The 144,179-nt window shown below is 42.7% G+C and overlaps 1 protein-coding gene across 2 annotated transcripts; it reads left to right on the forward strand.

Annotated features, from left to right (window-relative positions):
• Positions 1-3,526: 3,526 nt before the first annotated feature.
• On the forward strand, positions 3,527-62,567 carry TMEM114 (transmembrane protein 114). 2 transcript variants are annotated; one of them, XM_030213530.1, is made up of 4 exons: positions 3,527-3,710; positions 3,960-4,040; positions 42,597-42,734; positions 62,338-62,567. In XM_030213530.1, the coding sequence occupies exons 1-4, from the start codon at positions 3,527-3,529 to the stop codon at positions 62,565-62,567; spliced, it is 633 nt and encodes a 210-aa protein (XP_030069390.1). The 2 variants fall into 2 exon arrangements, with proteins under 2 accessions (XP_030069390.1, XP_030069391.1); XM_030213531.1 differs by lacking the exon at positions 42,597-42,734.
• Positions 62,568-144,179: the final 81,612 nt, after the last annotated feature.

Below are 144,179 nucleotides of genomic sequence, written 5' to 3' on the forward strand. Positions count from 1 at the left end.
CTCCACTCCATATATAAGGTAGTATGGGTGTAGGTGCATGGGGTTGTGTGTTTATCAGGGCTGGCGGAACATGGTAAGCAGGGTATGCATGGCCCGTGCGATAATTTCATTTTTGATGCGTGTCTGCTATGCACGTCAGAAAATATATTGCATCTAAATTGGCTGGTTTGAAAACTGACTAGGGCGGATCTTAGACAGTATGTTGAGATGTTCAGCCAAGTGTGTTGTGGTTTCAAAAAAAAGCAAATAGAGATTATTTGAAAAGTAATGGAGAACACTACTGAGAATATCAATATGCCTCTGTGTAGGTCCTCGATGCGTCTGCACCTTCAGCACTGCTTGCAGGTCTGATTGACCCATCTCAGAAACAACGTAGCAGAACTAGAAATGGTTCAGAGAAGAGTGACCAAAGTGATAAAGGGGACAGAACACCTTCTTTGTGAAGGAAGGCCAAACAAAATCGGGCTCTTCAACTCGGAGAAAAGGCAACCGAAAGGGATAAGACAAGTTTATAAAATCATGAGTGGGATAGAACAGTTAAATATGGAATGATTATTTAACCTTTCAAACAACGTTGAAAAAAAGAGGGCACTCCATAAAACGAAGAGCCAACAGGCTGAAAACATATTGCAGAGTTGTTGGGTTTTTTTTTAATACAGTGCATAATTAAGCTGAAGAATCTGTTGCTGGAGCTCACGGTTATAGAGGGATTCAAAAAAGTTTTTTTATAAGTTCCTGGAGGAAAACTCTCAAAAAATTATTAGCCTGATAGATTAGGAGAACCATTGTTTACCCTTTGAAATGAGCTATGAGAAATAGATTTTGTTTTTGGGATCTGGCAAGTACTTGTGACCCTGACTGGAAATTGTCAGAGACAGAGTTCTGGGCTTAACAGACCTTGGTTTGACTCAGAATGGCTTTTCTTATGCTCTTATATTTGTAAAGATTCCTATTTGAAGTGAGACTAACAAGTTAGTTACTTCTTCCATTAAAGGCTTGGTTGAAGAGCCAAGCTTTCACAAGCTTTCTGAAGTAGAGATAGTCTTGTGATAAGCAGAGCCTTTCAGGCAGTGCATTCCAGAGTGGGAGAGCTACTCCGGAGAAAGCTCGCTTGTGGGCATCACATCGTGTAATGTCTTTTGGAGAGGGTGTGGTTAGTGATAGTCCTTAAGAGGACCTTAGTGTCCTTGGAGGTGTATAGAGGATCATCCTGTTCTTCAGGTACTTATGGCCGTTTCCTTTAAGGGTCTTGAAGATCAGACATAGAGTTTTACATTTAGCCCTATATTGTACTGGTAGCCAGTGAAATGTTTGCAAAAATGGTGTGATGTGGTCATGCCGCTTGCAACCTTCTATTAGTCTTGCTGCAGCATTCTGAATCAGTTGGAGCTGGTGCAGGCCCTTTGTAGTCAGACTGTTGTAGAGTGCATTACAGTAATCCAGTCTTGATGTTATCATGGCATGCACAACTGGGATAAAATTTACCTTCTTGATGTAAGGAGAGAGGCAGCGTAGCTGTCGCAAATAGTAGACGCAGCTCTTGAAAGTTGCTTGGATTTGGGGAATCAGTCTAAGTGTTGAATCTAAGTGTATTCCAAGGTTCCTGACTTGTGATTTGAGGGGGAGTTCGTAAAGGTGCTGTATAGAGGAAGAAACCGAGGAGGGAGGGTTGGTTGTAGTAACTGAGGTGTGATATGTGGAATATGTGTTATATTATTTGTTTTGTTTGTGTGTATATATAGATATGAGATCATGTTTGTGATATCTAATGATTGTGTCTGTTATTGGTGTACTCCATCTTGAAGATTATTGATCGAGTAGAGGATGAAGGATATGTATGGTATAGTACTATTCTGAAACCAATACTTTGCTTCTGGAAATAAAGACTACCTCAGTACAACACAGGGGCAATTCTACAACTGGACACCCCCATTTAGGTGCCCTGAGGATGTACGATGGGAATCTATTCTATAATAGCCTCTGGGCACCCAGATGCTTAACCTCGTAAATGTAGGCACCTGACGTTATACCAGTTACAGACCAGGCATATTGTCCATGTATATGCCCCCCCTTGCATGCACGCGCTACACCACTTTCTCGCACTGTTGTAGAATACTGCTTAGGTGCCCTGCTGGTACTTTTGCAAGTAAATGAACACTTGACGACCACCAGCTATTCAAGAAATCCTTATACATTTTTATTCGAGAAAGCATATCCCCTCCAATTAACGCTCAGTCTTCACCTTCCTCATATTACCAATACCCATTTAGCCAATGTGTGTTGCCCTCATGTTCTTTCCCGTCCTTCAGACTTTTGTGTCCTTACCCTCCTTATATTGTAATCTTTGTAACATTGTAAGCCACATTGTGCTCGCTCTAGTGGGAAACTGTGGGTTATAAATGTACCAAAAATAAATAAAAATAAAAAATGCTAGCATTCTATACATTTATGCTTGCAAAGGATACACAAGGGGTGCTTCAGGACCAGACTCGGGGGAAACACTGGTTTAAAGCAGAAGTTCTCAACCCAGTCCTTGGAACACATCAAGCCAGTCAGGTTTTCAGGATACCCACAATGAATATGCAGGTTTTGCTTGAAACTGTCTTATCTCTCTGGAGCTTTAAAAAGATCTTAAACAAATTCAATTTATTTGGATTTTGTTCACACGTTTTTCAATAGGCCAAGGCGAGTTACATTCAGATAAACTAGGTATTTCTCTGTCCCTGGAGGACTCATAATCTGATTTTGTACCCGAGGCAATGGAGGGTTAGGTGACTTGCCCAAGATCACAAGGAGCTGCAGTGGGATTTGAATCTTTGAATTGGTTTGCAGACCTCTTTTAAGGAAGCTCACAAATCCCTCTAGACTAATATAAGCCTTCTTATTCATTCTTTTTAGTTGGCAACACCTAAGCAACTGTTGTGAAGAATTTGTAGCAGGACAAATGCAATCTGTTTGTGTCCTGTGAATTATAAATGCATGAAGGTTTCTTCCATCCTGTGCTTAATAACTTCCATCCTGGACTTAATAATATTTCTTGTACCACTAACATAGTTGTGGTTGTTACCTTAAAACAACTGCATTCTCCCAGCACCAGCCCTGCTCTCTGTTTTTACAGTGATATGTACAGCTCTTTTCTTACAGATAGTGTAAAAGCACGCCAGGGAAACAAAGAATGACAATTTTCAATTTATAAAGCAAGGAAACTTATTAATGGTGCTTTCTGAGAGGCACTTTTCTGCTGTTCTCTCTGCTCCTCTCTCTCTCCCCTGTGTAGGGACCAGCAGTGGCTGGAATTCAGAAATCACCACTCAGATGGTTGGAGCTGAGAGATAAAACGCCACCAGCAGGACAGAAGCTAAAAGAGAGAACGTTTGGAGCCTTAAGCAAGGCTGCAGAGACTGGGAACAGCAGATCCTGATTCCAGTGCCAGATGGCAAACTCAAGGCACTGACTGTGTGCCTCTCTGCCTTAGGTTTGAATACAGAGGTGTGGAAGTGCTGCTGGAACAGACTGAAATTTCACCATGAAACTCAAGCTGAGCATCTTGTCCCTCTTTGTTGCTCTGGTTGGCATCATAAGCTTCATCTTTCTAGTGGTTGCTATAGGTACCGATTTTTGGTACATCATTGATGCTTCCAAGCTGGAGAAATTTGGCAATTATTCGGATCCTCTGAGCTCCCACTCAGGACTGTGGAGAACTTGTCGATGTAAGTATTTACCTAATGTTACCTCACCAGGTACAGGGATGCATGACAAATTTTGTTTGCATTAATAAGCTATAACATTTCTATTAAGAAAAGCTTTTATTAACATATTGTTTATCCTTTACTAGAAGTAACTCTACCAGAAAAGCATGCTATACATGTTAGAGTTTGTTTAGATTCATAGTTGTACATAATATGGTTTTAGCTTCTAAAACTGAATTGCATTGCTGTGGGTTCCTTTTCTTTCCATAGTTAAGAGCAAATGTTTCCCCCTGACTAACCCCTTCTGGCATGGGAATATAAGCTTCACTGACTCACAGAAACAACTTTTAAGTGAGTAGAACCTTTTTATTTCAGTTGTTTTTTTCATTAAAAAAAAGACACACAAAATTATTCAGTAGGTAAATATGACCCCAGGAGCTGAAGCACCGTGATTGGTCTGATGAGATCACATGACGATGCGGTTAATTTTTACTTGTTAAACAATCATTTGATACCTGTTTGACTGATGTGGCAAAAAGGGGCTAGTCTAAAAAAAAATTTTTTTTTGTCTATCCCTTCCTGTACTCCCAAACTAGCCACTGTCTAAGGCCAAAGAACTAGTCCTAGCTGCATGGTAGAACAGAAATCACTGGACTTCCCGGTCAGGTGTGACAGTGAGGTAAAATCTTCTTGCTTGCTACATTTATCGAAAGCTTAACCTCTCCCAAAATATGCCGGCATATGATTGGAATTCAAGGGACAAACAGGAAAATTCGCATCTCATTCCAACTGAGATAACGCAGAGACTATTAAAGCCCTGCATGCAGGAATATTCTGTGCTGAAACTTCAGAAATGACACACAGAACTGTTTTCTTCTCTTGTATTACATGCCTGGTAACAATGAATACATACATTCCACTTTAGCCGTCCTAAAACATTCTATATTACAAAGAACATTGTTGTGATAATCCTACTTAAAAAATGTCCAACATTCACAATGGATAAAAACAAGTTGCCTTATTTTAATTTTACAATATTTTGATATTTCTTCAGCTTGACTTATGCATTCAGGAAAAAAAAAAGAACTTGTTCTATTTTTTTGGTTGTTTGTCTCCCCTTACAGGTGGCTGGAAGTAATGTGACCTGCATTGACAGATATATTTTGTCCTGGCAAATTCCCTAATTAAGCACACAACTGGAATTGTCAATGTGTTATTTGAACAGCAAACACATTTACTCTTGGCTGCCTTCAGATTTTGAGTGCATGAAAAAATACAGTCTGGAGGGAAATATTTTTGATGAAAAAAGATTGTTTGGCACAGTGTTTCCCAAATCCAGTCCTGGAGTACCCCTTGCCAGTCAGGTTTTCAGGATATCCACAATGAATATGTATGAATTTTCAGGATATCCACCAGTGGCGTAGCTACGTGGGGTCACGGGGGCCTGGGACCCCATAGATTTGGCCCTGGACCTCCCTGCCGACGACCCTCTCGACCCCCCCTCCCGCCGCCAACCTGCCATCACCTACATTTGCTAGTGGGGGACCCCAACCCCCGCCAGTCGAGGTCCTCTTCTTCCGGCGCAAGGCTTCGTTCAGTTTCTGAGTCTGACATTCTGCACGATGTCAGACTCACAGAAATGGAACAAAGCCTTGTGCCGGAAGAAGAGGATCTCGGCTGGCGGGGGTTGGGGTCCCCCGCCAGCAAAGGTAGGCGGCGGCGGGGGAGAGTCGTCGGCGGGGGGGGGGGGGGGGGGGTCAAAGTTGTTGTTGTTGTTGGTGGTGGCGTCTGCGGCGGTGGGGAAGGTTGGCAATAGCGGGAGGGTCAGAGGCACCAGGGGGCTGGCTAAAATGTGCCCCCTCACCTCGGGCTCTGGACCCCCCTCCCGCCGGTCTGGCTATGCCCCTGATATCCACAATGAATATATATGAACTTGATTTGCATACACTACCTCCATTATATGCAAATCTCTTTCATTGATATTCATTGTGGATATCTTAAACCTGACTGACAAGGGGTACTCCAGAACCAGACTTGGGAAACACTGGTTTAGCGCAGAAGTTCTCAACCCAGTCCTCAGAACACATCAAGCCAGTTAGGTTTTCAGGATACCCATAATGAATATGCACAAGATAAATTTGTATGTGCTGCCTCCATTGTTTGCAAACCAATCTCATGCATATTCATTGTGGGTATCTTGAAATCCAGACAGGCATGGTGTGTCCCTGGTTTAGAACTCATATTCACATTAGCAAGCTTTGGTAAGGGAGTTCTCTTCTTTTAAGAGAAGTATTATGCCATTCTTGTGTGTCAGTTTTTCAGAGGTCCAGCTAGGAGACCATGAACAATAATGAACAGTAACATAGCAGCTATGGTTTTTTCCCCCTATGGCTGCTCTTGTTAAATATGTCCTTTTCTCTTTTTTGGGAATAACATGACAGCAGAAATTGTGAATTAGAGATGATTTTCCTTGGGAAATGCTTTGGGGAAAATGAAAGAAATATTAGCATCTTCTATCAAATCATGTCAATCTATTTAACCTACCTGAATATTTTTGCAACAGTGGACATGAATGTGTCCCTTTAACTTGGAACAGATACATAATAAGCAGCCTGCTGGAAGTATTTTAGTAATGTAGAAAAGGATGATACAAGCAAGAAGTTTTGAATCTGATCTGAAGGTACGAATTCTGGTTTTCCCTTAGTTATAAAATGATCCATAACATAGGCAGTAGAATGGGATGGGCTGACCAATGATTTGCCCAGCATTGCATTTCCAACCAGAAAGCTTGGGCCAAAGATGAGTTTGTTTCACTTCTGCAGCCACGAAGCTGTTTTATTGCTCCTGGTAAAGATGTATAGCTTCAGTTTTTGAGACTTTTTCATATAATTAAAACAGTCTTAACATTATGGACTCAGCTAAGATGCAGGAATTATCTATTTTAAAGGTCCCTTTACTGAGCTGCAGTAAAAAGTGACTTTAGCACGCCCTTGCAAGGGGTTTTCCTGTGCACTAAGGCCATTTTTACCGCAGCAGTAAAATGGCCGATTTTCAAATTTTTTTTTGTTTTGGAATTAATGGCCATGCACTAATGTTGCCATTAGCACACGGCCATTAAAAAAATATTACCACGTGAATACTTATGGAGGCATATTTTCAAAGTACTTAGATTTACAAAGTTCCATAATAACTTATGGAACTTTGTAAGTCTAAGTGCTTTGAAAATGAGCACCATGGTCACTTATTTTGTAAGCAGTAAGGGCTCACTTGGTAATCCTGCGCTAATCAGTTAGCACACGGTAATATAGATGTGCTAATTGATTAATGCAGGAAGGCCCATTCTCTGCCCCCCAGACGTGCCCCCTCCAAGGAAAGTAAAAATATTTTTTAGCATGTGGTTAGTGTGTGCAGATTTGGCAAATACTGCAGGATGCCTGAGTGTATCCTGCAGTACGCCATTTTAAGCTGCGGTAGATTAACGCAGCTTAGTAAAAGGGCGCTTTAGCTTTGTATTTGAACCAACAAATGAGCTCTGCCTGTTCCTTTCACACAGTGGCGTTCCTAGGCTGGCTGACACCCGGGGCGGATCGCCGATGTGCCCACCCCGGGTGCAGCGCGACCCCCCCCATGGTGAAATTACATCCCCTCCCCGGGTGCATTTTTACCTGCTGGTGGGGTGCCGCGCACCTGTTGTCTCTGAGTCCGCTCATTCCCTGGCTGCTGCTCCTTCTGCCCCGGAACAGGAAGTAACCTGTTCCACGCAGAGGGAGCAGCAGGGAGGGAACAAGCGGACTCGGAGCCAACAGGCGTGCACCCGGGGTGGACCGTCCCCACTGCCCCCCCTTGGTATGCCACTGCTTTCACAGGGGACATAGAAATACAGCTATGTAAGGAGGGAAAAAAAGGGCACTGGTATTCTGTGTTTGTTTAGGAGCTGCATTTTCTGACACCTGCAGAAGTTTCAGCAGGAATGGTCTGACACTGTGAGCAGAGAATGATGCAGGGACAAAGTTTGTTCTTCTCCCCACCCCATTCCCACAAACTCTGTCCCCGTCCCTGTGAATTCTGTCCCCGTCACAGAAGCCTCAAACAGTTGATTTTATATTTAGCTAAGGAGGGGGAACTTTTAAAACCTTTAAAAAACTGCAAAAGTGGACCAGCAGCTGTTTCCTTGTAAATTAAGTATTGCCTTTTTGGGTGACCTCATGGCTCCGAGCTGCAAAACCCTCAAATACATAGCAGTTGCATCAAAGAAGAAGGGGCGATAACTATCTTTGTACAATACAGACATTTATTATTTAAGACAGGGTAGTCAGTACAGTTACTAGTTAATCTTTCATTTATTTATTTATTTGTTGCATTTGTATCCCACATTTTGCCACCTATTTGCAGGCTCAATGTAGCGATCGCCATTTCCGGAATGAGAAATACAAAGTGGTATTGCCAGTGGCGTTCCTAGGGGGGCTGACACCTGGGGCGGATCGCCGATGCGCCCCCCCCCCGGGTACAGCGCCCCCTGGGTGCAACGCAACCCCCCCGCGAAACGCGACTATCCCCCCTCCCCTTACTCTACTATCCCAATCCCTGGTGGTCTAGAGGTACCTCTTCGGGGCAGGAAAGAGCCCCCTCTTTCCTGCCCGGAGCTGCTAGCTGCCCTGCATCCTCCTGTCCTCCTGGTGAGTCCGGCTCTCAGCGTTTCAAAATGGCTGCCGAGAGTTGAAGTCTCACGAGGCTGCTTCAACTGTCGACGGCCATTTTGAAATGCCGAGAGCCGGACTCACCAGGACAGGAGGATGCAGGGCAGCTATCAGCTCTGGGCAGGAAAGAGGGGGCTCTATCCTGCCCCGAAGAGGTACCTCTAGACCACCAGGGATTGGGATAGCAGAGTAAGGGGAGGGGAGGGGGAGGAGAGATGACAGGGGGGAGGTGAGGGCGTGGAAGAGGCGGGGCAGGGGACGAGAAAGGGGCAGCTCCCCCCAGTGAAACGACACTCCCCCCGGTGCATCTTTACCTGCTGGGGGGGGGGGGGGTGGTGGCGGCGCGCGTCTGTCAGCAACGCTAGTTCCTTGCTCCCTCTGCCCCGTTACAGGAAATAACCCGTTCCGGGGCCAGAGGGAGCAGAGAACGAGAGTTGCCGACAGATGCGCAGCACCCCCCCCCAGCGGCGTGCACCCGGGGCGGACCGCCCCCACCGCCCCCCCTTAGTACGCCACTGGGTATTGCATTAAAGTTCATAAATGATGGAGTGAATTATAGAGTAAGTTAGGCAGTCAAGTATAGAAAAGTTCATGAAAAATAATTTTAAGAAAAACATAATTTACAATGTACAGTCAAACATGGCGTACTTACTGGGCAGCGGCTGCAAAGGCGATGACTGCCAACAGCTCAGCCCCTGCCAGGAAAACTGAGAAGCGGACTAAAGCGAGGGCTGCATGAAAGACACACTCACACTCTGCAAGGTAGCTGGAAAGCAGCAAGTGGCAGGTGGCCCCGTGAGAGAAGACAGAGCACCAGGCGAGGTGCACCTGAAGCCAGCCAATTACAAGCCACTAGCCCTTCCCTCTGTATCGACTGCGACCTACGCAAGGGGCAGCATGAGAGTGTATTGGAGGCAAGGAGAGTGAATAAAACACACCGTGCATGGCTCGATCACGCATGTAGCATGTTTGCTCCACCATAAACAGTTGAGTGACGAGTCCTTGATGAATGAGTCCTCCTCCTGAGTGAATGGTGATATCATATGTGGTGGGCAGGAAGGGGAGTATGCTCGACAGGGAGGACTTAATTCAGCTGGAGTTCTGACAGGGAGGATCAGCAGCCAACGGTAAAATAAAGGTGAAAAGGTAGGCATTCAATTTACCACGGGTGCAGGGGTTATTACCACTCCCATGGGGCGATGAAATAACCACTGTTTGCACCTGTGTTAAAAATCTGGTAATTTTTTGCATTCCTGCAGTTTTACCATGGATTACCTGCTCCTGTGTCATTCTCCAACTGTGAGATATTTTTCTTGTGGTACCAGGTCATTTGCATATTATGTAAATAGCTCCCACAGCAATTTTCATGTGAAAATGTTAAGGAGACGCAACTAACATTTTTGTAAAACAACTTAACTACACTTCCAGAAGTAAAACTAAATTTTGTGGGAATCCATTTCTATGATTTTCAATGTGAAATCTCATGCTCATGATTTCTCGGTTCATTAGTGATTTTGCATGAGTTTGGAGGTATAGTTTTCTACATGTTCTCTGTTTGAGTATGTATATATTTTATAGAATACATATATACTTTGCAAGTCCTCCCTAAATACACCTCTAGAAATGCCTATTCACAGTCAGCAGAAAAGTAAACATGCCCTATAGTGCTAGATTCTATATATTTAGTTGTGGCTATTTACGCCAATGAACACCTCGTGGAAGTGCTGCTGCCTAAATTACTCAAATTATTATGCACATTCTAAGTGCGCGTAAATTCTAGGAATGCCCACAACCCACCCATGGCCATGCTCCTTTTTCAGATCCGCATCCTAGAATACGTTTAGACATTTGTGTGCGCAAATTCTAATTAATACCAATTAGTGTCAATAATTGCTTAAGTTCAATTATCACCACTGATTGGATTGTAAAGCTAATTAAGTTGCATGTGCAAATCCAGAATATGACTGGATTTGTGCGTGCAACTCAGGTCGCACTATTTAGAATCTGGGGGATAGTGCATAAAGTAGGTGCTATGTTTTATAAGCATCACCTCACACTCAAGTCACTTATTACCTCTACAGATATAGTCCAATCAACATTCATCCTTAGCTCATTTTGATGTGACAAAGGGAAGATAGCGCTTCCAAGCTAATAAAAACTATGGTCTTAATTAAGCAGTCAACATCAGGCATGAACACATAAGAGGTTGCTTTAAATGTTGAGACATATAGTGGGAAAATTTTTGACAATGTAAGTCAATACTTTATCTGTATATCTTTAGTAAAATAATAGCACAGCAGCATAGCAGATGATGGCAGATAGAGACCAAGTGGCTCATCTAGTCAACTCATCCAGTCTTCCATGTAGGTTACTCCCTGAAGCTTTCCTAATACTTAATACTTCTTAAGTTGCTATTTGGATAAATTTGTCTGTGTAAGTCATGATACCCCCAATGAATATGCATGAGGGAGATTTGCATGCCTACTACCTCATTTATGTACAGATCTCTCTTGTGCATATTCATTAGGGATATCCTAAAAACCTGACCTGTCGGCGGCCCTCGAGGACTGGGAGTGAAGATCAAGTTCTGAGTGGCTAACTTATCTGTAAAAAGTTAGGATTGATTATTTGTTATAAATATATACGGATAACTGAATATGTCTATGCAGAAAGGGGTAGAATCTTTATAGGTCAGTAAACGTTAGGCGCCAAAAAACCGGGCCCAGTTGTGTGCCTAACTTTGGGTGCCATTTTTAGAATTTGGGAGATAGCCTTCCTGTTAATATTGACCTCTACATTTTTATTCTGGTACAAATGTATCACCTATAAAATGCTTGTTGATCATTATTTTTATTATATGTAAGTGGAATAACAGAGAATTCTACTCAAGCAACTTCTCTAATAAAAAGTCTTTTAGTGGAATGATTCCACATCAACTGCTATGCAGAATATTCTTCATACTGAGGTAAAATCTAAGCTAAATTAAGTTTCTTTATCATTGAATTATTGACCATTGATTTTGTTATTTTGTTTGTGGAAAGAGCTTGCTTGAAGCATTATGAGCTTAAAAGAGGAGAAAAATGTGTGAAAGCCAGATTCACTTTCTCAATTTCCCATGGTAACATAAAATAGTAAATGACAACAGAAGAAGACCAGCATCCAGTCTGCCCAGAAAGGTGACAAGGTTGTACCTGCCATTGTGTGTAGGTTACCTCCCCCCTTTGTCCTTAGGGCTGTAGCTGCCACTCCGTGCAGGTTACCTCCCCTCTACACCTCTCTTTATTTTTTCCATAAAAGTGTGAAAGTCGCTTATGTTTTGTTTTGAGTAGAATTACTCTATACTTTTATTCCATCCTCTTGCCATGCAAGGAATCCTCTTTGTTTATTTTATGACTTTTTAAAATGCTGTCACTGTTTTTGTCCCTACCACCTCCGCCACCCTTTCTGTGAAAAAGTATTTCCTAATGTTGCTTTTAAGTTTCCCTCCTTGGAACTTCATTTCACGTCCTTCTAGTTCTGTAGCCATGCTGTTTTTGAAAAGATTGATTTGTTCATTCACATGTTTCAATTATTTAAATGTTTGGATTCTCCCTCTCTCCATCCTCTCCTCTTGGGTATACATGTTTAAGTCTTCAGGTCTCTTCTTATATATCTTCCAGTGCAACTCCATACCATTTTGGCCATTTTCCTCTGATCAGCTTCAAATCTTTTTACTTGGCAAGATATGTCATCCCAAACTAAACACATTACTCTTTCCTTAGAGCCATGTGCTACTGATCAGTGCATAGCATCCTAATGGAAAGAAAAACATATTTCTATGTTTTGTGCACAAAAGTTTGTATCAGCACCTTGATCTGCATGCACATATATCTGTTTATTTGCTGGAATGCTATTCTGTGCATACGGTTTTTGCAAAACCAATATTTATACAATGAATGGCATTCCAGCACATTGTTTGCACACATAACTCCATGGGTCAATATAATTTTCGCAATGCCCATTTGTCAATGCTTTGTTCCAGAACACCTACCTCTCAGCAATGTGTTTGTTTAAAACTCACCTACTTCAACAAAAACAGAAAATAGGTCCCTATATACTTGCTATAAAGTGAAGAAATAAGTATGAAAGCCTCACTAACCCTGACCACAGAAGAACGAGTTTTTTTTACTCCTCCTCAGCATTAGAAAACTCTGCACTCAGCCTTCAGGCTTTATGTACATTTCTCTGTATCTGTGTTGAAATATCTTCATTAGCATGGGATTTAAATTGGTTGTGCACTGATGTCAGACCGAGTTAACTCGTGTGCAAAACTCAGTTTAATATAAGATGCTCACAGCAGTGCACAAAATTGTGCAGAAAAGCCAAGCTGAATTGTGTTTTTTATTACACTGGCCCCATAGAGGGTGAAATCATGTAGGAAATCGCTTCTTAACCAAAACAGTTTTCGTGAGCCTCTTCCACTGTCCTCCACCCTTCTAGCTGACTGAGTACTCAATAGCTTCTTTGTGATGCTAATACATCTCCTGTATATTCATTGTGTATATCCTGAAACCCAGTTGGCCAGGTGGTCTCTGAGGACCACTGCATCTTTTCTCTTCCTTTTCCAACCACAAGATCTTAAGCATCATGCAAGAGAAATACTTACAATGTTATAATTAAAACTATCAGACAAAGAAAAGAGCTACAATAATACAATAGGATAGGATAGGAAGAAAGGAAGGAGGGAGAAGAAGGGGTGTGTGTGAGGGAGTGAGTGGTACAGAGATAGGTATCCTTACACTCCCTCACTGGTGCTGATACTGAGCCACCTTAGGGTAGGTGGAGTTTACCTGCTGAGTCAGAGGAGAGGGGCTCAGGGAGGGAGGAGGTTAAATACCCTAGAGCTAAACAGCTTAGTGAAGCCCCATGCAAGGATCCTCCCAGGGTGTTCTGGCTTAGCTGCAGTACCTGAGGGAAGTTTCAGAGAAGAGAAGTGGCCCTAGCTCAGATGCTTGCACCCTGTATTGTAAGAAGCCTCAAATCTATGTCTTCAGGGATTGTGTGAGAGGTAACTGAATACTGCTAAGGTAGGGGAACAAAACAGCGTAGGTGGCCAAAAAACAGGAGTGAAACCACAGGTTCAACACCAAATCCTTTATTAAAAACAAACATGACACGGTCATGTTTCGGCACAATACCTGCCTCTGTTTTCACTGTATATAGTATCTTCATTCTTTATTTATGTACACAAGGGAAATAATCAGTTCTGGTTCCTCACAGGCTTGGTCCTTCTAATAAAGTCTCTTCAAGCACAGTCCCAGTTTCAGTAGCCTATCCCTGACATGGATACAAACTTCAATGTGCAATAATCTTCTCTATCATAATGACAGTTCCAGTAGCCAAGGGATAATTGGTCTACATTAACAATAATAAACAAAAAAAGAGAAATCTCCGCAGGATATGTAAGGGAAACCAAACAACGTAATTGGCCAAAAAACAGGAGTTAAAAACTGCAGGTTTAAGACCAAATCCTTGATTAAATACAAACACAACGTGGCCATGTTTCAGCACAATGCCTGCCTCTGGGGTTGTTGTATATTATATCTGTAATGTATTGCACACACCATACCAAGATATCAAGTATGTAGTACAGATATTCCAAAATGTTTTAGTTCTCTGAAAGCAGTGCTCATTGTAGAAACAGTCCGTGTAGCACCACGTTCATCCAAGCTTTGGAAATATCTCTACATACTTGATATCCTGGTACAGTATGTGCAATATATTATAGATATAATATACATTAACCCCTGAGGCAGGCATTGGGCTGAAACATGGTCATTTTGGGTTTGTGTTTAATAAAGGATTTGGTTTAAACTTGCAGATTTTCGCTCCTGTTTTTTGTTGGCCACTTACGCTGTTTGGTTTCTCTTACATATCCTGTGGAGATTTCTCTTTTTTTTTGTTTTTTTTGTTACTGCTAAGGTAGGCCTATTATCCTTTGGCTATTGGAACTGTCATTATGCTAGAGAAGATTATTCCACACTGAAGTGTGTAGTCATGTCAGGGATAGGCTACTGAAACTGGGACTGTGCTTGAAGAGACTTTATTAGAAGTACCAAGCCTGTGAGGAACCAGGACTGATTATTTCCCTTATGTACATAAAATAAAATGCTTTGACTTTTACCTGTAACCTGTGTGTGCCATATTTTGTGAGCTAGCCGCTAGCCATGCTGCCACAAGGGGAAAGAGGTTTTGATTTACAGATCCAGCTGCAGTAACTCCTCTGACATTGCAGAAATGGGCTGAGAAGGTTAGACAGACTCTCTGCCCAAAGCATCTTTAAATAAAGACACTTTCAGACCAGTTTTGAACTTCTCAATAATCTGGACTACTACCAGTATTGCCGTCGCTATTACCTGGACATCTGACATACAAAACATAGTAAATGATTTCAGATAAAGAGAAATTTGCCAGATTAGTCTACTCGGTTGTTGTGTTCTTGGATTCTCTATCACTTTGGATAGAAGAGAATATCAAATCACAGCTCTGTTGTGTCTTTCACTTAACCTGTCAACTCTCTTGCTATCTCTGCCCTCTGTATCTGTCTCAAGCTTGTTGAAATTCCTTCACAGAGTAATTCAATTACAGAGAAACATAAGAATGTGAAATCTTGAAATAACATTTAATACCTCCTACCGCACAGGTCATCCAGGATGTACAATCTTCATTAGTTCCATGATCAATAAGGTTTAGTACTATTACTCACTGTGAAAGAAGTATTAGGATCTTTCATTGGACAAGGAACTGGCTGGTGATCATCTCCAGTCCATAAAATTTTTTTCTTTCTTTTATTTTATTAGGCTTTATTTACCGCTTTTTTGAAGGAATTCACTCAAGGTGGTGTACAGCAAGAATAAGTCAAACATAAGGAATAGACAATTACAGCAGTAAAAATATTCAAACAATACAAAGTATGACATGGAGGGGCATAATTGAACAAAAACGTCTATCTCCATGGGCGTTTATCTCCGAGAACGGGTCCATGAAGGGGCGGACCGAACCGTAATTTCGAAAACAATGGACGTCCATGTTTTATTCGACAATTTGTGAGCTGGGCGTTTTTGTTTTTCAGTGATAATGGAAAATGAAAGCGCCCAGCTCAAAAACGAATAAATCCAAGGCATTTGTTCGTGGGAGGGGCCAGGAGTCGTAGTGCACTGGTCCCCCTCACATGCCAGGACACCAACCGGGCACCCTAGGGGGCACTTTTACAAAAACAAAAAAAAAGGTAAAAGAGCTCCCAGGTGCATAGCACCCTTCCCTTGGGTGTTGAGCCCCCCAAATCCCCCTCAAAACCCACTGCCCACAAGTCTACACCATTACTATAGCCCTAAGGGGTGAAGGGGGGCACCTACATGTGGGTACAGTGGGTTTGGGGGGCGGTTTGGAGGGCTCCCATTTACCAGCACAAGTGTAACAGGTGGAGGGGGGATGGGCCTGGGTCCACCTGCCTGAAGTCCACTGCACCCCCTAATAACTGCTCCAGTGACCTGCATACTGCTGCCAGGGAGGTGGGTATGACATTTGAGGGTGAAAATAAAAAGTTGTGAAACGGCATATTTTGTGGTGGGAGGGGGTTTGTGACCACTGGGGGAGTCAGGGGAGGTCATCCCCGATTCCCTCCAGTGGTCATCTGGTCATTTAGGGCACTTTTTGGGGCTTTATTCGTGGAAAAACAGGGTCCAGGAAAAGTGCCCTAAATTCTCGCTAAAAACGCATATTTTTCTTCCATTATCGGCGAAAGGCGCCCATCTCTGATCGCCCGATAACCACGCCCCAGTTCCGCCTTCACCACGCCTTCAACACGCCCCCATCAACTTTGTCCGCATCCGCGACGGACTGCAGTTGAAAACGTCCAAATTCAGCTTTCGATTATACCGCTTTATTCGTTTTTGTGAGATAAACGTCTATCTCCCGATTTGGGTCGCAATATAGGCATTTTTCTTTTTCAATTATAAGCTGGATAGTATGCTACATTATAATGCCAACACAACACACAATAAAACATTTTTATAGACGGCATAGGGTGTAAGCAAAGATAGATAAGATAGAGTAACAGGAGTAAGAAAATAAGGGACTAGTTAAAGAGAATTGCAAATGAGGTTAGAAAGGTGCTTGAACATTATCTTGACTAGGGTAGGAGTGGATAAATATGTCCTACTATAATATGTACAGCCGGTGTCATTTACTTCTTTTGTTAAAGGCCTGGTTGAAGAGTCAAGCTTTCACCTGCTTCCCGAAGTAGAGATAGTCTTGTGTTAAGTGAAACCTTTCAGGGAGTGCATTCCAGAGCGTTGTAGTTCTTACAAAAATACTAGCTCCTGTAGGAGTATGCCAGAATCTTTTCTTAGAAGTGGGGAATCTATCTCGCATCTATTCGAGCTAATCTTTCAAGATGAATATGATTCAAGTGAAAAGAAATTGTGATGGGAGAGTGCTGACCTAGTGCTCTATAGTCTTTACAGATGATTTGAACCCATTAGAGGAAGATTATCAAAGAATTGATGGACAAGGCTGAATAAAATACATGCAATTAGAATCAAAATCCTTCCATTGTCTGTCAAGACCAAAGTGACAATTTTCATGCCAGAATGCATAAATAATGGGTAGCAAAAGGCCATTTGTTCCATTAGGATACATAATTATGTGTATTGCAGTTTGAAATAAATTACATCTTAAATTCTAATTTCTCAAGACTTGTGTTTTAGGAAAGAATCCTGAGATTAATATAAGAACTCCCATAGTAGGTCAGGCTAGCAGTCCATCAAATCCAGTATCCTGTTTCCAGCAGTGACCAATCCAGGCCATGAGTACCTGGCAGGATCCTAAAGAGTAGACATATGTTTATTAACTCCTTCAAAAGTATAGCAGATTGGTGATACAAGACTTCCCTTGGTTAAATCCATGTTGTCTCTGTCCCATTAAACAATGCTATCTATATGTTCAGCAATTTTATTCTTTAGAAACAAAATTATCTGCCACTGTTTATTTATTCATTCTTGTATCCCACAATTATCCAAAACAAGTTTCGGATCAATGTGGCTTACAGTTGATAATCAAGGATTGATTACAGTGTTGATTTGCAGTTGCAAATTGGATTGAATCATCAGAGGCATATGCTATTAACCATAATCAAAGAGAAATTACAGTTGTTGCATTGCAGTTTCTGACTAGATTGGATCTTCAGTAATACTTGTTGTTAACCATAAAATTTCCTGAAGAGGTATGTTTTCAGTTCTTTTCTGAACTGAAGATAATCTGTAATGCTTCATGTGATCTTAGGAATTGAGTTCCACCATTTGGAACCCAGGTAACTAAAACTAGCAGTGTAGATGGTTTTGTAGATTGTGTTTCTGTAGGTAGGTGAAGTAGTAGGTAACCTCTGGCATCTGGGCTTGCATTTCTTGGTGATATTTTGATCAGGACTAGCATGTAGTCAGGGGCCATGCTGAATAGTATTTTGAAAATGAGGGTGCTGTTTCAAGTTTGAAGTCCATTATAGGTCTTTTACCAGGTGGCTAACATACTAAAAATAGAGAGACAAGACGGGAGGAAACTATAGACCAGCTCACTGGTCTATAGTTCCCCATGTTACTCCTAGAGTCCCATTTTTTTAAAACTGGTGTTATATTGGTCACCTTCCAATCTTCAGGTACCATAGATACAGGTTGCAAATCACTAATAAGTCTTCAATTTCATGTTTGAATTTTTTTTCAGTAATCTGAGATGTATGCCATCTGGGCCAGGTGGTTTGCTACTCTTTAGTTTTCCAGTTTGCCCTATTAGGCTGTGATATGTTTCAGTTCCTTTTAATAATAATCATCATCATCATTAATGCCATTTTCCAGCATGGGTTTATTTCAGACATCTGTCTTAGTAAAGATTGAAGCTAAGAATTCATTGAGGCACCAGTTTAAATAAATAAAGGAAGGGCATTCCAGCATTTAGTTCTTGGAATGCAAATATTGTATTATATTTTTTCTGTTTTGGGTTGTAGCCATGAGTGGGCCTGGGTGGGCCTAAGCCCACCTAGTTTGGGCTCAGGCCCACCCAGCAGTGGAGCACTCTTAACAGGGCCAGCATTTGAGGGAGCAGGCTGGGCTCCCACAGTCCTACATCTCCCTTTCTCTCCTGCTATTAACCTGGAAACCTTCCCTCTGTTGCATCCTGCCCCCTATGTCGCAACTTCCTGTTTCTGCCGGGGCAGGATGTGTCAGAGGGTAGGCTTACAGGTTAGCGGCAGGCAGTGTGTGGGAATTGCTTTCACTGCTGGGGATAGAGGGAGGGAGATGCAGGATCCTAGGAGCCCAGCCTGCTCCCTCCGATGCTAGTGCTGTTAAGGGTGCTCTGCTGCTGGGTTGAAGTGAGAGAGAGAGTTGGTTGGGGGGGGAGGGTGTCTGTTTCCGAAAGACAGATGCTGCAGGGGAGGGGAGAGGCAAGAGAGAGAGAATTATTGGACATGAGGTGGAGCAGGAAGAAGGGGAGGAAGAGAGAGATGCAGCAAAGGGGTGGAGAGGGGCAAGAAAAGGAATGATCTTGCATATGGGGTGGAAAGAAGGAAGGAAGGAAGGAAGAGATGCTGCATGGAGAAGGAAGAGGAATAAATGTTGGATATAGGGGTGGTGGGGAGGAAGAGATGGTGAAATGTTGGACATGATGGTGGATGGAAGGAAGGGAGAGATGCATGGGGGGAGAGAGAGATGTTGGATGGGGCATTAGGGAGGGAGGGAGGGAGGGAGGGAGAGAGAGAGAGACATGGTGGACAGTGGGAGAGAAACAACAAAATGCACAAAGGGCTCACAAGAATGGACCAAATGTGCCTTATTAGAAGACCCGACACTGGTCGTGTCTCGACATCATAGCACCTGCATCAAGAGTCAATCTAAAATGCAGCATAAAGAACACATGCGGTATAAAGTATGTCCTAAAACTACTCCAAAATGCAGCACAAAAACAATGTGATATGAAGTTTGTCCTAAACACTGTTCCCAGAAGTCACTGTTTCTTCAAAGACAGCCAGAAATCCCTTTAACTAAGCTCTGCAGTCAGCCACAGCATCCATGAGCCACCAACAACTAAGTATGCATAGGGTGCTGGGATCAGTGGCTTAGGAACAATGCTGCTGCCTGCCAAGCTTGGTAAAAGGCAGTTCTGGCCACCTTCAGAAAAAGTCTTCAACTGAGAGAGCTTGGGGATCCTCATTAGCTAATGTAGTTATATTTTGAGGTGGAGGGTAGGGCGGGGCAGAGAAAATGTTGTGCCCACCCACTTTGGGCTCAGGCCCATCCAAAATTGGCTGTTTGGCTATGCCACTGGTTTTAACAATCTCACTGAAGGATATAGTGTTAAAGAAAAATTAGATGCATAGAGTATATAGTATGAAGTATCTCAATTTACCATATCAAGTATCTCAGTGCTTGACCCTGAAGAATCCTAAAAACAAATGTACATATTTTAAAATAGCAGTGGGCTTCCTCTGGGAGCCAATGCAATTTTTTCAACAATGGAGTGTAACTGCAAAACCTGTGTGGTAACTGCTGGGGGGGGGGGGGGGGTATGTGTGTGGTTAATGCATAGTACTTAACTTTTCCTACAAAGGAATGGAGAAGTAGCCTGAGAAATAGCCTAATGGTTTATGCAGTGGGCTGAGAACCTGGGGAACTAGGTTCAAGTCCTACTACAGCTCCTTGTGACTCTGGGCAAGTCTCCTCCTAACCCTCTATTGCCTCAGTTACAAAAATTTAGATTGTGAGCCCACTAGAGACAGAAAAAGTACTTGCATATAATAGATTTAATCCACTTTGGTTATACCACAGAAAGGCAGTATATTAAATCCATGATCCTTTATTGCCAATAATATGGAATCAGCTGTGCTATTGGCAATGGAATTACCACAACCAATGGAGTTTAACAAAATATCCTTTCCCCTGGCTCCTTCTTACAGGCTGAACAAACTTCCCACCCCAGTCTGACCCCTCCCTAGTTTCAATACTCTGAGATCCCCAAAGCTCTTAGTGGAAGTTTCTCTAATATCCAGTAGGGAGCAGAAGTGACCCCCATTAGGAGATGGGCGTCTTCGGCCGATAATGGAAAAAAGAAGGGCGGCCCTGACGAGCACTTGGCCGACTTTGGTTGGTCCATTTTTTTTTCATGACCAAGCCGTGAAAAGATGCCCGAACTGAGCAGATGATCACCGGAGGGAATTGGGGATGACCTCCCCTTACTCCCCCAGTGGCCACTAACCCCCTCCCACCATAAAAAACAGGTTAAAATACTTTTTTGCCAGCCTCTATGCCAGCCTCAAATGCCATACTCAGGTCCATCACAGCAGTATAAAGGTCCCTGGAGCAGTTGTAGTGGGTGCAGTGTACTTCAGGCAGGTGGACCTGGGGGGGGGGGGCTGGGGGGCTCACCACCCAAGGTAAGGGAGCTATGCACCTGGGAGCAATATCTGAAGTCCACTGCAGTGCCCCCTAGAGTGCCCAGCTGGTGTCCTGGCATGTGAGGGGGACCAGTGCACTACAAATGCTGGCTCCTTCCATGACCAAATGGCTTGGATTTGGCCGTTTTTGAGATGGGCGTCTTTGGATTCCATTATCGGCGAAAACCAAGGATGGCCATCTCTAAGGTCGACCAAAATGTTGAGATTTGGGTGTCCCCGACTGTATTATTGAAACAAAAGATGGACGCCCATCTTGTTTCAATAATACGGTCAGGGATGCCCCTTTACGGGGCCATCCTTAGAGATGGGCGCCCCCATTCGATTATGCCCCGCCACGTTACTTACTCAAATCCATCCCTATGGAAGCAGTAAACTGGTTACTCGATGATCTCAATGAGCTGTTAAAAACTTGCTCTCTTCCTCCTGATAGAGCAAAGTTGTTCCCACTCCGCTGTTGAAGGGATCTGGGCTAGATGTAACATCGCGTGCAAACTACCGTCCAGTGGCAAACATACTTTATATATCATTTTGTTATGTATTGGGTTCAGACACATACATCAGTACACATCCTACATAAGACTCCTGAGGAAGGTCTTTATGGGCCGAAACACGACTCGTGTTGAGTCTTGTATAGTTAATAAAGGTGATAATTGTGACATCGCCTGCTATCCTTTCTTTTTGTTGTGACTGTTTCGTCTGTTTGACCACAAGGGTTATTGTTCTTCTGTTGTCCTGCTGTATCCTTTGCCTCAATACACCTGGGTCTTAATGAACTACTATTATCCTACGTGGATGACATCCTGCTTCTCTTACCAGTGATAGCACCAAACAAAGATACAACTCAGTCTATAGTGAATGGCATGACAGTGTTAGCACCTGGGCTGTGACCAATCAACTGAAATTGCACAAAAAAACAAGATCCTGTGGTTCCGAAATCAGGTAGCTGAGGTCCCATCATCAATATCTTTGACCAATGGTCAAAACTTATACAGTTGAGTCTGAAACCAGAGTACTAGGAGTCTTGCTTGATTCATCACTCACCTTCTCTTCCCATATTAACTAGCTATGGAAGAAAACACTATTCAAAATGAAACAGCTATGTCTAGTCAGATCATTCTTCGACCAAAAAAGCCTTTGCACTACTAGTCCAAATGTTAGTCCTACCTAACTTGGATTACTCTAATGTTCTATTTCTTGGTATTAAGCATCAATATCAGAAAAAAACTGCAAATCATACAGAACACAGCTACTAGACTAATACAGATAGAATAGATATACTAGTGTTTCAACTCATCTTAACAAACTGCACTGGCTTCCCATAGCAGAAAGACTCAGGTTCAAAGCTGCTTGTATAGTTTTTCAAATCTTACAGGGTTTCACCTCTGAACTGCAGACTAAGACCACTTTGCTACGTTTGGTCCAGTCTAAAAGACTGAAAGAACAACTGATGCTACCGTCAACATTTCAAAAGACAATTCGAAATCAGAAGATTTTAAGCTCTTTATTCCCTATACTTGGAGTTAAAATATGGAACTCTCTACATATTGCCATCAGAACAGAAAACAGCTACCTTAGCTTCAGGAAGAGGCTAAAAACCTTTCTCTTCCCAAAGACTGCTTCATAATAATCCATTGACTTCTACCTCCTAGTATCATCCATTATCCTTTCCTATAATGTTTTTGGTCTCATGCATTAAACCAGTAGCCTCTAATTGTTCTCATACCTCGCACTAACATTATTGGCTTTTGTCTTACCTAGAATTTAAACCGCACTGAACCCTGGAAAGGAGATATTATCAGTATACAAGAATTGATTTGATTTGATACAATTGATTTAACTTACATTTTTATAGGATGTTTGTGTAATGATTAAAATCTTGGGGGCTAGGGGCCTGGATATTAATTGAGTGGGATGTAAGGCTAAAGGTTTGTCTATGGCACCTACTACCCTTGTGCTGGCCCTGACATTTAAGTATTTGAAATGCAGACATAGGCAGTTATAAAATTGCCCAGGGATTTATGCATAAACCTATGCACAGTATTAGTAATACACAGCACATTCACATAGATGTTACACATAAGCATTCCCTGGGATGGAGGTTGGGCAGATTTGCGGTGGAGTTGCAAGATATACACAGGGTTTGCATGTTCAGGTCAGTAAGAATATTTACTGAACTGAACATGTATACCCTGGAGGAAAGGAGAAACAGGGATGATATGATACAGACATTCAAATATTTGAAAGGTATTAATCTGCAATCAAAGCTTTTCCAGAGACAGGAAGGCACTATAACTAGAGGACATTAATTGAGGTTGAAAGGTGGCAGACTCAGGAATAATGTCAAGGAAGTATTTTTTCAAGGACAGGGTGGTAGATACCTGGAATGCCCTCCTGTGGGAGGTGGTGGAGATGAAAACAGGAACTGAATTTAAAAAATGCATGGGATAAACATAAAGAAATCCTGTTTAGAAGGAATGGATCCAAAGAGGCTTAGCAGAGATTAGGAAGCAACACCAGTAATTGGGAAGCAAAGCCAGTACTGGGCAAACTTCTACGATCTGTTCTCTGATCATGGCTGAACAGATTCAGCTTCAGAAGTTGGAGAACAAGGCCACTGCTGGGCAGACTTCTACAGTCTACCCACTGAAAACGGCAAGGAGAAATCAAGACCAGGTATACATATGAAGTATCACATACCATGTAACCAGTTTATCTTGTTGGGCAGACTGGATAGACCATGCAGATCATTATCTGCCATCATCTACAATGTTACTAGGCTCCGAGGGGCATTTTTGAAAGAAACGTCTGAGTTGGAATTTGGACGTCTTTGTAAAACGTCCAAATTCCGAGGTGGGGAAAAGGTCATTTTTGAAAAAAGATAGACATCCATCTTTGTGTTCGAAAATACCATGGACGTCCTTGGATTTGGACGTCTTTGATTTTTGGCCATTTTCGAACGCAAAAACATTCAAGTCTAAAATGTCCAAAGTCAAGCCATTTTGATGTGGGAGGAGCCAGCATTTTTAGTAGACTGGCCCCCCTGACATGCCAGGACAGCAATCAGGCACCCTAGGGGGCACTGCAGTGGACTTCATAAAATGCTCCCAGGTACACAGCTCCCTTACCTTGTGTGTTGAGCTCCCCAAGCCCCCCAAAACCCACTACCCCCAACTGTACACCACTACCATAGCCCTTACGGCTGAAGGGGGGCACCTATATGTGAGTACAGAGGGTTTCTGGTGGGTTTTGGAGGGCTCGCTGTTTCCTCTACAAATGTAACAGGTAGGGGGGGGGGGTATGGGTCTGGGTCCACCTATCTGAAGTGCACTGCACCTACTACTAAACTACTCCAGGGACCTGCATGCGCTGTCATGGACCTGAGTATGACATCTGAGGCTGGTATAGAGGCTGGCAAGGGAGGGGGTTAGTGACCACTGGGGGAGTAAGGGGAGGCCATCCCCGATTCCATCCAGTAGTCATCTGGTTATTTCAGGCATCTTTTTGTGCCTTATTTGTAAGAAAAACAGATCTGGGTGAAAACCAAGTTTTAGTCCTGGACGTCTTTGCTTTTTTCCATTATGGCTCAAAGACGTCCAAGTGTTAGGAACACCCAAGTTCTGCCTCAGCCATGCCTCCGATACGTCCCCTTGAGATTTGGATGTCCTTGCGACGGACTTCTGAGAAAGACGTCCAAAATCAGGTTTCGATTGTACCGATTTGGACGTCCAAGTGTCACTTTTTGGACGTCCATCTCTTTCGAAAATGAGCCTGTCTGTCTATTCAGGAGATTAGCATGCATATAACCAGCATCAATGAGAAGACTCAGAACTCTTGAACCAAAATCTTCTTTAATGAAATTCAAACAAATGGAAATAATTTACAGTTAGATGTGCTGGACAAGAGTTTCAGCCTTCCAGACTGGGAATCTGTTCTCACCAGCTCACTTTGAGGGGCATAATCGAAAGGGATGTCCACGTTTTGTTGAGGACGTCCTCACAATATGTCCCGATGGAGGGGCAGGGAAACCCGTATTATCGAAACAAGATGGACGTCCATCTTTTGTTTCGATAATACGGTCAGGGACATCCAAATCTTGAAATGTAGGTCATCCCTAGAGATGGTCATTTCTGATTTTCGGCGATAATGGAAACCAAGGACTTCCATCTCAGAAACAACCAAATGCAAGCCCTTTGGTCATGGGAGGAGCCAGCATTTGTAGTGCACTGGTCCCCCTGACATGCTAGGACACCAACTGGGCACCCTAGGGGGCACTGCAGTGAACTTCATAAATTGCTCTCAGGTGCATACCTCCCTTACCTTGTGTGCTGAGTAACCCAAAACCCACTACTCACAACTGTACACCACAACCATAGCCCTTACAGGTGAAGGGGGGCACCTAGATGTGAGTACAGTGGGTTTGTGGTGGGTTTTGGAGGGCTTGCTGTTTCCTCCACAAATATAACAGGTAGGGGGGGATGGCCTGGGTCCGCCTGTCTGAATTGCACTGCACCCACTCAAACTGCTCCAGGGACCTGCATACTGCTGTCACGGACCTGAGTATTACATCTGAGGCTGGCAAAAAATATTTTGAAAGACATTTTTTGAGGGTGGGAGGGGGTTAGTGACCACTGGGGGAGTAAGGGGAGGTCATCCCTGATTCTCTCTGGTGGTCATCTGGTCATTTTGGGCACCTTTTTGTGCCTTGGTCATAAGAAAAACACAACCAGGTAAAGCCGTCCAAGTGCTCGTCAGGGACGCCCTTTTTTTTCCATTATGGGTCGAGGACATCCGTGTGTTAGGCACATCCAAGTTCCACCTTTGCTACACCTCCGACATGCCCCCTTGAACTTTGGCCATCCCTGCGACAAAAAGCAGTTGGGGACATCCAAAATCGGCTTTCCATTATACCGATTTGGACGACCCTGTGAGAAGGACGTCCATCTTCCGATTTGTGTCGAAAGATGGGCTTCCTTCTCTTTCAAAAATGAGCCCGTTTGTATACCAGGGGAGCTAGGAGTAAATGCTGTGAATACTTTTAAACAGATAAAAACTTGGTCATTTATAGGAGCTTGAAAGGTGAGTATGCAACAGATACATCAGTCATCTTACAGTTCTTAGAAAATCATGCTACAAGCACACTCTCAACCACAAAATGGGAAGAGAAGGGGCAGGCAACAACCCACATATACAGGAACAAGAGGCCAGTCAATAGGAAAAATTCCACAAGGCCCTAGGGAATAGGGACAGGTGCTCAGGAAGAGCGTATCATAAGAGACCTATAATTACATCACTTTGTAGTCCTATCCTACTTAAAGGGCATAGAACACATATAAACAACAAGCACCCTGCCTCCATGAATATAGGGGCAGAACAATAATACTTATGTCTGTGCAAAATTAGTGGAAGTTATGCCTTCTTGGAACAAGTGCAATTCTTTTTTTGTTTTTTGAAAATATCTTTATTATTAGAAGAAAAGACATGTAACATTTGAACATCACATTTCGGCTCAATGAACAAGTGCAATTCTATGTGGGAGCCTTTGAGGAGACTATCTTATAAAGCAAAGAAGGAGCATGTGTTACCTTTACAAAACAGGTGCAACATATTTGTTCTACAGTGCTTTGAGTCACTGTCTTACAGTTAATAAATCCTATTAAATAAAAAATATACACCCATGTGCCTTCATGGTCTTGGCACCCTGTTAGAAAATTACCTTCTAAATAAGTACATTTTGACTTTGTGCATCAGCTGGAAAAACATCCGCCATTTAGTATTGTTACCGTACTATTTAGGTTGTAAATTAGACTAAATGAGACTTGATTGTTCTGTACATTGTACATTTTCAGAATGAGCTTGAGGCTGTGACTATGTGACTCTTGTTTTCTACAACTGCTTTCAGTAAAATAGTGCTCTTGGGAGCTGATGGTGATAGGAATGAATGTGACTGTAGTACCCCATTATCTCAATCCAGAATCTTAATTAAGTTGGAAGACTTTATTGCATTACGATTCTATATTTGTGGTTATTGTATGAGGCAAGCCACTTCTGATCAGTAGGGAAAAGGGTAGGAATCACTTTCATACTTACAGTAAGGAGGCAGGAAAAGCAGTACCCTCAAGGGGATAAGACTCTGATCCCGTTTTCTATGAGTGTGTTACCTCACAGTGATATGCAGAATACAGGAAGTAAAGCATAGAAATAATGATTAAAGGAGAGCTGCCAAACCTGTATAGTTTATACTGTTGGCTTTTTACATTACCCTAAATGGGAGCAATTCTATAACTTGGCACCAAGATCTAGGTATCACAATGGGGCACTCAATGCTAATTCTATAATGGCACCTAGATGCACAAAGCCAGTGGTTCCCAAACCTGGTCCTGGAGGCAACCCAGCCAGTCAGGTTTTCAGGATACCCACAATGAATATTCATGAGAGAAATTTGCATGCGGTGGAGGCACTGCATGTAAACATGTCTCATGAATATTCATTGTGGATGTCAAGAAAACCTGACTGACTGGGGTGGCTCGAGGACCAAGTTTGGGAACCACTGACCTTATCCATTAAGGGATACTAGGAAAAAGCCTCATTGGTGCACCAAAATTTAGGTGTGCCCGCTTATGACAGGTCAGTGGCTGATTTAAGTTGGCATGCCTAAGTGCAACATGCAACAGGCGTAGCTGTAAGTTCATGCATTTCTTGCTGACTTGCCCATGGACCACTCACAGGTACACACTAGAAAGTGTACCTGTGAGCAGACCATGGCCAAGTTTCTGTCTAGCATGCAAATTTGCATACACAACTTTTTAAACAAGGTCATTGCACATGCAATTTAATAGATTAATTATATACTAATTGGCCTTAACTAATTGGCTATAATTGGTGTTAATTGGCACTAATTAGCTGCCCCAGCTACTTAATAAAATCCGCTCCTCAACGCTTCATAATAGAGCTCACATCCCACCTAAACTACCTGCTTCAACACGGCTCTTTCCCAAAGAATACGGAAATATCCTACTTACCCCTATACCAAAAGATACAAAGAAAAAATCAAACGAAATCACCAACTACCGGCCGGTAGCATCTATCCCACTGGTAATCAAATTGATGGAAAGCATGGTAACCAAACAACTTACCGACTACCTAAACAAATTTTCAATATTACATGAATCACAATCTGGATTTCGCTCTAACCACAGCACCGAAACAGTACTAATTATCCTCCTAACCAAATTCAAACAAGAAATCGCAGCAGGCAATAGCCTACTTCTCCTACAATTCGACATGTCAAGCGCGTTCAATATGGTTAACAATGAAATACTACTAAACATCTTAGACTACTTTGGGATTGGTGGAAGTGTACTCAGTTGGATCAAGGGCTTCCTAACCACCAGAATTTATCAAGTCAAATCAAAATCGAACATATAACCACCATGGAATACAGACTGCGGCATACCTCAAGGATCACCACTACAACCGATCCTATTCAACCTAATGATGACTCCACTAGCCACATCCCTATCCAACCAAGGACTTAACCCCTACATTTACGCAGATGATGCACACTCAAATTTGTGCACGTGCCCAAGATGTGCACACAAATTAATTGATTAATGAGCCAATTAACATCAATAATTGGGTGCTAGCAACCAATTATTAATGTTAAGTTGCACTTATTAAAACTTGCACCCGCATCTGGCTGCACGCTATTCTATAAGGCATGGTGCTTAACTCTTCTATAGTGTAACTCAAAAGGGGGCATGGTCATGGGCATATGGCCATTATGAAAAGTTGAATGTGGAATTACAGAATACAACCTTAGTGCACCTAACTTGGGTGCCAGCAATCACACCAGGTTTCAGCAGGAGTAAGTCTGGTGCTTAAAGTTAGGTGTGGGAATCTACGCTAAGCACGATTCTATAAAGAGCACAGGACCTTTATAAAATCGCACTGAGCGTTAATTTTTTTGGCACTGAATTTTGAGCCCAGCCCAGCCCTTAGAGTCCATCATCCTGATGGTAACTTTAAGTGATCTATAAAGAATCACCACTAAAAACTGAATTCTATATATGGTGCCTAAAAATAAGTGTATTCTATAAATGGTGCCTAGATGTAGGCGTGGTACATAGAATATGCTTAGTTGATATTTCAGCGCCTAAATCTAAGTGCATCCATTAACACCAACTAAAACTTGTCATAAATCCTGGAGTGTAAATTTATGCGTACAGGGCAATATTTTATAATTATGCATGTAAATTTGGGAATGCCCACAAAATGCCCATAACTACACCCCTTTTTACCTGCGCGCGTTAGAAATTAGGCTTAGTGAGTTGTGTGCCAAAATTCTAATTAGTGCCAATAAGTGCTCATTATTGCTTGTTAAGTGCTGATATCAGTGTTTATTAGCTTGTTAAGCCAATTAAGTTACACATGGAATTATAGAATCCGCTTGGATTTCGGTGCAGGTCTTTAGGCACGCTATATAGAATTTGGGGGTAAATGACTTTCAGAGAGGTGTATGTTATAGAATTATGCCTAGCATTTACATGTATAGCTGCTAATTATCGGTGGCTCTGACGTGTGTAAGTGCCATTATTTTATAAACATGTGGGCACTAGATGCCAAGTTATCAAATGAGAAGGAATTTATCTAGGAAACCACATTTTCAAGCCTGTGGATGAGATCACAGTTAGCCTTTCTGCATTGGTTTTCATTAAGTAATGCATTTGTTGGTATCCTTTTTATATTCATTTTAAAGACTAAGGATTTGACATGTTTTCAGAATACAAATAGGATTTTAAAAAATCATTTGATGATCTACACTTATGAACATATAACTTGAGTTACAAGCATGAGCATTCTAATTTAAAAATACCAAAAATGACAAAAGTGCACCATCAAACTCTGCAGATTCAGATGACTGGAATAACTATGGTTGACAAAAAGAAATAATTGTCAGTCTTGTTATTCTTTATGATTGCCCATAGAAAACTATGGGGGTATTTGGCAATATATGCTTATATATATGCCTTATATAAAATTACCCCTTATGCACATGCATATGCAATGACAACACCACTTGTAGTTGTATGTAAGTTCAGTGTAGACGTGTTCTGGGGCAGAGTTTGGGTAGAGCGTAGGCCAAGTCAGTTTACACACATGTTAAACTAGTACGGATATAGTGTATAGAGCTGAACGGGGACCATGGGAATCCCACGGGAATCCCCACAGGTCCACAGGACTCCAGCAGAAATCCTTTGGGGATAGATGCAGCTCCCTCAGAGTTCCCATGGTGTTACCACTTGACTCTGGTCCATCTCTGACTCATCTAACGTGTCCACCTTCTACAATGGTCACCTTGATTCGCGTACCAACTTGAAAGTGAAACTCAGTAGCATGACTCATTGCAGCACTTCTTTGCTCCTATTGGAGCCATGCCATGAGTTGCACAGCCAAGGAGAGAGAATGCTATTGGATGGAGCTCAGAATGTCTGCAGCAGACACTCCAGAAGATGACATCTGTTTTGCAACAACCCAATAAGAAGATGAAACTAGAGGAAAATTTATTGGGACACATCTATTCTTCTTCATCTTAAATATATCTGAGTTATGTATATATTTCTTTCTTTAGCTATTTCAATATTTTATATCTGTTTGTACTGAGAATAAAAATACACCTTCACATTCAAAATGATACCATATGCTTTTTCACAGGTGGATGCATACTTGACTACTACTGACGAAATCACTGATGTCATCTTGTCTTACTGGAAGTCATATTCAACTAAGTGGAAAAAAATCTTTCTGAAGTTGCCAAATGGTCATTTTCATTGACTGTCCTTGTTCTCGAGGATAGATGATCACAGCTAGGACCACATACTGTGGATGGACTTGTGTTTCTGAAAAGACTAAAGAAATAACTGCCAGATATTCCGGGCTGACTGGTTTTTATCCTCTTCCTTGGTGGATGTTTGCGTTTTGTATTTTCATTAAAACTCAATAAAAACTAATTAACCTTCAGAAGTAGATATTTCTTTTTTTTTTTCTTAAGGAGTTGGGCGGGGATGGAGGAGATTACTTGCAGGGATGGAGGAGATTACTCGCGGGGATGGGTTAGATTCCAGTGGAGATGGGCGGGGACGGGTTAGATTCCAGCGGAGATCGATTAGATTTCTGTTCCCGTGCGACTCTCTGGTGTAGTGTCTGTGCCTTCAATCTAAATGTGATATCTGCAGGATTTGAGCAAGTATTTTATACAACAAACAAAGAGGGGCATAATCGAACGTTGCCGGCGAAATAGGTCGCCGGCGCAACAGCTGGCTGGAACCGTATTTTCAAAAAAGATGTCCGGCCATCTTTTTTTTCAATAATGTGGTTTAGCCCAGCCAAATGCCAGAGTTCACCGGATTTGAGATCGCTGGTTTTATTTTTCAGCGATAATGGAAAAAAATGCCGGCCATCTCAAACCCGGCGAAATCCAAGGCATTTGGTCATGGGAGGAGCCAGCATTTGTAGTGCACTGGTCCCCTTCACATGCCAGGACACCAACCGGGCACCCTAGGGGGCACTTCTAAAAATTAAAAAAATATATACAAATAGCTCCCAGGTCCATAGCTCCCTTACCTTGGGTGCTGAGCCCCCCAAATCCCCCCAAAACCCACTCCCCACAACTCTACACCATTACCATAGCCCTTATGGGTGAAGGGGGGCACCTACATGTGGGTACAGTGGGGTTTTTTTTTGGGGGGGGGGTTGGAGGGCTGAACACTTAGCACCACAAGTGTAACAGGTAGGGGGGGGGGGGGGATGAACCTGTGTCTGCCTGCCTGCAGTGCACTGCACCCATTAAAAACTGCTCCAGGGACTTGCATACTGCTGTCAGGGAGCTGGGTATGACATTTGAGGCTGGCATACAGGCTGGCAAAAAAGTGTTTTATTTTTATATTTTTGGTGTGGGAGGGGGTTGGTGACCACTGGGGGAGTATGGGGAGGTCATCCCCCATTCTCTCCGGTGGTCATCTGGTCAATTGGGGCACCTTTTTGAGGCTTGGTCGTGAAAATTAAAGGACCAAGTAAACCTGGCGAAATACTGCTTAACGCTGCTTTTTTTTCCCCATTATCCGCGAAAGCCGGCCATCTGTTAGCCATGCCCATGCCCGCCCATGTCCCGCCTTCGCTTCACCACTGACACGCCCCCTTGCACTTTTGTCGGCGCAGCGACGGGAAAGCGACGACGGTGTCAAAAACGCGGCTTTCGATTATACCGATTTCGCCGCTTTTGTGAAATCGCCGGCCATCTCCCGATTTATGTCGGAAGATGGCCGACGATCACTTTCGAAAATAATCCTGATAGCTGCCTATGGGGTCCTTTTACTAAAACTTAGTGCAGGCTAATGACATTAGCACGTGCTAAATGCTGCAAATTCTATTTTATACCTATGGGCCATGTGGCACTTAGCACATGCTATTATTTGCTAGCATTAAGCTTTAGTAAAAGGACCTATGTGTCTTTATAAAATAGGCTAAAATAGGCACCTTTGTACCCTCCTAACCCAGGCAACCTGTTATAAAACCACCCTCTAGCTGCCTTTTGTGGGATAGTAGCTCATGGTCATATCTAATTTATGAGGGCTGAGTTTGTTTCATTTGGTAATTGTAACAATGCACCATCTCACGCTTTGTAGATTTAAGATGCAGTTGTTTCTGCTCTATTGTTAATAAAAAAATTAATAAAGAAACTGAATGAAAAAAGAATTTTCCAGACCTGTAATGGGGACCCCCACAGTCAGTTGGATTTTCAGGATATCTGTTTTGCCAGAGGCTTTTTAACTTCCTGCTCTCTTCTTGAGCACTGCCCTCCTGGTCAGACTAACATAACTATTCCCTGCCTGTTATATGGCCTTCCTATTTAGTAAATCTTTCACATGATTTATGTTTTCTGGTAAAATGTAATTTTTTAAATTCCACCTCCTTTATGTATAATCTGCTTTAAGCCCTAAAGGAGAGTTGGTAGAATATAAATGTACAGATCAGATTAGATTATATTAATGGTAGGACTTTATTCACCATTGCAGAAGAAGCCAGTACGAAGCAGCCAGACAAGGAACAATATGAAAAAGACGCCAAGCCCCGGTTAATGTGCAGTAATGACCTCTCTGTTAACTGTAAGGCACAGTCCCAGATCATTCCCTATCCTCCAAATTATGTTTTACATATTAACTGTTTAATACGTGAATTAGTATACCTATCAGTTGAAGTGCTTCATTAACTGTCAGTGTGGGCCCACACTATTATTGCATGGTAAGTCCCACATTTAACAGTGCAAATATATAAAGAAAAGGCCCCTCACATATTTTCACCTGGGATGACTAGTTCAAAGATTCATCAGCATGCAGCTTTCAAAGTGGACTCCTGTGGATTGGCCGGTATTAATTAACATTAGAAAAAAAGCATATGCATGACAGCCAATCAACCTGAGTCTCTAGTGTGCATTAGCTGAGCACAGGAGCCCGTTGAAGGTCAAAACCTGACTGCTGATTTAAAAAGCTGATAGGTAAACAGGGTTCTCTTTTGGACAAAATGTGCAAAAATTGGTTAGTGCTGTAATAGTGATAAAGTACTTGGCAGCAGTCTCTACTGCCACATAGCTGCCCTTTCCCACTGGTTAGATATCAACACGTTTCACTTCCTGTGCAGGCATTTATCTGCCAGTGCAATCCACTTGCAAAGGGCTCTGGCACTTCAGTAGAAACAGCCGGAACTTTCCTGATTCATGGTTCAGCTGAAACTATTTATAGAATTGTAGTTACAATCTTCCTATTAAAATAAAATCTTCCTATCAAAATAGCTTGTTTTCATGGAAGGTTCTGTTTGATGGCAATACGACCTTCAATATTTTAAATTTCTTTTTAAATATTATTTTGGAGCAATGTGATCTGCTGCATGTCCAGAAAATTATAGCTACATCTTAAAGCAAACAGGAGGAAGAACCAGAGAATTTGACTGTTTGTTTATTTATTTATTATTGAAACGTTTTGACAAATATACAGAAAGTAAATCTTTAAGCTAAAAAAGGAAATTAGAGCACCAATATGATATGATGTAGAGAAATATTAAAAATAAATTCACTTAATCATCATAGCACAGTTTGGGGGCAATTCTATAATTTCATGCCAAAGTTAGGTGCCTAGATGCTGCATGCTATGCACAAATTTTATAAAAGCATCAGGGCACCAAGATTGTATTATAGAACTGTAACCCCCAATGAGATCTCCCTGCTGCAGGGCAGGGGTGGGAGGATTTCCTGGAGGTCACCATGAAGAGCTGCCTATTGGGGGAGTGGAGATAGAGAAAGCCCAGCCTAGAGGGGCGGGATAAAACGGAGTAGGGTTACCATATGTCCGGATTTACTCGGACACAGTGGCGTACCTAGGGTAGTTGACACCCGGGGCCGGTCATTTTTTAACACCCTACCCCCCCCAAATCCAGTACTAGGCATACCGAGAATACAAAACATCAGGACCTATAGAGCAATTCTACCATACCATAAGCAGTAATTTCTACGAGTCACACAAGGAAAAGGAAAGCATCTTAAACACTACAGTGAGCACTAGAACATCAATTCACCTATTGTAAAACGAAACCAGACAGAATAATACAGATCGTCGATCCTGCACAGTCAATGCCAACTGAAAGCCATGTCTTTTTCACAAACACAGATACACCCTAATCCACTATAGAATAAGTAGTAATATTTAAACTTTCTATTTAGACAAAAACTAAACTGAACCCCCAAGATGCCAGACTCTGCATACAATGCAACACCACAGAAACAGAAAACGTCCCCTAGTACTGTGCAAAATATAAAGACAGCAGATGTAAATTTGAAAAAACTAACAAATACCAATCACCACTTTACAAATTAACAAATAGAAATAAAACAAATAATATCATTTTATTGGACTAATACATTTAGCTTTCAGAGACCAAAATCTCCTTCCTCAGGTCAATACAGTATAGTGCTGTTACATTATCCTATCCTGACCTGAGGAAGGGGGTTTTGTTCTCTGAAAGTTATGTCAAAATGTATTAAAATTAGTCCAATAAAAAGATGACCTTATTTACATGTTCTACTTATAAACATTTATTAACACAGCTACAATACTATATCCTAAAGCAAAATAATTAAAATATATATTTACAGTTTGTTGTCTCTGGTTTCTGCTTTCCTAATCTTCTTTTCACTGTCTTCCTTCCATCCAGCATGTCTTCGCTCACTCTCTGCCATCCAGTGTCTGCCCTCTCTAATGTCCTTTCCATCCAGTGTCTGCCCTCTCTCTCTGCCCCTTCCATCCACCATCTGCCCCAGTCTGCCATCTCTCTCTCCCTTCCATCCACATCTGCCCTCTATCTCTGCCCCTTCCATCCACCATTTACCCCAGTCTGCCCTCTTTCTCTCTCCCCCTTCCACCCACCATCTGCCCTTTCTCTCTGCCCCTTCAATCCGTCTGCCCTCCCTCTCCCATCCATCCAAGGTGTGCCCTCCCTCATGCTCCCCACTTCCATCCAGGGTCTGTCCCCTCTCTCTCTGCCCCCTCTTTTCAGCCCCCTTATTCCACCTGCCCCTAGTTCCAGCCCCAGCCCACATCTCCCACCTGCCCCCCTTTTCAGCCCCACTATCCCACCAGTCTCCAGCCCTTTTCTCCCATCAGTCCCGAGCTTCAGCCCCAGCCAGTTCTCCCTGTCCCCTTTAAAGCCCCCAGTTTCAGCCCCTGCCCCGTTTCAGCCCCCCAGTTCCAGTACTAGCCCCCTTATCCCAAATACCCTCCTTTTCAGCCCCCAGTTCCAGCCCCCTTCATCCACCACATGCCTTGCATCCCCCCTTTTCAGCCCCAGACCCATTCTCCCACCTGCCCCAGGCATGGACCCATTTCCCTCCTGCCCCCTTGTCAGACCCCCAGACCCCTTCTCCCATCTGAGCACTCCCCTCCCCAATCCCCTTCTCCCCTATGACCACCCCCACCCTCCCCAATCCCCTTCTTCCCTCTGAGCACCCTCACCCTCCCCAATCCCCTCTGAGCTCCCCAATCCCCTTCTCCCCTCTAAGCACCCTCCCCAATCCCCTTCTCCCCTATGAGCACCCCCACCCTCCCCAATCCCCTTCTCCCCTATGACCACCCCCCCAATCCCCTTCTCCCCTATGAGCACCCCCACCCTCTCCAATCCCCTTCTCCCCTATGAGCACCCTCCCCAATCCCCTTCTTCCCTACGGTATGAGCACCCCCACCCTCTCCAATCCCTTTCTCCCCTATGAGCACCCTCCCCAATCCCCTTCTCCCCTATGAGCACCCCCACCCTCCCCAATCCCCTTCTCCCCTATGACCACCCTCCCCAATCCCCTTCTCCCCTATGAGCACCCTCCCCAATCCCCTTCTTCCCTCTGAGCTCCCCCACCCTCCCCAATCCCCTATTTCCCTCTGAGCCCCCCCTCCATCGAGAGGCCTGAGCCCTCTTCACCCTAAAGCCACCACCCTGCTTTTTTTTTTTTAATCCGTGCAGCGATGCAGGCAGCGCCTCGCGTCTGCCCTGCATGAACTAAAAAGAGGAAATCGTTTTGCTGACGTCGGGCCTTCCCTCGCTTGTTGTCCCGCCCTCTTTTGAGGTAACTTCCTATTTCCTCGAGGGCGGGACAACAAGCGAGGGAAGGCCCGACGTCAGCAAAGCGATTTCCTCTTTTCAGTTCATGCAGGGCAGACGCGAGGCGCTGCCTGCATCGGCGATCACTGCATGGATTAAAAAAAAACTGTCGGCTCTCGCGGAGCACCCCCCACCCGCTGACACCCGGGGCGGACCGCCCCCACCGCCCCCCCTTGGTACGCCACTGCTCGGACATGTCCTCTTTTTGACATGTCCGGGCAACCGGGTGGGTTTTGCCAATCTGCCAATCTGCCCGATTGCTAGCCTCCCCTCCCCTTACTTACTACTGTCCTGGTGGTCTAGTGACCTCTTCCGCCTTCGGGGCAGGAAAGAGCCCCCTCTTTCCTGCCCGGAGCACTGCCGTTCATGCATCCTTCCTGTTCATGATCTTGGCGCCGATTCAAAATGGCCGCCGAGAGTTGAAGTGACCTCGCGAGATTTCAACTCTCAGCGGCCATTTTGAATCAGCGCCGAGATCACGAACAGGAAGGATGCATGCAGGGCAGCACTCCGGGCAGGAAAGAGGAGGCTCTTTCCTGCCCCAAAGAGGTCACTAGACCAGGGCAGTAGTAAGGTCAGGGGAGGGGGGTGACGAGGGGGAGTTTCAAGGAGGGGGAGTGATGGGGTGTGTGACAGGGGGGAGGGGAAAATGTGACAGGGGGTGGAGTGAGGGTGTGAAATGGGGTGGGGCGTGAAAGGGGGCGGGGTGGGGCGTGAAAGGGGTCAGGGCATGTGTCCTCGTTTTTGGGGGACAAAATATGGTAACCCTAAAAAGGAGAATAAAAGAACTGAGCACTGTTAGAGCAGGGTCTTTGGTTGTCTGGTCCCCACTGAGACCCTAAGTACTAAGGGATGTCCCAGACCTAAGAACAATAGTGATTTTGGCCTCTGCTAAGGAGCAGAGGTGGTGGAGGTGATAGGAGCTGGTTTCCCCAAACTGGGGAGGCCACGTGTGCAAGAAAGGAGCAGTCTGGTGGGAAAAGATTTCCTAGACAGGAAGAAGTGGGTGCAGAGGAGCTGCTCCTGTGTGGCTGCTGGTTTGGGATGGGATGGATTTATGATTGAATTGAACTGGCTATGACTGTCCCTTAACCAGGGCAGCGATGAGGACTGAGCCGATTATAGAAAGTGCTCTAATTTGAAGAAGTCCTGCCAATCCCTGATACAGGTTTTTTGAAACGTTGTCCATCGTTGGAGGTGGACTGCTAGCCAGAGCAGCTCTGCTGTGAAAATGGGCATCTTAACATAAGTTAAGCTTCTTTATTCCTAAAGAAAGTAATGTTTATTCAATAATATAGGATTTGGACACGGGAGGTTTTCGATGCCTATGATTGCAATGAAGCCTGAGAAAGAGTAAGCTTTAGATGGTTGGAGCTTGCTGAGGCTTTTCCCTCCTTGTGATCATGTTACTGTTTTATGTGAGGATTTGCATTACGTGTATTGGCTGTTAGTAGAACCTTACTTCCTTCTATTTTTTGTTAGCGTAAACTGCATATATGCTAAGTTGCAATTTTAGATCTGCTATTAGAAATGCTCCAGTATATTATGTTTCTGCAGAGTACAGAAAATGCATTTCAGTTCCTTCGCCTTAGTTAATAATGTGTTCATAAACTAGAGACTGTTATAGAAGGGAACCAAAAAAATTGGCAATTTCTACTTCGGGTGAAGGTTAAAAACTTCATTATAAAGCAATTTTCCATTTTTGGCTCAAGGGAATTTTTTGAATTAATATTACTCAAGTAGCTCAATCTTTTAATTATACCTTGGAATTTCTCTGTATGATACATTTTTTGTTCATTGGAATAAATTATATTATTCATTATATCAAAGGATTCATAAAACGGAAACATGCTCAAAGTTTATGCCCATGGAAATAGAGCAACAACCTCTCAGCATAAATAAATATGTTTAAAACTATTTGTTTTCCTTTTAATCATTTTTGCCACATTTTATATAATCCTCTTTTCTTGGATGGCATGCATAGGTTATACCAGTACACCAGTTAGATATGAAGTCCATGCTGAAATTAATCTTCAATACTGTTCTAGTGTTCTCCGTGTGCTTTTCTTTTTGGCCTTCTCTGGGGGATTGTTTCCTTTTCCTCAAATGCTCCCAGCATCTAATGTTTGTATCAGAATGAGGACAGACACAGTACTTCAGGCTGGTTGGCACTATAGAACTTTATTTTAGTGACTGGAACTTCTGCAAAACACAGAAGGAATGACATCCCAATGCTCAAAACTCCAGCGCAGTAAGGAAAATCGCTGAATCTTCCTAATACTCAATGCTAATAGTGCAAATCATCTGTGCACTGTTAGCTTTCAGTATTAGGAAGTTAAGGGGGGGGGGGGGGGAGGATTGTGCCTGGTGCATGCACACAAGAGCAGTACGGGAAGCAAAGCTCTTGTGCTCATGCCCAGTCAAGCTAGGGGGAAGAGGCATCAAAGCAGATGCATGGTATCTTGCAAAAGGGTTCAATTCCCCCCTCCCCCCCCAAAATGATACAGCAAAAGGGGCCGGAGCACTAGCTGTGGAAACAGGACTATGAACTCTCGTCAGTTGCAACATTGACCCCAAACCTGCGATCCTTCCAACCTTCCTATGCCTCGATTCCTGAATTTACAGAGCTTTGAGGGAGGGTCTCTTAAAATTCAGCCATCTGCAATGGACACAATGCAGAATTTTTCACCAGTTTTCAATTCCGGATGCAAAGTCAGTGGCATTCTTAGCCTTTTTCCACTCTGGGTGGGTTGCCGCTACACCCCCAGTGCATCACACCTCAGCATGTCACCCCTGTAGCGCATCTGACCCCCCGAAGAGCATCACCAGACCTTTCCTCCCAGCAAGGGGGTGCATGGAGCAAGTGCCTGGCTCTCGGCTCTACCGGTTCCCTGCCCTGGAACAGAAAGTAACGTTAGAGGGGGAGGGGACCGGCAGAACCAACAGCTGCATGTCTGCGCGGCGCACTCCTTTGCTGCATGCACACGGGGCAGACTGCTCCTACTGCCCCACCCTTGGTACGCTACTGTGAACACTTCTTCTCCCAAGCTCCCTGACAAGGCAAAAATTTCCTGTATTTCTTTTGCATTTTGCTAATTATTTAAAACTTATGTGATTGAAAGACTTTTTTTCCTCTCTTATGTCTGTTCAGACACCCTAACGCTAGGTCCAAGCTGGCATAAGCTTTACAGTGGTAAGGGTGCCCTTCCTTGTTCAGTGTGTTATTTTCTGAGCATTGGAGGGAATAGGAAATCTCATTTACATCCTTTTGGCTACATTAGCATACTATTTGCACTGTTATTTGCCGAGCTGGTTGTTACCCTTGGTAAGGGTCTCTGAGCATTATACGTTAGTTAATGTGGGTGCTAGTCTAGCGTTAATGGCCTCTAGCGCCCACATTTGCTTCTGAGTATCATGGCTTGAGTGAAGAAGTTTCAAGAACAACCATAACACTCAATCTTACTGCAACCTTATCAGTTGATATTTTTTTAAATGTATTTTTATTGCAATTTCTCATTATATACCAAGGAATATTTACTTGTACAGAAACATAGAATACATCTTTCAGAAAAAATAATAAAAACTAAGGAAACTAAAACATATTCATTTCCAAATTCCCAATGACATGGGGAGAAGAGCCATTAGAAAATCACAGGAAATTACGATATTCAATAATAAAGCCAAAAAAACCAGGGAATCTGAAGCACACAAGGCGAAGAGAACACAACAAGCACAAGGAGCCTTCTGAATTGGGTGTACCAGAAAGTATTTATTTACATAGGACCTGACACGGGGGTTGTGTAGGTTGCAAAAAAAAGGACTCACGGTCCTTTTTCTTATTTCAATAGAGCAACAGCAGTATCACACAATACCAACTCATGCGTGTGAGTCAGTATTGTGTGCTACTGCTGTTCTATTGAAGAAATAAACAGGACCGTCCTTTTTTTTTTTTTGCAACATACATGACCCCCGACACAGGCATCTGCTGAAACGTGGCCCGTGTCTGGAACTATGTGAAGAAATACTTTCTGGTCCACCCAATTCAGAAAGCTCCTTGTGCTTGTTGTGTTCTCAATAACTAATAATGCAATGAAAGTGGCAAAACACCAATGACTACTGTTGAGGATCAATCGCAGCTACTCTGACCAGTGAACTCGAGTCCATCCCCTTGCTACTGTGACTTAAGTAGCGCGTGCAAATACAGCCATAATCTGTATTTGCACATACAACTCAATTAGTTGACAAGCCAATCAGTGCTGATAATTGCCAATTAACAAGCAATTATACACTAATTGGCATTAATTAGAATTTACGTATTCTATAAAGAGCTGCATGTAAATTCTAAGTCGCATTGTTGTGGCCATGGGAGTGGAGTGGGCAGATCATAATCTACAGGCGTTGTTATTGAAAACATCTGGTCTGCAGCTAGGTGTCAGGATTTACACCAAGATTTATTTGGCGTAACTGCCTGCAACTAAATTTAGTCATGCGGATGGGTGCTTGGCGTATTCTATAAACTGTGCAGAAATTTAGGCTTATTCTATACAGTAAGCCTAAATTAAGGCATACCTTTTAGAATACACTTAGGTGTATTTCATTTTGGCTTCAACATTTTAGGCATAATATATAGAATCTAGTCCTAAAGGCTAAGCATGTCCCCCATATTTACCACACAAACTTTGCACTAACCATGCATTAATTTTTGCACCTATCTCCCTCCTTGTATAACAGTGTAGTAGTCAATGCTTGCTTCTAACTGCTGTCAGTCAGGTGTGTAACCTATAATATTCTATGACCTGCATGCATAAGGTGCAAGACACATCCCTGACCCACCCATGCCCCTCCCAGGTCCTCACCCCCCTTGCAGTGGCATGCTATGGATTTTTCACTCTCAATTTCTAGAATCCCAATTAAGGGCACTTACATGTGTAATTACAAATTATTGCCAATTTGTACCAATTAACACCAATATAGCCAATTATTGATAACATCAATTGGCAGCTAATTTAAGAATTAAGTTACACGTGTAACTGGCACTATTCTATAATTTGTGTGCGCTAACTGCTTGATTCTATATATCACGCCTAGCATTCCATGCCGAAATTCAAGCGTATTCTATAACCATGCGTGCAACTTAACGAGCTAGACAAGCCAATCAACATTTTTAACAGCACTTAACAAGCAATATTGAGCACTAATTGACAATTATAATTTATGCGCATAACTTGCTAAGCGCATTCTGTAATGCACAGCACCTAAATTCTAATGCATGGAGCCAAAAAGGGGCATGGTTATGGGTGGGGAAATGGCATTTTGTGGATATTCCAAAATTGACTCGCACTGTTATAGAATTTGCCCCTCTGCACTTAAATCTACGTGCTGGTATTTACGGCATATTTCTCTTGGTGTAAATGGATTCACATAGTTCTATGCATTGGAATATCAACTAAGTGTATTCTGTATACTGCACCTAAATCTAGGCGCCACTTTAAGAATACGCTTAGGTGGAAATGTATTCAGCATGGATTTTTCAGGTGCTTTATATAGAATCTAGTTCTATTAAGTGTCAAATTGTGCACCCAAGTTTATAGAATTAGGTGCTCATGTGCCAGTTAAAAAAACCCCAAACAAAACCAAAATCATAAATAATGAGATGTGTTGCTGGCTTTTGCGTCACAACTCATTATTACTAAATTTGTATAAATGTTTGCACATAGCAATTATGCATGAAAGTTCACTTGGATGTGGGCCGAACTTTGAAAATTGTTTTTTTTTTGCAAGTGGGCCCTGCTTATGAAAAATAAAAATCACAAAAAGCCCAAAACATAGTATTTTTCTGCTTTTTGCAGTGTTTTGCATAACTTCTGTTTTCAAAATAATGGATAGTTGAGTATTTTGGCCATTTGGTTTCACCAGTGAAAGAAGTTCAGTGAAAAGTACATATAATAATAATCAAGAAATGAAATGGTTTTCTTTTCCAATTCATTTTTTGCCTGAATTAAGGACCTCATGCTTACACTTTTCATTTCTCTGCAGATATGCACGGGACATTCGTCATACTGTTACCTCTTAGCCTAATTCTGATGATATTTGGAGGAATGACTGGATTTGTGAGCATTCTAGCGAGAGCCTACCTGCTGCTTCTCTTGACAGGGACACTTTTTCTTTTTGGAGGTACTGTACAAAACATTTTCTATTCAAATTCTATTATGTTCAGCATACCAGCTCTCTGATATTCTCTTGTGAAGGGCAAGTCTGGAACTGGATACCCACATTTACCCATGTAAATGTACAGAATAGAATACCATCGCTTAAGTGTACACTAACCCTCAGATTCTATATGTCAGGGGTGTCCAACTTTGGCCCTTGCCAGGTTGGGTTTTCAGGATTTTCTTAATGAATATTCATGAGCTCTATTTGCATACAGTGGAGTCAGTGCATGCAAATAGATCTCATGCATATTCATTGGGGAGATACTAAAACCCAACTGGACTGAGGCCCTTGAGGACTGAGGTTGAGTTTGGACAACTCTGCTATGGTATCCAAATTTGGGTGTGCTGCCAAAATGTACGTGCCAATAAATTGATTAACAAGCTTTTAACCATCAATATTTAGGTGTTAACAATCAATTACTGATGCTAATTGGCACTCATTAAAGTTTGGACATGCATCTGGCTGCACACCATACTATAAGCCATGGCATCTAAATATAATAGCACGTAAATCAAAAGGAGACTTGGTCAGGGGCTTGTCAGGGGTATTCCGAAAAGTTTTACATGTGGTTATAGAATATGGACTCAGTGAAGCAGTAAGTATCATCTGCCAATATTATTGGTTATTGTGAGTTACTCATGCCTACAAATTGTTGGACTCTTCCTGTGTGAACCCTCCTTAATTACATGCCACCTCAGAACCTGTGGCCTCAGGAGCAGAAAGGGGAGATGACTGCAAACACGCAAGCCCAGGTTTAGGCCCAGGCAATGTAAGTAACAGTCTCTGGCATCAAAGCATTGATTGGACTTAGTGTATCTAGGCCTTAGATAACCCCACAACAACCAGCAATACTTCAGTAAGTAATTCTCCATTGTGGGGCCTCTAGCACTCGAGAACTGACATGACTTGCAATGTCCCGCTTCCTCCTCCTGCATTGGCTTCCTGTTACCTGCAAGAGGTGGGGCATCCCAGGTTCTGTCAGTGTGCAAGTGCTGAAAGGCCTCTGGAGAGTTACCTACTGAAGAAACATTGTTGGCTGCTGCTGGCCAATGTAAGTCACAGAGACAGAAGTAAGGGGACACCAGGAGGACCTGTTCAGAGTGATTTCAGCAGAGGGAGTATTTCTCCTTCTTTCCTATGGGTGCCCACAACTGAAATCTGGCTCTGCAAGCTTGTAACAGTAGCATTTGAATACAGTTCACTTCTTAAATTAGATGAAGACCTAGTACATGTTGATATTGTACAACTACGTAGGCTGTCGTTTTGACATTTACTTGAGGAAAACGGGAAGCTTAAACATTTTAAATTATACCTCTTCATGGTTTCAGGCAAGATTTAAAACAAAAAAAGAGCATGCTTCTCGATTCTTCTAAAGGTTACATATCCACTTGATGAAAATTATACCATGGAAGATAGTGTTCTGAAGATGCACTTTCAAGCTTTGACGCTTGATGTAACGAAGTCTTGTAGATAATCAAGAGGTTTAGCAGTCTTTTCCAGAGAGATATAGGAGACCATTCTAGAAGACCTGTATGAGTTTTGTACATGAAAATAGTGGAATTTACATATATAATGCAAAGGATTGAAATACAAATCTGCCTACTCCACCAGCTTCTCCTTCATAGGCACCCAACTCTGGAACTCACTGCCAAAGGACCTCAAACTCAAGAATAAATACTTAAACTTCAGGAAACACCCCAAAACACACCTGTTTAAGAAGTTCTTTCCCACCGAAACATGCCAACATGAACCTCAGGATGGAAAACAACAAAGCATGCATCACTTTTACGAACTTTGACCCATTCCTCCACAATACCTGTAAACACAGTCTACGTCATGATTAACCATTTGTATTAGAACTAAATGTCAAAGCAATTGAAACTTTGTAACTGCTCCCCATGTAACATGTAAGCCACATTGAACCTACCAATGGGTGGGAAAATGTGGGATACAAATGCAATAAATAAATAAATAAATACATAAATAAGATAAATAAATGGTCAACACGGTTAAGTTGTGATTTTACAAAGCCACTATATAGACATATAGAAAGAGACAGATATACACAGGGCCACACAGAGGGAAAGCTTCCATCAGGCTCATTCTTCTCTTTCGTAAGAACATAACAATTACCATACTGGGACAGACGAAATCCATCTAGCCCAGTATCGTCTTTCTAACAGTGGCCGATCGAGATCATGAGAACCCAGCAAGATCCCCAAAAGTGACAAGAGTTTTTACTACTTACCACCAGGGATAAGCAGTCGTTTTCTTGGGTCTACCTCAGGGGTTCTCAACCCAGTCCTCAGGACACACCTAGCTAGTCAGGGTTTCAGAACATTCACGATGAATATGCTTGAGCTAAATTTGCATGCTTTACCTCCATTGTATGTAAATTTATCTCATGCCACATTGAACTAATATTACTTTTCAGCAAATGTGGAATATAAATACCATTAAATAAATAAATAATTAAGTGCACTATTTTGTAATGAAATGGCAATTAATTTGCATTTACCTGTTCCACTCCATTCAGGATTTTACCCACACTTCCACATCCACATGCATACCCACCCCTCTTCTGAATCATATACATCATAGCACTTCTCTGTGTTTTAAACTTTGTAAAGTGTTGTTTATTTATAGCAAACTTATATTTTAGATAAAATCTTTTAATATACAAACACCTGCCTTTGTGTATGTTATTATTTCACTACACCCACTGCCCAGAGCAAACTAAATTCATATGAGATTCCTCACCCACCCCAGAGCTAGACAACCAGTCAGGCAACAAACCCAAGCAAGTGGACTCAGACCCAACATGGACATTTGTTACACTGAACACTTCCTCTAATGACACAAAATCAAACAGAAGTGTCCCCCTTACCGTAAAACACATGGAGGGGCATAATCGAAAGGGACGCCCAAGTTTTGCTGAGGACGTCCTCGCAAAACGTCCCGGCAAAGGGGCGGGGAAACCTATATTATCGAAACAGGAGGAACATCCATATTTCGTTTCGATAATACGGTCGGGGACGCTCAAATCCTGAAATTTAGGTCGTCCTTAGAGATGGTCGTCCCTAGACTTGGTTGTTTCTGATTTTCGGCGATAATGGAAACCAAGGATGCCCATATCAGAAAAGACCAAATGCAAACCTTTTGGTCATGGGAGGAGCCAGCATTCATAGTGCACTGGTCCCCCTCACATACCAGGACACCAACCGGGCACCCTAGCGGGCACTGCAATGGACTTCAGAAATTGTTCTCAGGTACATAGCTCCCTTACCTTGTGTGCTGAGCCCCCTAACCCCCCCCCCCAAATGCCACTACCCATTACTGTACACCACTACCATAGCCCTTAGGGGGGCACCTAGATGTGGGTACTGTGGGTTTGTGGTGGGTTTTGGAGGGCTCACATTTACCACCACAAGTGTAACAGGTAGGGGGGATAGGCCTGGGTCCACCTTCCTGAAGTGCACTGCACCCACTACAACTGCTCCAGGGACCTGCATACTGCTGCGATGGACCTGAGTATGACATTTGAGGCTAGCATAGAGGCTGGCACAAAAGATTTTTAAAGATATTTTTTGAGAGTGGGAGGGGGTTAGTGTCCACTGGGGGAGTAAGGGGAGGTCATCCCCGATTCCTTCCGGTGGTCATCTGGTCAGTTCGGGCAACTTTTTGTGGCTTGGTTGTAAGAAAAACAGGACCAGGTAAAGTCATCCAAGTGCTCATCAGGGACGCCCATTTTTGTCCATTATGTGTCGAGGATGCCCATGTGTTAGGCACGCCCAAGTCCCGCCTTCGCTACGCCTCCAACATGCCCCCGTGAACTTTGGTCATCCCCGTGATGGAAAGCAGTTGGGGACACTGCCAATTTGGGCGATCCTGGGAGAAGGACGCCCATCTTCTGATTTGTGTCGAAAGATGGGCGTCCTTCTCTTTCGAAAATAAGCCTGACAGTGTTCAAAAAAAGAAAAAAGGCAGGGGGTAGACCAAATGTCTGTCCAAACAGTAGGTTTATTCAAAAATCAATCCCAAAAGCACAGGTTTATAAAAAAGTTCAGACTTGATGAAGTCTGACGTTTCGGCGCTAACCACGCCTGCTTCTTATATATGAAGTAAACCAAAAGACTTAAGGATCCTACAGCAGGAAGTTTGAACGTGCTTAAGTCTTTTGGTTTACTCATGCCTTGAGACAGCTACCGCATAGCGAAACTCTGGCCAAAGTCGGTGTGTTGGACCGATTACCTACACGTGGTTGTTTCTTCTCTGCATTTGAAAGTTGAAGCTAAGTTTAAAAATTTCTTCACTTTTTTTTTTTTTTGGATCCGTAATCAGTTCTGTGAAGGTTTAGCATTTTTGCATTATAAAATGGAAAGGTGTTTTTATGCCAATGAAGATAAGGAACCCATGGAATTTTTCCAACCCTTGGCATTAAAGACAATCATCTGGGTTGGAGGTTGGGTTGATTTCAGAGGCTTTTTCCCTTTTCTGTTTTTAAAGCTTGATGCACTTCACAGAATTGTAGTCTTCTTAAAGTACTAATTTGCCATTATATTAATTTGCCATTATATTCGGGAGATTTTTGTGTAACATTATATATAATACTCTCTTTTCCTTGTCAGAGTATGTTTCTTCACAGAGCCCGAGGCATAGAAGAGGAAAACTCCCAGCGGTTTCGGCAAACAGCAGTAAGCTGCCTCTGGCGGTAGCTTCAGACGCAGTCTGCGGCTGCAGGGTTGCCACGTCTCAAACATAGACTTTCAGTTCTATTTTACATCTCAGGTCTGGCTCCGGCCAGACTTCTGGCAAACTTGCAAAAGTTCAGTCAATTAGCAACAAGGGCTTACCTCAGCCGACCACAGGAGCTAAATATATATAGTACGGGCATAGACTGGGCTTCACCTCTTCCTTCACTTGGCCTCCCTAACTTTTGCCTGGTCCTGCCTTTTGAACTCCTTGGTTGTGTCTCTGCCCCTCCCAGTTTACTTCCTCCCAGGCGGAATCTGCACTCTTAAGGTGCCCATGCAATTCTGAGTGGGACGTTTCTTAAGGGTGAGGGGCAATGTCCTATAAACCCCATAAACATTCATTATTTAATGTCTTAGTGATCTCCTTGGGCTTTTATTTGAATCGGACTGGTTTTAAATTATTTAGTTATGCAAATGATATCATGGTATTACTACTGGTTTTACAGTCTGCAGACTGTAAGACAGGTAACATTGTATTGACTTATTGGAAAATTAGATTAGGTCTCATCGTTTAAAGCTAAACAAAGAGAAAATTATACTGATTGGACAAACTTCAGATGTCTGGAATGACAACATTCTGAAATTGAGTAATTCTAGTTTAAGATTTGAAACAAGTCTAAAGATACTAGGAGTTACAATGTCTAGTTCTTTATCTCCAGAGTTACACATTAATGCTTTGTTTAAGAAAACCTTATGAAGAAATTGCGGAAAAGTAGAAATATGCTGACACATCAAGCTTTTAAATTGATGGTCCAAAGTTTAATTCTAGGGCTACTCAATTATTGTAACATTTTTTTGTATAGCTTGCCTAAAATTTCTTCTTAAAAATACAATACAGAATGTTGCAGCTAGATTAATATTTTCGGCAGATGTCAGTGAGCGGATTTTTTCTTTATTAATAGATTTATGTTGGTTACCAATAGGGGCCCGTATTGAATTTAAACTTTGTGTTATGATCTGTAATATTTTATATGGTAATGCTCCACTCTATATGTTGGATTTAATAGCATTTCCAACAGCTGGTAGATCTGGGGTTTCTAGGAACTCTTTATTGTTACAATCTCCAAGCCCGAAGAATGCCCGTTTAAAGTCAGTATTCTCTGCTACCTTTTCATTTTTAGCAGAGATAATACTAATCTATGGAATACTTTGCCAGTCCAGCTAAGAATTTTTATCTCACTATGATCAATTTAGGAAGTTTTTAAAAACATTTTTATTTAAGAAAAGTTTCTTATGTTAATTGTTGTATGGAACTTATTGTAAGTTGTAATTCTCTGGAAATTGTCTGGACTTCTTGATTCTGTAATCCATGTAGAATTTGGTGGTTATTGCGGACTATAAGAATAAACTGAAAACTGTTACGGAGAGGGTGTGAGGTGTGCCAAAGCAGGTCTTGTCATGTGCAGGCCTGGTTTTATGGAACAAGCTGATGGGGAGGAATGTGATCTTCAGGACTTTTATGGGTTTTTACAAAAGGTGTAAACAGAGGCAGCTCTACCATTAGGTCAACTGAGGCAGGGGCCTCAGGTGGCATTCTTCTGGAGTGGCATCCGCCTCCCATGCCAGCTGTGCTCTGGCATTGCCCATCGCCCTTCCTTCCTCAACCCCCTTCCCTGAATTTACATTCTCTTATTGCTTTCCAAAAGTCAGGGCAGCAGCAGTTCCCATATGCTGCCCTGCTGCTGACCCCAGTCCCTCCTTCTCTCTTATGGCCCGCCTCCCTACATAACTTCCTGTTTCCTTGGAGGCAGGCTGCAGTAGAGAGAAGGGGCTGGGGCTGGCAACAGGGCAGTATATGGGAACCACTGCTGCCCCAATGTTTGGAAGGCAAGAAAAGAAGGTAAATTCGGGGAAGTGGGTTGGAGGGGCGATGTCAGACTGTGACTGGGGGGGGGGCATCTCATTCCCTTACCTCAGGCAGCAGACTGTCTTGGGCCACCCTTGGGTTTAAAGCTTACTTGCCTGTGAAAACATATGGAGAAAGTTAGCGATATTTATAGGTGGGGAGGGCACTTGGGTTCTGTTTCCTTCTTGTACTGTTTACTACTACTACTACTACTATTAAACATTTCTATAGCGCTACTAGACTTACGCAGCGCTGTACAAATTAACATGAAAAGACAGTCCCTGCTCAACAGAGCTTACAATCTAAATTGGACAGACGAACAGACAGCTAGGGGTGGGGAAATTGCAGTGGTAGGGGTGATAAGTGAGGGTGTTGAGTAAGAGAGTCATGGTTAGGAGTCGAAAGCAGTAGCAAAGAGGTGGGCTTTAAGCCTAGACTTGAAGACAGCCAGAGACTGAGCCTGACGTACTGGCTCAGGGAGTTTATTCCAGGCATAGGGAGCAGCGAGATAGAAGGAACGGAGCCGGGAGTTAGCAGTGGGGGAGAAGGGAGACGACAGGAGTCATTTACCCAGCGAATGGAGTTCACGGGGAGGAGTGTAGGGAGAGATGAGAGCGGAAAGGTACTGAGGAGCTGCGGAGTGGATGCACTTGTAGGTCAAAAGGAGAAGTTTGAACCGTATGCGGAAGTGGATAGGGAGCCAGTGAAGCGACTTGAGGAGAGGGCTAACATGAGTATAGCGACTCTGGCGGTTTTGTGAAACATTTTGAAATACAATGATATAGCAGAAAATAAAATGTCTAAATAAATAAATCAACCAAATTCACAAAAATATTACAACACAATACACGTAAAAGGAGAAGAAATACAGTCTCCTTCATTCTGTTCCCTCTAATCACTATCATGATGTTGAAAAAAGGCAATCTTTTAATTTCTTCCTCAAAGACAAGATGTTTTGAATGAAACATAACTCCCACAGCAACTTTTCTTTATTTTTATTTTTTTCTCATTAATTGTTCACTATATTCATATAGCGCATAGCCTGCTAGACAGAACAATGTGGAATTCAGCAGCGAGCACAATCATTTTATTAATACACTGAGTCCAAACAAAAAAAAGTGTGTTTAGCTCTCACCCTCTGTCATAGTTCTCTGAATCACTGAGGATGTTTGTTTCACCTTTTGCTCAGACTTAGTATTCCATTATACATTTCTAGAGAAAGAACACTCTGTTCAACTGCTTTGCCATTTGAAATATATTACGGCAGTTACAAAAGGATGAGAAAACAGGATGAACTAGCACATTGATTGATCTGCATATTGGAGGCAATTTCATAACTAGGAGTCTCCATTTAAGTGCTGTGAGGCTGCATGGCTGTACCCTATTCTATAATGGATTCAAGGTTCCTAGGTTCTGTTTTAGAATACTAGCCTATAATTTATGTATTTATTTGTTACATTTGTATCCCACATTTTCCCACCTATTTGCAGGCTCAATGTGGCTTACATAATACCGTAAAGGCGATTGCCAAGTCCGGTATGGAAACAAATACAATTTGATATTAGGGTCGCGTAAGGATAGTATCTTCAGTACATAGGGATATAAAATAGGAAGGAATATATAATGTCCAATACAATCTATGGTTTTGCTGTGTTGCAGGGTTGAGGCATCTCAGTTAGGTCGGTGGGGAATGCTTTTCTGAATAACTAGGTCTTTAATGATCTCCTGAAGTTTAGGTGGTCGTAGATTGTTTTCACAGTCTTTCGCAGTGCATTCCACAATTGTGTGCCTATGTAGGAGAAGTTGGAAGCATAGGTTAATTTGTATCTGAGTCCTTTGCAACTTGGGTAGTGGAGATTCAAATAGGTGCGTGATGCTCTGGTTCTATTTCTGGTTGGGAGATCGATCAGGTTGACCATATATCCTGGGACTTCTCCGTAGATAATCTTGTGGACCAAGGTGCAGATTTTGAAGGTGATACGTTCCTTGATTGGGAGCCAATGCAGTTTTTCTCGAAGGGGTTTGGCACTTTCGAAACGTGTTTTACCGAATATCAGCCTGGCTGCTGTGTTTTGGGCTGTCTGGAGTTTCTTTGTGAGTTGTTCTTTACATCCCACATATATTCCATTGCGGTAATCTGCGTGGCTCATCACCATTGATTGTATCAGGTTGCGGAATATTTCCCTCGGGAAGAAAGGTTTTATACGTTTAAGTTTCCACATTGAATGAATTGAAATAATGGAATCAAGGTTCCTAGGTTCTATTTTAGAATACTAGCATAACCCAGTATCACTGCACCTAATGTAGGTGCCTGTACTAATGCCAGTCATAGAGCTGGCATAAGTCTAAGTGCCTACATGCAGCAGGGATGCATGTAACTTACAGTATTCTGCAAGTCTGACTTTTCCAACCTTTTTCTATCAGGAGCCACATTTTGTATTTTGTAACAGTCGGAGGGCCAAAACACGTACTGTTATATTTTGTTGCATATTTTGTCAAATAGTGGCAAAGTATGATGGTTGCAGCATCCCCTCCCCAGTTTTCACCCAGTCTTGCTCTCACTCATGTAATCTCCCCCTCCAGCCTTCACTCAGTGTCTCTCTCACTTATGTAACCCCCCCCCCCCCCCAGCTTTCACCCAGTTTCTGTTCCCTTACCTGACTTTGGCTGCAGAAGGAAACAGTGGGATTCCTGATTCCCCACGATGACTTGGCTCATATGTTTGAACCACAGAGAGCTGAGTTGAGATGGGGAAGCAGGAATCCTGCTGTAAGCACTACAAGCATTACCAAGCTTCTGAGGGCAAGAAAAAAGCACTCGGTGGGCCGGGTTCTGGCCCGCGGGCCATAGGTTGGACAAACCTGCTGTAAGTTATACATGTACATTGAAGCCCTGTCTATGACCTACCCATGATGTGCCCCGTGTAAGTCCCCATTGCAAATACACACTATCCGCCTTATTTTCGAAAGTGAAAGACGCCCATATTTCGACCCAAATCGGGAGATGGGCGTCTTTCTCCCGTGGGCGCCCAAATCGGTATAATCAAAAGCCGATTTTGGGCGTCTTCAACTGCAATCTGTTGCGGAAACAGCCAAAGTTGATGGGGGTGTGTTGGAGGCATGGTGAAGGCGGTACTGGGGCGTGTTTATCAGCTGAGGAGAGATGGGTGCCTTCGGCTGATAAATCGAAAAAAGAAAGGCATTGTTAGCGCGAATTTGGGTCATTTTTTGGACCCTTTTTTTGTCACGAAGTCCCAAAAAAGTGCCCTAAAAGACCAGATGACCACCGGAGGGAATTGGGGATGACCACCCCTGACTCCCCCAGTGGTCACTAACCCCCTCCCACCCACCAAACAAAAAAGAACTTTAAAAACTTTTTTTTCCAGCCTGTATGCAAGCCTCAAATGTCATACCCAGCTCCATCACAGCAGTATGCAGGTCCCTGGAGCAGTTGTTAGTGGGTGCAGTGGACTTCAGGCAGGTGGACCCAGGCCCATCCCCCCCTACCTGTTACACTTGTAGTGGTAAATGGGAGCCCTCCAAACCGCCCCCAAAACCCACTGTACCCACATGCATTTTTTTTAAATGTTTTAATTTTTATTTTTTTGTTACATTTGTACCCCGCGCTTTCCCACTCATGGCAGGCTCAATGCGGCTTACATATTGTATACAGGTACTTATTTGTATCTGGGACAATGGAGGGTTAAGTGACTTGCTCAGAGTCACAAGGAGATGCCTGTGCCTGAAGTGGGAATCAAACTTAGTTCCTCAGTTCCCCAGGACCAAAGTCCACTACCCTAACCACTAGGCCACTGCCCCCCTTCAGCCATAAGGGCTATGGTAATGGTGTAGACTTGTAGGCAGTGGGTTTTGGGGGGGATTTGAGGGGCTCAGCACCCAAGGGATGGGAGCTAAGGACTTGGGAGGTATGTAACTTTTTTTTTTAATTGTTACAAGTGCCCCCTAGGGTGCCCCCTAGGGTGCCCGGTTGGTGTCCTGGCATGTGAGGGGGACCAGTGCACTACGAATCCTGGCCCCTCCCATGACCCAATGCCTTGGATTTGTTTGTTTTTGAGCTGGGCACCTTCGGTTTCCATTATTGCTGGAAAACGAACCTGCCCAGCTCAAATCCGCACAAATCTGATGCATTTGTCCGGCACAAACCATATTATCGAAAAAAAAGATGGATGCCCATTTTTTCGAAAATACGGTCTGTCCCGCCCCTTCACGTACCCGTTCTCGGACATAGATGCCCATGGAGATGGGCGTTCGCGTTCGATTATGCCCCTCCACATAAGTTACATGGGTATTTGCAGAATAGTGTTTAGGCTTAAGCAGAATTTTGCATATAGTATGGTCCAGATTCAGTAAATGGTGCTCAAGGTTAGGCATCGGGAAAAATCTGCATCAAGCGCTATTCTATAAAGGGCGCTCTGAGCTGAACGCCCTTTTCCCACAACCAGCTTGGGTCATAAGGATGTATGCCTGCTGAAACCTAGTATACGTCCTGGCACACAACTTGAGATGTAACCCAGTATTCTATAACAATGTGCTGAAATGTTTTGAACACCCCTGGCCCACCTATGCCCCTCCCATGGCCATGCCCCCTTTTGGGTTGCACACAAGACACTGTGGGCCTGCAGCCTTATAAAATAGCGCATAGGCAGATCTATCTCATACATCTCCTTTGGATTTCTGCACCTCAAGTGCATCACTCTGCTCCTTTGACCATTCTAATTTTTGGAGATCTCTTTTCATGGTTTCTGCTCCCTCTGGTGTGGACACTCTATTGGCTATCTTTGTGTCATCCACAAAAGGCAAACCTTTCCCTCTAACCCTTCAGCAATGCCTCTCACAATTATATTAAATGGAATTGGTCATAGTACTGACCCCTTAGGTGCTCCACTGAGGTAGCAAATGGAGGGTGAGAGATGAAAATTGTGACCCTCAGAAAACATGAAATAAAACATTGATTAATAAAGGGCAAGTTATGACCATTAGATTTTTTAATTGCATTACACATGTTTAATAGCATATGTTATAGCTCAGTTTTTTTGTTTGTTTTGTTTTTTAGGTAGAATCATATGTTGAGAGGATGTGGATATTTTAATTTTGCTGTCTTTTAATATTCTGTAATAGAAGATGGCTTCACTTGCTTTCACACTAATGTGTTTGAGTATAGAAAGTGTTTCCTCTCTAGAGGCATTTGTTCGCAGTCTAGGAGATGTACTGGACATTCGTTTTCTATAAATAGGCAGGTGTCACAACACTAATTTAATGGATATATAAAGGAATAAACAAGTCTAGGATTGCATGACCATTTAAAAGAACACCTTTCATAACTCTATGATCTTGTGTGTGTGCTACAGCTGCTTTGGATGCTATCTCCCCCATCATGCCCTCCCCCCCTACCCCTTACCTCCTTCCCAGATCCGATAGACAAACAGGAAGCATAAGTTCTTGTAGCTGCCTGGGTCATGCTGCATCCAAGTTTGCTTGATCAAAAATTTCAGCCATCTTGATGTGGCTTTCTTCAAGGTGCTGAAAGCCGCAGCAAGATGGCTGAAGCTTCCGTCAAGCATACGTGGACACGGCATGACCTGGGCAGCTGCAAGAACCATGACATTAGCCACAGAAGCCTAAGAGAACAGAAAACTTAAGTGTATTTTTTATTTTATAAAATACAATAAAAGATAAACGTGAATAATATTTATTATGGTAATGCATAAGAAGAGATGAATAACAGGGAAATGCTGCCATCTGGATATTCAGTTGTTAAAATAAAGCATAAAGGTTATCCAGAAAAAAGTATGTTATGGGAGGTGACTAGTATGTAAAACTTTTATTGACCAGTGTAGTTGGCTGATTTAATGGTTTAAGACTTCTGTAATATGAAAGAACCCTATGTTGTCTCAGGTAGGTTTTTTTGTTCATTTTGATGGTCAATATTCAGTCAGTGGTAGTCAGCAAGTTTTTACATGCTTAATTTATTTAGGAATTATATTCTGCATTATCTTAATATTCTAATTGGAGAACAAACTACATACATAGCAAATACACATGTAAACCTCTAGAATACAGGCTTTTTTTGAGGGGGTACTTGGGGGTACTGAGTACCGGCACCTTTTCCATTGTCTGCTAAAACTGACCCATGGACCCCAAGTTTCAATGAAAGTGCTCAGGCTCTACACACCAATTCTGCCTTGTCATAGATTCCGTGACTGGTTGCAGGAGGCCTGGCTACTGTGGGGTGGGTCCCTCAGTGGTCCCCACCCCTGAAGGGTGGCCTGGGATTTGAGTACCAGCACCTTTTTTGCTAGAAAAAACACACTGCTTGTACATAACGCCAAAAATCTGTTTACACAGAGTCTGGTAAATAGCCACATATTTTACATAACATGTATTAAACAGGTAGGCGGAGTCTAGGCAAGACTTACATGTAGAACTTATAGAATATTATAAGTTAGTAAGCATGCTATGCTGCTTGTAGTATTGTAGTCAGAGGTACTTAAATTAAAAATTCTTAGAGCATATTTTCCAAAAAAGAATTTACCTTTTTGTGGCCAGACTGTACATTTGTTCCCTGGTGTCTCCAGGCTGACCAGGTTGCATAGGAAGGCTTTCTTGAATTTTTTCTGTAAATGCTTGATAGACTTCGAGAACAACCACTATGTTTTTTTAGATCCTGTTCAATTGGAGACTTTCTGGGTAATCAATTAGTAGTTAAAGATTAAGGATAAAAGCTGGAGTATAGCTCTAGAGTATAGGGTGCTAATTTGAATTATATTTAGTTATGCCTGTAAGATAAGGGAAGTAAAGAGTAGAAGTTTTTTCTTTTTTTTTGTTATTCTTTATTCTACTTTATCTGATCCTCAGTCTTGTAATTTAGATGTTCCTCTTGATGTGGACTTGAAGAGATCGTATTTGTTTTATTGATATATTTTGTAGCTATTACCTTCTTTTTCTGTATTATGGTTTGTAATACAATATTAAATGCAGGGCCACCGAGGGGGGGGGGCAGGGGGCACAAAATTCCCCGGGCCCAGGCCTCTAAGGGGGGCCCAGAGCCGGGGTCTCTCTCCTTCTCCTGCTCCCAGGCCACCAGCGTTGCAGTCCAGGGCACAGTGAGGGAGGGCCCGAAGGGAGGCGATCTGCCGCCTTCACACGGAGGTGAGGCGCTGCCGATTTGAATGCTGGGGGTCCGGTCACGGTGGTGGACAGAGGGGGGCTATCAACGGCGCCGAGGGCAGGCAGGTGAGACCAGGGACTTCAGTGCCGGCGACCTGGGAGCGGGAGAGGGAGGCGACAGTGGTAGGGATTTGAGGGGGTGGCAGTAGTGGCCCCAGGGGCGGCCTTGCCCCGGGCCTGGCTCAGTCTCTTGGTGGCCCTGATTAAATGCTAAGAAAAAGAGTATTATAAGTTACACACATATCTCCAGTATCTGGGCATGAACATTTACACCAGCTCTATGGCTGGCATAAGTACTCACACCTAACTACATGTGCACATATATGGCTGGTTATTCTAGTCTTCTCTACTGGAAAATAGGCACCTGCTTTCCATTATGGAATAGGTTCGACATAGGCACCCCTTTATAGAATTGCAGTCTTAAGTGCATCTGCGTTATCTACAGTGCAATTAACACAGGCCAGTTGTATTTTCTCTATGTTAGACATAGGCAGATACTATGAATTTCCCCAAGAGTTAACATAGAGGCTTTTCAGTGATTTGGGCAATTACTATGTGGTACCTGCCAAATTTTCCCACAACTTAGTGAAAGGCCCATCAAGATTTGACCAGGTAACTTCTGAAGTTACCCAGACAAATCTTTGAATATTGGCCACCTGGTTATGTATAGCCAGGGCTTTTTTTGAGGGGTTACTTGGGGGTACTGAGTACCGGCACCTTTTCCATTGTGTGCTGAAATTGACCCATGGTTACCAAGTTTTAATGAAAGAGCTCAGGCTCTACACACCAATTCTGCCTTGTCATAGATTCTGTGACTGGTTGCAGGGGTCCTGGCTATTGTGGGGTGAGTCCCTCAGTGATCACCTCATCCCTGAAGGGTGGCCTGATATTTGAGTACCAGCACCTTTTTTGCTGGAAGAAACACACTGTGTATAGCACAAATATGAGATTCCACTGAATGGATTAGTAGAGTAAACAATTTGACAACCAAAGGTTGAATTTTATTATTTTTGTTTTCTTTGCAGTTCATCCATGGAACTAGGACTTCAGGATCAGATATTTTCTATTTGCTTATGGCACCCTCTGCCTCCCAATTTCCAAAGTTACTAACTATGAGGAAATGCTCTTTACTCCTTCTCATTAATTCTTTAGAATGCATATACTGCCACAGTAGTCCAGATGTTCTCATTTAGTGTCACTGCAAAAGCTCTGTTCTTTTTGTAGATACCATAAAATGAGGATCAGTCTTGTAAAAGAACACAAATTCTCTCCTTCAGAATTCATTTGAAAAATAGTCACGTTGAAACAACAGCAACAGCAAATTTAATTTGTTATTCGGTTTCGCTATATTAAAGAAGTCGCTCAACCTAGCTGTCATCAAGGATGGCTAGCTGAAATGTTGCTCAATTGAGTACATACTACTCAACCACCATAACACTGAACAATTCCTGCTGAAGAGCTTTTATTAAAAATGTTATTTTCTTTATCATTTTTGGCATTCTTTCACTTGCCTTTGCCCTCTTGCTGGGACAATTCTGGGAGGAAAGGCTCCTTCATAGTACAAAGTCATATGAGAAGGAAGCCCAGGAGAAACACAACATTCCACTGGAAGTTCTGAGGACATTAAAGTTGCTGGTATGGGTTACCCTTTATATTATAGAGAAATGATTTGATAAAAAAGACCATGAAAAGGTACATTATATTGCCGTTACATTATATTATTTAAGCACTATAACTTCCCAAAGAGCATTTCACTCTGACCTCTGACTACAGTGATATAATAGCTATTAAAATCTAAATCACCAATAGATAGTACAAGTAGAAAAGAAAAATAATTTATAATATAAGGATCATGTTACAATTATATTGTATTAAGGTATCATCATATGATAGTCTACATTTAACCTCAATAGGATTCAAAATAAGTTTTGACTACCTTAGTGAGGGCCCCTTTTACTAAGTTGCGGCAAAAGGGGGCTTGCACTGGCATCAGCTTGTGTTTTTGACATGCGCCAAGACTCCCCTTTTACCTCAGCAGGTAAAAAGTAGGTCTCATTTCTTGAGGAAACGGCCATGCGGCAAGTGAAGCACTTGCCACAGGGCCATTTTGGGGGAGGAAGCCAATGGGTGGCGGTAAGGGCTCCTGCGCTAACTCAGTGCTAACTGGGCAGCGCATGGCACTGCCCGATTACCACCGGGAACACACCGGCGCTATAAAAATGTAAATATTTTTGTAGCGATGGATATGATGGCATGCTGGGGGTTGGAACTACCGCCGGGCTGCTGCGGTAGCCTGGTGGTACTTCCTTTTTAGCGAGCGATAAGCCCGCATTGGGCTTATTGCCACTTTGTAAAAGGGCCCCTGAATGTATAAGACCTACTCATTTCTAATACAAGAACACTGTTCATAAATGAGTAACATTATTAATAAAGTATACAAATAAGAGTGAACAAAGACGTTATAGGTGATACTGAAAACAGATCTGTTCAAGAAGGCATACCATAAACACCCATCTTAAACACCCAAAAATAAGACTTTACACGACATAGACATAATTGAAATATTATCACTTGACTGATCAACCTCCTTACCACTAATGAATAAGCATAACCACTTCAATCTCTATGTCGAATATAGTCTCTCCATAGTCGATGACCTAAAGAATGATACAACCCAATTTCGTACTCAGGAACGTTCATGTATTACTATAATTTATTCTTCCAATTTCTTACTCAGGAACTTTCATGTATTACCATAATTTATTCTTCCTTAACATATATATGCACATGATATATATCTATACCATGATCTGTTCACTTATGTTATGTTACATGTATGTTATCATGTATGTATGCAACTTAACACATTACCATTTGTAATTCTGTTACCCGGAAATGGCAACCGCCATTACGGCAAATGTAAGCCACATTGAGCCTGCAAATTGTTGGGAAAATGTGGGATACAAATGCTACAAATAAATAAATAAATAAAATAAAAATACCTTTTCATTGCATTAGCTTTTGAAAGTTATTCACCATGCATTAGATCAGGTTTGCCCAACCTTTTTCTATCGGGGCTGCATTTCATATTTTGTAACATTCAGAGGGCCAAAACACACACCGTCATATTTTGCCACATTTTTCATGAAATAGTGGTAAAATACAAAGGTGAATTGTCCCCCCCCAGACTTCATCCAATCTCTCTCTCTCTCTCATATGTAGCCCCCCCCCCAAGTCTTCACTCAGTCTCTTTCCCCTCACCTGGCTTCAGCTGCAGAAGAAACAGCGGGATTCCTGCTTCCCTACTGTGACACGGCTCTCTGCAAGCTTGAGCCACGTGGTGTCAGAAGTTCAGATTGGCCTCACAGTTTGAACTCTGGTGAGACTTGACAATGCAAGACCAATCTGAACTTCTGGTGCTACATTGCTCAAACTTACAGAGAGCCGAGTAATGGTGAAGATGCAGGAACCCCGCTGTAACTGCCACAAGAATTGCAGAGCTTTTGAGGGCCAGAAAAAAACTACTTGGGACGGATCCTGACACACAGGCTGTAGGTTGGATAAGCTTGCATTAGAAAGCCAACTAGGCCTATACAAGGAAAATAAGTCTCCTTGAGTTTTGGGAGTCACGCCTTGGACAAGTGGGAGCAATAACTAAGCCTTCCTTCTGGACTACAGCCCCCAACAATCCACTTTCACTCCTTTGCTGCTTTGTTGGGGAATTATTTGCCTTTGTTACCGCCAATACGTTTTTAGTTAGGTGTTAGTCCTCTCATCACTATCCTGTTCCTCATGTTTGTATAAATGTAGGAGTGGGAGAGTGATGGAACTGTTAGTCTGTAGGTGTAGTGGGAAGGTAGTCTAAAGGTGGGGGGGGGAAGGGTAGTTGAGTTTTGATAGGGTGAGTAGGAGTTTTTATTGTGTTAGGAATTTGTGGTTTATGGAGGATTAGATATGTTGCGATTGAGGGTGAGTTTTGATGGGGTGGGTGAGGGTTTTGTGTTTTAGGGGTTTGGGATTTTATGGGGGGGGGATGAAGACATTGGGACTGAGTGGATTTAGTACTGTATTGTGGTGAAGATGAGCTGCTTTTTTTTTTACATATGTTGTATATCACTTTGGATTTATTGATAGAAGCAATTAACAGGGATGATAAGGAAAATCACAGATCAGTAAGCCTGACTTCAGTGCCGGGCAAATAGTAGAAACTGTTATAAAGAATAAAGTTACGGACCACATAACTTTGGTTTAATGGGACAGAGTCAACATGGATTCAGTGAAGGGAAGTCTTGCCTCACCAATTTGCTTCATTTCTTTGAAGGCGTGAATAAACATGTGGATAAGATTAGCCAGTTGATGTAGTGTATCTAGATTTTCAGAAAGCTTTTCACAAAGTTCCTGATGAGAGATTCCTGAGAGAATTAAAAATTCATAGGCTAGGAGGGAATGTCCTTCTCTGGATTAGGAATTGGTTATTAGACAGAAAACAGAGGGTAGGGTTAAATGGCCGTTTTTCTTAATAGTATCAGATGTGCACATTGCAAGGCGCACTTTGGTGCACCAGGTTAAACCTGCCATTGACCTGACGTAAAAACTTGCACCCAAGTTTTGACACACCAAGGCAATTTTATGCTGCTATTCTATAACAGGTTAGGTGTGCCTTAAAGTTATCATAAATTGACGCTAACCCTCTAATTCTATAAAAGTCACCAAAAATTGTGCACGCAAATTTGGGCACATGCCCAATTTGCATAGGAATTTAATTAAATAATGAGCTAATTAGCACCAATACTTGGCTTGTCAACAAGTAATTATTGGCACTAATTAGATTTAATTGGAATTTATACCTGTAAATTTCACATGTGAGTAAAAAAAGGCTGCATGGAAATGGGATGGTCATGGGCAGAACAGGGGCATTCCTACATTTATGCATGTTATAGACTAAGGGGGATACCCGCCTAATTTAGGCATATACAGTTGCACCACCACGTTTCAGTTGGTGCAAATGGCTGCACCTCAAATTAAGTGCAATTCCTGGGTGTAAGTGCTATTCTATAAACCATGCCTAAATGACTGATTTAAGCACAGCTTATAGAATAGAGTTTTTTTTTGTTTGGCGCCATATATAAAATTCACCCTTAAGTGTGTTTGTTGATCCTACATTTAAGCACCACTTTATAGAACTGCCCTGTTGAACAGTGAAAATGATTAAAAAAATACATACTCCCCCCCCAATATTCTGCTCTATTTAACTGTCCAGAACGGCTGCTGACTGGTTAAATAGCGCTTAACCAGCTATCTGCCGATATTCAGCGGGAGATAACTGGCTATCCCCCGCTGAATATCCCCAGTTAGCAGCTATTAGATAGCCGGTTATATTGCACCATATAACGGCTATGTGCCGATTGTTAAAGTCAGTTTAGCAGCCATATTTGGCCGCATAAAAACAGAGAATATGTTTGGCTGGTTTCAAGATAACTCCAGTTATCTTGAAACTGGCCCAAAATAAACCGAATATTCAATACCAGTCATCGGAAATAGCCCAGTATTGAATATCCAGGCTCAGCGCTGACCGCAGGAGTTAGCAGGTCTAACTCCCGTGGTCTGAAAATCGGCCTCATAGACATTACACTTTGTAGTTGAAAATAGTGATTTTGTATACATTCTTTATAAGTGTATTATTACAGAGGTGCACAAATTTATATCTTTAGCAATTAGGGCCAGTGATATTGTACATTACAGTCTACCTACTAAATACCCTTTTCTCTTTTCCTTAGCTCTTGTGACTCTGACTGGAATCAGTGTCTATATTGCATACTCAGCAGCAGCACTGAAAGAAGCATTGTGCCTTTCAGGAAAGACGTTTCTGGAAGGCATTGATATAAAGTTTGGATGGTCTTTGGCCTTGGCATGGATCTCCTTCAGCGCTGAAATTCTCACAGGAACAACATTCCTCATGGCTGCTAGAGTGGTAGGCCTAAAACGAAGACGGGAACAAACGATATGAACGTATATGAAAGGAAACATAGATTAAGTCCAAGAAAGTGAAAATGATGCATTCTCAACTGAATGTGGAAGCAACATTATAGAAGTTTGCTGCTCAGTACTTTTACTTTCTGAAAGGTTTTATCAAACAAGTTGGCCAGATTTTTGGAAGCACTGTCCATAGTAAAAGAATGCTTAGGTTTGCTTGGTTAGTTAACAAGGTTGACTTCATATCTGCTGCTGCTATGTACAATTATTTTTCTTCCTTTGTGTACATGTCAGCTACTTAAATGATAAAAATGAAAACATTTGGAGAACGACTTGTGGCCAACATGACTGATTTTCAGAAGAAATGATGTAAAATGTGACTGAACAGCAGAATTTAAAGGCTTTCAGATGAATACAAAACTGTCAACAAAATGACTAGGATACCAATCGTTAATCTGTAAGAGGGCTTTGAAAATATATTCAGCATTACTTCACCAAAATGCCATGTGGGTAATGTCTAGTGGTTCCTTGGATATTTGCTGGTGGAATCTATTGAAAATCTGGTGTGGACGGTTGTAGTTCTGCAGATCTCATGCAGATTTGCAACAAATTTTCAATAAATCAGCTGAAGAGTTTCAGAAAATCTTATGAAAATTTAGGTATTATTTTCAAGCCAAAACTAAGCTGATCTGTCTGCTTCAAATTTGCATCTATACGTTTTGCACTTCTGTCACAATCATAACCTTGTATCACTGAATCTACAAGGCTGCCTACATATCAGATAATGGTCTATGTTATTTACAGCTATAATCTGTGATGTAAATTTAATGAAGGTCATTTGTACAAAATACAGAAAATGTAGCTTCCTTTCCAGGACCAATACAAAGATATAAGAACCCTAGGACACCCTCTGCCTTGAGCCCTCTCAAACTTTAAGACCCTTGCACCCTCACATTGGAGGATAATTAGGCTCGGCAATCATCCTCATACCTATTCCTCCTAGAATAATCCTCTACAGAATTGGATATCTTTATTTTGCATCTCTCTATATGCATAATGAGGGCAATTTCCAAACATTTTATGCCTGAATAAAAAGCTATTTATCAAGCTAAGGGATCCTTTTACTAAGCTGCAGTAAAAAGTGGCCTTAGTGTGTCCTTATCCGGGTTTTTCTCATACACTAATGCCTTTTGTTACCACAGCCATAAAAATGGCCTTTTTTGATTTTTTGTATCAAAGGTCATGCGCTAATGTTGTCATTAGTGTATGGCCATTAAAATAATTAGCACATGATAAGGGCTCACACGCTATTCCTGTACTAATCAGTTAGCGAGCATTAATGTAGCTGTGCTAACTGATTAGTGCCGGAATGCCCACCCTTTGCCCCCATATATGCCCTCTTAAAAAGTTTTAAATTATTTTTGTGCGGTTAGCGACCACACATTTGTCACTTACCCATAGTATGCCATTTTAAACTGCATTAGGCACACATTAGCACCTAATGCAGCTTAGCAAAAGGGTCCTAAATCAGCTATATGAACTTTTCCTACCGTCCCTGTGTGTTGAAGTATACAATGATACTTTTCCAACTGTGTGGCTGTCAGGACCTATGGCAGCTACTATTTGCCACCTTCACAAAAGCTGCTGCCCTAGGTCACAGCCCAGTCTGCTTAATGGTTGAGCCAACCCTTTACGTTTTTCTTAGATTACTTTGAAGCAGTAAAAACTGATGCAGATCCTGCGGTACAAGCCCCTTGAGATTAGACTGACAAAAACCTATGTATCCTACAGGAAATAAAATGAGAGATAGAATATATATTTTAATGTCTTTATATAAATACTCCAAGTGGTGTAAATAATGCACAAGAAAAATCCAGGAGATAGATAGGAAATCCTACATAAGTACATAAGTATTGCCATACTGGGAAAGACCAAAGGTCCATCAAGCACAGCATCCTGTTTCTAACAGTGGCCAAACCAGGTCACAAATACCTGGCAAGATCCCCAAAAAGTACAAAACATTTTATACTGCTTACCCCAGAAATAGTGGATCTTCCCCAAGTCCTTTTAATAATGGTCTATGGACTTTTCCTTTAGGAAGCCGTCCAAACCTTTTTAAAACTCCGTTAAGGTAACCGCCTTTACCACATTCTCTGGCAACGAATTCCAGAGTTTAATTACACATTGAGTGAAGAAAATGTTTCTCTGATTTGTTTTAAATTTACTACATTGTAGCTTCATCGCATGCCCCCTAGTCCTAGTACTTTTGGAATGCGTAAACAGACGCTTCACATCTACCCGTTCAACTCCACTCATTATTTTATAGACCTCTATCATATCTCCCCTTAGTCGCCTTTTCTCCAAGCTGAAGAGCCCTAATACAGCGAGGTTGAAAAGGAATAGATTCAGCAGTGAGATCAGGAAATATTTCTTCACAGGGAGTGCTGAATGCATAGAACAATCTCACAGTGGATGTGGTAGAGGCACAATTGATATCAAAATTCAAGAAAGCACAGATTAGGCACAACCAATCCTTAGCACTGGGAAAGTAAATTTAAAGCTTTTATGTTTTATTCCACACTTGATATACCACCTTTCTGTAGATACAGGCTAAGTGGGTTACATATAGTGTTTTTGCAGGTACTTTCTGTCCTTAATGCGATCACAATCTAAGGGCCCTGTTTGCAAAAGCACGCTAACATTTTTAGTATGTGCTAAAAATTAGCAAGTGCTAACCATGTAGACACCCATAGAAATATTAGTGACATCTACACGGTTAGCACACTCTAAAAAATGCTAACATGCCTTTGTAAACAGGGCCCTGAGGTTATTTGTACCTGGGGCAATGGCCGGTTAGTGCTTGGGTGGTCTGGGGTGGAGCCGTAAAATATGCAGGTGCTTACGATAGTCAGTGTTGGCACCTGTATGCCTAACCAGACAGATAGGACTGCATAAAAAGCAATTTATTTATTTATTTGTTTGTTGCATTTGTATCAGTGACGTAGCAAGACAGCCAATTTTGGGTGGGCCTGAGCACAAAGTGGGTGGGCACAAAATTTTCTCTCTCCTCCCTCTCCCCCAGCACTTCCCAATTCAAAATATAAATACTTTAGCAGATGAGGATCCCCAATCTCTGTCAGTAAAGATGGCCAGAACTCTTCTCCACCAAGCCCAGTAGGCAGCAGCAACTCCTCGAGTCACTGTTGCCAGTACCCCATACATGCTTACTTGTCAGTGGCTCCAGGATGCTGCCCCCTATCTGCCAAGCTCAGTAGAAGAAGGCATCTCTGGCCAGCTTCAGAAGAGACCCCAGCTAGTAGGGCTTGGGAATCCCCACTAGCTACAAGGGTCAGGGCTGCCGTTAGCCATGCTGGTGAACAGGGCAGAAAATAAAGCCCCTCCCCCAATTCGCTCACCTCTCCAATCTCCTCATCTGCTGTTAAAGTCACACTGACAGACCCTCACAAATTAGAAATAAAAATATATAGACAAAATTGAACTGGGAACCTCAGCATGTACTGCAACACTGGAGAAAAAAACCCCAAAACTAAACAAAAAGCGCATTTCCTTTTCTACTTAACACAATAAAAAGACATCCGCTATGCACATTTCCCAAAGTTAACATATTCCATTTAAAACATTCAAAGTAAAATGATTTTCCTACCTTTATTGTCTGGACATTTTATTTTTCCATCATGTTGGTTCCAATTTCTCTTTCCCACTTTCCTGTCTGTCTTCTGCTAATTCTTCAAGCGATTGTCCATTTGTCTTTTTTCTCCTGTCGTTCCATTTCCTCACTACACCTACCTCTGAAATATTGATCCTTCCATTTTAGCTCTTTACTTTCTTTTTTTTTTTCTTTTCTGCCTCTGTACACTCAAATTTCATCCTCTTTCTAAATCTTTTCCTTCTTTTTACTTTTCAGATATCTATGACATTTCCATCTCCTTTCACCCACTAGCTCTCCCATTTCCCATCTCTCTCCTTCTCAACCTTCCATTCCTTTCCATCTTCGATCTACACGCCATTACCACATTTCTACCTCCTGTGATCACTATACTCTCATTTTTTCCTTGCCATCTCCACTCCCTGGGCCTCTCCCCCATGCTTTCCACCATTCCCAATGTCTCCCTCCCTCCACCCTTCCAGCCCAGCATCTGTTCCCTCTTTCTACCCTGTAGCCTGATATTTCCCTATCCCTTTTACCTCCCACCACCAGCATCTTCTTGTCCCATCTCTCTCCCCTCCCCCATTGTCCAGCATTTTTCCTTTTCTCTTCCCTACCATCCATTGTCTATCTTCTCTCCCTGGATCCATCTTCCCTCTTTCTCCCCTCCTCCGCTTGTGCATCTTTCCTTTCCTCTCCTCTTCTCCACCTTCATGTCCAACCTTTCTCACTCTCCCTGCCTTGAGCCCCTGGTTTAACATCCCTCTCTACCCCCCCACCCCCCCACCAACCAACCACCATCTCTCCATCCTTCCTTTCCCTCACCTCAATGCCATGTTCAACATTTCCCCTCTCATCTCTCCCTTCCTTCCACTTCCATGTCCAACACGTTTTTTTCTCTCATGCCCTTTCCCTCCCTCTCCCCATCCCACCCATATCCAAAAATTCTCCCTCTCTTTCCCCTTGCAGCATCTCTCCGTCCCTCCCCCCACCTAGCTCTACCCTGTTTCACTCCCTCATCCCAACAGTGCTCCTGTCTCTTCCCGACCCCCCCCACCACACACACACACACAAACAAACAAACAAACAAACCAACCAACCAACCAACCACCCGCCAGCATGCTGCAGGATTTTACCCTCCCTTTTCCCAGCCACCACTCATTGAAACGCTGGCTGCAGGCCTTCTTTCCCCTCCCTCCCCTTCGGGCAGCGCTGCAGTCTAGTTAGAATATCTGGGCAGCAAAACTGCACGGCACCAGGTCCGTCCTGCCATTACGCTGCTGCCCTCCGCTCCGTTGTCATCATCTTTGTCTGGCAGAGTTGTTACTAGTTCTTCTGCTGCTTATCTGCAGCAGATCCGCGCACTGCCAGGGCTGTCTGCTGCTGTGACTGCTTCCTTCCGGCCGGCCTCACCTTCTCCGATACTCTTTCTGAAGAGGCGGGGCCAGCGCAGAGGAAGCAGTCGCAGGCAGCATACAGACAGCCCTGGCAGCACGCGGATCTGCTGCAGATAAGCAGCAGAAGAACTAACAACTCTGCCAGACAAAGATGATGACAACGGAGCGGAGGGCAGCAGCGTAATGGCAGGACAGACCTGGTGCTGTGCAGCTTTGCTGTACAGTTAGACTGCCCAAAGGGGAGGGAGGGCCCGAGGGAAAAAAGGCCTGCAGTGTGCACCGTTGCTGGGTGGGCTTGAGCCCAAAGTGGGTGGGCCCAGGCCTGCCCAGGCCCACCCGTGGCTACGCCCCTGATTTGTATCCCACATTTCTCACCTATTTGCAGGCTCAATGTGGCTTACGTTGTGCCGGAGTGGTGATCGCCATTTCTGGGTTGAGAAATACAAAGTGATATTGTATTAGAGTTCATAAATGATAAGGTAAATTACAAAGTAGCTTTGCATTAAAGTTAAATTATAGAGTGGATTATAGAGTAAGTTAGACAATCAAATATAGAAAGTTCATATCCTGCATAAGAAGTAGAATGGTAGTGAGTAGTGCGTAACTTTCATTAGTGGCTGCGTAAATGAAGCAGTCAAGTGTAGAGAGTTCCGTTTTGTCCTATCTTTGCCCAGTTAGGCATGCAGTTTCCAGCAGGGGCAGTCCGACCATTAGGCCACCTGAGGCAGGGGTATCAGGCGGCACTCTTTAGGAATGGCACCTCAGAGGAGCGGCATTTTCCCCTTCATGGCGTTTTACCTCATGGTGATGTTCAAAACCCAGCAGTGGCAGCGATTCCCATATGCTGCCTTGCCACCGCCGACACCCACCTCTTCCTTTTACTGTGGCCGCCTCTCTGATGTAACTTCCTGTTTTGTCAGAGGTTCAGGCAGCCGCAGTAAAGGGAAGAAGTGGGTGCCGGCGGCAGGGCATCATATGGGAATTGCTGCCAGGTTTGGAACGACACCGTGAGGTAAAACACCATGGGGGGGAGGGGGGGAGGCGGCATCTTGGTTGAAGGGGGCGGCGGCATGTTAGCTCCGCCTCAGGTGGTATCTTGCCTTGGGCCAGCCCTGGGTTCCACATAACTTCTGGGTTTGAATATCTAGGTTTCTAACTGCTCTGGGCTAAATAACATCCAGAATATTTATATAGACAATGAAACTGGTGTCCAATATAAAAACTATTAGAGACATGAAATAGCTGAACATCAGACAAATGGACTGGAACCTAGTATATTATTTCCCTGGAAATACCCTGTTTCATAAATTTAGCTGATTGAAATAGTCATGCCTTAGCCTGTTTTTTTTTTAAATTATGACAGAAAAGTGTATAAGGACCTAATACAAATGCTGCTAGATTTGAATAGCTAATCACTTCATCACAGGGCAGGTTAATTCTCCAGGAAGAACATATCATGCAGATATTTGTTTTTGCCATGTGAATAAGGTGAAGCAGTGGCAGCCACAGGTGGACTTGGGTGGGCCAGGGCCCACCCATTTATGGCTCAGGCCCACCCAACAGTAGCACATGTTTAGTGGTAACTGGTGGGAATCCCAAGCTCCGCCAGCTGAAGATTTTCCCCTGATGGTAACAAAAACGCTACTCTCCATGACACCACTACTACTACTACTACTTAGCATTTCTATAGCGCTGCAGGGTTACGCAGCGCTGTACAAGTTTAAACATGGGGAAGGACAGTCCCTGCTCGAAAGAGCTTACAATCTAAAGGTTACAAACTATGTAGTCAGTGTAGGTATCATGACTGGGGAAGGTGGTTAGGTGCCAAAAGCAAGGGAGAAGAGATGGGCTTTGAGTAAGGACTTGAAAATGGGTAGGGAGGGCACATGGCGTATGGACTCGGGAAGTCTGTTCCAGGCATAAGGTGATGCGAGGCAGAAGGGGCGGAGTCTGGAGTTAGCGGTGGTGGAGAAGGGTACAGATAGGAGTGATTTGTCCTGAGAGCGGAGGTTATGGGTGGGAACATACGGGGAGAGGAGGGTAGAGAGGTAACGGGGGGCTGCAGATTGAGTGCACTTGAAGGTCAATAGGAGGAGCTTGAACTGTATACGGTAGCGGACTGGGAGCCAGTGAAGCGACTTGAGGAGGGGGGTGATGTGAGAGTAACGGTTCATGCGGTAGATGAGACGTGCGGCGGAATTTTGGACAGATTGAAGGGGGGATAGATGGCTAAGCGGGAGGCCAGCGAGAAGAAGGTTGCAATAGTCAAGAAGAGAGGTGACGAGCGAGTGCACGAGGGTTCGGGTGGTCTGATCAGAGAGGAATGGGCGGATTTTGCTAATATTATAGAGGAAGAAGCGACAGGTCTTAGCTGTCTGCTGGATATGGGCAGAGAAGGAGAGGGAGGAGTCGAAGATGACTCCGAGATTGCGGGCCGAAGAGACGGGGAGGATGAGGGCGTTGTCAACAGAGACGGAAAGTGGGGGAAGAGGAGAAGAGGGTTTGGGTGGAAAGACAAGGAGCTCAGTCTTAGCCATGTTCAGTTTCAGATGCCGGTTGGACATCCAGGCAGCGATGTCTGAAAGGCAGGCCGAAACTTTGGCCTGGGTTTCGACAGTTTTCAGTGCATGCCTGCTGCCAAGGTGAAAAGAAGCGCTTTCCCACCAGCTGAGGTAATTTTTTTTTGGGGAGAGGGGGGGGAGAACACTTGGTGCCCACCCAATTCTTGCCTAGGCCCACCCCAAATCTGTTGTCTGGCTACGCCCCTGAGGTGAATCATTATTACTATGCACCTTTTTGTCCTAAAATTAAGTCTGTAGATCATGTGGGACATTATGAAAGCTCTCAAAGGTTCCAAAATTGATACAAAATTAGGCTCTCTAGGTGAATCTTCTGCCTTGTGTGCCTCCTTCCATGGTAAATGGGCTATTTGAAAATTGTATGCCCTACTTGCAGGTAAAAGCATGTGTGCCTGTCAGGGCATTATTGTTTTGTTTTAATTTACATTTGCTCTGTGCCGCCCACCAGGCAACTGCTAAGGGGCCCTTTTACTAAGCCGCGTGGGCACCTATGCACACCCAACCTTCGTCAATTTGGAGTTACTGCCCGGCTACCGTGTGGCCCTTGCGGTAATTTCATTTTTGATGCGCGTCTGGTACAGGCGCCGGAAAATCAATTTTTTTCTGCTGCGTGGCAGAATCCATGCGGTAATCGTCATTCTATGCACGTAGATGATTACCGCACGGTTAACGCATGAGACCTTACCGCTAAACCAAAGGCTGGTGGTAAGGTCTCAGACCCAAAATGGACACGTGTCAATTTTTATTTTGCCAGATCTAAACTAAAATTTGCTTCCACGTGATAAAAATGCAACTAAATACACTCGATTATAAACTAGTGCATCTAACAAAGGAAAAAAGGCCTCACAGAGCTCCTAGATCAACACAATCTTGTGTTGATCTAGGAGCTCTGTGAGGTCTTTTTTCCTTTGTTAGATGCACTAGTTTATAATCGAGTGTATTTAGTTGCATTTTCATCACGTGGAAGCAATTTTTAGTTTAGATTTGATGATTGTGCACTTTCACATCCTGTACTCAATTACGTTTTAGTGGATACAATTTTTATTTTGCTGCATGTCCATTTTTGGCAAAAATTCTAAAAAAGGTCTTTTTTACAGGCGTGCTGAAAAATGGATCTGCGCACGCCCAAAACACGCGCCTACACTAGTGCAGCCCATTTTTCAGCGCACTTTAGTAAAAGGGCCCCTTCGTTTGTCTAATGGATAAGCTGGCCCCGAACATACCTGATTCTCAGCTTATTGGCAATAGATAGTCAGCAGGCACAGGTGATTGATTACCTGGAATAAACACACTTATTGTGCTCCTCGAGGACCAGGGCTTTGCACTCCCGCTCTAAAACCATATTTTTCATGGATCACAAGAAGGATCTAGCATGGTAGACTGTACAGCAGTAAATTAATAGTAAACATGGATCAGTCGGAAGAAGCTTTCGTACTCTGAATGCTCATTTTGCCTCAACGATGAAAAGACAGGAAAAATGAAAGATGGTTTTAACCATCTCACTTTTCATGATGCCTGATTTAAAACTACTTGATAGCTTTCTGATTCACTCAGTTTTCAAAACAACTGCTATTGTAATTATAATTTCAGTTTGAATACTTTCTCTAATGCAATCTCACTGTACATTATTTGTGTGGGAAGAATAAAAATGCCTGGTCTAATGGAGGATTTGACAGAGCATGTTTAATTAGAAACTACTTGAAAAGACTATAAACCTTTAAAGCTTAACTGGAACATTGATTCAACAGCATCACTTTTTCCTGGTGCAAAAAGCATCCCCCCCCCCTCTATCTTTTATCATAGGACAAAGGCAGTTCCAGGAGCCATGAGTAATGATCCCTAATTGGAGTGTTATTTGCAGGGCTGGAGTTAGTGTATGTCAAGAACAAACACACACACACACACACACACACACACACACACGCAAATATCAATCTATCTATATACAGGGTTGATATTCAAAGTGATTTAACTGGCCAGAAAAGGTTCCTGGCCAGTTAAATCCCTTGTTTGGGGCTGACTGATTATATTCAGTGGGATTTAACTGTATAGTACCACTGAAAATGTCTGGTTAGCACCCAAACAGCTATTTTGGTGGTGTTCAGGGGTGGAGTCAACACATGGCCAGTTAAGTGCCGATATCCAACATTTAACCAGCCAAGGTAACTGAATAAATAGGACCACAGAAAACACAGTCTTATCTTTATGCTTTATGTTTTTGCCGGCCCCAGGTACCCTGAAATTCGATGCTGGAGCCTGGAGGTGACCTGAAATTGAATGTCCGGGGATAATGCCGGCAGCAGTCAGCAAAACGCTGATCACCGCTGGCCCCAATATTGAGACCGCGGGAGGGAGCCCGGCTAACTCCAGTGGTTGGCAGTCAGCCCAGATATTGAATGCTGGGCCATTTCTGATGACTGGCATTGCATATCTGGGTGTTTTTGGGTAGTTTAAATTAACCGGCCAAGCTGATATTCAGCGCTGGCCAGTTAAGTTTAAACTGGCCAAAGATATTCCAGGTATTTCAGTGGCCTAATTTGGCCTCCAGACTTAGCTGGCGATGTGCTGAATATTGCCGGATAGCTGGTTAAGTGCCATTTAACCGGCCAGGAGCTGTTCTTGGCTGGTTAAATGGTTTTAAAATATCGGGGGGGGGGGGGGGTATTTGTATATATAAATATATGTTTCTCCAAGCATAAGCAGGCCTTCCATATTCTCACATCTGGGTGACATCATTTGACAGAGCCTGCTGCGGACACTGACTAGCAAGATGATTGAAGAAATTTCTAGCAGTGTCCCACCGCACATGTACTGGTGCCTTACCGCCCGACGCACGAGCACGGGCCCCTTCGTTTTTGTTTTTCTGCAGAGCAGGGTGATGCGTCATAGTGTTCTCCTCGCAGGGCTTCTTTTTCTCTGCGTTAACAGTGCCTTCCCAAGTGGGTATTTTTGTCCCTTTCACAATTATTTTACCCTTCCTCTTTATTTTATTCTGCTACCTTTTCATTTTTTTTAGTATTTTTGGCTCTTCACGTTTCCTTTCTTTTCACAAGTTGTTAGGTCCGCTTAGGCTGGAGCACTGTCCTCAATTTGAATGCTGCCTCTTTTTACAGTTCACAATTGAGGAGTTTAATTTGGCCACAATTCTTTTCTCAATGTCCAAGAAGGCCCCCTGTGGCTTCAAAATGTGCGCCCAGTGTAATCGGGTGATTTCTGTGATGGCCCCAGATTCTTGGTGCATTGGGTGCCTTGGGTGCCTTGGGTGCCTTGGGTCTGACCATGAGCCTAACTCTTGTTCTCTTTGTTTGCAAATGCAGTTGAGGACACAGAGGGTGCAGTAGGTCCATCAGTAGAGACTTTTTGGTTCCTTGATGAACGATCCATCAGCATTGGCACCAGAAGCATTGACCTCGATGGCTACTAAGACTTCAACTACCACTAAGAGTGCACCAGCATCACGGAGGTCTCCACCTCTCTAGACATCAGACACTGAAAGTAGGCCCTGGGACCGGTCAGTATCAGACCCAACATCGAGATCACATGGGTTCGACCAAAGGACCACAATGCTGAATTTCAGGGGGAAGTCCAAGTAGCATAAGCATCAGTCCTCTTCAACGCATGGTACTAGGAGATCCTGGGCATCAGCATCACCAGTACCCAAGAAGTGCCAACACCGGGAAGAGTGCTCCCCTTCTTTACTAGAGGTGATGGCACACAAGTCTCCGAGCAGCCAGGTTCCCACTACTGGTTTGCCAATGCCTTCCTTCAATGATCGGTATCGAGCCATGCTCAGGGAGGAGCTGGCACATATACTGCAGCTGCAATCCATTCAGGCATTGAGGGTGCTTGCGCCAACTGCGGATCAGCCCTATGCTGGGCTGACTCTAGAGGGTTATGCCAAGGCTCATAATGTCAGAGCCGTGGTGATGTCAGAGCCCACTTGAGGTCAGTCTCCATAGAGAAGATTTGCAAAGCTGTGACGTGGTCTTCTGTCCATACATTCACATCTCATTACTATCTCGAGCAAGATACCCAATGTGACAGACGGTTCTATCAGGCAATCCTGAAGAATTTGTTCGCTGTCTAGAATCCAACTCCACCCTTCTAAGTCCAACTAGTGTGTAAATAGTTTCAGGTTAATTGACTTTGAGGCCTCAACATTTTCAATCCCTATTGTCTTGGCATTTTTGTATTCGATGAGCCTGGTAGCTAGGGATTCCCAAGATGTGAGAATATGGAAGGCCTCCATGTCCTTGGAGAAAACAAAGTTATTCACCTGTAGTAGGTGTTCTCCAAGGACTGCAGGAGTGTATGTGAGAATACTTGGCCTGCAGTCCAAGTATTCTCACATACACTCCCACCTCCACTTGGAGTTGTATTCTTTAGCTTTTTGTTTTACATGACTAAGGGACCCACACTCATGTGTTGGGCAGGAAGGCACCTGTGCATGTGAGGTGGGATGCTGCTGGAAATTTCTGCAATCATCTTGCTAGTCAGCATCCGTACCAGGCTCCGTCAAATGACATCACCCAGATATACACCTGCTACAGGTGAGTAACCTCTCTCTCTACATATATATAGTGGTTTTAAGGTTTGCAACATAGGTTCTGAATATGTATGTGGTTTATGTTGCTGTAGGACAGCTGTTGGGCAGACTGTTTATTAAAAATTATTTAGGATCCCCACAAAAAACTACTCACACCTATATATACATAGTGCCCACCCATATTAGCTCTGGGCCCACCCAAAATGTCAGGTCTGGCTACGCCACTGCTGTAGGGCCGGCACAGGCAGCAATAATTAATTCACTGCAGGTGCAGGGGACTCCTTTGAGGTACACCAAGGAGGGATGGGATTCAGCGATGGACGATCAGATACTGAGACGCCGTGGAGGAAGAGATATGTTGATGTGGGGTGCTGCTGCTGGGAGGTCCTGAGCCAAGAATGGGTGGGCCACTGTTGCTTAGTAAACGGGGGATAGTATATGTATTATTGTGCTTATAATTACTGAGGGCCTCTTTTATCAAACCTAAAGTGAATAGGCTTTGTTGGCATTGCCGTGCTGGGAATCACAAGCGGGATTTGGTAAAAGAGGCCCTGAAATGGCATAAATCACATTTCTAATCATTGCACAAAATATTCTATAAATATATACATTTAAAATATTTTTACATATAAATTCATAATAAACTTGTGAAAAAGGGAATTTGAAAAATAAAAGTACAAAAAGGTGGCAAGAGATTTTTATATCAATAAACTTTTTAACTACTTATCTTAAAGTTAATATGAGTGCCAGCTATATTCCAATATTATGACGACTTATTTCCAACCTACTAAAAATACACCAAATCACAAAGTGGGACTTTTACAAAGGCACACTAGTGTTTTTAACACAAGCTAAACGCTAGAGACGCTCTGGCCTGTGCCCAGCTCAGTACGAAATAAAACTTTTGTAGTGACCCTGGTTCGGGTGCTGACCCAAAGAGCTAGCTGGTGCCTAGAACTGTGTGGTGAGACCAGGGTTACATAAGCAATAAGTGAAAAATGTTTTCTCCAATTTGTTTTAAAGGCACTACTTTGTAATGCTATGGCTGCACAGATAACCTTATATAACTCACGTTTATCCATTTCATTCTACTCAGGATTCTATAGACCACTATCATATTACCCCTTAGCTGTCTCTTCTTTCAAGCTGAAGAGCCCTAACTTCTTTAGACTTTCCTCATTCCACTCCCTTAATCATTGTGCGCACCCTTCTCTGTATCCTTTCTACTTCTGCAATATCTTTTATGAGATGTGGTGAGCAGAATTGTACACAATACTCAAGGTGTAGTCACACAATGGTGTAGTTCAGAGGCACTATGATATTCTTTGTTTCATTTTCTATTCCTTTCTTAATAATTTCTAACATTATTTTTGGGCTTCTGCTGCATACTTAGCAGATTTCAATGGTCAGGGCAGTGGCAGCTTCTTCCAACACTGAAGATTTGAAGGCATCAAGAGTCTTCTGAACCAACCAGCGGCGTAGCCACAGGTGGGCCTGGGTGGGCCAGGGCCCACCCACTTAGGGCTCAGGCCCTCCCAACAGTAGCACACATTTAGTGGTAGCTGGTGGAGATCCCAAGCTGTACCAGCTGAAGACTTCCCCCTGATGGTAAGAAAAATGCTAGTCTCCATTCTACCGGCACCTGCACATGCTCAGTTTTCAGCCCATGCCTGCTGCAGACTGCCAAGTTGGAAAGAAGTGTTTTCTCACCAGCTGAGATATGTTTTTGGTTGGGGGGGAGGGGGGTGGGAGGGAGAACACTTGGTGCCCACCCAGTTCTTGCTAGGCCCACCCAAAATCTATTTTCTGGCTACGCCCCTGGAACCAACTGCTGAATTAAGGGTTGTCTGTTGGGTAAGAGCAAGTTTTTCTTTTCTCTTTGCCCATGATAACCACTCGGACAAGTGGCTCGATATATCAGTCAGAAATTCAAACACCAAGTGCAACCTCTAGTTTGATCAGCACGGCCACCATCTTGCCTTTCTCCGTTTTTTTTTTTTCATTCTCTTTATAACACTATCATTACAACAGTTGGCAAGATTTCCAAGACAAAGATAAAAGCGTTATTTTTCCATGATTTAGAACTCTGTTATATGGTTTCTTTCTTGCTGTGCTTAGAACGATCAGTCGGCTGGAATAGATCATTTAAAAATAGAAACCGTGTTTTTGCTACAAGCAACACCATTATCTTTTCTTTACCATTTCAGCATGAAGTGCTAAGACCCCCTAATCTTTTCGTGAAAGTTTGGAGAAATTACTGCAAACCTTTCCTGTGTGAACAATAGGTAGACATTGACAAAGCTTCCCATTTTTCCTCAGCATGTGAATTTAAGACTCAAGAAGACAGATTACACCTACAGAATCTGGTGATAAAATTGTCAGTTACTATTTCTAGGGAGAGTGCTCCACAAGCAGTATAACTTTTGCCTTTCCTGCAAGATTCAATTACATTAGGCATATGTGTCTAAAAATTCTGAAGGGTGGTAGGGCATTATTAGATAGAAGTCATACACTCTCTCCCTGTTTCTCACCTTCTCCAAACTTACCTTCTCTTTGAGACTGTCACTGAAATGCTTTTATGTTCCACTTATATATACTAATAGTGTCATCTTTTGCTGACCTGTGGATTAAGAACAGCTTGTTTACAAAATCTAGTCAAAAAATGTATTAAGATAATCCAATAAAAATCACCTTATTTCCCTTTTGTTTTGTTTTATTTCAATTTAATAAATAATAGGAGCTAATCTACTCAACTGCAGGTGATTAGAGTGTTGACCCATTATCACCAAATTATTTTATTTATTTATATGTGATATTTATATCCCACATTATCCCAAACAAGTTTGAGTTCAATATTGCGTACAATAAACAGCAGGGCCACCGAGAGATTGGGCCGGGTCCGGGGCAAGGCCGTCCCCAGGGCCCTGCCCCCCTGAAGTCATCATCGTCACCGCCCCCCTCTGTCCACCACCGGGCTGGGCCCCCCTGAATTCAAATCATAGCGACTTACCTCGACCTCACTGCGTGTGAAAGAAGTGCAGCAGCGGCGGTCTGCAGATCGCCTCTCTTCGGGCCTTCCCTCCCTGTGTCCCACACTCGTCTGACGTAACTTGCGTGAGGGCGGGACACAGGGAAGGAAGGCCCAAAGGGAGGCGATCTGCAGACTGCCGCCGCTGCGCTTCTTTCACATGGAGCAAGGTCGAGGTGAGGCACTATGATTTGAATTCAAGGGGGCCCGGCACGGTGGTGGACGGAGGGGGGCGGGTGGAGGGGACTGCGGCGCCGGGCCCCCCTTGGAGGCCCGAGCTCGGGGAATTTTGTCCCCCCACCCACCTCTCTTGGCGGCCCTGATAAACAGTATTGGATAAATAACTAAGAATAATGCATAAGATTGTGATTTCTGTGAAAAGGTAATTTAATCTTGTTGGCAAGCAGTGGCGAAGCCATGAGGGGTCCTGGCAGGGCCGTGCCTAGGGTCTCTGGTGCTCCCCTGCAGACTATCAGTTGGCGCCCCCCCCCCCCCCCGTGTGGCACAAGATGCAAAGGAAATAGGAGCTGAAAGATGGAGTGCATCTTTGTGAGATTGCTGAACAAATAGAGGGTTTAGAACCACTTAGCTTTTCGTGCTTTCATGTTCACGAAATTGGTAATTAAATCTTTGATATCTAACTGGGCACATATATCATTCTCAATAGCAATCATGGTAAGGCTTACAAGCCTTTCTTGCGAAATACTTGATCGAAAATCATTTTTTATGATTTTTAACCGTGAAAATGATCGCTCACCACTTGCCACACTGACAAGAATTGTTAGCAATATTCTTAGAAACAAATTGCTATACATTGCAAAATAAGATAGCAGATGTAAATTCTCAAAGTGGACATATTCCAAACACTAAAATGAAAATAAAATGATTTTTTTCTACCTTTGTTGTCTGGTGACTTTCTTTTTCTGATCATACTGGCCTAGTATCTGATTCTTCTGCTATCTGTCCTCTTAACTCCATTTCCAGGGCTTCCTTTCTATTTATTTCTTTACTTTCCTCCTTTCTTCTTCATTTCTTGCTCTATATCCATAAGTAAAAGCTGGGTCCTCCGCAGACTTGACTGTCCAGTGGATCCAGCTTCTGCCTATTTTCTCCATCCATGTGCAGTTTTTCTCCTCTCTTCCTTTTCCCTCATCTCATCTCCTTCCTCTCTCTTCCCTCCCCTCCATCCATGCCCAGCATTTCTTCTCTCTCCCTTCCCCTCCATCCATGTGCATCTCCTTCCTCTGTCTTCCCTTCCCTCCCCTCCATCCATATCCAGCAATTCTCCTCTCTCCCCTCCTCTCCATTTCCAGCAATTTCTCCTCTCTCCCTGGGACCTGCCCTCCCATCCATGTCCATCCTTGTTCCTCTTTGCCCTTTCCTACTCCATCCATATCTAGCAATTCTCCTCTCTCCCCTCCCCTCCCCTCCATTTCCAGCAATTTCTCCTCTCTTCCTGGGCCCTGTCCTCCCATCCATGTCCATCCTTGTCTCTCTCTGCCCTTCCCGCCTCCATCCATATCCAGCAATTCTCCTCCATCCCCTCCCCTCCATTTCCAGCAATTTCTCCTCTCCCTGGGCCCTTCACTCCCATCCATGTCCCTCTCTGCCCTTACCTCCTCCATCCATATCCAGCAATTCTCCTCTCTCCCCTCCCCTCCATTTCCAGCAATTTCTCCTCTCCATGGGCCCTGCCCTCCCATCCATGTCCCTCTCTGCTCTTCCCTCCTCCATCCATATCCAGCAATTCTCCTCTCTCCCCTCCCCTCCCAGCAATTTCTCCTCTCCCTCTGTCCTCCCATCCATGTCCATCTTTCATTTAAATTTACCTCCAGCCTTCCCTTTGTGCTCATTCATTCCCTCAGTGTCCCACCTTCTTCTGACATCATTTCCTTGCGAGGGCCGGACATTGAGGGAATGAACGAGTGCGAAGGGAAGGCTGAAGACGTCGGCAACGCTTTCACTGATGCTGCTCAGCTGCTGCGACATCGGAGGTAAATTTAGAAAATAGATTTAAAGCACCCAGGGTGGCGTGAAGCTGAAGCTGGGGTAAGCGGCGAGGGTAAGCACCACGGCGGCGCCCTCCAGAGGTCGGCGCCCCCCTGTGGTGCTTACCCCGTTTACTGTGTTGGCATGGCCCTGGATCCTGGGGGTCTGGCCTCCCCACTTTGGGCCCAGGCCTCCTCCAAATGTGCAGCTGCATTCAAATGGCAGTCAGGGATGTCAAAGTTCTGCCAGCCAAAGAAATTCATTGTGTTCACATCTGTTTTGCCTCTGCAACAGAAGTAACCTTCTGAAAGAGTAAACCTTTTACTGTCCAGGCAAGAAAAACTCTGGCTACTAAATAACTATTAGACATAATATTATGTCTATTCAACTTGTCAAAGAAGTCAATCAGTAATTATTGAAATAGTAACAAATAAACTCCCAATACAGAATAATATGTAGCAAATAAAAACAGAGTTTTCCCTGGGAGCTGTCAATATGTCCACCTGCTAGTGTAGACACATTGAGTCTCTCCATCCTCAGTTCTGTTTCCTGTTAAATACGTTTTATCCTTCCTACCTAATGAATATGCATCTTTCCAGAATATTCTGTTTCCTGTTGTGACGTCTCATGTTCCATCAACGTCTATAGTTTTATTCCCTTATTATATTGGCAGTTAGGGCCTGTCATGCATATAAGCATAAGTTTTCATTTGGTATGGGTTGACCTATGCCCTTGGGATGCCCAGTCATCATACCAGCCCCCTCCACCCTTACAGTTTTGCCCAAACTCACTCACTTCTCCTTCTGATTGTTTATCAGGATACAGCAGGTGTCCTTAGTCATAGGAGTCTCTGGCTCTTAGCTTCTGACCAGCAACTTATCACAAGTTAGCATAGGCCAAAATGTCAAATCACAAATTTCTACAGCCTTAGAAAGGTATTTATAATTCTTTTGCAACTCTTAAGTCTGCTCTCAGCTCAAGAGAAGCAAATAGCTTAAATTAAAACTAGAAATATGTATGGTTTGCACCTTTTCATGGCCTTTATGATATCAAGCTGCTCCCCTCCTCCTTGCGCTACTGCAGTACAGAAGTCAGTAGTGTGCCTCCAGCAGTCAATGCTGGAACATCTTGCGCATGCATGCATGAGGAGTCCCGGTACTGGCGGCTGGTGGCTTGCCGTCAACTTCTGTACTGCAGCAGTGTGAGGACAAGGTTTGGCTGGTGAGGCTTCTGCATCTATATGTGGGCACAGTAGGTTTTTGGTAGGTTTTGCAGGGCTCACACTTTCCACCACAAGTGTAACAGTTAGAGTGGGATATGGATCTGGATTCTCTTCGCTACAGTCCACTGCACCGACCACTAGGCTACTCCTGCTAGCTGCTCTAATAGAACTGACCATAACATCTGCAGCTGTCTTAGAGCCTGGTATGTACTTTTTTTCTTTTATATCTTTATGGGTGGGAGGGGGCCAGTGATCATTGGGGCAGTGGCTCAGGCCCACCCAGCTGCAGCACCACCATGCTCTCTTCCCCCCTCTCCTCTGCAACTTCCTGGCTTCTGCTCTCCTGTCTCTGAACCCTTTCCCTCCCCGGTGTCGGTACAGGCATCCTTGGCGCTTGCAGTGATTAATTCTCACTGTATATTAACTTTTGCTGTTAAAGCGGAGTAAGTGTGAAAACTTACTGCACTTTAGTGAAAAGGCCCTTCAGTGTCAGTATTTATTGAATTTATTTATACAATCTTATATACCGCCAATATGATACAGATCATTCAACGCAGTTTACAACCAAATAAAATAATACATCAATAAAATAGTATAAACATTATAAAACAATCAAATGCATTTTCAACTACAGGGTTTAATGAAATGTTGGCCAGATTTATTATGCTGTTTTATTTAATTACATTTTAATGTTTAATGATTGCAAATCATACTGGGAAGGCAGCAAATATCTCTATATATAAAAGGCACCACCAACGTTCTAATGAAGCCTCCAGCTGGAAGTGTGAAGGGGGAGAGATATCCGGTTTCCCCATGAGTGTCTGCCCCACCCTCGCTCTCTCTGTAACACAAACAGTGAAGGAAAACACAGCAAAGCACGAAATCAAATCGCTCTCTCTGTAACAGTGAAGGACTCGGAGGGGAGAGAGGGCAGAAGCCCTCACTATTTCTGTAACACAAACACAGCACAGCAGGAAACTTAACACTGAAGGACTCGACTCTGAGGGGGGAAGGGAGAGAGAGGACAGAGCACAGGGGAAGGGAGAGAGGGCAGAGGGCAGGGACACACACACTCCCACATGCACACAGAAGAAAACCTTGCTAGCCCCCGTTTCATTTGCATCAGAAACGGGGCTTTTTTACTAGTTTTAAATAAATACTCAGATTTGATTTACTGTCTTACATCAACCAGTCTCAAAGTGGTATATTGCAATAAAAATAATATGAAACAAAAATAACTGTCAATGTCCTTTAGCTATATATATTTTTTATTTTTGTTACATTTGTACCTCACGCTTTCCCACTCATGGCAGGCCCAATGTGGTAGGCAATGGAGGGTTAAGTGACTTGCCCAGAGTCACAAGGAGCTGCCTGTGCTGGGAATTGAACTCAGTTCCTCAGGACCAAAGTCCACCACCCTAACCACTAGGCCACTCCTCCACTATATATATATATATATATATATATATATATATATATATATATATATATATATATATATATATATATATATATATATATATATATATATATATATATATATATATATATATATATATATATATATATATATATATATATATATATATATATATATATATATATATATATATATATATATAATATATATATATATATATATATATATATATATATATATATATATATATATATATATATATATATATATATATATATATATATATATATATATATAGTGGAGGAGTGGCCTAGTGGTTAGGGTGGTGGACTTTGGTCCTGAGGAACTGAGTTCAATTCCCAGCACAGGCAGCTCCTTGTGACTCTGGGCAAGTCACTTAACCCTCCATTGCCTACCACATTGGGCCTGCCATATATATATATATATATATATGGTTCTTATCTTCTGGCAATTCAATAGGACTATATATAGTGAACAGTTAAACGTCGGAGTTGAGACATATATATATATATATATATATGTCTCAACTCCGACGTTTAACTGTTCGCTATATATATGTCTCAACTCCGACGTTTAACTGTTCGCTATATATAGTCCTATTGAATTGCCAGAAGATAAGAACCAGGGGGGAAAGAAGGAAAGTTTCCAACATAAAGGAAAGTGAGATCCTTAGTGAAAAAGACGGATTACCCAACATACCATCAAAAGTACGGCACAGCTCACCAGTCAGAGAAAGGGAACATTAATTGAGACAAACTTATAAGGCTGTGTTAACAATAACTGACTTTGGATTTTATCACGTAAAACAATCTGGCAAATATATAGTGAATAAATATAAGTTGGAGAATGAAAATAAGAAAATGATATTGTGAAACAAGATTAAATGTAATCCTTAAAGAAATGGGTATATTGTGAATTATGTTTAAATGTAACCCTTAAAGAAATGGTTAGTAGGGATCTAGCGAGAGGAGAGAATGAGAATGAGTGGTTAAATGAGAGAACAAAAAGGCACGAAGCACTGTTTTAAAATTGTATAAACACTTTAAGAATAAAGATAGCAGTAAAATAAAAGAGAGAGATATAAGAAAAAATTGTGGAACTGTTAACTGGATTTAGTATGAATATTCATTGTGGATATCCTGAAAACCTGACTAGCTGGGGTGCCTCCAGGACCAGGTTTGGGAACCACTGGATTAAGGTAAATGAGAATGAAAGGTTATTTCAGTCTATGAAACATCTACAACGTTTGAGCAAATTTCCAATTTTTATTAAGGGGGTCCCTTTACAAAGTTGCGATAAAGCATGACCTTAGCACGCCCTTACATAACAATGGGGATCTTTTACTGAACCGCGCTAAAAAGTGGCCTGCGCTCTTTTTAACACGTGAGTTTCTCACACGCTGAGGCCACTTTTAGCACAGCAGTAAAATTACTGTAATTTCTATTTTTCCATTCATCTGTTAAGACCATGTGGCCCATTAAAAGCATAATGATGTATTCACAAAACCCTGACATTTACAGTCTTTTTGCATTTCACATTACTCTGTTAGGCCGTTGGATTAATCTCTTGATAAATAATGAGCACTCTTCAACTCATAGTTGCTTAGAAAAAAGACTGTATTGTCTTATAATTCTTCCAGCTCTTCTCTGATAAGTTTAAATCTTCAAACATCCTCAGCTTAAATTGATTAGCAATTTAGTGCCAGCATTTTGCTATAGAAACTCCTCGCGCAATGATTTGTTTATTACAAGCTTAGTATGTCAGTGACTTTTGGAAGAATCTTCAATCGTCAGATGGAACAAAGCCACAGAAGTATGTGTAAAAAGAAACCTTAATCTCCTGTGCACAAATAGTAATTAAAATGCATATTTAACATAGTAACATTGTAAATGATGGCAGATAAAGACCTGAACGGTCAACCTAGTCTGCCCAACAAGATAAACTCATTTTACATGGTATGTGATACTTTATATGTATGCTCGAGTTTGATTTGTCCCTGCCTTTCTCAGGGCACAGACTGTAAAGGTCTGCCCAGCACTGTTCCGGTAAGTTCTGAAGCTAAAATCGAAGCCCCTTAAAACTTACACTCCAGCCCATCCATATCTATTCAGTCACGATCAGGGCACATACCGTAGAAATCCGTCCAGCATTGGTTTTACTCTCCAATTACCGGTGTCGCCACCCAATCTCCGCTAAGATTCTGTAGATTCATTCCTTCTAAACAGGATTCCTTTGTGTTTATCCCATGCATGTTTGAATTCCACTACCGTTTTCATCTCCACCACCTCCTGCAGGAGGTTATTCCACGTATCTACCACCATCTCTGTGAAAAAATACTTCCTGACATTACTCCTGAGTCTGCTCCCCTTCAACCTTAATTCATGTCTTCTAGTTCTACCACCTTCCCGTCTCCGGAAAAGGTTCATTTGCGGATTAATACCTTTCAAATATTTGAACGTCTGTATCATGTCATCCCTGTTTCTCCTTTCCTCCAAGTATACAAATGGAGCTTTTATTTCTACTCAGGCTAAATACTGTCCACAGTAAATTCCCTCTCTTAAACATTTGGCTGCTTGAATTACTTTCTGAAAGAATAAGGTATGAAAATATTGTCTAAATGGACTGGAAAATGCCAATGCTATACTATACAACATTAAAATTTTCAGTTCTAATGCACAAAGATCCTCTTTACTAAATCATGCCAGCGATTCCCAAGCATGGCAAATGAGAGGAAGCCCATTCAGGGGTCCTTTTACTAAGCTGTGGTTTTTGACGTGTGCTGAGGCACTCTTTAACTGCATAAGGTAAAAGGCTGCCTATTTTCCCTGAAAAGAAATGGCCATGCGGTAAGTGAACCACTTATCGAGCAGCCATTTTGGGGAGCCTATTGCTTCACGCCAACCCTTCAGTAAAAGGGCCCCTCAATTCTAATGGGCTTTCTCTCATTTGCTGCACGGGAATTACAAGCATGGCTTAGTAAAAGAAGCCCAAAGTTTTTTATTCAAGCCAACCCCAATATTTAGCAAGCTTACTTATTCCTTATTGTCCGATTATGTAGGTTGAGATCCAAACAGAATCAGTTAGTAATCCTTCCATTGTTATCAGGACTAGCCTAGTGGTTAGTACAGTGGACTTTGATTCTGGCAAACTGGGTTCAATTCCCACTGCAGCTCCTTGTGACCCTGGGCAAGCCACTTAAACCTCCATTGCCCCAGGTACAAAATAAATACCTGTACATACTATTATGGGCTCATTTTCGAAAGAGAAGGGAGCCCATCTTTCGACACAAATCGGGAGATGGGCGTCCTTCTCCCAGGGTCGCCCAAATCGGCATAATCAAAAGCAGATTTTGGGCGCCCTCAACTGCTTTCTGTCGTGGGGACGACCAAAGTTCCTGGGGGCGTTTCGGAAGCATAGCAAAGGTGGGACTGGGGCGTGCTTAACACATGGGTGTCCTCGGCTGATAATGGAAAAAAGAAGGGCGTCCCTGACGTGCACTTGGCTGACTTTACTTGGTCCATTTTTTCATGCGACCAAGCCTCAAAAAGGTGCCTGAACTGACCATATGACCACCGGAGGGAATCGGGGATGACTTCCCTTACTCCCCCAGTGGTCACTTACCCACTCCCATCCTAAAAAAAACTTTAAAAATATTTTTGCCAGCCTCAAATGTCATACCCAGCTCCCTGACAGCAGTATGCAGGTCCCTGGAGCAGTTTTAGAGGGTGCAGTGCACTTGTGAGAGGACTTTTTTGGATCCACTGTTTCCTTTGCTGCAGTGCACTTCTGGCAGGCGGACACAGGCCCCCCCCCCCCACCTGTTACACTTGTGGTGGTAATATGAGCCCTTCAAAACCCACTAGAAACCCACTGTACCCACATGTAGGTGCCCTCCTTCACCCCTTAGGGCTATGGTAGTGTTGTACAGTTGTGGGTAGTGGGTTTTGGGGGGGTTGGGGGGATCAGCACCCAAGGTAAGGGAGCTATGCACCTGGGAGCAATTTATGAAGCCCACTGCTGTGCCCCCTAGGGTGCCTTGTTGGTGTCCTGGCATGTGAAGGGGACCAGTGCACTATGAATGCTGGCTCCTCCCACGACCAAAGGGCTTGGATTTGGTCGTTTCTGAGATGGGCATTCTCGGTTTCCATTATCGCCGAAAACCGAGGCCGGCCATCTCTAGGGATGACCATCTCTAAGGTCGACCTAAATGTTGAGATTTGGGCATCCCCAACCGTATTATCGAAATGAAAGATGGTCTGACAAGATTAAAGATTTACCATAAGATAAGTTCAAAAGCAATTTAAAATATATTTTTGAATGAAAATAAGAGAAAATGATATATATAATGAACCAGTGAAAAGTTTGATGTTTGATAGATCGCTAAACTTTGAATTTGTTGGCGATTAACATCACTGAGGTTCTTGGAAAAACTAAGATGTGAGCTGAAAAGTTAAAGCTGTAGAAGAATTTCCTTTGTTAAGAATCTCTATTTAAGTATTAATTGAATGCTGACTGGATATCTAGAATCTACATTTCTGCTCAATATAAGTGCATTCTATAAGATATTTACAGTTCAAAGTCTTTTTCATTATGTTCATATGATGAAGATATTATCTATGGGGAAGCTCAGATATTAAGATATAAATTTATTCCAAATTGGCGAATGAACCTCTTGAGAACCGAAGACGAGGTGGGTGCAGTAAACCCTTGCATTAAAACACTATATACATGTAAGGTGCACAGCTGAGGTTTTCGGGGCACAGTTAATTTTTGACTGGGATAAGACAGATGTTATAACTATTGATTAGCTCTTCCCACTTTAATTCACAGCCCTGTTTTGAGTATTACAACAATGAAGGGCAGCATTACAGTTGACGTCATCCACCAGTGTCCTAACTCTACTGCTATCAGCACTGCAACCCTTATTTTCACTTTTCCTTATTTCCTGTATACTGTTATTGAATGGAGTTCCTTTCTCTTCTCTTTTTAATTTTGTAACCACTTTATTATCTTATGAGAAAACACAGTATATTAAATTCAATAAACTATAAACCATAAAAAAGATCAATGCTCTGCTCAGGTCAGTAATGCTTCCTGACAGTGTCTGAGAGCTACAACTAATGCATAGTACAAACTTTTTTAGGTATATTAAAAGCAAGAAACCAGCAAAAGAATTGGTTGGACTGCTAGGTGACCAAGGGGTAAAAGAGGCACTCAGGGAAGACAAGGCCATAGCAGAGAGATTAAATGAATTCTTTGCTTCAGTTTTCACTGAAGAAGATGTGGAAGAGATACCGGTGCAAAAAATTGTATTCAATGCTGACGAGAATTAAATCTCTGTAAACCTGGAAGATGTAATGGGGCAATTTGGTAAATCGAAGAGTAGCAAATTGCCTGGACTGGATGGTATACATCCCAAAGTATTGATAGAATTGAAAAATGAACTTGCAGAACTATTGTTAGTTATATGTAATTTATCTTTAAAATTAAGCAAGGTACCAGAAGATTGGAGGGTGGCCAATGTAACACAGATTTTTAAAAAGGGTGCCAGAGGTGATCTGGGAAATTACAGACCGGTGAGCCTGACATTTGTGCCGGGCAAAATGGTAGAGACTATTATAAAGAAAAAAATTAAAGAGCATATACATAAGCATGGATTAATGAACAAAGTCAACATAGATTTAGTGAATGGAAATCTTGAATCACCAAACTACTACATTTCTTTGAAGGGGTGAACAAACATATAGATGCCGGTCGATATTGTGTATCTGGATTTTCAAAAGGCATTTTGACAAAGTACCTCATGAAAAACTCCAGAGGAAATTGGTGAGTCGTGGGATAGGAGGTAGTGTTCTATTGTGGATTAAAAACTGGATAAAAGATAGAAAAACAGAGAGTAGGGTTAAATGGTCAGTATTCTCAATGGAGAAGGGTAGATAGTGGGGTTCTACAGGGGCTCTGTACCGGGACCTCTGCTTTTTAACGTATTTATAAATGATCTGGATATGGGAATAACTAGTGAAGTAATTAAATTTGCTGACAATACAAAGTTATTCAAAGTTGTTAAATCACAAGAGGATTGTGAAAAATTGCAAGAGGATCCTTCAAGACTGACTGCATTGCCAATTATCGCCAGCAGCACCTGTGTAGTAGAAAATAGAAAATTATTTTCTACCGTAGGAAACTGCATGCACCAACTTTGGAACTACTGCAGGGCACCCGCGCTTCCCTGGCAGTAGGGTCGATTTGGCGCATGCTACCCGTGCGTTAACCCTATAGCCCTATAAAGGGCCCCTTAATGTGTACTGGGAGATTGGTGCACTGCAAGGCTGTTGCTGCACGCCAGCCCTTTAGTCAAAGGGCTGTTTACTGTGGTTTGCGCTCGGGTGTCCTGCAGTAATTTTCAAATCTGCACACACAAACAATGCGCAAAAAAATATTTTAATTTTTATCACAGAGGGAGCATGTCTGGGAGGGTGGAGAGTGGACACTTCTGTTCTAATCAGTTAGCACATCTACATTAATTTGTGCTAACTGATTAATGCAGGATTAGCACGTGAGCTCTTACGGCCTATAAAATCAGTGTTGGTAAGTGCTCACACGTCAATGGCAAAATTAGCGCATGGCCATTAATTTAAAAAAATAGGAAAATCAACCATTTTCTGGCTTTGGTAAAAATGACCTTAGCATGTAGGAAAGACCCACATAAGGGTGTCCTGGGGCCACTTTTTACCGCAACTTTGTAAAATGACCCAATAGTCCAGAAATCATTTATTTCTGGCCTGTGTGCAGTTCCTCTACCCTCTCTCTCTCTCTTTTTCTTTGAGTTTCCAGTGACCTATATTTTCAAGGAATAATGTTTTCTGAAAAACACCCTTGCAGAACGAACAGAGTTGCAATGAAAATTGAAGGTTATATATTTGTGAAAGCTATTTGGTTTAAATGTCACAAACATGACTACATAATTTAAAACCTGGGCAGACTTGCTGTAAGGAATGATAAGTTCTTTCCTGTTGAAACTTATCAGAAATAGCAGGCATGCATAGTGGAGTAATATACGGCCATCTTGATTCTCTTCTCATGCCATGATTGCACATTGTTGCTATGAAAGTTACATCACTGGAGGCATTGTTTAAAAATCTCTGCTTTGGTGCAAAGTTCACGGATACTTTTCACTCAAGAACTTTCAAACCGAGGAACCCTTTTACCAAAGTGTGGTAAGCACTACCGCAGCTTAACAAGGCATAACGCAGAGAACACTGAAGCGTCCTTTTGACATGTGCGCATGCTACCGGTGAGCTAAAAAATAAAATGTATTTTTCCACCAGGGGGCGTGTCTGGGGTGGAGAGTTGGGGTGTCTGCACTAATCAGTAAGCACAGCTACATTATTTCAAACTAACTGATTAGCATAGGATTAACGAGTGATTCCTTACCGCCTAAAAATAGGTAGCAGTAAGGGCTCATGTTTTAATTTTCATTAACAGCCGCACACTAATGGTGACGTTAACATATGGCCATTAAATCAGAAAATGGAAAATAACCCATTTTCGGCTACAGCATAAAGTGGCCTTTGCGCATGGAAACGACACATTTAAGAGCATGCTAAGGCCTCTTTTTACCACACCTTAGTAAAAGGACCCCCCCCCACCAAATGATGTTCCCTGTGAAAAGTGTCACAGGTGTAAAGATTTTGCACTGGCTTTTTGTGCAGTTAGAATTTTTTATACAAAATAACAGATGTAAATGGCAACTCTATAAGTCAGTGGCGTACCAAGGGGGGGGGGGGGGGCGGTCCGCCCCGGGTGCATGCCGCTGCGGTGGTGCCGCGTGCCTGTCGGCTCCGCTCATTCCGTGCTCCCTCTGCCCCGGAACAGGTTACTTCCTGTTTCGGGGCAGAGGGAGCATGGAACAAGTGAAACCAAAAGGCGCGCGGCACCCCCCCAGCAGGTAAAAATGCACCCGGGGGGGGGGGGGGGGTGTCCTTTTGCCGGGGGGTGGGTGGGGGGTTGCGCTGCACCCGGGGGGGGGGGGGGGGAGGGGGCGCATCGGCGATCCACCCCGGGTGTCAGCCACCCTAGGAACCCCACTGCTATAAGTTGCTGCCTAAAGTTAAGCACCCCACCAACCCCATAATTCTATAAAAATTGCTAAAAATTGACCCCTTGCATATCCAAGTACAAAACTGTCACACCACATATCTGCTTTGAAATTAACTTAAAATGATTTTACATTTACTTGGATTAAAAACATGTGTCTCTCTCTCTCTCTCGCACTGTACACACACTTAAGAGATAGTCCCCACTCGACAGAGTTTACAATCTATTCAATCCCATGTTGATGTATTATGGGACCTGCAGTACTGATTTTAATTGATAGAATCAGGGTCTACAAATGTCACCATACATTGGGATACAAGTTCAAAAACAGGACCGGCCAAAAAATCTCTTTCCTGCAACTGAATAACTTGGTAGCCTGGAATCATGAGGCATCAGGAAGCAAGGCAGAAAAAAGAGGAAGCTTAATATAAATGGCTGGGGAGGAATAATGAACCAGTAGGTGGGGCAAATACCCAAGCCTGCCCTGGGCTGATCCCTGCTAGGCCAATCAGGAAACAGGAACTAAAATTACTAGAACTACAAGGCTCAATTAGGAATGAGCTAGATCGGTGATGGCGAACCTATGGCACGCGTGCTAGAGAGGGCACGCAGAGCCCTCTCCCTTGGCACGCGCGCCGTCGCTGGTCCGCCCAATCTCCCTCCCTCCGAGCACCAGTTCGGCCTCCCTCCCGCCCTCCCTCCAACCAAAGAAGCATCAGGCCATCCGCCCGCCCATCCTCCCTCCCTCCCAGCACCAGGAACCCCCTCCTCCTCTGAAATTTAAAAAGCGTACCGTCCTACTCCTCGGGGTTAAGGCGGCATGCATCGGCAGCGGCAGCAAAATGCGTGTTCTTCATGCAGCGTGCCTTCGGCCTTCCTTTCTCTCAAGCTCTGGTCCTGCCTATGGGGCGGGACCAGAGCTTGAGAGACAGAAGGAAAGGCCGAAGGCGCGCCGAGCGAAGAACACGCGCTTTGCTGCTGACGCACGCCGCCTTAACCCCGAGGAGTAGGATGGTACGCTTTTTAAATTTCAGAGGAGGAGGGGGTTCCTGGTGCTGGGAGGAGGATGGGCGGGCGGCCTGATGCTTCTTTGGTTGGAGGGAGGGCGGGAGACAGGCCTGATGCTGGGAGGGAGGGAGGCAGGCAGGCCTGGTGCTGGGTGGGTGGGAGGCTTCGTGCTGTGTGGTGCTGGGTGGGTGGGAGGGAGGCCTGATGCTGGGTGCTGCTGCTGCGTGTTGGATGGGAGGGAGGCCTGATGCTGGGTGGGAGGGAGGCCTGCTACTGGGTGCTGCTGCTGCTGGGTGCTGGGAGGGAGGGAGCCCTGATGTTGGGTGCTGGGTGGGAGGGAGGGAGGCCTGATGTTGAGTGCAGGGTGGGAGGCCTGATGCTGGGTGCTGGGAAGGCCTGATGCTGGGTGCTGGGAGGGAGGGCTGCCTGGTGCTGGGAGGGAGGGCAGGGGGAGAGGAGGGTGGCTGGACATGGGTGGCTGGAGGGGAGAGGTGGGTGGCTGGACATTTGTGGCTAGAGGGGAGCGGAGGGTTGCTGGACATGGATGGAGGGCAAGAAATGAAGGAGGAAAGTAAAGAAATAAATGGAAGGGAAGCCCTGGAAACGGAGTTAAGAGGACAGATAGCAGCAGAATCGGATACTGGGCCAGCATGATCAGAAAAACAAAGTCACCAGACAACAAAGGTAGAAAAAAATCATTTTATTTTCATTTTAGTGTTTGGAATATGTCAAATTTGAGACTTTACATCTGCTGTCTTATTTTGCACTGGGTATACTGGAGCTAACAGCTTACAGAAATGATTTATAATGAAAGAAAATCATGTTATTTTTTTCTCCTATACTAGTATAATATTTTCAATGATGTCTGTTTATATGCGCCATGGCTGGTGTAAGGGGTGTGGCTATCATATGTGGTGACCCCGCCCATAATGAGTACCGGCACTTTGCGATAAATAATTCGATTTTGGGTTGCTGTTTGTGCACTCGGTCTCTGAAAGGTTCGCCATCACTGAGCTAGATTCTCAGGAGGTGGAATAGCTGCTCCTAGAAATCAGATGCCTTCCAATTAAAAGGATGTTGGTTTGAGCCTAGCTCATACCTGACAACTATTACCTGCAATTTCAAATTAGAAACAATACAAAATGACATGGGAAATATTATTTACATTTTTCATGTCATTTCAAACAAATGTACATCTCTGTTTGTCAGGTCTTAATAGATCTGTGGAGTCTGTTAATATGATTTAATATAATAGAGGTTGTGTCATCCCTATTTAATTTTCTTTTCCTATTCTCTGACATCTCTGCCTCACAACTTCTTTTCTTGGATCTATTCTTCTTCTGGATTTGGAAATATGTATTTTTAAAGATATACATGAAATTTCAGTGCTCAGACATTACTTTGATTATTTTCTTTTTTTTTTCTTTATTAAGTTAGGGGGTCTATTACTAAGCCACGGTAGTGTTTTTAGCTCATGGAAGAAATCTGCAGACGGTAAATGACAAGACACCCTTAGGAATATAATGGGTGTCTCAGCGTTTACCACCAGCTGATTTATACCGCAAGTTAAAAATGCAGATAAAATGATGACACCAAGTTGAATATTTGCTGAAAGTAACAGCCACGGCTTTTGTATGGATCATAAGAGGAACATTCACAATATATGGAGATTTTTTAAGTCACCCAGTTGGGATGATGTGGAGAATGATATATGCCAAAATACTAAAATATTAATAGTGTATAACTGTTATGGTAATAAACAGAATTTGATATTCTATTGATAATAATCTATTCTTAGTAATTAAGGCTTGGAGTGGAGGAGTAGCCTAGTGGTTAGTGCAGTGGACTTTGATCCTGGGGAACTGAGTTCAATTCCCACTGCAGCTCCTTGTGACTCTGGGCAAGTCACTTAACCCTCCATTGCCCCTGGTACAAAATAAGTGCCTGAATATATGTAAACCACTTTGAATGTAGTTGCAAAAAACCCCAGAAAGGCAGTATATCAAGTCCCATTTCCTTTCCCCTCCCCCTTTATATATATTTGAAGAATAGTGATAGTTTGTTAATCCTTAATATTGGTTTAATTTCTGATGGATATCAACCCAACAAGCAAGCCTACGGCATGCCTTTGTTAGGATAACTTAGTCTGACTAATGCGCAGAGGCTATTTAAAATGATTACAATTTTAAACATAACATGGTTAAAAATGTAAAAATGACTGCCCAGAAATAGATGGGTCTTGAAAGGTAGATGAGACATTTTCCATAGTTCTGTGGAATAGTGCACTTTGTTGATGAACTGCCTGTTTCAGGGAAAGAATATTGGATGTAAAGAATGGGGGGGGGGGGGGGGGGGGCTGTATCTGAATTAAGGAAAGCATGGGACAAGCATAGAGGATCTGTAGGGGAAAGGAAGTGATAGTAAAGATTAGTAGATGGAATGGATAGGCAGAAGAGATTTATTTATTTGTGACATTTATATCCCGCATTATCCCAAAGAAGTTTGAGTTCAATGTGGCGTACAATAAACAGTATAGAATACATAACAAAGAAAAATGCGTAAGAAAATAGTTTGTTGTAAGAATCCAATTTTACAATACGGTATCATAAACATACCGGGATAGCTATGGATGTTTAACATTTAGATAGGCCCTACGGTCTTTATCTGCCCTTTTTGTTTTTTAAATTTTGTGACATTTCACATCAGAAATGATGCAAAAAAACAATGAAATGTCATTCCATTTTGTTATTGTTATTTACATTTAATCAACCATCTCAGGAACATTTGTCAGTGTCAATAAAAAGTTTGATGATACTTTTAGATAAAAGGTTAACATCTGATCTCCCCCCAAATAAACAATGAGATACGAGAATTTGGATGAAATGCATCGTAAATGAGGTTCCTTTAAAACGAGCATAACAAAAGCGTGGTCTCATCTTTTGCATCAGTGCTTGATAGACCAGCTGCAGGATTTCTGTAGTGATTATGCTGTCACTTCTCCATGGTTCGCTCTTCGCCACCTATAATTTAAATGAAAGTAAACAGTTTGTTTTAGCAGGTTTCCCCTACATGCCAAAACTAATTACAGATGTACTAAACCAAAAGACAAGCTTCACTTTAAAGTGTGATGCATCTTCCATATATTCGTTCAAATATTATCTGTAAGCATATCAAAGAAATACATTGCTTTGTGAAGTAGATGATGGAATTAATATTCAGCATACTCACAACTGTACAATATTATCCATTTCTCTTTTTGTATATTCCTGTAAAATGATTTTGGCAAGTAGTTGAGACTTTGCGTTTGTTGTGCTGGGCACCCCGACATAATAGACCATGACAAAAAAAAACCTGACAAAAAACCCCCACAAAACAGACTAAAACCAAAACAGACCATGACAAAAAAAAAAAACCAAGACAAAATAGACTCTACACAAAACAGGGCAGGGAAACCTCCTTAATCAAGCTGGATTATCTTCTCAAGCAGATTTATGATTCTCACTAGATACCAAGTGTGGATAGTGAAGACAAGCCGTAGGCAGGTGCCAGGACTTTCAAGTGACAAGCCGTGGACTTTCTCAGTAAGTCTATTTCATCAGGCCCTTTTGTCAGGAGTCTGTTTTGTCAGGGACTTTTATGTCGTGGACTTTTTTTGTTTGGAACTTTTTTCTCTGGTTTCTTTTGACTGGTTTCTTTTGACAGGGTGCTGTTGTGCTCTTAGGGGGCCCTTTCACTAAGCTGCGTTAAAAAGGGTCCCGCGCTAATGGTGGGGGCTGTTTTTGCCACACACTGAGGCCCTTTTTACTGCAGCAGGTAAAAAGGCCAAAAAAAGAAATGGCCATGCGGTAAGATTTCACTCTTGGCATTTAGCTTTTTTGCGTGTCCACAGACTTTGGATCTACTTTATTCACTTTAAGTTGTATGTGATCTTGGAAACATTGCCTACGTTTGCACAATGAACATCACAAGACTCCTGAAGCAGGTGTTCTGATGCAGAAACACAGCAGCTGTGCCAAGTTGTTTGAGTTGTTTCAATAAAGATCACCTTTTGAACTAGTGTCTCCCTCGGTCTTTTGGAAGAGTCTGTCTACTCCTTGGATTCTCTCTCACCGACACAGGTAGGGAATGAGCGTTCCTCCACTTTGTAAGATTTCACTTGTCATGTGGGCATGCAGGGGTGGGAAAGCACTTACCGCCAGCCATTGAGCTGGCGGTAAGGGTTCCCGCACTAACCTTGCGGTAACTGGGTAGTACACAGCGCTGCCTGATTACTGCCAGGCTAGTGCCTGCGGAAATATTTTTTTAATATTTCCACTAGCGCTGGAATTACTGAGCTTGGGGTGGACCTAATGTTGGCGCCCGCATTGGGCCAACAGTAGCTCCAGATTGGCATGCGGTAAGCCCTCAGTGGGCTTACCAACGTTTAGTAAAAAGACCCTTTATTTTTTGCAGGATCACTTAGAATTATTATGCAACTCTTAATTTTATCCATTCTTGATTATGGCAACTCTCTGCATTTAGGTATAACCTCGAAGTTGATTCTTTAAAATTCAATTGATTCAACATTCAGCTGACAGTTTGATTTGTTTTGTAAGTCTCGCAGTGATCATGTGACTTCCCTTTTACCAGCTGCAGTGGAAGGGGGCCTCGGCGCACATGTAAAACGTGTGCCGACGCCAGCGTCGACCCCCTTGGTAAAAGGGGCCTCAATTCCATTAAACCTTCAAGAGTGACATAACCTGAGTGTCTGTACAGAAGGGTGTCATGAGTAAGGGAGAGGAGCAGAATTATTGCCAAGGAAGAGACAGAGGCTTCATGAGGCACTGCTAACTTCCAGCCCTAATCTGCAAATAAAGCCACAACCACTCATGGCTTTTTGCAATCTGCATCTTGATTGGGGGCCAAAGTAACATTCAGGGGCCCTTTTACCAACTTGTGGTAAAAGGATGCCCATGGTGGCGTTGGCATGTGGGTTTGCTGCGCGCCAAGGGTACCTTGTACCGCTGCTGGTAAAAGTGGCTTTTCCAAAGGAAATAGTAAATGGCTGTGGAGTAATTTAAAAACTGCCATGCAGCCATTTACTGCTGGAGCCCTTATTGCCTCCTATTTAGGAGGTAGTGAGGGCTCTGGCGGTAACCCGGGCAATTACCACTGGGAACATCCCCTGAAGCCAGATAATAAAGGGTATTTTACCCCTTTTATCCCCACCTCTTTAATTCCCTTACCTCTTAGTTGTTCTGTCTGTTGTGTTTACCTGTCTTATTTAGATTGTGAGCTCTTTGAGCAGGGACTGTCTTTTCGTGTATGGTGTACAGCGCTGCGTATGCCTTGTAGCGCTATAGAAGTGATAAGTAATAGTAGTAGTAGTATTTTCTAGCACCAGAAATGGTACACAGGAGATCCCGGAACTACCACTGGGCTTCTGGGGGCATATTTGAGGACAGAGCTTAGGTGTGCCCACTGCTAATCGGTTAGTGCAGCTACATCACCGCGTGGTAACCAATTAGCATGTGGTTAGTGCAGGAGCCCTTACTGCCTAGAAAATAGGTGTCGCTAATGGCTCCCATGCTAATGTTTATCCACTCCTACCCTAGCTGAGATAATATTTCAACATCTCTCTGACCTCATGTGCAACGTTCTTCAAATCAGTCACCTTACTTTCAACTTCTTCCTACTTTCTTACTCATCTATATGTTACAACTTTGTCTTAGCCTTCACTACCAATTATAATGTTCTATTACGTATTGTGTTGTCATTGCAAGTAGTATACCATGCCATACTTTGTATTGTTACTTGAATATTTTTACTGCTGTAATTGCCTATTGCTCATGTTTGATCTATTCTTACTGTACACCGCCTTGAGTGAATTCCTTCAAAAAGGCGGTAAATAAATCCTAATAAATAAATAAATAATGGCCACACACTAATTGGGAAATTAGCATGTAGCCATTAATGGGGGAAATAGGAGATGTGACCATCTGACAGCTATGCTAAAAAGTGGCCTCAGCGTATGGGAAACCCACGAGCTACTTATAGCGCATGTCACTTTCAGTGCAGCTTAGTGAAAGGGTCCCCCAAAGTATTTTTAGTGCATTGGAAGTGCAAGCCAATCCAAAAACAACCGCAGGATGCCTGAACGCGGCCACGGTAGTGCTTTTTGGCCTGTAGTAACCATGCGCTAGTGCTTACTGCAGCTTAGTAAAAGATTGTGAACCCTCTGGGGACAGGGAAATACTCCAGTTATTAGTAACTTGCCTTGAATTACTAATGAAAAGGCAAGACCTAAACTCATATAAATAAATTTGTATTACCACTTATTAATTTTGGCATTAACCTATGATATCTGATCTTACTGCAGTTTAGTAAATAGGCTACTTTATGTGTTGGCTGGCTTGGCTTAATATCACACTTCCACTATTTTGCAGAATTTTTACAGCTTTTAAAAAATAATTGTTGAATCTGACCCCTAATTGGTGAAGAGTTCTTAACCAATTAGGTTAAGAGACCCTTTTACAATGGCTTGGTAGGGCTACTACATGGGTAGCATATGCCAAATCGACCCTACTGCCGGGGTAGCGTGGTAGTCCGGTGCTCTGAAGTTGGCATTTCCATTTTCTAGCGGTAATTGGCAGCATGGCCACATTGCCACACACTGCACGATTACTGCAGGGTTAGCGTGTGAGCCCTTACCGCCTTCTAAATAGGTGGGAGTAAGGGCTCAGGAAGAAAATAGCCGTGCACTAATTTTAATTATTTATTTATTTGCAGCATTTATATCCCACATTTTCCCACATGCTAGCAGGCTCAATGTGGCTTACAATAACCGCATTGGTGAACACCAAGTACGGATGGGGTTAAACAATTACAATTAGAAATAGGGTCAGGTAAGGTAGGGGTAATTGGCTATAATAAGTGACAAAGGAAGAAGAAATAAAATTGTCCTTTGAATCATTGTAGAGTTGAGACTTTTAATTAGAATCAGCAGGGTAGGCCTTGCAAAACAAATAGGTCTTTAAAGATCGCCTGAATTCTTGATGGTCATGTATCGTTTTCACTCTCTTTGGTAATGCATTCCACATCTGCGTACCTAAGGATGAGAAATTGGACGCGTAGGTGGTTTTATATTTAAGACCAATGCAACTATATATTTAGGAGCCCTTTTACTAAGCCACGGTAAAAAGTGGCTTATGCTAGTTTTGGTGCATGAAATTGATGTACGCCAGGTCACTTTTTACCACAGTGGGAAAAAGGCCTTCTTTAAAATGGGACACTAAATGGACATGCGCTAATATTAATTGATCTTCCGGACAGGAATAGAATCAGTTCATCTCGTACTTATATGAACCTTCACTATCCCTGTCCGGAAGATCAATTAATATTAGCGCATGTCCATTTAGTGTCCCATTTTAAAGAAGGCCTTTTTCCCACTGTGGTAAAAAGTGACCTAGCGTACATCAATTTCATGCACCAAAACTAGCATAAGCCACTTTTTACCGTGGCTTAGTAAAAGGGCTCCTAAATATATGCTAGTTTAATTATAACAGTTGTTGTGGAAAAAAGTGAATATGATGTGGTAAGAATGATTCAGATAACTGAAGAAAATAAACCCTGTGTAAACTATGTAAAAGAATCTGAATAATAGGAGATGTGGTCTCTACTGACATCTGGTGTCCATAAGATATAATGCGGTGGAACAATTATCCTGTTCTGGGAAACACTGTTATAGGGAATAATTTACTAAAGTGAGTACAAGGAGAATGATTTTCAAAGGGATTCAGCCAGGTAACTAGGTAATTATCCTGCTAGATTGCCCTGGTAGAAAACTGTTCCCTTCACAGTGACCACATGCTTTTTGTTAGATTAAAGAGGTGTTTAAACGGCATGTTTGGGTTGATACATAAACAACATGTATACATTTCTGCCTCAGGCACTTTGTGCTCATGTGATTGTAGGACATTTTAAAAGGGGAACTATTCATCTGGTTTCCATATAAAATGTGGGCTACCATTAAGAAGGGTTATTTTACCACTAACAGGCTGCTTTAGCACAGATCTCATTTTATGTAACGAGATCTAGCTACTAGTAACATTTCGTAACAATAGCTCACGTTCATTACTTCTCCCCTTAGTGTCTACTTTGCAGAATTGCAGGCTGCTAATGGGTTCCTTTAATTGTTTTTAATGCATTTTGTTTTCAAAATTATTATTTTGGTTGCATCACACGGAGCATTTTTATTGGAGGAATTTCATTGTAGTGATCTAGGTTGAATAGAACATAGTATTGAAAGATGAGAAACTCACTGGAACTCTTGTGTTCCAACATTGGGCCTATGGAAAACCAGAAAGAATGAATTGGCACAAAACCCATTTATTTTATTTATTCAGTTGATTTCTAACTTGCCCAATCACCGTGGACAATATGTTGCAAAATGTTCCAGTACCTATTACAGGATAAGAACATAAGAATAGCCATACTGGGTCAGACCAATGGTCCATCTAGCCCAGTATCCTGCTTCCAAAAGTGGCCAACCCAGGTCACAACTACCTGGCAGAAAGTCAATTATTAGCAACATTCTATGCTACCAATTTCAGGGCAAGCAGTGGCTTCCCCTATGCCCATCTCAATAACAGACTATGGACTTTTCCTCCAAGAACTTGTCCAAACCTTTTTTAAACCCAGATATGCTAACTGCTGTTACCACATCATCCGGCAACAAGTTCTAGAGCTTAACTGTTTGAGTGAAAAAAATATTTCCGCCTATTTGTTTTAAAAGTGTTTTCATGTAATTTTATTGAGTGTCCCCTGGTCTTTGTACTTTTTGAAAGAGTGAAAAATTGATTCAATTCTACCCATTCTACCCATTCAGGATTTTGTAGACCTCGATCATATTCCTCCCTCAGCCGTCTCTTTTCCAAGCTGAAGAGCCCTAACCTCTTTAGACTTTCCTTATATGGGAAAGAAGTACTGAAAAATCACATCTTTTCAGTGCATATTGGGGGAGATTCTATATATGGCGCCTAAAAAAAATCGGTGCTGAAATCAGTGCCAACTAAATGTCAAAGGCTTTGCTAAAATCCAAGTACACCACATCTAGCTCCCCTTCCATGTCCAACTGTTTGGTCACCCAGTCAAAGAAATTAATCAGATTTGTCTGACAAGACCTGCCTCTAGTGAAACCATGCTGCCTCGGGTCCTGCAGTCCATTCAGATCTAGAAACCTCACAATCCTCTGCTTTAGAAGAGTTTCCATTAGTTTACTCACCACTGAGGTCAGACTAACAGGTCTGTAATTCCCAACCTCCTCCTTACTTCTGCTCTTACGCAGAGGGACCATATCCTCCCTTCTCCAGTCCTCCAGGACCATTCCAGACTCTAATGTGTTTAAATACATATTCTCAACAATAGAAGTAGGGGTGAGATACCTAAGTTAGACAAATGTAAACTGGTAAAAGGTTCTGAAAACATATAGCAAATACACTTGTAGATCTTAGGAGGAAAAGGCCTCGAGAAACCCCTTGATTTATAAAAAAAAATCAAAACGGAGTTGGACTTCCTCATCATCGGCCTGAAAAACCTCTGTGAGAAGTACTATTTTACTGTAGTTTCAGTTCAGACTTTTCAACTCAGTAAGTGAAGAGTAAAATAAACTTAGCTTAATAGTCAATCTCTGTGTTCTCTTGTTGATTTTGACCGTGATCAACGGTGGCCAGTGTTTCGAATCGCATATTCTGCTTTTCTCATGTTGATTTTTAGATTGTCCAGTGATCCTTAAGCAGATTTGAAACGCTGGCCGCCATTGATCACGGCCGCATTGGTGATCTGCAAGGGCAGTCTTCTACATGGAATGTTGCTAGTGGAGAAGTAGCCTAGTGGTTAGTGCAGTGGACTTTGATCCTGGGGAACTGAGTTCATATTCCCACTGCAGCTCCTTGTGACTCTGGGCAAGCCACTTAACCCTCCATTGCCCCTGGTACAAAATAAGTACCTGAATATATGTAAACTGCTTTGAATGTAGTTGCAAAAACCTCAGAAAGGCTGTATATCAAGTCCCATTTCCCTTTCCCTATTTGAGATTCTACATGGAATGTTGCTATTCCACTAGTAACATTCCATGTAGAAGCCTACCCTTGCAGATCAGCAACGCGGCTGCGCAGGCTTCTTTTTCTGTGAGTATGGCGTCCTGCATTTCCTCCTTCCAAATGCAATAATTGGTAATGGGATTGATATATCGCCTTTCTGTGATTCAAGCAAAACAGTTTACATATTTTATATGCAGGTACTTTCTCTTTCCCTAGTAGGCTCACACTCTAAGTTTTTTTGTACCAGGGGCAAATGGAGGGTTAAGTGACTCACCCAGGGTCACAAGGAGCAGCAGTGGGAATCAAACCCAGTTCCCCAGGTTCTCAGGTCACCGCACTAACCAGTAGGCTACTCCTCCCATTCTGATCTCCCTCCCACTCACCCAAAACCCCCCAGTTCTGACAGGCTCCCCTGGGCCTACCTAGGATCCCTGATGGTCCAGTGAGGGCGGTGGAGGCAGGAGTGAAAAAAACAAAAGTACACCTCATGGTTAATCTGTGCCTCGGCCCTAGATATGTTCACAGTCTGTGTTTCCATTAGTTCTGCAATGGTAGTCCATTTTGGTGCTGCAAAGGTTCATTTTCCACTAACCATCCTCCTTCTTTTTTCCTTAGGGGCAAGGTTAGAAGGTTTCTGCTGTTTCAAATCTGCAGCCTGTCTGGTTTTCCACCTGAAGGTTCCGTCACAATGAAATGATGATTAACGGTGACAAGGCCCTCAGAAAACCAAGAGGTGAGATGGTAGGCCAGAAAATGACAGGAATTCTAGCCTTGTTGGCAACTATATAACAGGTGTCAGCAATTTTTGTCAGATAAAGGGAATGCATGAGCATTCTGGCGCTCCAGGCAGGACTGAAAGGAAAATGCTGTGCTTGCAAAAGGACACGCTCCCTTCCTGATAAAGTGCATCTGTTGTGTTAAATGCTCTGAAGTCTTTCTGGTCAAAAGCAAAAGCAAAAAAAAAAAAATAACAAATAGCTACTGTTTCCTGTGAGACTACAGCTGTCATCCCACTGAGCTGGAAAAATCCTGCATTGTACTGAAAAATCACATTCAGGTCAGTTTTCAGTAAAATGTCTTGGGGAATAATTGGAAATGTATCAATCGAGACATTTCCAATGTATTCCTATGTTCAACGGAGCTATACATATATCTAGTGCTACTGATTCAGTAAGTATAAATTATGCCTATAAAAATACATGTATGTATACATAGAATATCTGAATATTGAGGCTTCTCGTTATAAGATGTATATGTAAAATCTGAATATTGATGATATCTATCTATATCTATGTATAAGTTATACTCTTGGGTTAGACTACCCAAGTATTGGCAGTTTTTTTAAAGCACTGTTCACATTTTGAACACAGCAAAACAGACACTTAGGGCCCTGTTTACTAAAGCGCGTTAGCATGTTTAACGCGCCTACAATTAGCGCTCACGTTATGAGGAGAGACTTGCTGACCTGAACATGTATAGCCTGGAGGAAAGGAGAAACGGGTGATATGATACAGACGTTCAAATGTTTGAAAGGTATTAATCCGCAAACAAACCTTTTCCGGAGATGGGAAGGTGGTAGAACTAGAGGACATGAAATGAGGTTGAAGGGGGGGCAGACTCAAGAAAAATGTCAGGAAGTATTTTTTCATGGAGAGAGTGATGAATACTTGGAATGCCCTCCCGAGGGAGGTGGTGGAGATGAAAACGGTAATGGAATTCAAAAAAGCGTGGGATAAACATAAAGGAATCCTGTTCAGAAGGAATGGATCCTCAGAAGCTTAGCGGAGATTGGGGGCAGCACCGGTGGTGGGAGGTGTGGCTAGTGGTTGGGAGGTGGAGCTAGTGCTGGGCAGACTTCTACGGTCTGTGCCCTGAAAATGTCAGATACAAATCAAGGTCAGGTAAACACATAAAGTAGCACATATGAGTTTAAATTGTTGGGCAGACTGGATGGACCGTACAGGTCTTTTCCTGCCGTCACTTACTATGTTACTATCATGTTACTAACTGTGTAGGCGCCTATAGGGATATTGTAGGCGTGTACACAGTTAGCACGCATACATGGTTAAATGTTAATGCATCTGTACCGCGGCTTAGTAAACAGGGCCCTTAGGGACATACAGTATGTTACATACACATCTAACTTTCAAATTTAGAAAGACCTGGATATACTGTACATGTCTAAAAAACAAATGCACCATTAATCTGCACCACTATTTTTCGGGGAGTTCAGTTACTTCACAACTTGAACACACTCCCACTAGAGTCCCCTATACCAGTAACCTCAGCGGTGACACTCACCACAGATAATTTTAGCGTGGTGAGATTTACACACCCACTTCGTCATCGGGAAGCGGTGAAATATTCTTGCAAACAAATTCTTAATATTTTGATATATTCTTATGAAATCTCCTATAGCATTTTGACTGTTCAATGAAACAATTTAACCTGGAAAATGTATTAAAAATCCCCCGGCTGATAAGAAGAACAAAAGATGAGTATCTGATGTTTAAAACTTTTCCAGGTTAAATTAACAATGCATTAACCAGTTAGCATAAGTACATAAATATTGCCATACTGGGACAGACCAAAGGTCCATCAAGCCCAGCATCCTGTTTCCAACAGTGGCCAATCCAGGTCACAGATACCTGGCAAGATCCCAAAAAAGTACAAAACATTTTATGTTGTTTATTCTAGAAATAAGAAGTGGATTTTCCCCAAGTCCATTTTAATAATGGTCTATGGACTTTTCCTTTAGGAAAACCTTTTTTAAAGTCCGCTAAGCTAACTGCTTTTACCACATTCTCTGGCAACGAATTCCAGAGCTGAATTACACGTTAAGTGAAGAAAAGTTTCTCTGATTTTTTTTTTAATTTACTACTTTGCAGCTTCATTGCATGTCCCCTAGTATTTTTGGAAAGAGTAAACAGACGCTTCAAGTCTACCCGTTCCACTCCACTCATTATTTTATAGATCTCTATCATATCTCCCCTCAGCCGTCTTTTCTCCAAGCTGAAGAGCCCTAGCCGCTTAGCCTTTTCTCATAGGGAAGTCGTCCCATCCCCTTTATCATTTACGTCTCCCTTCTCTGCATCTTTTCTAATTCTACTATATCTTTTTTGAGATGCGATGATCAGAATTGAACACAATATTCAAGGTGTGGTTGCACGTGCTAATGTGAATGTGCTGGCTGATTAAAGCTTCAATGCGCATGATATACCTGACAGCAAAAATATATTTTTTTTAAAATTGCTGATGTGCGAATTAGCGTGCGCTGGCAGGCAAGCTATTGCAAAATTCTACAAATGTATTTTGCAGTAAACCCTTTTCTCCACGTTAAGCATGTGTTCGAGTTTAACACGGTTTAGTAAAAGAGCCTCGTAAGTATTAGAGCACTTTTTTTCTCCTGTAGGTAATACTGTCTATAGATTCTGATTACATTGAAAAATCATCTTCTTCAAGGAAGATTACTCAAGCAAGAAAGCATGAGGAGAAGTAAATCCTATTTCTAAGGCTGAGTGAATAATCTAGTGTTGCATGAAGTGTGTAATGTGAATTTTGGCAGGTTCTCCTTTTTCTGAGATCAGTACAATCTTGTTAAAGTGAGCTCTGTTATAGCAAATTTCCTGAAATCAGAGTTCTGCACAACAGCTTTTAATAGAGCAAAACTGGATGCACAGAAACAAAAAAGCATTAAACAGAACAGATGTGTCCTTTCATCTGTTTCACAATCGAGATCATTGAATGCATGCACAAATAATTCACAATCGGATTGATTTCTTTTTTCTTTTTAATAACTTTTTACTTCAGCTTCAATCAATCAGAACAATTAAAACGGCAACCAAATACACAAAATAGAATCCAGAGACCCAGTGGTTTCTCCCCTCTAAATCCCACTCAACCCCTCTTTCTTATTGAGAACTTCATTTTCCTATCTCCAGATAGAGAAGAGGGTTCTACTTCTTATCACACATGAGGGTTCCACATTCTTATCAAAATGGTTCAATTTGTCATGAGAAATAGCCGTTGACTTCTCCATCAAGAGCACATAATGTAATCGAGCCCCTCCACTGCACTATGCCCGGAGCGTACCATTGTTTCCATCTATATGCTATTTCACAACATGCTGCAGAACGAGAGGCTTCAATCTTTCATACACTGACACTCCGAATCCATTTTACAATACTCCAGAAACATCAGTTTAGGATCCCAGTTCACCACCCACTGGAAAATGCCCATTTCAGTTTGCTCTTTTCCCAAAAAGTTCTGGTGTCAGGACACAGCACCCACATATGAAGGTATGTAAAGATTTAGCTGCTAACTGTAGGATCGATCTAGACTGTTAAATCTCTGCTTTAATAGATTTCCCCACTCACCAGCTAAATTTAACCTCCTAAATTCACGAGGTTGAGAAATTTAATCAGTCAAAAAGGAAGCAGTTCTGAGGATATTACTGTGAAAAGTTTATGAGCTGGTTTTAATTCATCTGAAAATTGGCCTTAAGGTAGAGATTAAAATTAATGCATTGCCCTATTTGCCCAGCAGATCTGTGAAAATGGATTTCAGCGATGCTATGACAGTGCAATGCAGAAGAAACATTTTGTACCATATAACCATTTTAGGTAGTTGGAAAACTTAATTTTGTTATTATAATTGGAGGTTTAAATTCACCCTGTTTGGTCAAAATCCAGTATCATATTGGCACTGGTGTTGGGTGACAGGACATTAACAGCATCTCCACCCCACCCCACCCCCCATGTTATTCAGGTTCTCTCTTTCAGCCAGAAGAACCATCCTCAGCTCATGGCTCATACTTCATCTTAGTCAAAGAATATATGCTGAAAATGTATAATTTCATAATTGAGAAGATGTTATATGGTAGCAGCTCATTGAGCCCTTTGTTATATTCTAAAGGTTCTCACTCCCTGTCAAATGATTAAACAGAGAATATCCTCAGCTCATAGCTCAAATCTTACACTTTGATCTTAGCCAAAAATTGGCTGAAAATTCATTCCTTTGTTCTTACAGTTTTTGGAATTGAGTTTTCTTTGCTTCACTTTTATTTTGTGTGACAATGTTGGTGTTTGATGATTGAGAACTAATTAACTTGATAGGGGTTGCCTTTAATATTAATTGAAAGGGTAAAGCTTTTTCAGAACATTAATATGCTACAATGTAACTCTACATTTTTTGCTTTGTTATTTTGAATTAAATGCAAAACCTACATTTTCTCTCTTGTTAAATCTCTGTAAATGTTTTTCAAAGTGGATATTTCTATTTAATTAGCATACATTAGATGACATTCCAATTTGGCTGTGTAGGTATCTTAAACTATTATGAAAAGTTGTTACATGAATTCTCCAATTTTTTTCCCCATATAAAAACAGATTTATACTGTAGGGCACAAGAGGGAGCTTCAGGAATAGTTTAGACTGATTTTTAGAATGCTATACAAATGATGTTCAGTGGTTAAAGACAAGGCAATTTATACAGACATTATAGTGATAATTCTATATAGTTACGACCATTCATATGCTTCAAAATCAACATCTGGCTGCACAAAAGCTGGGAGCATGCTCAGTAGCATTTTGTAATGATCATAACAAAGCAATATAGTAGATGATGGCAGAAAAAGACCTGCACGGTCCATCCAGTTTGGCCAACAAGATAAACTCATACAGTGGGGGAAATAAGTATTTGATCCCTTGCTGATTTTGTAAGTTTGCCCACTGACAAAGACATGAGCAGCCCATAATTGAAGGGTAGGTTATTGGTAACAGTGAGAGATAGCACATCACAAATTAAATCCGGAAAATCACATTGTGGAAAGTATATGAATTTATTTGCATTCTGCAGAGGGAAATAAGTATTTGATCCCTCTGGCAAACAAGACCTAATACTTGGTGGCAAAACCCTTGTTGGCAAGCACAGCGGTCAGACGTCTTCTGTAGTTGATGATGAGGTTTGCACACATGTCAGGAGGAATTTTGGTCCACTCCTCTTTGCAGATCATCTCTAAATCATTAAGAGTTCTGGGCTGTCGCTTGGCAACTCGCAGCTTCAGCTCCCTCCATAAGTTTTCAATGGGATTAAGGTCTGGTGACTGGCTAGGCCACTCCATGACCCTAATGTGCTTCTTCCTGAGCCACTCCTTTGTTGCCTTGGCTGTATGTTTTGGGTCATTGTCGTGCTGGAAGACCCAGCCACGACCCATTTTTAAGGCCCTGGCGGAGGGAAGGAGGTTGTCACTCAGAATTGTACGGTACATGGCCCCATCCATTCTCCCATTGATGCGGTGAAGTAGTCCTGTGCCCTTAGCAGAGAAACACCCCCAAAACATAACATTTCCACCTCCATGCTTGACAGTGGGGACGGTGTTCTTTGGGTCATAGGCAGCATTTCTCTTCCTCCAAACACGGCGAGTTGAGTTCATGCCAAAGAGCTCAATTTTTGTCTCATCTGACCACAGCACCTTCTCCCAATCACTCTCGGCATCATCCAGGTGTTCACTGGCAAACTTCAGACGGGCCGTCACATGTGCCTTCCGGAGCAGGGGGACCTTGCGGGCACTGCAGGATTGCAATCCGTTATGTCGTAATGTGTTACCAATGGTTTTCGTGGTGACAGTGGTCCCAGCTGCCTTGAGATCATTGACAAGTTCCCCCCTTGTAGTTGTAGGCTGATTTCTAACCTTCCTCATGATCAAGGATACCCCACGAGGTGAGATTTTGCGTGGAGCCCCAGATCTTTGTCGATTGACAGTCATTTTGTACTTCTTCCATTTTCTTACTATGGCACCAACAGTTGTCTCCTTCTCGCCCAGCGTCTTACTGATGGTTTTGTAGCCCATTCCAGCCTTGTGCAGGTGTATGATCTTGTCCCTGACATCCTTAGACAGCTCCTTGCTCTTGGCCATTTTGTAGAGGTTAGAGTCTGACTGATTCACTGAGTCTGTGAACAGGTGTCTTTCATACAGGTGACCATTGCCGACAGCTGTCTGTCATGCAGGTAACGAGTTGATTTGGAGCATCTACCTGGTCTGTAGGGGCCAGATCTCTTACTGGTTGGTGGGGGATCAAATACTTATTTCCCTCTGCAGAATGCAAATAAATTCATATACTTTCCACAATGTGATTTTCCGGATTTAATTTGTGATGTGCTATCTCTCACTGTTACCAATAACCTACCCTTCAATTATGGGCTGCTCATGTCTTTGTCAGTGGGCAAACTTACAAAATCAGCAAGGGATCAAATACTTATTTCCCCCACTGTATGTGCTACTTTTTGTGTATACCTTACCTTGATTTGTATCTGTCATTTTCAGGGCACAGACCATATAAGTCTGCCTAGCACTATCCCTGCCTCCCAACCACTGGCTCTGGCACAGATCGTATAAGTCTGCCCAGCACTATCCCTGCCTCCCACCACCGGCTCTGCCACCCAATCTCGGCTAAGCTTCTGAGGATCCATTCCCTTGGAACAGGATTCCTTTATGTTTATCCCACGCATGTTTGAATTCCGTTACCGTTTTCCTCTCCATCACCTCCCGTGGGAGAGCATTCCAAGCATCCACCACTCTCTCCATGAAAAAATACTTCCTGACCTTTTTCTTGAGTCCGCCCCCCTTCAATCTCATATCATGCCCTCTAGTTCTACTGCCTTCCCATCTCCAGAAAAGGTTCGTTTGCGGATTAATACCTTTCAGATATTTGAACATCTGTATCATATCACCCCTGTTTCTCCTTTCCTTCAGTGTATACATGTTCAGGTCCACAAGTCTCTTCTCAAACGTCTTGTAACGCAAATCTCATACCATTCTCGTAGCTTTTCTTTGCACCGCTTCAATTCTTTTTACATCCTTAGCAAGATACGACCTCCAGAATTGAACACAATACTCCAGGTGGGGCCTCACCAACGACTTATACAGGGGCATTAAAACCTCTTTTCTTCTGCTGGTCACTCCCCTCTCTATACAGCCCAGCAACCTTCTTCTTACGGCTACCGCCTTGACACACTGTTTTGTCGCCTTCAGATCCTCAGATACTATCACCCCTAGATCCCTCTCCCCGTCAGTACCTATCAGACTCTCACCGCCTAACACATACGTCTCCCGTGGATTTCTACTCCCTAAGTGCATCACTTTGCATTTCTTCACATTGAATTTTAATTGCCAAACCTTAGACCATTCTTCTAGCTTACGCAGATCCTTTTTCATGTTTTCCACTCCCTCCCGGGTGTCCACTCTGTTACAAATCTTAGTATCATCCGCAAAAAGGCAAACTTTACCTTCTAACCCTTCAGTAATGTCACTCACAAATATATTGAACAGAATCGGTCCCAGCACCGATCCCTGAGGCACTCCACTACTCACCTTTCCCTCCTCCGAGCGAATTCCATTTACCACCACCCTCTGGCGTCTGTCCGTCAACCAGTTCCTAATCCAGTTCACCACTTCGGGTCCTATCTTCAGCCCGTCCAGTTTGTTCAAGAGCCTCCTGTGGGGAACCGTGTCAAAAGCTTTGCTGAAATCTAGGTAGATTGCGTCTATAGCACATTCCTGATTTAATTCTCCAGTCACCCAGTCAAAGAATTCAATGAGATTCGTTTGGCACGATTTACCTTTGGTAAAACCATGTTGTCTCGGATCTTGCAACTTATTGTCTTCCAGGAAATTCACTATCCTTTCCTTCAGCATCGCTTCCATTACTTTTTCAATAATTGAAGTGAGGCTTACCGGCCTGTAGTTTCCAGCTTCTTCCCTATCACCACTTTTGTGAAGAGGGACCACATCCGCCGTTCTCCAATCCCACGGAACCTCTCCTGTTTCCAATGATTTATTAAACAAATCTTTAAGAGGACCCGCCAGAACCTCTCTGAGCTCCTTTAATATCCTGGGGTGGATCCCGTCCGGTCCCATGGCTTTGTCTACCTTTAACTTTTCAAGTTGTTTATACACACTCTCTTCCGTGAATGGTGCTATATCTACTCCATTTTCATTTGTACTTTTGCCAGTCCTTCGCAGTCCTTCTCCAGGATTTTCTTCTGTGAAAACAGAACAAAAGTATCTATTTAGCAAATTTGCTTTTTCTTCATCATTATCTACATAGCGGTACACAGCGTCTTTCAGTCTCACAATTCCCTTATTTGTCTTCCTCCTTTCACTAATATACCTGAAGAAATTTTTGTCACCCCTCCATACATTTCTAGCCATTTTTTCTTCCGCTTGCGCTTTCGCCAGATGTATCGCTCTCTTGGCTTCTTTTAGGTGTGTGCATGTGTAGTATGTCACATACATGAATGTGCTCTGGAAGGGGGCGTGTTTGAGGTGGAGAGTGGGTGTGCGTTAGGTGGGACCAGCAACCATGCACACAGGACATTTATAAACTTCATGTGCAAGGATGGTGCCAAATATACACCCCCTATAAATAGTAAATAAATGGCAGAGAAGATGCCAATTTTTACCTGGAGCACTGGTTGGTCCTGGATGGAATTTCAGTGAATAGTTAGGCTTCAGTCTTCCTCTAACCAACTACCTCTCTGTCCTTACCTAATCCTCTATAGCCCCATCAAATCCCACTCTGCTCCATTTTGCCCCTTTCTACCAAACACCCACTCCAACCCTATGAGCACCTGTCTAGTGTAGCCCTTCCCTATCTTTAGCCCCCATCAGCCCCTCCACCTCATCACTGTGTGTAACAGGAAGAGTGTGTGTTTGTACTTTTGGGGATGTAAATCTACCACTGTCAATCTCAGGGGCACAGCCAGCATCAGCTTTGGGTTGGTGCCCTGGGGTGGACTGGGGGGCAACACATTTCCTCTCCCCTCACCGCTGCTGCTACCATGATGTTACTCTTACCTTTGCTGGTGGGGATGCTCAATCCCCACCTAGTGGATGAGATCTGCTGCCTGAACTGCCTCAGTCGCTGTTGTCTGTACTCTTCGTACATGCTCAGTTCGCGCAAAGATAGCTGATATCGGCAGCGAGAAAGGAACCTGTTGACTTCTTCCTGCTGAGGCAGCACTGGGGCAGTTCAGCCAGCAGATGGGCATCCCTGCCAGCCATTCGATTTATACTCATTGTGGAGAGGGCCTGAGACAAAAGTGAGGGGGTCCAGGCTCCCAAGGGCCTCCCCTGTGGCTATGCCAGTGGTCAATCTGTTTGTCTGTAATTGGCTCTGTCTATTTAAACCTATACGTATGAACTTTATGTGTGTGTAGTCCTATACCATAATTGGTGGTAGCTGGGTGTTGCTGGTGGTGGTCACTGGATGTTTTTGGTGGTGGTTACTGGACAGTACTGGTGGTAAGTATAAGCATGAGTGGAAGCAGGGCATTGTTCCTGTGGGCCCTTGCTTACAGGAGAAAGAGGCAACAAGGAAGAAGGAGGGCCCTGTGCATGGGGTATACAGGACCAGAACGCAGTTGATGGACATGACAGAGGAGCAGTGTATGCACAGATTCAGGTTTGCTAAGGAGACTATAGTGTACCTGTGCAATCAGCTAGATGAGAAATTAGAGCCTAATGCATGGAGGGGACAACAAGCCCTGCCAGTGCATCTGAAGGACACTATTGCCCTAGCATTTCTGTCCAGTGGAACATTTCAGATACCTCTTGGGGCAACAGCAGACATCAACCAGCCAATCACCTCATAGTGAATAGCTCAGTTTCTATAGACTTTTCTCGGGAGAGACACTCAATACATTCTCTTCCTTGAACATGAACTTGGAAAAATTCCGCATTTTTAGGTATAACTTGTCTGGAATGTTTTTACGTTTGGGGAGCGTGCCAGGTGCCCTTGACCTGGATTGGCCACTGTCGGTGACAGGATGCTGGGCTAGATGGACCTTTGGTCTTTCCCAGTATGGCACTACTTATGTACTTATGTACTTATGAGCAGCAGCAGCAGCTCCAAACTATGACAGAATTTTTTTTGAGTTAGTTCAAAGATCTTGATTGTCCTGGGGGAAGCCACTTATCTCTGCCTTGAGCAGGGTATCATTCTGACAACTGTGACTAGACAATTCTAATAGTATATTATTCTCCTACCTAAGGCCACTGATGTCATGATCATCTGTGTTTCTTGCTGTGATCTCCTAAGGCTGATAGAAAATGTTTGCTGATGGCTCCCCTGCAACATCCTTCTCATCCTCTGCCTCTTCTTCAGCTGATGGCTTGCCTTAAGCACATCACACACTAATGCACGCTCATCATTTTCAGAGTGGTTGTCTTCCTCTTCAGACTCCTCTGGAGCAGTGGCAATCCTAGCCTGCATGACACCCGGGGTGGATCGCCGATGCGCCCCCCCCGCGGGTGCACGCCGCTTGGGGGTGCTGTGGTGTGCGCCTGTCAGCTGAGTTCGCTAACTTCGCTGCAGCTCCCTCTGCCCCCGGCCGGAACAGGAAGTAACCTATTCTGGGGCAGAGGGAGCTGCAGCGAAATTAGCGCAGTTAGCGAACTGAGCTGACAGGCACGCGCCGCGGCACCCCTCAGCGGCATGCACCCGGGGCGGACCGCCCCCACCACCCCCCCTTTGTACGCCACTGCTCTGGAGGGCCCACATATGCTGATCCCTCCTGGCCTGAGACATCAAGATGATGTGATAATGTTTTCCATGGACCGCTGGCCTTTGGGACATAGGAAGGACAAGCCTGTTCATCCCTGCTGCTATCCTCCACTTACTGATGACCTGGTGCAGTATCTGTAAGATAGACAAGCAAATGCTTAGCTATGGACTGAACTGATGCTTGGTTAAGGTATCTGGACTCATAGATCAAAAAAACTCCTGTTGTATAAAATATATGCTTAAGTGCGATTAATACTGTTTTGTATTTATTTAATTAATTTAGTGTCTCATATCATTTTTAACTAGTCCATAATAGCAAGCACTTATGCTTTAACAAAAAGACAATGGGGGCCACCATTTCACTCACCATGCTTCTTTAGGCACCCATCCACCCTGCTCAGAAAAGCGTCAAGGGTTGCACCAGCTGCTCCATGCAGAATACTCTCCTTCCTTTGTCGTTAGTGTTGTACCTGCTGCTCCTCACAGGTTATCCCACTGTATGCTTCTGTCTCTCTCACTCTCTCTTTTATTTGTGTGAGTCATTTATATTTTACTTTGAGTGGAAATACTCTGTGGTCAACATTCAGTTGGCGATGGTGAGTGTTTTTTAAAGTTAGATCCAAATATTCAGTACTGGGCCATGTGTGGCAACTGGCATTGGATATCCAGGTCTGACCAGATAGGAAGCAGCTGCCATTATATTCAGCTAGGACCTGCATAAGATCCTGATGCCCCACCCCCCCCATTTCCTCCCTCCCATTCCCTTGAACAGCAACATACCCCCACTTCCGATCCTCCTCCCTTCCTCCCACCCCTCAGAACAACCGATCTCCCAAGAATCCTCCACCCCAAAGGCCGCCCCTGGCCTACCTTCTTGATCCCTGGAAGTCTAGTGATAGAAGAGGAAGGAATAATACCCATCACAGTTTTTCCATCAAAATGGCTGCCTTGACCTCCAGTGGTTGGGGATAGGATAGGGGGGAGGGATTAGAAGGGGTGGTCTGTTGCACTTGTAGGGGGTGGGAGGGAGCATCAGAAGGGGGTTTTTGTAGCTGTTCCAGGGGGTTGGAGGGAGGATGTATGTTGTTGTTCAAAGAGGTGGGAGGGAAGGAGGGGGGATCAGAACAATTCAGGCTGGTACCGGCAAGTTATGCAGGTGCCAGCTGATATGCAGTGTCGGCACCTGCATAGCTCAGCAGGCATAGATAAGACTGTTTATGTGGTCCTATATGCCCACTTAGATCTGCGGGAACCTGCTCCTCTCCAACTCCATCTCCATAATGCCTCTGTGAGGCCCAGTTTGTAAATGGCCAGATACTGCTGATATTCATTGGCTAGTAGTAGTATTTGATTAAGTGCTGCTGAACATCAATGAATAGCCAGCCTAAAGGGATTTAAGCAGGCAGGGGTCTCTCCTACCCACTTCAATTGCTTTGAATATTGACCCCCTGTACATTTTTATTCCATCTTCTTCCTATATAGGGGGTCTTCTCTGTATATCCCGTGCCTTTTTGAATTCCATCATTTTCATCCCCACTACCTCCCGCAGAAGAGCATTCCAGGCATCTGCCACCCTCTCTGTGAAAACATTTACTATTGTTGCTTTTCAGTTTCCTCCCTTGCAACTTCTTTTCGTGTCCTCTATTTTTTTCCATTTTTGGAAAAGGTTGTTTGTTCATTTATATTTTTCAGGTATTTAAATGTCTATATCAAGTCTCCCCTATCCCTCCTCTCCTGCAGGGTATACATATTCACGTCTTCTAGTTTCTTCTCACTCGTCTTCTGGTGACAGGCAGATTTTATAAAATTACCCCCTTATCCTCTCTTCATCAGGTCACTGGTGTAAATACTCATGCCTAGATTGCCAAAGAACATGCAGGTATTATAAGATTCATTAACTCTCATTAAGCGTGTGAAAAATCATGAAGGGCCCTGTTTACTAACCCACGGTTATAGGCGCATTAGCGTTTTTAACGCACGTTAACCATGTATAGGTGTTAACCGTGTCTGCGTCTACAATATCCCTATAGGTGCCTACGCGGTTAGTGCACGCGCTAATTGTAGACGCGTTAAAAACGCTAATGCGCTTTAGTAAACAGAGCCCTAAGTTAGTCCAATGAAAAAGTATCACCTGCAATGTAGTTGTTGATTCTTTTTACCACATATCCAAGTGGGCTAAATGCAATCACAATTTTCTCTGATTAAGATGATGTACATTTATGAATCATTTGCTTATCCCAGTTTGTGAACTATCATCCGGAGGGTGAGGTAGAAGCATATGCATCATTAATCATTTCAAATTTCTGGTCAGACCTAACTTTTGTTCAGTGACTAAAGTTCAAATCTTTAATTAATTGTTAAAGCTTAGATTTATTGTCTAGCATAGATTAAGCTTTCCAGACACTACTGTTCTGCTGAAGCAGCAGTCCCCCTCTCATTTTAATATATTTCATCTCTTACAGTTCTTAAATATTCTTTTTTCGTTGTTGTTCATAAATGGCAGAGTGAGATTCTTAAGATGGATGACTATATATTCAGCAGACAATATCTACTGCTCTTGTAGTATTCCTTTAAGAACACTGTACAGATATTTCTTCTACATACTATATTTATGCTGCTAAGGTGAAGATGTTTTTTTTTGGGGGGGGGGGGGGGGATGGGGACGATACTTGAAATTTGTTTAAATTTTGAAATGTAATCCCAACTCCTCTGCCTGATAGCATGCTTTCTATTTTAGTAGTGGAGTGGAGGAGTAGCCTAGTGGTTAGTGCAGCAGACTTAATTCCCACTACAGCTGCTTGTGACTCTGGGCAAGTCACCTAACCCTCCATTGCCCCAGGTACAAATAAGTACCTGTATGTAATATGTAAATCACTTTGAATGTAGTTGCAAAAACCACAGAAAGTCGGTATAGCAAGTCCCATTTCCCTTTCTCTATTTGAGATTCTACATGGAATGTTGCTAGTGGAAGAGTAGCCTAGTGGTTAGTGCAGCAGATTTTGATACTGGGGAGTTGGGCTCAAGTCCCACTGTAACTCCTTGTGACTCTGGGCAAGTCACTTAACCCTCCATTGCCCCAGGTACAAATAAGTACCTGTATATACTTTGTAAATCACTTTGAATATAGTTGCAAAAACCACAGAAAATTGGTATATCAAGTCCCATTCCCTTACTACAGAAGAACACTGCTCTTTGAACCATTGCTTGTCTTCATAGGAAGTTACTTTTGTTATGCAAATCAAGCAAAGCCTGCAGAAGTCTCCTTTCCTTACTTAAAAACAAAGGTTAATAAAGAGAAATGGGTGTGCTCTCTCTGGTTCTTCTTTCATATCATCCTTTTAGTGCTCTACTCATATTTTGGTCTCCATCTTGCCTCCATTTCTCTCTCCCCTGTCTCATGAATTCATTTCTACCCCATCACTTTCTTTCCTTCCTCAAGTGTCTGCTCTCCCCTCTTACCACCTCTTCCCATTGAATTTCCTACTTTATTCCCCCTCACCCCTCCAAATTCAGGTTGTAGTTCTTTTCCTTTCTTTAGGGTCTTTCCCCTTCCCACTTTCAGATGCTTGAATCTATTCTGCTCTCCTTTAGCTTTCCCTCCACTCCCTTCTCCAGTTCAAGTGTCCTTCCCTCTCTCCCATTTTCCTCTGGGATCTGTGATCTAGAATGAAATAGGAGATTATCAGTGCAGGACTAAATGTATTTCTTCAATTTTCATAGTGGCTGGAGAAAGGATGGTGATATATTGCTCAGAAAGTGCTGGGATGGTATGAAAGCACTCCCTCAGACTCCTACTTGCTCCCCACCCCAATTATGGCTCCCAATGTGATCCTTGACCTAAATGTTTGCCTGCCTCTCAGATAAAGGAATGCAGGACAGCACAACAGGGGAAGAATGAAAGGAAAAGGTCTCAGGGAAGCAAGTAAAAGAGGAAAGAACCCCCAATACACATTCCTCCTATGTCCAGCTATGAAGTGGCGAACAATGAGGAAGTATAGTATGAGGAGAGCAAGAAAACAGGGATAGGGAACTGGAAGCTGTGCCATACTCTGCAGTGGTAAGGGGCACACTCAATGGATGTTGCACTTTTCTCCAGCACAAAACAACCACACGCTGGAACTGGCTCTGGAGAAGTACGGTATACTTTTTGGGAGAGAATCCACAAGGCAATCTTGGCAGCAAAAAATCCCATTTGGAAATAAATAGCATTTGGCATTAGCAATCTTAGGGTCATTCCAGGACTATCAGCAGACGTGAAACATCCTTATATGGTCCATTAGGAAAAGACTATCAGAATGCTATCTAGGTACTGGGACTCAGTGGCATACCAAGGGGGTGGGGTGGGGCGGTCCGCCCCGGGTGCACGCCGCTGGGGGGGGGGGGGTGCCGCGCGCCGGTCAGCTTCATTCGTTTCCATGCTCCCTCTGCCCCGGAACAGGAAGTAACCTGTTCCGGGGCAGAGGGAGCATGGAAACGAACGAAGCTGACCGGCGCGTGGCATCCCCAGCAGCGTGCACCCCGGGGGAAAGGGTTCTTTCGCCGGGGTGGGGGGGGGGCGCGCTGCGATCCGCCACGGGTGTCAGCCCCCCTAGGAACGCCACTGCTGGGACTGAATATCCAAGTAGTAGACAACCTGATGGGAGTTACTCAGCTCCATCGATATTCAGAAGCGGTACCCAGATAGCTACCCGGTTAACTTAGGACAGGCTTTCTGAAGTCATAATCAGTCTTTTTGCTATTCTGAGCTAACTGGGGAGCAGAAATAGTAAAGGTTCAAAGAAGAGTGACCAAAATGATAAAGGGGATGTAACTCCTCCCACATGAGGAAAGGCTAAAGAGGTTAGGGCTCTTCAGCTTGGAAAAGAGATGGTTGAGGGTTGGATATGATTGAGGTCTACAAAATCCTGAGTGTTGTAGAACAGGAAAACGTGAATCAATTTTTCACTGTTTCAAAAAGTACAAAGACCAGAGGACACTCAATGAAATTACATGGAAATACATTTAAGACAAATAGGAGGAAATATTTTTTCACTCAAAGAATAGTTAAGCTCTAGAACTCGCTGCCAGAGGATTTGGTAACAGCGGTAAGCGTGTCTGGGTTTAAAGATGGTTTGGACAAGTTCCTGGAGGAAAAGTCTAGAGTCTGCTATTTAGACAGGCATGTGGAAGCTACTGCTTGCCCTGGGATTAGTTGCATGGAGTGTTGCTACTATTTGGGTTTCTGCTAGGAACTTATGACTTTGACTGGCCACTGTTGGAAGCAAGATACTGGGCTAGATGGACCATTGGTTTGACCAAGTATGGCTATTCTTATGTTCTTAGCTGCTCAATATTGGTGGTACTGGATAACTCCTGGCTGTGTCTTGACTCTCTGCCCCTGGACCATCCCAGCCCTAAATGGACAGTGCTACAGCATCAGATAGGATATTCAGTAGTACTATATTTTATATTCTGCTGAATGTCCTGTTGGGATCGGGTCAATGAGACATAACCGGGTAAGAATTGCTCTTACCCATCTATCTCCCACAGAATATTAACCCCCCCCAAACACAAATTACATCTCCCTCAACACAATGAAGGAGCTGGCTCTATATTGGGGCATTCAGCAAGCACTGATATCCAAAAACCTAATAGAGCCTTACAATCTTTAACAGATCATCTTATGGCCATTCTTTCTGTATCTAAAGCTTGCTGGGAAATTATGTGTGAAAGTGCTTTTTTATGGCTTGTGCCTAATTTATGGAATCGATGACCTAATACAGTGGTCCCGAACCTGGTCCTGGCTGGAGGCACCCCAGCCAGTCAGGTTTTCAGGATATCTACAAGGAATATTCATGAGAAAGAGTTGCATGCACTGGCAGCACGCATTGTGGGTGCAGTGTGGATGCTTCCAACAGTGCCTCCAAGACCAGGTTTGGGAACCACTGGTCTAATACATTATGAGCTGAAGCTTCTTTGAAAAAGTTTAAAATAATGTTCAAAGTACATTCTTTTGTCCAGGCTTTTGGCTCACAGGTGTCAGGAGCAGGGTTCACTAAAAACCCATCTGTTCAGGGAAGCCTAACCAAAAGACCCAGATTAATTCCTATGAACCTATCTATCCATCACATATCCAAGAGACAACGATAATGACCTAGACTACATCTCCACATTTTCCCCTGCCTATCCCTTGCTATATCCCCTTTCGCCTCATTGACCCCTCCCCCAATGCTCACCTACCCTTGCTCTCACCTGTCCTACTCCCTTCACTCTTGCCCATCCCCTTCCACCTCATCTACCCCTCCAATTGCTCACTTGCTCATCCTTCTACTCCTCCCCTCATCCTTGCATCTCTACATTCGTATTTCTTTTATTACTCCGATAACACCCAACTTATTTCTCTTCATCAATACTTTGTAATCCCAATTACTATGTAAGCCGCATTGAACTACTACTATTTAGCATTTCTATAGTGCTACAAAAGGCATACGCAGCGCTGCACAAACATAGAAGAAAGACAGTCCCTGCTCAAAGAGCTTACAATCTAATAGACAAGAAATAAAGTAAGCAAATCAAATCAATTAATGTGTACAGGAAGGAGGAGAGGAGGGTAGGTGGAGGCGAGTGGTTACAAGTGGTTAGGAGTCAAAAGCAATGTTAAAGAGGTGGGCTTTCAGTCTAGATTTAAAGGTGGCCAAGGATGGGGCAAGACGTAGGGGCTCAGGAAGTTTATTCCAGGCGTAGGGTGCAGCGAGACAGAAGGCGCGAAGTCTAGAGTTGGCAGTAGTGGAGAAGGGAACAGATACGAAGGATTTATCCATGGAGCAGAGTGCATTGAACCTGCTTTGAGTGGGAAAGCGCGGGGTACAAATGTAATAAATAATAATATATCTGCAAGCATGTTTATATATATGTTGAACATGTAAATGCTTCTTATACTATTGGATTAAATGTATGGGACTGTGCTAATTAAATGGAGTTCCTCTTCTTTACATATGTTTTAACTTATTTTATTATGTAAACTGTTGCAATCTGTTAAAGCTAAGCAGTACAGCAAGTTTGAATAAACAAATACCCACTGATCTATAGAAATCCCTTTGAAAATGCCTGTAAGATTTTCATTCCAAAAGTGTACAGTGTGTGCCTTCTGCAACACATGAAATGCTTTTGAAGAGATATTCATATTTACTTATATTCTGCTTCCTCCCCTGATGTCACCTGAAATCTATCATCGTACTAGGGTATCACAGCAGACAACTGCTTGCAAAGCCAGGATGCAGGGCAGCGAAGCATAGCACTCAGAAAATGATCAGCGATATATCAAAATAACATATAAACACTGCTCTTGACTTGGATGCAGCCTATAAATCTGCACAGGAGCTGCCGAGGAGCATATGTGGTTTCTCTTTCTTAGACAGAAAAAACATTAATTATCCTATATTGTTTTGCAGTAATGGGCAAGTGACTGCCTAAGACTTGCCAAAGTCTTAATTTTAACCATAAATCAGAGCTATGCTGTCATGATTCATGTCATTTTAATATATTAGGATAAAGAAGCTGAAGTCAGCATATATTTCAGTTGTGCTATCTAGGGCGCAAGGGGTAAGGTAGAAGAATGTTTTAGACTGTCCAGAGATATGCATGATTTATAGGTATAAGATGCTATAAAAGGAATCTAGAGAGTCAAGTCTTACTGTTCCACTGATGGAATATCAAGCTAGCAAAATGTAAAGGCTGCGATACAGTAAAGTTGCAAGTCTGTTAGTTACAGAACTAGAATTTCAGCTTCTACAGTGATCTCCTGGTTTAGAATTGAAGCCATGTCAACCCTTCTCATTGTGCCAGAACAGGGGTTCTTTCTTCCAGGTTTCTTCCCCCAGTTGTTGACTTTAATCAGAGAGTACAATTGATACAATTGTTTTTCCTTTAGTTATTTTACCTTTCTAATTTATTTAGGGGACCTTTTACTAAGCTGTGTTAGGTGCTAATGAGCACCTGATGCACCTTAAAAGGACTGCGGGACACGCTCAGGCATCCTGTGGTCAGTGCCAAATGTGTGCTAAATTTTTTTTTAATTTTTGGTTTGAGGGTGTTTGTCTGGGGGGGGGGGCAGACAGTGGCTTACCGAGGGTGGGGCGGTGGTCCACCCTGGGTGCACGCTGCAGGAGGGGTACAGGGAGCAGCCACGTGGCTGTCGGCTCCACTGGTTCCCTGCTCCCTCTGCTGATACTTCCTGTTCTGGGGGCAAAGGGAGCAGGGAACCAGCGGAGCTGGCAGCTGTGCGGCTACTCCCAGCACCCCAGCAGGTAGGAAAAATGCATACTGGGGGGGCTTGGAAGTGATGCGCTGGGGGATGGTGGTGATGCACTGGGGGGGGGATGTCATGCTGCACCCGGAGTGGGTGCGCAATGGCGATCCGCTCCGGGTGGCAGCCGACCAAGGAATGCCACTGGGGGGCATAGAGTGGGTGTTCCTGTGCTAATCAGTTAGGGCAGTGGTTCCCAAACCTGGTCCTGGAGGCATCCCAGCCAGTCAGGTTTTCAGGATATTCACAATGAATATTCATGAGAGAGATTTGCATGCACTGCCTCCACTGCATACAAATCTCTCTCATGAATATTCATTGTGAATATCCTGAAAACCTGACTGGCTAGGACCAGGGCTACTCATGATAAGGCTTGCTGGTGGGTGTTACATTGCGTGATTTCATTTGATGAGGGTACACTTAGGGAGTTGCTTGAAAGAACTTTGGAAGCCTCACAGGTGGGAAGAGGGCTAATTTATTCTTTAGGTACTGGTCCATTTTATCTGAGGGCCTTGAAAATCAGAGATAGAGTTGTAAATTTGGCCCTGTAGGTAGCCAATGCAGTTTTTGTATGAACGGTATTATTCATATTTGCTTTCTTTTACAAATTAATAAAAATGTTTGAACGGAAAAAAGGAAACACAGTTCTTCCTTGGTCCCCACTTTCTCCCCCCTCTATCTTGCAAACCTCTTTTAGCTATTTATAGTTAAACATTCTCATGAGAGTCCTCAGAGAGCTCAGAATCATTACGCCAAGCTCTCCTTATTGATTCAAGCTTGTGGTGCATGAATGGAAGATTTATTTTAGATAGGTGCTTTTGTACTTTTCAAGTTAATTGAATTGTGAATGCTTAGGAGAGATGTGCAAATGGACACAATAGCTAAGGCTGAAGACGTGATGATTGGCACAGTAGCCGACAAGTTTCAAACTTGTGCTGATTCAGCTTTATTTTGTCTGTGCTACTATGGGTCCAACATATGCAACTACTACTACTATTTAGCATTTCTATAGTGCTACAAGGCATACGCAGCGCTGCACAAACATAGAAGAAAGACAGTCCCTGCTCAAAGAGCTTACAATATGCACATATATTGTTTCTTTTCCAGAGACACAGAACACGAACAAGTCAATTTAAAATAAGGAGCAGGGGGAAGGTAAAGGGATGATTGTGAGGAGGACGAGGAGGAGTCAGTATTATAACGGATGTGAAATGGGTGCTGAGAGGGACATTAGAGAGGGGAAAATCTGGGTGTTTAGTCTTTCAGGATGAGAAAAGTCAGTGGACCAATTTAAGGTCAATTGACTTTCAACTCTCAACTAGAGAGCGTAGACATATGAATGGGGGCTATGCACTAGTGGGAGGCTTCTCTAGATAAAGTCATGATGGGGCTGGATAGAATGTGGGGGGAATTGGGTGTCCAGTAAAGTTCAAGAAAGTACTTACTGATGGGGAGGTAAATGCTTCTACTGGAGTGCTCCAGGGAGCAGGAAAGCAGGAATAACCATTTTGCTACACAAGGCAATCCCTTTCAGAGAATATCAGGTGGTGCAGGATAGCATAGGCAGATGGGTATGTACAAGGGGATTATATGGGGTGCACTTTTTGACAACAGTCTATGCACCCAATGTCCACGATAAGAATTTCTTTCCTGGGCTCATTAATGAGATGGGGGGGGGGGGGATAATTATAGAAAGATACTATCATGATGAGGTTGCAGATCCTTAACTTGATAGAGTCAAGTAGTAAGACTTCAAGGATCAGATCACTTGGGGGGATGGCTATTTTGTATGGATGCATGGAGAAAACATATATAAGCAAGGAACAGAGAAGGTCAAGGGGAATACTGAATTCAAGTCCAGCAATGGATTAAATCAACAATTCTACTGAATAGAGTCACTCATATATATGTGTCCAGTGACCCGACATGACCATATTTTGGTAAATGTGCCTTTGTCGGAGGTCCAAGGAATCTTAACTAAGAGATTAATGTTGCCATTAATCTTGTTGATCGATGTAAACACAGAAGAAACAAATCTCCGCAAGAATGTACAGTATGTAACAGAACAGCAAAGATGACACAAAAAGTCAATGGACAACACTCCAGGTGTTTGAAACTTTTTATTAAAACCAGACTCGACACAGCTGTGTTTCAGCCGACTAGGCCTGCATCATGAGTCTATAGATTTTGCTTACAAAACATTGTCAATTTCCAATTGAGTAACTGTATTAAAGTTTGGTTTTATCTATTTATTTTTTATAATATTTTATAAAACTATGTCAAATTTTATCATTATTTCTATTTTCCATTTACATGTCTGAAGTGGGTTTGCACATTTATGTTTTTTTATCATAATTTGTACACCTGTGTCAAAGTTCATTACTATTTTTATCCTTTTAATATTTTAAGTAGTTTTGAATAATCATTACTTGATATGTGTTATTTATTATTTCTTTTATGATCTTTTTGCATAGACTCCTGATGCAGGCCTAGTCAGCCGAAACACAGCTGTATCGAGTCTGGTTTTAATAAACAGTTTCAATCATCTGGAACGTTGTCTGTAGATTTTTGCGTCATCTTCACTGTTCTGTTACAGACGCCACTAATCTTGTGACAGGCCGACATGTAAATAAGATTATGGTTCTCCTATATTAAATGGAACTCCTCAAGCAAACACCTACGGATAGCAAAAATACAGCATTAACTCTGAATATTGCTGATAATCAGATAGCACTTCTGGGTTGGTGCTGAAAACTAGATATTCATCGCTGGCTGGTATTTAGATACCAGCACTGAATATCCATTTTCATTTTAACCATGATAGCTGCCATTTTACTTAATCATTGGCTGCCACAATTATATACTGGGTCCTTCAACTATAGGGCAGCTATCTTTGACTTGTAAGTGAAATATATTCAAAAATATGGATTTTACACAGTAGTAGCTGTACCACACACTGTATAAAGATGCCAAGCTGTGGACAGCAAATTTCTTCTTTTTAAAATAAAGCTGAGCTGTTAGAGATAGGGAACCAAGAAATAATGCTTGATTAGACAAATACAGTAGGGGAGAGATTATTGGCTGTTAGGAACATGCAATTTTTTTGGAAGCCCCTGAGGACCGTAGATGCCCTTTATCACCTTAGAGAACTTGGGATAGATAGATACTTGAGAATAATTTGGTTCGATGAATTCACAGCTTCTATTTAAAAGCCATTAATTTATTACACTGTAATAAAAAAAGAATCACTAGATCTAGGATGCTGTCTTCTGATGGCTACTGTAACATCAATGAGAGAGACAAGGCATACCTTTTAGCTGCTTTCCTGTTGGATGCAGAAGGGGCTTTTGATGTAGAGCAGCAGAGAAACACAGACACAAACCGAATGCAATTAACTTGGAAAGTTATCCCCTTCTCAAAAAATATAAAAGCACTACTTTAAAACAGGTTATTACCCTGCAACAGAATATTTTAATTGATGACCTTTTACAGCATCGTTGAACGATGACTTGATATAAGATTATCCATGTTAAATCGTAGTTAATTGAACAGCATATCTGGAATTTCTTGTCAAAAAGGCCAGTTATGCTAGTTGTAAAAGTATCTAAACACAACAAATGGAGAATGTATTTCAGTTATATTATACAATTTTGTAATTCGACTAAAAGATAAAAATGCTTTTCTTTATACTTGATCACAAATGGGAAAGATATTATGTGTATAGCAGTTGGTTCTATTACTTTATGGCTGTCTCATTAGCATGAGAAATTGTTTAATTAGCTCGCAAAAATCAAAGATAGCAACAGTTCTGCATGAATTAATTTTACTATGAATACATGTGAAGAAAGCAAGCTGAGCACAGAGAAAATTGGGTATTTTGCACCCATGCAGCGTCTTTGATAACTTATCTTGCTAGATACAGGGAGATTGCAGTCCAACTATCTTCCCAAATCTGCTGTGACCTACCCAGAAACGCCAGAAAATCATCCAGAACGTTCCTCAACCTCCACTTCCCTAAGTGCAAAGGCATAAAGTATAAAGGATTACATGCATCAACCTTCTCCTACAAAAGCACGCAACTCTGGAACGCACTACCACGCGGCCTGAGAGCGGTCTACGAGTTGACAGACTTCCGCAAATGATTGAAGACCTATCTCTTCGAAAAAACATACCGCAAGGATCAAAACATATAAATCCCATATACATCACAACAATGCCTCAAGACATTACCTCACGTACTCCACTTCCACGTACTCTCTCCCTTCCAACAATCTATCCATAGATAAAAACTGTTTACCCCATCGCTCTCCTGCTATTATTCCATCACCGTAGCAATTCCCCAACGTCTTATCCTATAGTTTCTACGCACCAAAGGTGATTGATCTGACTCTATCTTCTTAACTTTTCACAATGTAACCCATAATCGCAATGTAACAAACTATATTTCCATTATTTACAATGTATTGTAAGCCACACTGAGCCCGCAAATAGGTGGGAAAATGTGGGATACAAATGCAATTAAATAAATAAATAAATAAATACTTGGGCTTTGGCCGATGGCACCCTATGCTTCTTCCTGCTATTGCAGTTGCTAATCAAGATAACTGTTTGTTTACTTTGCTTCTTTATTTCTATTCCAAAAGTCATAAAATTTCAAAGCAGAAAACAAACATAAGAAACAATAACCATATAAAAATACAGTAACATACTGAAACAAATAGAACAAACAAAAAAATCTATACTATACAGAAAAAAAACAAAATGAAAAATTAATGGAGGTAAAACCCAACAACGCACATAGATTTTGAAATGCCCATAAAACTCCCATTTTCTCGCCTTTAACCATGCCCCTTTTTGCCTGTGTACATTAGAATTTATGCACAGTGCTTTACAGAATTCTAATTTTTGCCAATTAGTGCTCGTTATTACTTGTTAAGAGCTGTTAACAATGCTTAACAGCTTGTTCAAACAATCTGTGTGCGTAGTTATAAAATATGCCTAGATTTATGTGTGGAGCCATGCGTAAATCTAGGCGCACTATATAGGATCCGGGGGTTAGTGATGGTATTTAACAGTTAACTCTCTGGCAGTAATCTTGTGATGCTACTGCTAGGTGTTAAGGGAATTTTGGCCTTATTGGGAAGCTTGACTCCTAGTATCATGAGATTACTGCCAGGGGTTAAGGGTGCCATTTTGAATCCAACATGTAATGAGCAGGAGTGACTGTGGATAACTCTTACTTTTACTGGATCACCAAGGACCTTTGGCAGGAGCTGAGGCTGGTATTGGGAGGTGGGGGAGGAGGTGAGAGGGTCTGATGGGAGTGCCAATTGGGGGTTCTGTATCTAAGGGAGGGGAGAAATCATCAGAAAGGTTCTTGCTGTTCAGGGGGAGGGTTTGGGGGAGGGAGAGCTGGATGTTTTGAGGCATCATTGGGTACCTTAAAGACAGATTGTGTGGTAGTGAGGAACCTATGTAGGCGGATATCAGGAGATTGATGTTAGGGGGTTTTGAGGATGGGAGGGATCAATGCTGATGTCAGTGGGTGAGAGGGATAGATGATGTTGGGAGCAGCAATTTTATAACACTGCTCCATGCACAATTGGGTTAGTGCAGGATGCTCTCATTCCCGATGTTCAACTTAGCAAAATTGTCGCTCGTGCTCAAGAAGGTGAGAACGCCACGTGCCATCCTGTACATCCTTAAACATATTTTACAAAAGGCTCTGCATTTGACAGAGCCTTTGTAAAATACAAAGGAGCCATTTTACAAAGGTACGCTGAAAAATGACCTGCGGTAGTGTAGTGTAGTGTTTTGGGCGTGCACAGAATCATTTTTCAGCGCACCTGTAAAAAATGCCTTTTTAAAATTTTTGCCGAAAATGGATGTGCGGCAAAATGAAAATTGCTGCACGTCCATTTTGGGTCTGAGACCTTACCGCCAGCCATTGACCTAGCAGTAAGGTCTCTCACGGTAACCGGGCGGTAATGGTCTACACACATAGAAAGACGATTGCAGCCCGATTACTGCCCACATGCCAGAAAATAAAAATATTTTCTGGAGCGCCTAGCGGACATGTATCAAAACTGAAATTATCACAAGGGCCATGCAGTAGCTGGGCGGTAACTCAAAATTGATGCATGTTGGGCGTGCGTAGGCGCCTACGCAGCTTAGTAAAAGAGTCCCAAAGTGAATTGTGCATGTCCTGACCTGGAAAACTCAATTCCCATCTCAATGTTCTATGTAAAGCTGGATTTCATCTATCCTATATAATAATTCTTACCTCCAACGTTCTATGGGTCTTGCTGCCTGTGCGTGATTTCTTCAGAGTTGGTGTGCTAGGCTCCATAGCACAGGCTGATGTCACTTTAGCCATTATGATGTCAACATCAGAACCCGCGAAAAAAGAAAAAAAAACACATGCATGCCTCACAGCCGATCCACCCCCCCCCAAACTGGCTCACGCATATTTGAACCATCATACAGCTTGACAGCAAAAGAAAAAAAAGTGGCTCAAGCCTGCCTGATGCCACTGACACGCTCAACAGCCACCCTCCTGACTTACCGCAATGGCTCAAGCCTGCCTGCCTCGCAAATTAGCCGCCCTCCTGGTTAATGAGTGACGAGACCCGACCCGATGAGGTAAGTGAAGATGACTTTTAAAATTCGTAGGGAGGGGGCCTGGAACTGGAAGGGAGGGAAGGAGGAAGGGAGGGACAGCGATCCTGGAACTGGGAGGGAGGGGGAGACCCTGAAACTGGGAGGGAGGAAGGGAGGGGGAACCCTGAAACTCAGAGGGAGGAAGACCCTGAAACTCAGAGGGAGGGAGGGAGGGGGGATGACCCTGGAACTGGTAGGGAGGGAGGGAGGGAGGGGGCCCCTGACACACACTCTCATTCTCACACACATACTCTCTCACAGACAATCTCTGTCACACACACACACTTGCACATTCACTCGCTCGCTCTCTCTCTCTCTCTCTCACAGAGCCATTCTCACACACATTCTCTCAAACATACACACTCCGAGGAAAACCTTGCTAGCGCCTGTTTCATTTGTGTCAGAAACGGGCCTTTTTTACTAGTCTTTATATAAATTATGAGCATAAATTGAGCCTCCATTAAAGTGCAGACATTTATAACTGCTCAAAAGCATTCTTAAATGTTAGAGTGTAACGTACGTGCCCAAGCACATATTTTCAAAATACATATGTAAATTGTGATTTCAGTTATACTCTTTCCAAGCTCCTCCCCTGAGCATGCCTACTCTACAAATCTGTACCTACTTATATAGTATGTACTTTTAGGCATGATCTAATTTTACAAGAGGCATTTTAAACATGCAAATTAGAATTGTATATATCAGAAATGTTTATAAAGTTATTTCCTAAATACCTCCAGGCAGAAGAGAGTTCTGAATTTTCTTCTAATTTCAAGCTTTCAAAACTTTCTATTCTCTAGTATTATTTATTTTACACATTTATAGACCGCGTAAATCAAAGCGATTTACAAAAAAATATATAGAAAGCAAAATACATATAGCACTAACAATAAAATCAATAAAAACATGGAAAGCATATACTACCATTGATGTCTCATATCCATGACTTGCATCAGATACAAATTTGCACCACTGTAACAGCCATCCTTACATAAATGCTTCCACAAACATTGATAATAGTACATTAATTTACAAATGATCCATTTAACCTGAAAATTTACACTACAAATCCTGTAAAGTCCTACATTTAGTGAAAAGTTTGAAATGACCATGGAATTTAGCTTCTTTTGCAATAGTGTCATATCCCTGCAGTTGCCAGTGGCAGTCAGCCATTTTTATGCATGCTTTCACCTAGCTATGAAGTCACCAAGAGCGCCATCAAATAATATTTCAACATTTTAGTGGTACTAGAAGCCATTGCTGTGAAAAAAATGTAGGAGCCTCATAGAGCCAACTTTTGTTTTATGTTCATTTTTTTATTATTATAAATCAATAATGCAAACAATATTCAAAGGCCTTGGGGTGTGGTCTATGATACCTATATAATATTCTGTATAGCTAACATTTTACTTTTTCCAGTTTTGTATTTTGTGCACCTGTGGTACTGGCTGGCAACATTCAACAGCTTAACTGAGTTGAGATCTTTAAGTCCTTTATTTGTTTAAATGATCTAGTAACAATCCAACAGAGGACAGGCAAATGAAATTACAAATTAAAACCAAAACAATACAAATCAAAAAAGAAAAACTAGCCCACATCATGAGAATGAATAATTTTTTTACTTACATTTTAATCAAGTTAGTATTTGTTTGGGGGGGTGAGTGGGGCAGACTGATTTCATGGGCTAATTCATAGTTGCCTGAATAATATTTTATTTAATTACCCCCAATTCATTGATTTATTCTATATAGAGGGGCATTTTAGAAAGGATGAACACATAGAAATTGAGACATCCAGTTCAGGACATCTCAAATTCTGCTAGTATTTTAGAAAAGATTCTGTTGACATAGAGCATGTTCTAAAATACCTAGAGAAATGGACATTTATATGCCAGTTATGTGTGGCAGGAGCATCCATTTGAGAAATATAAACATTTAAAATATCAAAGGGTCAAAATGGGCACATAAACATTTATATGCCAGCATATAAACATTTATAGTATGAAACAGCAACATAAATGTTTATGAGCTGGAACATAAACATTTATGTTAGCCATTTTAGAAACAGAATGTGTATTTTCCCCAAAGCTGTCACAGAGCCCAGTATCCCTTGCCAATTTCACTTTCATTATTATGTTAATGGACTGTTGTGAAAAAAAAATGATACAGAAAGAAAAATACATTACCTCATGAATTTTGGGGGTCATTGATTTGTTTTCATGTGTAAAATAATTTAGTGGTCAATATTCAGCCAGCGGCAGTCAATGATTTTTAAACACTGATCACCTCAGCAGAATTAGGCCCCAGTATTCAATACTGGGCCATGTCCTGGCACCGGCTTTGAATAGCAGCAGCTGACCATAGTGTGAGGTCACTGGCCCTTATGCAGGTCCCAGCAGATATCCAGCCAGCACTCACATAAGGTATGTGGGACCCAGCTGAATATCGGCCGGGATCTGCATAAGTCTTGTGTACATGTCCTCTCTCCCATCCTCCTGACAAGCAAACATCTCCCATCCCAGCCCCCAACAAGCCAAGACCTCCCCTGAAAAGTCAAAAAATCCCTTTCAACCCCTTGAAAGGTCAAGACCTCTCCTCACAGCCTTCCTTGACTAGTCAAGAACTCCCCTCCTGGCCCTCTGATGAGACAAGACTTCCCCTTCCACACACCTCCTGACAAGCAAAGACCCCCTTCTCACCCTCCCAGTCAGAATGGGCCCCCTGGACCTACTTGAACTCTCTGATGAAACACAAGATAACAACTTTCTAGGTTCTGCTTCGTGTTCTTCAATATCACTCTTTATGCCTATGTATTGTACTGATCTGGGTCATTAGTCTAAGCAACTTCCAAGTTTGTATATTGATAGGACCAGCACTATGTAATCTCACAGTACTACTGCTTGATATCAGGTTGCCAAAGTAGGAGTGGAAGGGGCAGAAGAATAAGTATGCGAAAAGGGGCAAGGGAAGAACAAGTGAGAGGATTGGGTAGGTGAGTTATGGGGCTGAAGTAGTTGTGGTAAGAAAGTAAGGAGTCCAGAGTGTGGAAGGAGAGAGTGGTGGTGGTGGTGGTGGTGGGGGGGGGGGGGGGGGAGGGGGGAATCAAAGGGAGTGTAGAGAAGGGATCAGTGTAGGGAGGGAGATGTATGAGTGAATTATCCCTCCCCAGTCTGATCTTGGTTCCCCTCTTTCTCCAGTCTCTTTCTCTCTCCTACCATTGCCCCATTCACACTCCCTATTCTCCTCTTCCTGTATCTATCTTGTGTTTATCTTTCTTTCTCCATTTCTCTCCTCTGAGAACCCCTCTCCCTCTGTTGAGATTCTCCTCGCTCCATCTCCCATATCTCTTCTCTAACTCCTATCCTCGTCCTCCTTCCTGAGCACCAATCATTAAGAGTTCTTTTCTTCCCAAAAAGGGCAAAATAAAGTAACTGGGCAGAAAAAAATGCTAGAAAATTACTTATTTACAAATAAAAATAAATATGAAAATATATGCAAACTTATGTAAATATGACACGTGATTATCACAAATTATACTGAATTATTTTTATTGCAATACCTAATCAGACGGGGATCAATATTTAGTTCTATTTAACTGGCAGGATAGATTCCTAACTGGTTAAATATTGCTCTGCGGGTTTGGAACAGATATTCACTGCCAGTTAGCAGGAGAATGCCACTGAGTATCTGGTCTGATTGATACAACACTTATGGTTAGTGCGGGAGCACTCTGGGAGTAAAGTCAGAAGGACCTGGCAGTTATCCAGGCGTCACTGATATTCCGTGCCAGTGAGTGGATAAATAACTGGGCAAGCAGAACTGCACAACTAAAACCGATTATCGGCCAGACCCAGATTTTTTAATTAATTGATTGATTAATTATGACATTTCTACGCTGCATTTTCCAAAGAAAGTTCAGGTTCAGTGCAGCTTACATAGCAAATTAAGAAGCATTACAAGACAATATTAATATTAATACAAAAATACAACTATTAAAACAAATCCTTTTCATATTAGCTGAGCACAGATCTACAGAAGTGGGCTTTAAGTAAACTTCTAAATGAGATATAATTGACTGAGTGATATACTTGGGTAATGAGTTCCAGAGTTTGGTATTTTGGTAAGAAAATTAGCATTATGGATAGTTTTGTAGGTTAAGTTTTTACAACTTGGGAAATGTAATATGAGATATTCTCTAGATGATGAGGTGACATTTCGTGGTGATAATGAAATCTATCATATAAGATGGTAAGATACCATAAAGAATCTAATGAACAAGAACACAGAACTTAAATGAAATTCTTTCATTGATAGGTAACCAATGTAGATCCTTAAGAAGAGGAGATACTTTAACGTAACGTGGCGATCTATAAATATGAGGGGCAGCTGTGTTTTGTGCAGTTTGTAGATTTTTTAGGAGACTCCGCTTAATACCTGCATAAATTGAATTGCAATAGTCAAATTTGGTTAAGACTAACAACTGAACTAAAGTGTGAAATACTGATCTTGAAAAGAATGATCTTAATCTTTTAAGTTTCCACAATGAATTAAAGACATTTGAGACTACTTTGGAAATTTGACAATGAAAAGAAAGAAACTGATCAATTAAGATCCACAAGATTTTCAAGATATCCCCAAGATAACTTTCTGTGGCTGTGAAAGTCACAAATATTCAGTGCTAGTACCTGGATTAGCTGGCTATTGAAAATATGAATCTAATTCTGCATGTTGCAAACCATGGGCTGAACATTGCTCCCATGAAAAATAGTATTTTACATGTATTGAATTCAGGATAGCACTGTGAAATCTTTAGAAAGAAGATGAGGATATATTAAGCTCAACCTACTTCTAACTAATTCTGTTTGCAACAATTTCTCTCACTAGGGTGATCCTGAAAAACTTAAATCTCATTTCTCAGTTATGCATTTATAAACATTAATAATAATAATAATAATTATTATTATTATTAAAACTTTATTTCTAACCCGCTGTATCTAGGACAGTCTAAGCGGAGTACAAAAATACAAACATAATAAAATAATACAATACAACAATAAATAACAAAAGCAATATTACAAAACCATTCATTAGAACACTATCACATTGAGGAACCTATGCCCAAACCCAAATATAATGGATAGTTTGTCCTGGAAGTTGTGCTGCCTCACACTCTGGTGGACTCTATGACAATCAGAGAATTATTGCTTTGATTTATGATTAAAGTGTATTGTTATTGACATTTGACCTCTTAGTGCCTCTTCTCTCTTCTGTTGGAAAACCGTTGTCCATCCCTATTTATTTGCCTGTCCGTCTCACTTTGCCTAAGGTGGTTTGCCTCCACCTAACTTTGGGTACCATTTAATGAATCTGGCCCATAGTGCTCATAGTGCAAACTTGCAAGGGGGGCATAGACAGAGGTGGAGTACAGGTGGCATATGGGTGAGGCTTTCATGCACATAACTTTCAGAATACTGTAAGTTACTCATGTCCCTGTCAAGGCCTCCATACCAGCTCTATGGCTGGTGTAACCGCAGGTGCCTAAATGTTCAGCAAGCTGATATCGAGTTAAGCTACCATTCTGTAACAGAAACTGGGAGTCTAGGTTCTACTAGAAAAAGCTCCTTCTGTAAAGCTTCGGGGTTCTAAGTTGTAGAATTTTCCCCTTTTAGTGCTGTAACCAGAGCCCATTTCCTGTGGCAAAATGTTCCGTATTTCACTACTGACTGAAAAGAAATCTGCTTTCCCTTAGCCTTAGTTTTATTTTGTTTATTGCTCTGTGGGTAACATGATTGCTTGAAAGACCCCTGTAGAGCTCACTGATATATTGGTACAGTGTAATTATATCCATGTCAATTATAACAGCAGTAAACTAAAATAATGACAGTAGTTTCTTAATTTCTAGCATATATGTGTTCTACTTTTTAAAACAGAAAACATTTGAATTATACTGTACATTCTTTTCGCCTGATTAAATTGTGAATATAGTGTGTAGAAAAACAACTTGGAAATGAGTAGAGATAAGATTGTAAGTCAAAATAGTGTATCATACTACTGACAATATTCTGGTTAAGTTATTGGAAATCTAGTTGGGATGTGCATTCATTTGAAAACAAAATGAAAAATGCAACAAAGAATTAAATAAGGATGACAACAAAATATTTGGTTTGCTTTAATTTCATTTGGTTTTGCCATTCAGATCTATGGGCCATTAAAGTCTATGTGAAACATAAGCACTGAGCATTTCCCCCCAGATTCTATAAAGGGTGTTCAAATTTGCATGCCCAAATTTGGGCATGATCCTGAGATGCATGCAGAACACAATTGGGTTACGAGCCAGTTATCAATAATTGGGTGCTGTCACAGTCTTACTGTGACTTTGGAGCTGGGACCTGGACGCACGGGAGAATCTTCCGCCATATGCTGCGGGATCTGTTCACCCACCCACCATCACGCCTCAAGGCTGACGTCAGACACCGACACTAGACAAGGGCATTTAACTTTGTTGGGTCCAGACCTAGATGCTACTTTTGTGTTGTTAGCCACCTCATACTTTGTTTCCTGTGGGTCCTGAGATGCTGCATGTGTGAATTGCAGCTGTACTTCCATTCTTTTCTGCGTGAGCGGGTTCCAGCAGTGCCTTCTGTCTTCGTCTGTGTATGGGGGTTCCAGCATTACTTCCAGTCCTCTCTGTGTGAGCGGGTTCTAGCAGTACCTTCAATCTTCATTGGTGTGTGAGTGGGGGTTCCTGCAGTACTTCCAGTCCCTGTGTTTGTGTGTGTGAGTTCCAGGTGTGCTCCCAACTAGAGAATGACATGGGGACAAAGTTTGTCTCCATCCCTGCCCCGTCCCCTCAGGCCCTGTCTCCGTCCCCGCAGGTTCTGTCTCCATCCCCAACCCGTCCCTACAGGCCCCATCCCCGCAGGTTCTGTCCCCATCCCCGCCCTGTCCCCGTGGGCTCTGTCCTCATCTGCAGAAGCCTTGGACACATGATTTTATATTTAAATCTTTTTATTAAAGTATAAAAAGGAACAATATGCTGTGCAACTGTTGTGTATAAATTACAAATAGAGAACAATAATAACAATGAGCAGCTTTAATAACCCTCCTTCCCACCATCACCCTGTACCCTTCCAACCCCAACAATAGGTGATTTCTACTACACCAAGGAATCCTAATTCACACTGTTAAAATGTCCATGGGTATAAAATATAACCCATTCTATATGCCTTAGAGGGGAAAATATGCCCTATAAAGCACTGTTATGGGTTTTTTAATCTATGGATAAATAAGAAGTCATCAACAATCTCAGGATTCAATCTGGCTCTTCTGTCTTCCACAGTCCTTCCTGGAATAGAAGTTGTCTTCTTAGAAGATGTGCTGGTAGCAGGATGTATAGGATCCCCCATGCAAAGTTTGCTAGTTGTGGCCAATATGTTTGCTTGCATTTCCAAAAAATCTAAATATCTTTGTAGGCATCACTTAAACATAAATAACAGTCCAGTTCATTAACAGGCTTCAAAGTAGAAATTGACACAGGGACAAAGTTTGTCCCCTGTCCCCTAATCTATTCAAAAAGGCTTACCCTGCCGATCCAACCTAAATGCCGGATCTCTGCGACACAACAAAACTAAAGTATGTAATGGACATAACTCAACTCTTCCGTTGTACGATTCCCTAATTGTGGCTGTGCCACATGATCTTTATCCTACCACAACATCACTTTGCATTTGTTCTCACCGGAGCCGGCAAACGCCTGTCCGGTACTATGAAAGCCACATTGAGCCTACAATATGTGGGAAAATGTGGGATACAAATATAACAAATAAATAAAAATAAGTGCCCAAATTGGGCACCAGGAATTACACCTGGTTTCAGCAGGCGTAAGTCATGACATCTAAATTTCGGTATGGGAATCAGCGCTACACCCTATTGTTTAAAGTTGCTCAACTCAGACTAATGCCATTGGTTGTTATTGGTCAATCATCACTGGCTTGTTAATTAAGGTGTGCATGTAAATTGGGCGCGCACCCAATTTAACACGCGCTACTCGCTGCACCTTATATAGAATCCAGTTTGTGAGTTTTAACAGAGGACTTTCCTGCTCACTAAGGGGGGGGGGCCCTTTTACAAAGACGTGCCAAAAAGTGGCCTGTGGTAGTGTGGGTGTGTGTATTGGACGCGCGCTGGACCATTTCTCTACCGTGTCTGGAAAAAGGTTTTTTTGGGGGGACAGCAAATGGACGTGTGGCAAAATTAAAACCAGTGCCCATCTATTTACAGCCTGAGCCCTTAGAGGTCAGGCCCTGGGGAATCTTCCCCCCCCCCCGTCCCCCCTCCTGGCAGCCTTGCCTCTAGGCATCTAAATATAGGTGCACTGTTATAGACTTATCTCCTAAATGTGTATCTAATGTTATTCATTTTATTGTATTTTATCTTGTAATTTTTGTTTCACTTTAATTTAATTTTGATGCTGAGGAAAAAAAGATAGCATTAACAATTTAACAAAAGATATGCTTTTAGCCACATTGAGGGAGGTTAATATTCAGAGAACTAATGTAAACATGTAAGTAGTCTGAAAATTGTGTTTACGATTGCATTACTGAACATATTTCTGTGCCATTGAGTAACAAGTAAGTTTGGTTTTCAGTGTATTGCTGACCTCTGTGCATTCATTTCTGCACTTGATTTCATTCATGATATTCACAAGCAGAGACCTAAAGCCCTGACAGCAATAATCCGTATCCCTCTAGCTGTTGTCATCATTTGATTGCGGGCTCTTAGAACAGCGAGGCTGATTTAGTTCCACGGAAGGACCAGCATATTGAAAGTACACGGATATCACAAAGAAAGTGCCTTTACCTCTCTCCTTCTAGAAACTCCATCTGCTAGGCTATAAAGAGTTTCCAAGACTTGGAGCTATGCTTGCTCCAGGGATATGGCCTCCACCTGCTGTAATAAGACGTACTTGGGTCCATCCCAGATAGTCATTTGCAGGTAATTACTGTAGTAATTACTTTAGATTGGGCATTAAATTGCTGACTGAACCACATGGCATATGTACTTGGCAGATTGAGGTTTCTGTTCAAAGAAAGCACAGGGTAAGCCACATACACTACTGCTACTCTATTACAATTCCTTCCTATCTATAAGGCATGCATCCAAGGGTTTTATAAAATGTAACTCAGGAAAGCTTATAATCTATTATGAGCCTTGTCACACAGCAATGAGGGAACTGTATGTACTGACTAACATTAGAACTCTTGTCCAGGGACTGATCAACAGTAATTTTATTTTTTCCATTTGATTTCATAGATCAACAATAATTTGATTTTTGAACCCATAAATTTTGTCATTAAAGCATATGCGATGTGATGAGGCAGCAAACGTTTTTACAACTGTTTGCTCATTGAAAATAAAATATCTCATTAAACAACAATATACTTTGTGTAAATAGCGTATGTCCTTTGGTTTTGTTTTGCTAACTGAACAGGAGAATTTTGAAACCCTTCTGGCAAACTTGGCCTGGCTGCCCTCTAACTTGTCTTTATTTCAATTATCAGTTCGGATTAACTGATTAACTTGGAGCCTCTGGCAAACATGTGCACTTGGCATTAGTATCATTCCGTTGTAGGAAGAAATGCTATAAAAGGATCATTATTTTTATTAGCATAAACAACGTGTTGGAAGAACAGTGATTTCTGCAAATAGGTTACAGTTTTAGCTTTTAATCATTACCTAGATATGCTTGTAAATAAAATTAACATACAAGTCAACAAGAAATATCAACGTCAACTGTTCATTGACTTGATAGCAATGTTTAAGAACTTTTAATTTAAAATTCTCTTTCTATATAACTAGGACAACACGCAATCTTCATCCATTCCGACCCTCCACTTATACCTCATACGATCACTATGCAACTTTGTATTTGTTATCCACAGACTGGGCAAACGCCTCTGATGGTACTATGTAAGCCACATTGAGCCTGCAAATAGGTGGGAAAATGTGGGGTACAAATGCAATAAATAAATAATAAATAAATAAATGTATAGTCATTTCGCTGGCTAGTGTGGTCCCTTCTCCATAAATGCGGAAGAAAGAGGTTAGGAACCACAGGCTGTTAAGTCTGACTTCTGTGGTAAGTAAATTAATGGAAATGCTTTTAAAAACAGAGAATAGTAAAGTTTTTAGAATCCAATAGATTACAGGACCTGAGGCAACATGGATTCACTAGAGGCAGGTCTTGTCAGACAATCTGCTTAACTTCTTTGGGTGACCAGAAAGCTGGATCAAGGGAGAGTGCTAGATGTGGTGTATTTAGATTTTAGAAAAACCTTTGACACGATTCTGCATAGACGATCAATAAATAAACTGAGTGCCCTTAGTATGAGCTCTAAGGTGACTGACAGGGTTAGGACATGGTTGAGTGGAAGGTGACAGAGTGCAGTGGTAAATGGAGCTCATTCTGAGGAAAAAGGATGTTACCAGTGGTGTGCCGCAAGGTTTGTTTCTTGGGCTGGTTCTTTTTAACATTTCTGTAAGCGAAATTGCTGAAGGGCTGTCTGGTTTGCCTCTTTGTGGGGGGCCCACTGAACTGCACAGGGCCCCGCAATTGCTAAGACCAGCCCTGCACATGTTCAGTATATGAAGATGTAATATTGCTATTAATCATATTGCCTCACGTAAGGAAAAATGTACTATAGGAGATCTTTGCCTTATTATCGCTTAGTGTTCTTTCTGTAGTTTGACATTTCCAGGCCAGGCTTGAATGGTTCTATAAATATCACACTGATTTAATAAGAATCCACATCTTAAGATAGAATGGTGGTACATTTTCCAAGGAAGTCCCTTCTATTACAGTCTATCTTGTAGAACTGTAGCATTTCTCTATGGTCTGAATGGTTGAAATTGTGTCTTGTGACCTACTGCTTATAAAGATACAGTTGACTGCTTTGTAATAAGACCTCATTTGGCAACTTGATCCTTTAGTGGTAAGATCTGAAGCCACCATTCTGATGCAGAATTGCTAGGACAGGAGCATCCAAAAATCACTCCTTCCCTTACTACCCATGAGATGACCCCCAGTGGGTGTCAAAAGCGGTGGAAGGTGAGAGGATAGAGTGTTGAGGATGGGGATATTATTTTTAAATGGTTCAAGGGTTGGGGGATGGGTTTAAAGGTGTGATGTCTAATTAATGGGGTAAAGGGGTGGGTTGGCAGATGTTATTTCCTAAGGGATCTTGGTGAGAGGTTTTTTTTTTAGTTTATTTTTTTTTAACAAAGCACCAAACACTAAGTTGCTTCCTGGTAGCATTGGGTTGTGCCTTAGTGGCCAATGCTTCTGGTGAGGAAAGTCAACATCTCTTGAAGTGCTTTTAACATTCGATGAGCAATGCAGCTACTGAAATTTAACACAAGCTGCATTATTCATTCTGCATAGCAATGAACTGCTTTTCATGCATTTGTAGTTAATCATTATTTAATGAGCATTGCTATAAAAATCCAACATTAGGCTGTGTTATTGCTTATTTTAATTTCTTATCTACTGCCTGTACACCTGAACTCTAACAAAGCAGTGTACTTTTTAGGCACAATAGGTATTTTTCCATTCCTTTAGGCCTCATAATCTGGGTTTGTACCTGAGGCATGTAGGGTTAAATTTCTTGCCCAAGATCACAAGGAGCTGCAGTGGAATTTGAACCAGGCTCCCCTGTTGCTCTAAACTGTGCTGCTCCTGCACTCCCAAAACAAAGCCCACAGACTACACCACAGGTGGGACTTGACCCCACAATCCCAGACTTAGAAAGCCAGTACCTTATGCATGAGGCCACTAGAGTGAGACACAGGTATCTGATAAGTAAAGCATATTATTGCCTTAATGTATCTTAATATGTGGAGGGGCATAATCAAAAGGGGCGCCCATGTTTTCCTGAGGATGTCCTCGCAGGACGTCCCAGAGAAGGGGCGGGGCAACCCGTATTATCGAAACAAGATGGGCGTCCATCTTTCATTTCGATAATACAGTCGGGGATGCCCAAATCTGGAAATTTAGGTCGACCTTGGAGATGGTCGTCCTTTTGAGATGGTCATCCCCGATTTTCGGCCATAATGGAAACCAAGGATGCCCATCTCAGAAATGACCAAATCCAAGCCATTTGGTCATGGGAGGAGTCAGCATTCGTAGTGCACTGGTCCCCCTCACATGCCAGGACACCAACCGGGCACCCTAGGGGGCACTGCAGTGGACTTCACAAATTGCTCCCAGGTGCATAGCTCCCTTACCTTGTGTGCTGAGCCCCCTAACACCCCCAAACCCACTCCCCACAACTGTACACCACTACCATAGCCCTAAGGGGTGAAGGGGGGCACATACATTTGGGTACAGTGGGTTTCGGGCTGGGTTTTGAAGGACTCATATTTACCACCACAAGTGTAACAGCTAGGGAGGGGGATGGGCCTGGGTCCGCCTGCCTGAAGTGCACTGCACCCACTAAAACTGCTCCAGGGACTTGCATACTGCTGTGATGGAGTTGGGTATGACATTTGAGGCTGACAAAAAATATTTAAAAAGTTTCTTTTAAGGGTGGGAGGGGGTTGGTGACCACTGGGGGAGTAAGGGGAGGTCATCCCCGATTCTCTCCGGTGGTCATCTGGTCAGTTCGGGCAACTTTTTGAGGCTTGGTCGTAAAAGAAAATGGACCAAGTCACCCAAGTGCTAGTCAGGGATGCCCTTCTTTTTTCCATTATTGGTCGAGGACACCCCAGTCCCGCCTGCGCTACATTTCCGACACGCCCCTGTGAACTTTGGCTGTCCCCGTGACAGAAAGCAGTTGAGGACGCCCAAAATCAGTTTTTGATTATGCCAATTTGGGCAACCCTGGGAGGACGACGCCCATCTCCCGATTTGTGTCGAAAAATGGGCGCCCTTCTCTTTTGAAAATAAGCCTGATATAAGATCATATATGGAGAATCCCCTAACTACATGAATAACCTCATCGACTTCCCAACCAGAAATAGATCATCGTCTTCTCGTACTTAGCTCAATTTACACCTTCCCAACTGCAAAGGTATTAAATACAAGACCTCCTATGCATCCAGTTTCTCCTTTTTGGGCAGCCAGCTTTGGAATGCTCTGCCAAGATCCATCCAAACAATCAACGATCATCTACCATTCAGAAAAATATTGAAGACCCATCTCTTCAAGAAAGCTTACCCAAATGACCCAACTTAACTTTTTAAGCCCACCCACATGATTCCTGCTCGACGATTATTATACCTTTGACCATGTCTCACAATCTCCTTGTGCTCATTCCTCAATCTCTTCCTCTCCATCCTTCCTACTCCTTACCCCTCCCAATCTCTTCTCCTTTTGCTCATCCTACCTTTGTTTACCTCTCCATGCTCAATTTACATATCATCAAAACCCCACTATTACTATGTTTACTACAACTTGTAACATTCTCCTTCAAGACTTTGTAATTCTATTTAGTATGTAAGCCATATTGAACCTGCTATGTGTGGGAAAGCGCGGGGTACAAATGTAATTAGTAATAATAAAAAATAATGATAGGGTCCTACTCATGCTTTATTTCCTAGACCTACTTGGAATGTGCCCATAAGAATGCCTACCTTAAATGTGGCTTCAACACACCTATTTTTAGTCACTTTGACAAAAGGTAGTTTTCTAACAACCAATTTACGTAAGTAAAACACTGTTTATGCTCCCTTAAATGGCTTTAGGCTTCTTTTATAAAGCCGCGCTAGTGATTCCCATGTGGCAAATGAGAAGAAGCCCATAGGAATTGAATGGTCTTCCTCTCATTTGACGAACTGAGAATCGGTAGTGTGGCTTTGTAAAAGAGGCCCTTTGAAAATTGTTATTCTCAAGGGCTTAGGTGCATGGACTTCCCAAGGGGGTTACAGAGGAAGGTTGATGCAGTGCCAGGCTGGATCAGCAAAAGGGAAAGACAAAAAGCAATAACCCTATCTGTTGGACTATGAACCCCTCAACTTTGGATACATCTGCCTTATATAGAACAGGATGAAACTGAAGCATGCTCCAACCAGGCTGGTAGACCAAGAGTCAAAGGACTTTAGCTAAATTAAAAGAAAAAGAAAACCCTTTTTGAATTGAATTTCAAAATGATTCAGGAAATCATTACGCCGATACACAAACTGCCTTTTATCATCCTTCAGGAAGGACAACACACCGTGCCAACACAGTAAGCGGGGTAAGCACCGCAGGGGGGCACCGACCTCTGGAGGGTGCCGCCGCGGTGCTTACCCTCGCCGCTTACCTCAGCTCTGCGCTGCCACATTCCACAAGCAGTGCTCAATGGTAACCTGTGCAAGTAGCTTAAATCAGCATGGGCGTAGCCACGGATGGGCCCTGCCCGCCCACTTTTCCTCCAGGCCTGCCCAGCGTGCCAGCGCCAGCCCAAGCTCCCATTGCCGGCCACTGCTGCTTTTCCTGTTGAGCAGCAGGGCTGGTGCTACAAAAAGAAGAAGCGCTCAGTTGACTGAGCTGAGCGCTAACGACAAAAAATGTTGAAAAAAAAAAGCGCAGCACCGCAGGCAACCTTGAGGCATTGGCTGCTGGCTCTGCAGGCTCCTCCCATCTCTTACATCACTGCCTCTGCGTTGCTCCAGGGGCAATGACGTAGGAGACGGGAGGAGCCTGCAGAGCCAGCAGCCAATGCCTCAAGGCTGCGTGCTGTGTCACGCTTTTTTAAAAAAACATTTTTTGTCGTTAGCGCTCTGTGCTCAGCTCAGTCAGCGGAGCACTTCTTCTTTTTATAGCGCCGGCCCTGCTGCTCAACAGGAAAAGCAGCAGTGGACGGTAATGGGAGCTGGGGCTAGCGCGCTGGGCGGGCCTGGAGGAAAAGACCAGGTACTAATAACAACCTATCCTGTTGAGAAAACAATGACCAAAAAGGAGAGCTAAGGGGTTAAAAGATTTACTAATAGGAATGGATTGCCTGTTGCCAGAGCCTTGTGAGCTAAACAAAGTAACTTGAATTTTAATCGGGAGAGGGAAAACAGATGGAAGGATGGGGAGAGAAAGAGGGAAAACAGATGGAAGGATGGGGAGAGAGAGGGGAAAACAGATGGAAGGATGGGGAGAGAAGGACACTGGATGGAAGAATCGGGAGAGGGAAAGCAGATGGAAGGATGGGGAGAGAAAGAGGGAAAACAGATGGAAGGATGGGATCATGGGAGAGAAAGAGGGAAAATAGATGGATGGGGAGAGAGACATCGGATGGAAGGATGGGGAGAGAAAGAGGGGAGATGCATGAAAGGATGCAGAGAGAAAGGGGAGAGACTGGAAGGATTTGGAGAGAGAAGGGACACTGAACACAAAAGGGTAGAGAGATAGAGAGACACTGGTTAGAAGGAGGGAGAGAGAGACATTAGATAGAAGGATCAGGAGAGAGGGTAGATGGGTGGAAGGATGGGGAAAGAAAGAGGGGAGACTACTGGAAGGATGGGAAAGAGAGGGGAGACACTGGAAGGATGGGGAGAGATAGAGGAGAGCTGCTAGATAGAAAAGGGGAGTAGTGAAAGACTGGAGAATAAGAGGAAGGGGCATGGGGAGAACAAGGGTGAGAAAAAGATGAAAAGCCATAAGTAGATGAAGGAAATTAAAGAATGGATAGTAAGAATGAATTAAATCTGGACAGAGAGATAGAGAGGCAGAAAAATATTGAAGAAAGCAAAGAAAAAAGAGAGAAAAATGACAAATGGCCAGGAAACCCTGGCAGAAGAGTTAAGCGAAAACGAAGGAAAGCAGAATCTAGTGACTGGGAGCAACACAATGAGAAAAAGTAAATGGCCATACAACAAAGGTAAAGAAAATAATTTTATTTTTAATTTAGGATAAAGTAATATGGTACCTGTGTTAATAAAGTTTCAGAGACCAATACTTCCTTCCTTAGGTCAGGAGAGGATACCGTAACAGCATTATACTGACCTGAGGCAGGAGGTTTTGGCCTCTGAAAGCTCACTGAAAAGGGTGTTAGGCTATTAAATAAATTTTCTGAAATCTGATGCACTGAAAAGCAGCACTTTACCCTGTATGACAAATGC

Source organism: Microcaecilia unicolor, chromosome 8 (genome assembly GCF_901765095.1).
Source record: "Microcaecilia unicolor chromosome 8, aMicUni1.1, whole genome shotgun sequence".
Taxonomy (NCBI): Eukaryota; Metazoa; Chordata; class Amphibia; order Gymnophiona; family Siphonopidae; genus Microcaecilia; species Microcaecilia unicolor.

Coding starts and splice junctions, on each gene's coding strand:
- TMEM114 (XM_030213530.1), top strand. CDS start 3,527: ATGAAACTCAAGCTGAGCATCTTGTCCCTCTTTGTTGCTCTGGTTGGC. Junction 3,711..3,959: donor ACTGTGGAGAACTTGTCGAT/GTAAGTATTTAC, acceptor TTCTTTCCATAG/TTAAGAGCAAATGTTTCCCC. Junction 4,041..42,596: donor CTCACAGAAACAACTTTTAA/GTGAGTAGAACC, acceptor ATTTCTCTGCAG/ATATGCACGGGACATTCGTC.